Source organism: Primulina tabacum, chromosome 3 (genome assembly GCF_025594145.1).
Source record: "Primulina tabacum isolate GXHZ01 chromosome 3, ASM2559414v2, whole genome shotgun sequence".
In the NCBI taxonomy this organism is placed as follows: Eukaryota; Viridiplantae; Streptophyta; class Magnoliopsida; order Lamiales; family Gesneriaceae; genus Primulina; species Primulina tabacum.
The window spans coordinates 6,518,386-6,637,375 of NC_134552.1; the positions used below are offsets into that span (position 1 = coordinate 6,518,386).

The window sequence follows — 118,990 nt, forward strand, 5'->3', positions numbered from 1 at the left end:
AGATATCAGTTGGAGGAAAGGGAAAAAAAAGTAAATTTCAAAGAACATCTTGCTGCACCATCAGGATACATTAAATTAATTATCGGACCCTGGATGCACTTAAGTCATGTACTGATGTCGTCCCCTCCCTCTTGTCTTTTGGGGATTCAATTATTTGTGCCCAATCGCCATCGAGGGCAACTGAAAGCCACTTTTCACCATATCTAAATATTTTATCTAAATTTTTATTTTTAAATATTTTTTACCTCTATAAACATATAATACGTGCAAACGAACACTATATATAATTAAAGATTTTAAAAAATGATATTTTAAGAAAATTAAAAAAAAACATCAATAAATTTATATAATGATGGTATAATTGTGATTTTAAATAATATTTCACCAAATCAATTTAAAGTTAGTTACTATACGTGACAAAATCCTTTGCTACATTTGGTTTTTTCCAACAAGTCTCCTTTTCACGAATTATAATTATTATATATAAACAAAATACAATAAATCACAAAACAATATTTTATTCATCTCTTTTTTCTTTAAAAAAAAATTTTTCGAGCATGATAAACAATTAAAACAATTAGCTTTTTTTTTTAAAAAAAAAAACAAAATGTTTTTGTCTATGATTTATTATATTTTGTTTATATATAATATCTGGCGTGGTTAATTTTTAATAATGCGGGCAAACACGGTTTGTTTGAAACAGTAACATAGTTTAGAGCATTAAATGTAACAAAAAATTTCGTCCATACGATATTTTTAGTATCTTCAAAATATATTTTTAAAGTCATCTATGTCTCAAAAGTTATTGTGATGTGATACCCAGGGATGAACCCATCAAGATCCGGCCCAAATTCCCGGCCCATCATTAAGGCCCACAGGTGAATGGCCCATGACAAGCCCAGGTATTCTTCTATAAATACCAGGTTGGAGCGTATGATTATTGGATTCACTATATTGTTTTCAGCAGCGCCCTTAGCTGCTCCCCCCATATATCCTCAGTCTCTGACTTGAGCGTCGGAGGGGCTACGCCAGGATACTCTCCTGGCCCCCTCCTAACGGTCTTATTTGTGATTTCAGGCCCAGGGTAATTTTGAAGCCCGTGTCTGGATTAGTGACGCTTGCGTGGATCGGACCCTAAATTTCCCGTGAGTATCACTTGGCGCCGTCTGTGGGAACACTTGAGTTGAGACGTAGAGATGGTAGGCAAGAAAGAAAGTAGAAGAGTTACCTCGGCATCATCGCGTCCTCAGAGGGGACCCGAACAATCTCATGTTGAGACAAGACAAGAACAACCGCATCTTGAGACGAGACATAAACAACCTCGTCAAGAGGCCAGAACTGAGCAGCCCATCCACGAGACGAGGGTCGAGCAAACCCATCCCAATGAGAATGTGGGAAACTTGACCCTGGAACAGCTGGGCCAATTTATCACCCGAACAGTGGATGAGGCCATGAAGAGGAATCAAGAGTCTATGTTTGCAGAAGAGCAGACCGCTCACCAGGAGCGAGAGGAGAATGTGAAGGGCAGTCAGAGTAGGGTGGAGGAGACACGACCCCTCCCAAGTGAGGAGAATCCGGAGATGGAGGAGAAATGGAGGGAGATACAGATGTTGAGGCAGTAGTTGGGAAGCAGAGCACCGGCACCCAAGAGAGGAAGTCCCTTTTCACTAGCCATTTTAGAAGAAGAACTTCCTCCAAATTTTCGACAGTCGAATGTGGGAGAGTACGATGGACATACTGACCCCGAGGAACACTTGGGGAGATTTGAGAATGCGGCCATGTTACATCAATATTCAGATGGAGTCAGGTGCAGGGTGTTCCTGGGCACGTTGGTGAGCTTTCTTGCACAGATTTGCCAGCAGCAAGAGGCACCAGAAAAATTATTTGACCCTGTTCGTGATGAAACAGCAAGAGAATGAAACTTTGCGAGAATTTGTCCAGCGTTTCAACAGTGCAGCGCTGGAAATACCAGCGGCTACCCCTGACATCATGATAAGTGCCTTCACACAAGGACTGAGGGGAGGGGAGTTTTTCAAGTCGTTGGTCAAGAAGCCTCCGTTGAGCTATGATGATCTGTTGGCTCGAGCTGAGAAATATGTAAACTTGGAAGATGCCCAACGGTACAGAAGGATGGAGAGCCGGCCCGGAGTAAGTAGAGTTGAGGGAGCGGAGAAAGGAGGAAGGAAGAGGGGTGCGGGGGAAAGAGAGGAAGACAGAACTAGTAGTAGAAGACAATTCTCATCCCATGTTCCCCTAGATAGGAGTCGGGACGAGGTGATGGAGGTGAGGGAGCCCGCGGGGAGGTGGGAGAAGTCGCGAAGGGTTGGGTACAGTGCTAGATTATCTTCACGGGATAGACGAGAAGGATCCTCATTAAGGAGTCGACAAAGGTCTCGCTCGCCCCCTAGGCGTGGTCAAGGCCCTCCATGGATAAATCAGAGGATGGGTGAGCAGAGAGGAGAAGGTGGATGTCAAGATGTCCCTCAGGAGCTCGTGGAACCGAGGAGGGGAATGAATGAGGATAACCACCCTACGAGAGGAATGATTCATATGATCTCGGGGGGTGCTACTGATGGAGACTCTGGGCGAGCTCGGAAAGCACATGGGAGAAAATTGGAGAACTTTGAGATATATAGTGGTGCAGACTTACCACAAGACCCCGTCATCAGCTTTGGGCCGGAAGACCTCCGAGGCGTTGTGACTCCACATAACGATGCCTTGGTGGTGACGGCCACCATTGCCAATTATGATGTGGCAAGGATATTTATTGATAATAGAAGCTCCGTGAACGTCTTGTTCAAGAGCACGTTGGATCAAATGAAGATGAGAGGATTTGAGTTTGAGCCGGTATCCACCCCGCTGTATGGGTTTGCAGAACACGTCATCTTGCCTTTGGGTCAGATTGTTCTTCCCCTATCCTTGGGGACTGATCCTCGGCGGGTAACAAAGGTGATAGCCTTCACTGTAGTAGATACCCAGTCATCCTATAGTGGAATTCTAGGACGACCAGCCCTGAAGGATTTTAGAGCAGTAGCTTCCAGTTATCATCCGAAGCTTAAGTTTCCTGTGGGAAGAGGAGTTGGAGTCCTGTGCGGGGACCAAAAAGTCGCACGTCGTTGTTATGAAAGAATCGTGAAGGAAGAAGAAAAGAGAAGTCACGAGCATTCGCATGGAAGCTTGAGCTCAGTCTTGCAGTTGTAGAGTCATTCGGAGAAGATTCAAAATGGGTAACTTTGTCCTGTGGAGGTACAAGAGAAGCTGAGAGGAAAGTTGGAGAATGCGCTGGGTAAGGCTCTAAAGAGGCATGAGAACGCTTACCACCTTAGAGAACATCTTCACTTCATTTTTGATGTATTTCGTTCCTGAATTTGTCTTACGTTATCAGTTGATATTTAATAAAGCCAAGTTCTTATATTAAGTTCGTGGTTGTTCTTGTATTATGAGGATTATATGAATTTTATTTTACCTGCTTAGGCTGCGCCTAGTAGAGGAGAAGAGTGGGGGGGGAGAAAAGTTAAATTTTTCCTGCTAAGGCATCGCCTAGCAGAGGAGTAGAGGCTGGGGTGGAGAATATTTATTTTCCTGCTAAGGCATCGCCTAGCAGAGGAGCAGAGTCGGCGATGAGAGGAGCAGAGTGGAAGAGAAGAATTTTTATTTTCCTGCTAAGGCCCGGCTTAGCAGAGGAGTTAGATGGTGGAGATTTTGATTTTATTTTCCTGCTAAGGCCCGGCTTAGCAGAGGAGTTAAAGGGTGGAGGTGTTGATTTTATTTTCCTGCTAAGGCCCGGCTTAGCAGGGGAGTTATGAGATGATGAGGTGAGAGTTTGATTTTTCCTGCTAAGGCCCGGCTTAGCAGAGGAGTTAGAGGGTGGAGGTGTTGATTTTATTTTCCTGCTAAGGCCCGGCTTAGCAGAGGAGTTAGATGGTGGAGATTTTGATTTTATTTTCCTGCTAAGGCCCGGCTTAGCAGAGGAGTTAAAGGGTGGAGGTGTTGATTTTATTTTCCTGCTAAGGCCCGGCTTAGCAGAGGAGTTATGAGATGATGAGGTGAGAGTTTGATTTTTCCTGCTAAGGCCCGGCTTAGCAGAGGAGTTAGAGGGTGGAGGTGTTGATTTTATTTTCCTGCTAAGGCCCGGCTTAGCAGAGGAGTTAGATGGTGGAGATTTTGATTTTATTTTCCTGCTAAGGCCCGGCTTAGCAGAGGAGTTAAAGGGTGGAGGTGTTGATTTTATTTTCCTGCTAAGGCCCGGCTTAGCAGAGGAGTTATGAGATGATGAGGTGAGAGTTTGATTTTTCCTGCTAAGGCCCGGCTTAGCAGAGGAGTTAGAGGGTGGAGGTGTTGATTTTATTTTCCTGCTAAGGCCCGGCTTAGCAGAGGAGTTAGATGGTGGAGATTTTGATTTTATTTTCCTGCTAAGGCCCGGCTTAGCAGAGGAGTTAAAGGGTGGAGGTGTTGATTTTATTTTCCTGCTAAGGCCCGGCTTAGCAGAGGAGTTATGAGATGATGAGGTGAGAGTTTGATTTTTCCTGCTAAGGCCCGGCTTAGCAGAGGAGTTAGAGGGTGGAGGTGTTGATTTTATTTTCCTGCTAAGGTATCACCTAGCAGAGGAGTTAGATGGAGGAGTTGAATTTTATTTTCCTGCTAGGGCCCGGCCTAGCAGAGGAGTTAGAGGGTGGAGGTGTTGAATTTAAATTTTCCTGCTAAGGTATCACCTAGCAGAGGAGTTAGATGGAGGAGTTGAATTTTATTTTCCTGCTAAGACCCGGCTTAGCAGAGGAGCTAGAGGGTGGGGGTAGTGAATTTTTATTTTCCTGCTAAGGCATCACCTAGCAGAGGAGCAGAGTTTGGGAGGAGAAAAATGTTATTTTCCTGCTAAGGCATCGCCTAGCAGAGGAGAAGAGTGGATGAGGAGAATTAAATTTATTTTTCCTGCTAAGGTGTCACCTAGCAGAGGAGTTGGAGGGTGGAGATGTTGAGTTTTTATTTTCCTGCTAAGACATCGCCTAGCAGAGGAGCAAAGTTTGGGAAGAGAAAAATTTATTTGGTTAGTCGATAACAAAAGATGTTTAAGGGGAGCAGAGTTTACGGGGATCGACCTGCCCGGTCAGGTCGCGGGGATCGACCTGCCCGGTCAGGTCGTGGGGGTGTGGGGGCAACGCCCCCATAATTTTTTCAGAAATCACACAATCATTCGCAAGGGAATATATCAAATTTCTCAACGTATTGGGCGAGCTGCCGGGCGCGGGAGAGCTGGTGTGCGGCGCTCGGGCGCGCAGTGAGCAGACGCTCGGCGGGCGAGGGCGAGAGCGGCAGGCAAGGGGCTAGGGGCGAGCTGGTGCTCGGGCGAGCTGGAGTGGCGGGCGAGCTGCCGGGCGCGGGCGAGCTGGCGTGTGGTGCTCGGGCGCGCGGCGAGCAGACGCTCGGCGGGCGAGGCGAGAGCGGCAGGCGAGGGGCTAGGGGCGAGCTGGTGCTCGGGCGAGTTGGAGTGGCGGGCGAGCTACGGGGTGCGGGCGAGCTGGCGTGGCGTGGCGCTGGCGAGCAGGCGCTAGGGCAAAGGCATGGCCGAGGGCTTGAGGGCGAGCCTGTGGCACGCGGGCGAGCCGGCGCTCAGGCGAGCAGGCGAGCGTGGTGCGCGAGGGGGCGAGTGCTTCGGCAGGGCGCCGGACGAGCTCGGTGAGGGCGCGGCGCGCGGGAGCTGTGCGGCCGCGCGGGGCGAGGGCGCCGGGCGAGCTCGCGCAAGGGCGGACGCACGCTGTTGGGGCTAGCGTGCAGGCGGCGAGGTGATGATGAAGCGGTGCTAGGATTGATATTTGATTTGTTTTCAACTTTTTGGAGACTGACGGAGGCCTGGAAGAAAATGCACAACTCACGTGTTGTAAACCGAGAACAACGCAATCAATCGAACTTTGAACCTACGATTCAGTTCGACTCGGGAGGGGGAGACTGGTGATACCCAGGGATGAACCCATCAAGATCCGGCCCAAATTCCCGGCCCATCATTAAGGCCCACAGGTGAATGGCCCATGACAAGCCCAGGTATTCTTCTATAAATACCAGGTTGGAGCGTATGATTATTGGATTCACTATATTGTTTTCAGCAGCGCCCTTAGCTGCTCCCCCCATATATCCTCAGTCTCTGACTTGAGCGTCGGAGGGGCTACGCCAGGATACTCTCCTGGCCCCCTCCTAACGGTCTTATTTGTGATTTCAGGCCCAGGGTAATTTTGAAGCCCGTGTCTGGATTAGTGACGCTTGCGTGGATCGGACCCTAAATTTCCCGTGAGTATCATGATGTATGACTAAATACTGTGGTTGACTTATCATATGAATCTATGGATGAACTAATTTAATGAATGGTAGGAAAAATTATAAAATAAACGCATCTCATGCAATAAATATTAGTTGCATTATCTGATTTTATTTCTAAATCGTATTAGGATCCCGTATACAGCGTAACTCTTCAAAAATAAAACAAGGGAAATTGTGTTTTTTCTTATATATTTATCTTTTTGTGATGGTCATCTATGTTGTCAAACATAAGTTTTAGTCTATCTTCGATAAAACGGCTTAAAATAAATTTTGAACATAGAAAAATTTCGACATGACATTCTCATAAGTTAGATATATCGGAAAAGTCAAACAACAATTTAAAAATGAAAATTCAGAAAGTTAAAATCCAACAATCACAAAAAAATAAAATAACATGCAGAGTGCACCGGCTCAAACACACCAACAAAATTTCCAAACAATGACAAATAAAATCCAACGCACAATTAAACTGTACAAGACATCTCCCCATTAAATGTATAAATTGAAATAATATAAGTAATATCTAGGAGACTGCAACTCTGACAATACGACAAACTGATTGGAAGTGTTAATCTGACACTGCATTTTTCAGTGTCATGTTAGTACCACATCAACGTCGATTGGTGTTATACACATCAAAAAATTGTTGAAACCGAAAAAACCAGAATTAAACAAAAACTGACAACATAACATACTAAAATCGCAAAAAATAAAAATAGGAGAACAAACATGTAATTTACCCGTAGCATAAAAATCTTATTGCATAATATTTCTGAAATTTTTGTATACGTAGATTTTCGTACGAAACAAAACGGTATTTTTTTCCCCTCAAAATTTTGTATCTTGATTTTCGCACGAAACAATAAGATAAATAATAAAAAAAACGATAATGAATTAAAGAAGTTTATTGCGTAATATTTCTGAAATCTAATGAAAACACACCAATTAACATGATTATTATATAATCAAGCTTGTGATGCTTTTGTTCCCAACGTTAAATAAACGGAAGGGGAGTAAAAAGTGAAATGGTCCGAAAAACATAATGATTTCACCATACGATATTAATTTATAAAAAATTAGATCTAAATATAATAATAATAAATATTTTCAAAATCAGATCGACGATCAAATCTATTTATCTAAAAAAAATGGTTTAATTGGTCCGATTGATTGAACCGACAGTTGGACTGAAACACCATTATATTATAAAAAATAATAATATAATATAGAAATAATATTTTTTAAATTTTAAATATCTTAACTGTGTATATATAAATAATATATATATATTCGCCCAAGTTTTTTAAACATAAAAAGTTATACAAATAATCAAATTTAATTATATTTATATTTTTTTTAAAAATAAATAAATCAAAGTAAGATCTAATATTAATAAAATAATATTTTTAATAAAGTTTAAAATCAAAATAATCATCTATATATAATAAAAAAAATAAATTTTAAATTTTAAGTACAAAAAATAAATTTTTTAAAGAAAAATAAAAAATCGATTTTTTTTAAAAAATTAAAATATGAGAACCGGTCAGACCGTTCCTTGATCGGTCCAATAAGTTCTAAACCGGAATTGACTGGTTAAAAGGTTTTTTAGCATTATTCGGACCGGAACAGTCTTCGATTTCCGGTCGAATTGATCAGTCCGATCCAGTTTTGAAAACACCGATAATAGTACATATATTTTTTTTTCAATGGCATGAGAAACATATGATATTAATTTATAAAAAAATTGTTATATATATATATATATATATACAATATTTCAAAATATTGAACAACAGAAAAATAAATACATATTAATCGGTAATATATATTTTATATATAATTAACTAAAAAGTAATTAATAAAAAATTTAAAACACATATAACGATATATTAATGTTTGAATTTATAAGAATAACTTAAAATAAACATTATATAATAATAATAATGTTATTAATAAATTTTGAATTGATATATAAATATCGTTAAATTAAATATAATATAATAAAAATGAAGTTTTATTAATAAGTATAACAAACATTAACTTTTACCAAAATATATGCTAAAATAATTTTTTTGTTTTAAAAAATGTGTGTTTATATTTTTAAGTTAAACAAAATTAAATAATATAATTATATAATATAAATATACTAAATATTAAATTATATTACTTAAAATTAATGTAAGTACATAATAAAAATATATTAATAACAAAAATGATACACATAATTATATATAGCTTGCTACGAAGTAATAATAATATAATTAACAAATTAAAAACCATAAAAAAAAAGTACATGACATTCGTTATATTAGTTAAATCTAACACACAACACTTTAAATAAAATAAATAATCTAACATACAATATTTCATAAATCTACTAATTAACAGTAAAATTACTAGCTAGTTACATGCATTTAATAATATATCAGAAGCATAAAAACTATTATATTTACTTAGATTTATATATATAAACATGCATGTTTTCCCATGCATATATGCAATAAATTTATAATTACATAATATATAGCATGCACATAATTCTATACACAATATACAACAATAAATTAAATGTATAACACACACACACACACACACACATATATATATATATATTTATAAATATGTGTGTGTGTATGTGTGTAAACTTGAAATCAGCCCCAAGATCTACAATAATAGGCCGAAACATGTGTTAGAATATAATTAAAATGCATGAAATTTTGAAAAAAGAATGGCAAAAAATAGTCCATGCTAGAGAGAATGGACGAAAATCGTTGAAGAAAATTAGGGGAGAGAGGTATTTAATTTATAAGTGACTTGCGACGGTTTTTGCAACTGATTTTAAAAAACCGTCGTTATATAAAAAGCGACAATTTTTCCAATTGATTTATACAAAAAAACTGTCGCTAAATAGTGGCGATGTCAAGCAATCCATCGCAATATTCCATCAAGGAATCCAAATTTTGAATTGACGACGGAAACAAACAATTAAATTTCGTCGTCGATCAGCATGCAAATTATACTTAAATAATCACGAAGTTTAGTATTCTCTCAAGCTCTTGTATTTGTGACGATTGATGAAAAATTGTCGCCAAGTATTGTTACGATTTATGAAGTATCATCGCAACTACTGGTGGGTTTTTGATACCGTCGTTACTATCAGCTAGGACTCAAATAAACAGTCACTAATTTGCCCACGGTATCAGAAAACTGCGGTAATTTGCCCACGGTATTATTAAATATTTGATAAAATTCGAAATTGTGACAGATTTTGGAAAAACCGCCGCTAAAATTAACAAGTCTCTGTAGTTCCATCGCTAAGTCGGGCGGGTTTTTGGTAGGCTTGTCAAATTGGGTCAGGCAAGTCGGGCCGGACCGTCCCGCCATAAAAATTGAGCGGGTTGGGTTGATAAAATAGCAGCCCGTTTGGAGGCGGGCCAAACGGGTTGAGCACGTTTGGGTTGCGGGCCAAGACGCCCGCGGGCCTAAACGGGGCTGGCTGGCCCGCCAAATTAGAGTAGAATTTTATATTTTTAAGTTTTATATAAAAATTCCTATTTCTTCCTTATTTTTTCTCATGTGCCTAACTTAAATCAATCTGATAAAATCTCTATGCTTCTATTTTTTTGAAGATATTATACTCTCCAGTCTCCTCCCTTTTCTTTAATGTTTAACTCAAACTAATCCAGAATTATCGAAATAATATAGTAAATAAAGTAATTATGTGTATTGTTGAACACATAATATTTTCTGAAATTTACAACCGTCTGTTTTCTCGACTTTCTGTTATCCTCCAATGTTTCTCACTTTTTAAGAAAATGTGGATGGTAAGAGCTAGGTGCCTTGTGCGGACAAACCCTTAAGATCGTTAATTTTTGTTTTCTTGTGAGGACAAACCCTTAAGAAATTGCAGAAAGTGTATACTAAAAAAGATTTGGAATTCACATTTAAAGGTTTCATTATATTTATGGTTAGTGATATTACATGAGTTAATTTTAGTACATGTGTACGATGAAATCTTGTGTGAATTAGAATAAACATTTTATTTTTTATGGATTATGTTGATTGTTGTATGCTTTCAATGTCTTATTTCAATGTTTTTAAGTTTTTTATGAAACTATTTGACAGAAACATATTTTTCTTCTATGTTTATTTTAATACTGTTTAGTATTTTTTTTTAAAAAATAATAAGCGGGTTGACTCGCCTAACCCGCGGCCCAAGGTGGGTTGGGCTGGGTTGGCCATTTAGAGGCCCGCCAAAATGGCGGGCTGACCCGCTCCGCCTCGTCTAATGGCGTGTTGCGGCGGGTGGCGGGCTGGCCCGTCCCGCCAGCTTGTCTTGACATTTTTGGTAGTGTGATGTCAATAATTTGGATCCTCTATAATGCACATCATGGTGTTGTGCACTGTAGTTTGTAGAGCCGTTGTTGTGAACATCATCAGATCCAAAGGTCAGTAATTATCAACTTCGTCCTAGCAGTGAAAAAACCTGATTTTAAAAAAAGATCACCAAAATTAAATTTAGACCAATTTAATTGAAGGACCAGTGCTCTCAAATTATCAGTGCACGTCTGACATATGGTTTTGGACGGTGCTACATGCATATAAATAGGTGCAAGTTGATTGGAATTATGTATCGATGATTTAATCATTTGCCTGTTTAAAGAATTCTAAGTGTCTGTTTCTTTGTCTCAACACATAAGGAAACATTAAAAAGATCATCGATCAAAGAACTATTATTGAAATGGACAGGGTCGATGCTTTGGGAGTTAGGAAAGGCCATCTTCTTCAATTAATGCATCACTGTCAATGTCTTCAAAAGAAGCCGCTGAATGTACTCGTTGGTGGAGCAATTTGATTGATACAGCGGGGGATCATCTGGAGAAAGATTTTCTGTTTGTTGATGATAGAGGGGAGGAAGAGGGATTATGTACTGGATCAAAAATCAATCCCGTGGGATTAATGGATGATGGGAGTGATCTTTCTATGCCACCAAAGAAATTAACCGATGATCTCCGCTTCGATGACGTTTGTGAACTATTAACGTTTGGAAATCATGAGGATAAGCTTTAGGATTGAATAAATCCATTTGTGTTAGATATTAATTATCGTATTCCTTTTTACGCACGCAATTAGTTTAAATGCCTTCCTTTTAATGTATAATATTCACAAATATTTTCTGATGTGGAATAAATAATATTTATGTATATACTTCTTATTTTTATTTAATTTGTTTAATTAGTTTTTTTTTTTTTTTTTTTGATCGTGCATGAAGTGATTTGCAAATTTTCATCTCCAAATTGTAATCACCAATAAAATGATATATTTGTGCCAAATTGTAATTACTTTTAATGAGAAGTACCTGTAAACTCATTCTATGACTTTTTCCATGTATCCAAAACATTCTTGGAATCATTACACACACACACACATATATATATATAAAATTGTGTTATTACAATAAAAACACGAAAAAATCAGAAAATGAAAGCACGACCAGTCTCTCTCTATCTCTCTCGCTTTACAAAATAGGGAAAATATTATATAATAATTTTTTTTGGAGGGATCCACTTTCAGCATGTGACTGTTGATGCTTTTGTTTTTATTATTTATATTACCCAAAAAAATAATGATTTATTCTGTTGGATGATTTGACCAATCATCTTTTCCTTTATGGTCCATCGTGACAGTAATATTGTGGTCCATGGCCAATTTCTCCCACGTTTTTCCAACAAATATATAATAATAATGATCTTTAAAATAACATCGCGACAAATAATTTTAAATAAAATCTGATTCTTTGAATTATTTAGATATGGTCATCTTACATGTGCGCAAATACTTTGATGTACATAAAATATTTATTTGTATAAATTTAAATTTTAACAAAATCATGGTTATTTTGATGTAGATAAATTAAATTATTTAAATTTAACCATAATTTCCATTGGTGTGATAAAATAAAATTTTGGATTGTAATTTTAAATATAGACATGTATACAAATTTATTTTCGAATTATGATATTATTGTTAAAATAATAAATTCAAAAATATTAAATAATACATGATATTTAAAAAAATTTGCAAGCCAATAAATACTTGAAAATCGAAATTCAATGCAAGATACACAATAAATTCAAAATTATGGTTAGATATCAGCCGAATTTGGAAGAAACTATTACATACAAGGTAGTTTTTCTCAACAAAAAAACATATCGATAATTATGAAATTATGGAAGAAATATCAACTCGGTTATGATAGGATTTTTATCCAAACACCTATAAATAAGAGGGCATGTGCATTCAAAATTTACACATTCCAAGCTCAAATTTTCGAGCTCCTCTCTCTCAAATTTTCGAGAATTTTTTCCCCCGGGGTGATGCCAAGAATCGAGTTAAGAAGCTGCCAAGAGACTAAAAATCTGTCCAAGTTCTGGAATTTCGTCCCAACATTCCAGGTTTCAGAATCTGATCTCCACCGTTTGCTTTCATATGTTTTGAATAACATATCCAAATTTGAACAAAATCCAACGACTATTTTTTCATTTACAGCCTTAGTAAAAAAACTGCTCAGATTCTAGCGGGAACAACATATTTACAGTTTTTGTCCATAAGTAGGTTAAAACCACTTCTAAACTCGATCTGTACCGTTGATAATTTATTTGATATACTTGTGAACGTACTGTAAAAGTTTAAACTCGATCCAACGGTTCAATAAGGCGCAAGAAATTTTATAAGGCGTCTAATTTTTCAGTAGATGTGCTGTTGCGTTTTCGAAGTGTTGGTTGCATGATTATTCCATAGTTTCCGAGTTCTTCACCTCTTCTTCCAGTCTAAGATAAATGAGTTTTTGCTATATTATAATTTACACACTTGTTCTTCGCAAGTGGACTTGTTTTAAAATATGTTGTGTATGAATTAGTTCGTTTTTGAATAATATATGAAATGTATTATACTTAGCATCGTATGTTTTATGTTTCGGCACTGTGAGGATTCAATTGGATATGAGTAAGAATTCCAATATGCATGATATGTTTATAGCCCTTACACGGTGGGATCCTAACCTTTATATGGTCTCGCCCACTTAGAGGAGTAAAAATTAGGGATTGATATCAGTAAACCATGAGAAGTATATGAATCTCATTACTTTGGCCAAAATTATGATTATGGTTATGATCATGACATGTTATGAGAATCATGTTATGCATGATATGATATATGGTTTTCAAAATTCATGTGTATTTGTTATGTATGTGCTCGAACGGCCTTCGCTTACTGAGTGACGATCATATCACTCACCCCCCTTACTCTACTCTCTCCAGATAAATCGGAAGAGAAAATCGAGGAAGATGAACAAGACCAATTTTGGGGCTGATAATAAGAAGAATCAAGATGTTTATTTTTGTTTTCGCTTAGTAAGTTATAAATGCTTCAACATATTTTTTTTGTTTTAAGAATCTACGTTGTAAAGACAATCTTATGATTGATTATGAGTAATAAACTGATTTTTGGTTTATATTATACTACGAGGCTTGTTGTTTTCAATTGTGTGGTTGTAAAACAACGTCGGTGTCGACTAACCCCGGTCTCAGGGCGTGACATTTGGGTCTCTTTGTTAGTCCGTTATCGATCTTTTAAGGATATTATTTTAAATTTTAAACTATTTTCTTTTCTTTTTAGTAACTTAAAATTGAATTTTATCACTTTTTTTGCCATTTATAATCTACGTTAAAAATAAACATGCCTCAACCAACATAAATCAAATGCAACACTCTCAAACCCCAAGGGGTAATTAGCAGCGTAATTAGACGATATTATATTGAATCAAACATGAGGTAACCTAGTTAGAGATGAACAACATGTTGGTTATGAGTCATTAAAAAATCATTAAATTTCTTCTCTTCGAGCTTTTAACATACTTATGTTCCGAACTTTTTTCAATCACACTTCACTTTTTAAAAATAATTTTTCGAAAAATATTTAATTATGTTCAAAAAGAAATAGTTCAATGTTTTTGTTTGTATATTGTCGTATAGTTTTCAAAAAATTAAACCAATTAGAATCAAATCAAAATGTTTTTTTAAAAACATCAAATCAAAATACCTAAATTTGCAAGTTTTAGTTAGATATGTCCTTTCCAAGTAGGTAAGATATTACATCCGCCGAGTTATTGCGAACATATGAGCCGTCCATTTCCAGGATGGTCCATATATATTTAGATAAATTTTTTATATATATATTTAGAGTAAATTTCAGGGGTTTATGTATGAGCGTAGGAGCCTAGGAGGATCTGTTTGGATAGCCAAAGAGATTAAATGTTCTAAAAATTAAATAATAGACATAGATTCGGAGATTTCCGCATAAAACAACTTTAATTCAAACTGTCAGATTTGAATTGGATTATCAATGTTTTCGGATAAAAATCCAATCAACACGGGGGATCCTTTTCGACTCGATCGGATATGGATCCATGTCAATATATTGTCGTAAATAAATTTTGAGGTTATCTTATGATTCAAGGGTAAGAAAACCTAATAATAAAGAGATATTTCATTACTTGTGAGTTTGTAACTAAAGCCCTGGTAGAGAAGCTACATTTCTTTTTCTTTTTCTTTTTTTTTTTTTTTCGTTTTTCGAGTTTGAAGATTTTCAAATTAATGTCATCTTAGTATACAAAAGTAAACCACCTAACTAGAATATAAAATCTATTGCATCGGTAATAGACAAAGGTTAGTTAACATAATTAATATTGTTCTGAACTCAAATTTTCGCCGCTTCCTGAAAAGTATTGTTTTATTTGTTACCGACATCTATACAATATAACTAAGAAATAATTAACGAATACTATTGTTTCTAATTATAATTCTATTAAAGCAACAACTGATTTGATCACGTACTCTACTCGTATCATACGGTCAATTATCATATAATATGACAACTGATCAGTTTTTCTTGATTCCAAACATGAATCAGGTGGTCGTTGATTGCTGGAAGAATCCCCGGAAGAACGGCAAACGACATAAAGAACTTTTGGAACAGCCGGATGGAGAAGAAATCAGGTGGAGGAAAGGGACAACCCAACCAGGAAAATATCAGTATTAAGGCAAACATCATCCGGCCTCGACCTCTTAACTTTTCTACCCTAATGATCCATGATCATCCGGGGGCTAGATTGGAAACAGATCATGACCACCAATCAAATAACAACAAGGATAAATTACAGCCATCTTCTTCAATTAATGCATCACTGTCAATGTCTTCAAAAGAAGCCGCTGAATGTATTCGTTGGTGGAGCAATTTGATTGATACAGCGGGGGATCAGCTGGAGAAAGATTTTCTGTTTGTTGATGATAGAGGGGAGGAAGAGGGATTATGTACTGGATCAAAAATCAATCCCGTGGGATTAATGGATGATGGGAGTGATCTTTCTATGCCACCAAAGAAATTAACCGATGATCTCCGCTTCGATGACGTTTGTGAACTATTAACGTTTGGAAATCATGAGGATAAGCTTTAGGATTGAATAAATCCATTTGTGTTAGATATTAATTATCGTATTCCTTTTTACGCACGCAATTAGTTTAAATGCCTTCCTTTTAATGTATAATATTTACAAATATTTTCTGATGTAGAATAAATAATATTTATGTATATACTTCTTATTTTTATTTAATTTGTTTAATTAGTTTTTTTTTTTTTTTTTTTGTCGTGCACGGAGTGATTTGCAAATTTTCATCACCAAATTGTAATCACGAATAAAATGATATATTTTTGCCAAATTGTAATTACTTTTAATGAGAAGTACCTGTAAACAGTGGCGGAGCCAAAAATATGGCTCTGCTCAAGCTATAATTTTAACTCTAGAATATTTAAATATTTTAAATTGATCTACCCGAACTAATATCATATTATTATAAAATTAAAGAAAATTTATATATAATTTTTTTTTAAAAAAAATTAGACCATCCGGATTGTTATGTCTGGTTTTTACATTTCCGCGGTAAAACATTAGTTATTTGAGTTTGTATCAGACAATGAAATATTCAGTATTATGAATAAAAAGACTGATTTCTGAATTTTGTACTTTTGAAGTTTGTTGTTTTTGAATGTAAATTTGAGAGCAACGCCGATGTCGACCAAACCCGTCCCTGGGGCGTGACATTGAAGTGAAGAAACTTGCCTCTACTCCGGTATTGATACTGCCAACTGAAGGAAAAGACTTCACCATATACAACAATGCATCAAAAGGAGGTTTAAGATGTGTGCTCATGCAAGATGGAAGAGTAATTGCCTACGTGTCAAGACAACTGAAATCATATGAGCAAAACTATCCGACACTATGACCTCGAACTAGCTGCAGTGGTGTTCGCACTAAAAATATGGAGACATTATCTTTATGGAGCCAAGTGTGAGATCTTCACTGATCATCAAAGCCTCAAATATTTGTTCACTCAAAAAGAACTAATATGCGCCAGAGACAATGGATTGAACTCCTGAAAGATTACGACTTGACGATAAGCCATCATCAGGGCAAGATGAACAAGGTAGCTGACGCTTTGAGTCGGAAGAATATGGGCAAAGTAATCCTAGCGTCACTTTCAGTACAACCATGCCTCCGAGAAACGATCAAGATAAGTCAAGATCGGGACCCCACCTTGGTGAACCTGAAACAACAAGCCGAAGAAAGAAAATCATCAGATCTCCAGACAGATGACAAGGGAGTTGTGTGGATGAAAAGACGATTGTGTGTACTTGACATTGAAAATCTTAGACATGAAGTCATGTCTGAAGCACACAAGTCAAAATTTTCAGTTCACCCTGGCAGTACCAAAATTTACAGATATTTGAAGAAAAGTTTCTGATGGAGTGGAATGAAGAAGGACGTTGCAATATTTTTTTCTAAGTGTCTCGTGTGCCAACAAGTCAAAGTAGAGCACCAGAGACCTTGTGGACTTCTTCAACCATTAGAAATTTCGGAATGGACATGAGAACATATTTCCATGGATTTTGTAGTCGGTTTACTAAAGTCGAGACAAGGTCATGATGAAATATGGGTAATTGTAGACAGACTCACGAAGTCTGCGCACTTCTTACCTGTCCGCATGAATTATAATATGGTTAACTGGCCACATTATACATAAATGATATCGTATGATTACATGGAGTTCCAGCTAGCACACTACCAAACAGAGATCCTAGGTTTACATCTCGTTTTTAGAAGAGCTTTCAACAAGCTATGGGGACAAAAGTTACTCTTAGTACGGGATATCACTCTCAAACTGATGGTCAAACTGAGAGGACAATACAAACTCTTGAGTACATGCTCATAGCATATGCTCTAGACTTTAGTGGTAATTGGAGTGAACATCTGTCCTTAATCGAGTTCGCGTACAATAATAGTTATCACAGCAGTGTTGGAATGACACCATATGAAGCTTTGTATGGACGAAAGTGTCGATTACCACTATATTGGGATGAAGCAAGGGAAAAAGCCATCGTTGGACCTGAAATGATCCAAGAAACAGTGGATAAAGTTACTATGATCAATGACAGTCTAAAAACTGCACAAGATCGACAGAAAAGTTGGGCTGACCTAAAAAGAAGACCCGTGGAATTTGAAGTTGGAGAAAAATCATATGTGAATTGTCACCCATGAAAGGTGTAATCCGATTCAATAAGGCTGGAAAACTAAATCTCAGATATGTTGGACATTTCGAAATTCTAGAGAAAGTGGGAACACTTGCTTACAGATTAGCACTTCCCCCCGATATGTCAAGGATCCATAATGTTTTCCATGTTTCGCAGTTAATAAGATATATTTCCGATCCAAGTCATATTCTTGAAGCTGGACCACTGTTGGTTGAGGACAATCTAAATGAAGAACTGAAGTATAAAGAAATTTTGATTCGAATTGTGGATAACAAAGACCAAGTATTGAGGCGACGAACTATTCCATATGTCAAAGTACAATAGTCCAATCACACCGAAAAAGAAGTTACTTGGGAGTTGGAAAAAAAGATGCGATAACAATACCCTTATCTATTTGAAGATCATCTATAACCAAGTTTCGATGACGAAACTTCTCATAAGGAAGGAGGGATGTGAGAACCCGAATTTCCAGCAGTAGCTAGCATTTTGCAGCAGCTAACAATATTCAGCAGTAATGCAAAAATTTCAGCAGAAGCTAACAATTCCAGCAGCAACTAATATTTCAGAAGATAATATTTTTCCAGCAGATAGGATCCAGCAGCAGAAGAGTTCAGTAGCGCGAGATTCCAGCAGACAGCTGTTGATTCTGCTTATGACTTGTAACTGAAGCATTTACATGAAATAAATGTTGTTAATGTCACATAATGACATATTTTGGCAATTAATTGAGAGGCTAACAGTCAGAATTTTGCCTATAAATAACATCCTCAAATCTCTGAATTGGTGTTACACAAATATTGAGTTATCACTAGAAATTCGAGCTAAGAGAGTGCCTTTTTCGAGCAGTAAAATCCAGTAGCGAGTGCAAGCAGATTTCAGGCTTCAACCGAAATTTTCTAGCAAATTACGGTAAGTGGGCTTATGTATAAATATCTTGAAATCAGTTTGATAATTTCTGTTTTGAAGCAAAGTATATGTATTTTTGATTTCTAATATCTGATTTTTGAAGCACTGAAACCTAGTGAACTAATGATAGGAATATATATTCTGAAACATTCCTAATTACTGAATTCTGATTACTGATTACTGGCCTCACCCCTTAGAGGAGAGAACATATAGGGGACAGATATCAGTTTAGCAAAATTCACAAACGTGCTCAGTGCTTGCTTGCTAAATTTTCAGTTCTGATTTCTGTTCTAACACCTGTTATTCCTGAATACCGATTTCTGTTCTGAAAGTAAGAGTTTCTGTATATTATTTGTATTACCGTTTCTGTTGAAATTAGTTTTGAAAACGTGGAGTTATTCTCGCCCCCGCTTATTGAGTGACGACCATATCACTCATCCACCAAATTCATCTCAAATAAAAACAAGGATAAAAATGTTAGAAGAAGAAGAGCAGAATCAGTTATGGGGCTGGTGAAGAAGACTGTTGTTTCTCAGTTTTAATTTATGTTTATTTTTCCGTTGCATCTGTTAAGGCATTGTTATGTCTGGTTTTTACATTTTCTCGGTAAAACATTAGTTATTTGAGTTTGTATCAGACAATGAAATATTCAGTATTATGAATAAAAAGATTGGTTTCTGAATTTTGTACTTTTGAGACTTGTTGTTTTCGACTGTAAATTTGAGAGTAATGTCGGTGTCGATCAACCCCGTCCCTGGGCGTGACAGTTTGGTTAGAAGGATATATATATAATAATAATAATTGGTAGAAGTTGAGTTAAACATTAAATGAAACAATCATATATATATATATATAATAATTGGTAGAAGTTGAGTTAAACATTAAATGAAACAATCATATATATATATATATATATATATATAATTGGTAGAAGTTGAGTTAAACATTAAATGAAACAATCATGTATAATAGATTGCACCGAAAACTTGCAAAAATATACACACTCCTGTAAAAGAAATTGTGTTAGTTACAATAAAAAAAAATCAGAAAATGAAAACACGAAAAAAATCAGAAAATGAAAGCACGACCAGTCTCTCTCTCTCTCTCTTTATAAAATAGGGAAAATATAATATAAATTTTGTTTTTTTGGAGGGATTCACTTTCACTTTCCGTAAATTCCAAAAAAATACATCTGTCAATCTTTCAATTAAGATTCAGTATCTAGTCATAATTTTTTAGAAATCAGTACCTGACAAATCTATGCTTTTAGTTTTAACTCCTCACAAAGCAAAATTTACATTTTTACCCTTTATTATTTAAATAAATATATTATTTTAGTCACAAAAATTACATGAATCTTCTTCATTTAAAGTATAATTTTATAAAAAATTTGTTTCTCAATTATCATGGAATAAAAATAAATACTTATTTTGATATATAAAGTACCTATTATGGGGTTTCAGATACTTGATTTCGCTCTTTGAATACTCCAAATAAATAAGAAAATACTATATTTTCGAGCGTTTACCATAAATTCTGTAATTGTTAGTCTTTTCATGAAAAATGCATTAGGATGACTTATTCATGTCATTTTTTTTTTAGAAAAAACATATGTCATCACTCATCTTGAAATAAAATTAAGTATTTATTTTGACCTACAAAATACCTATTTTGGAGTTTCAAATGCTTGATTTGACTATTTTAATAATCCAAATGTGTAAGAAAATACTGGATCTTCGAGCTATCACAATAAATTCAATAATTGTTGGTCTTTTAATTGAAAATACATTAAGATTAATTATTCATGTCATCTAATTTTTTAAAAAACATAGTTTCTCACTCATTGTTGAATTAGAAAAAGTACTTATTTTGATCGATAAAATACTTATTTTGGGGTTCCAAATATTTGATTTGGCTATTTGAATACTTCAAATGTGCAAGAAAATACTTAAATTTCAAGTAATATTAAGTAACTTTTGATGATGTCATTTGTTAGGTTAAAATGTGATACTTAAATTGGTACAAAGAGTATCTAATTAGAGTCTATAAATACATGATTTTACCCCGTAAATACTCATATACAATAATTTGAGGATGCCAAAATATAATTTGAAGTTAATATTAATTGACACCGATGATGATATTCGTGAAGTAAAAATGTGATACTTAAATTAATACAAATAATAAATAATTCGAGTCCACAAATACTTGATTTTACCGTTTAAATAGTCAAATTCGATTGAGTATGTAAAAATATATAGTTTGAAGATAATATTGAATGTTCTTTGATGATAATATTTGTGAATAAAAAACGTGTTACCTAAATTGATACAAATAGTACCTAATTTGATTTCACATATACTTGATTTTGTCTTTTTAATACTCAAATTTGATTATTTTGGTATATAAAAGAATATAGTTTTCAAGTAATATTGAGTGACTTTTGATGTGTCATTTTTGAAATTAAAATGTGATACCTAAATTAGTACAAAAAGTATCTGTTCGAGTCTACCAATACGTGAAGTACTTAATTTGGGCAAATACTTGATTTCGTAAATGAGATACTCACAATATGTACTAAAATACTGGATATTCGAATAAACAACGTAGGTTCACCAAGTGTTGGTATTTTTATGGAATATACATTTGGATGACATATTCATCTCATTTAATATTTTTTTTTATAAAAAAACAAATTTTCAACTAAGCATGAAAATTTTAAAGTACTTATTTTTACTTAAGAAGTACCTAATTTAAGTTTGCAAATACTTGATTTCGTAAATAAGATACTCACACTATGTATTAAAATACTGAATATTCGAATAGGAAAACGTAAGTTCAACAAGTATTGATATTTCCATATAATAAGTATTTGGATGACATATTCATCTCATTTAAAAAAAAATTGTAAAAGAAAAAACAAATTCCCAACTAAGCATGAAAATTCTAAAGTACATATTTTTATTTGAGAAGTGCCTAATTTGAGATTAAAAATATTTGATTTAGTATATGAGATACTCATAATATTTAATAAAATACTGGATATTCGAATATGGAACGTAAGCTCACCAAGTGTTTATCGTTCCTTGGAAGATGTGTTTGGATGACATATCCATCTCATTTAATTTTTTTTTTTTGTAAAAACAAAAAACAAAAACAAAAACAAATTCTCAACTAAGTATTGAAATTTTAAAATACTTAGTTTTATTTGAGAAGTATCTAATTTGAGTTTGCAAATACTTTATATCTTGAATAAGATACTCACAATATGTATTAAAATACTGGATATTCGAATATGCAACGCAAGATCACCAAGTGTTGATCTTTCCATAGAAGATGCATTGATACGAAGAGTATCTAAATTGGTGAAGTTAAAATATGGTAGCTAAATTGATACAAAGAGTATCTAATGCGAGTTCGCAAATACTTGATTTTACTCCCTAAATTCTTATATCCAACTATTTGAGGATGTCAAATTATATAGTTTGAAGTTAATATTGAGTGATCTTTGATGATGACATTCGTGAAGTAAAAATGTGATACCTAAATTAATACAAATAATACCAAATACGAATTCCACAAATACTTGATTTTACTATTTAAATACTCAAATTCGATTATTTGATGATGTCAAAATATATAATTTGAAGTCAATATTGAGTGGCCTTTGATGATGAGATCCGTGAAATAAAAATGTGATACCTAAATTGTTACAAGTATTACATAATTAGATTCCACTGATAATTGATTTTACCATTTTAAAACTCAAATTTGATAATAAGTATAATGAAAGAATATTGATACATATAATGAATGATTACCAATAAATATTATGAATGAATACTAATGAAGATGATATACAACGAAGTATTGTCTTGTCATTTAATGAATACCAACATGTATTGTGAATGAATATTAATTTTATTATAAATTAATACTCATAAGTATAAAGAAAAAAATACTAATAAGTATAATGAATAATTACCAATAAGTATTATGTCAAATAAGTATAATTGTCAAATAAGTCATTAAATGAATATCAAAAAGTATTGTAAATTAAAATTGATGAGTATTTTATAAATAATTAATCTTAGAATCGATAGATATACTTAAAGTACAAACTTCAAGCTCATTTACGAACTATGTTCATAATATATATCTCCCAATTAGTTCATGATGAACAATGAACCATGTTTATTTATTTAAATGACATGAATAAGTATCCTAATGAATTTTTCATGGAAATATTGCATATTTGAATATCCAGTATTTTAATACATATTGTGATTATCTCATTTACGAAATCAAGTATTTGCAAACTCAAATTAGATACTTTTCAAGTAAAACTAAGTACTTTAAAATTTTCATGCTTATTTGAGAATATTTTTTACCAAAAAAATATTAAATAAAATGAATATGTAATCCAAATGCATCTTCCATGGAAAGACCGATACTTGGTGAACTTACATTGTATATTCGAATATCCAGTAGTCTATTACATATTATGAGTATCTCGTGTACCAAATCAAGTATTTGCAATATGAAATTAGGTACTTCTCAAGTAAAATTAAGTATTTTTAAATATTCATACTTATTTGAGAATTTGATTTTTTTTTTTACAAAAAAATATTAAATGAGATAAATATGTCATCCAAATGCATTTTTTACAGAAATACCAACACTTGGTGAACTTACGTTGCATATTCGAATATCCAATATTCTATTACATATTATGAGTATCTCATGTACTAAATCAAGTATTTGAAATATGAAATTATGTACTTCTCAAGTAAATTAAGTATTTTAAAATTTTCATGCTTATTTAAGATTTTTTTTTTACAGAAAATATATTAAATGAGATAAATATGTCATCCAAACGAATCTTCCATGGAAAGCCAACACTTGGTAAACTTACGTTGCATATTTGAATATCCAATACTCTATTAAATATTATGAGTATCTCTTGTACCAAATCGAGTATTTGCAAACTCAAATTAGGTACTTCTCATCCAAATGCATGCATATTTCATGAAAATACCAATACTTGGAGAACTTACGTTGCTTATTCGAATATCCAATATTTTAATACATATCGTGAGTATCTCATTTACGAAATCAAGTATTAACTCAAATTAGGTACTTCTCAAGTAAAACTAAGTACTTTAAAATTTGCATACTTATTTGAGAATTTGGTTTTTTAACAAAAAATATTAAATGAGATTAATATGTCATCCAAATGCATTTTTCATTGAAATACCAATATTTGATGAATTTACGTTGTCTATTCGAATATCCAGTATTTTAATACATATTGTGAGTATCTCATTTACGAAATCAAGTATTTGCAAACTGAAAATAGGCATTTCTCAAGTAAAACTAAGTATTTTAAAATTTACATGCTCAGTTGGGAATTTGATTTTTTTTTACAAAAAAATATTAAATGAAATGAATATGTCATTCAAATACACATTTCATGAAAAGACAAACAGTGACTGAATTTATGGTGATCGTTCAAGATCCAGTATTTTCTTACATATTTAGAGTATTTAAAGAGCCAAATCAAGTATCTGAAACTTAAAAATAGATATTTTTATGTCAAAATAAGTACTTAATCTTATTTTAATGATGATTGATGAACTATATATTTTTTAAAATAAAATGACATGAATAAGTCATCATAATGTATTTTTAATGAAAAATCAACAACGACTGAATTTATGGTGATTGTTAGAAAATATAGTATTTTTTTACACATTTGAAGTATTCAAATAACAAAATAAAGTATCTGAAACCACAGAATAGGTACTAATATTTTGGTAGATAGAAAACACACAATTAATTTGATGAATAAAATTATATATTTATTTAAATAGTAAAAGGGCAAAAATGTAAAATTATCTTTGTAGGTAGTTAAAACTAAGTTTGTAGTGTTGTCAGGTATTAATTTGTAAAAAAAATCTTCTAAGTACTGAATCTTAAATAAAAGATGAGCAGATGTATTTTTTTCAAATTTGCCCATTCACTTTCCGCATGTGACTGTTGATGCTTTTGTTTTTATTATTTATTTATTATATATAATGGAGAGAGTTTGAAGTCGTAAGACGGTCCAATTAAAAACATGGAAAATTACCCAAAAAAATAATGATTTATTCTGTTTGATGATTTGACCAATAATCTTTTCCTTTATGGTCCATCGTGACAGGTAATATTGTGGTCCATGGCCAATTTCTCCCATGTTTTTCCGACAAACATATAATAATAATGAGCTCTAAAATAACATTGGGACAAATAATTTTAAATAAGATCTGATTCTTGACTTATTTAGATATGTCATCTTAAATGTCGGCAAATATTTTGATGTAGATAAAATATTTATTTGTATAAATTTAAATTTTAACAAAATCATGGTTATTTTGATGTAGATAAATTAAATTATTTAAATTTAACCATAATTTCCAGGTTGGCTTGAAATTTTAACAGATCTTCCAAGGATATTATTATCAATTTTAAACTATTTTCTTTTTTTAAATAACTTAAACTTGAATTTTATCCCTCTTTTTTTTGCCATTTATAATCTGGGTTAAAAATCAAATGCAACACCCTCAAACCACAAGGGGTAATTAGCGGCGTAATTAGACGAAATTATATTGAATCAAACATGAGGTAACCTAGTTAGATATGAACAACATGTTGGCTACGAGTCATTAAAAAGTCATTTAATTCCTATCTTGGAGCTTTTCACATACTTATGTTCCCAACTTTTTTCAATCACACTTCACTTTTTAAGTGAAACATATTTAATTACCGGTTTATGTTCAAAAAGAAATAGTTCCATGTTTTTGTTTGTATATTGTGGTATAGTTTTAAAAAAATTAAACCAATTAGAATCAAATCAAAATACCTAAATTTGCAAGTTTTAGTTAGATCTGTCCTTTCCAAGTAGGTAAGATATTGCATCCGCCGAGTTATTGCGAACATATGAGCCGTCCATTTCCAGGAAGGCCCATATTTAGATTAAAAAAAAATTATACATTTGGAGTAAATTTAAGGGGTTTATGTATGAACGTAGGAGCCTAGGAGGATCTGTTTCGACAGCCAAAGAGACTAAATGTTCTAAAAATTTAAAAATAGACATACATTCGGAGATTTCCGCATAAAACAACTTTAATTCAAATGTTGTCAGATTTGAATTGGATTCTCAATGTTTCCGGATATAAATCTGATCAATCCGACGATCGGATCGAAAAATTATTATATTACATAAAATAATAATATAATATAGTAAATAATATATTTTTAACTATAAAATTCTTAAATATGTATATAAATAATTAAAATATTTATCATTTAAATTCAAAACAACATACATATAATCAAACATAATTATATCAATATTTTTAACAACAAAATAAATCAAAAAAATCTCTAATTTTCAAATAAATATAATTAAATAATTAAATTCTAAAAAAGTAAAAATATTAAAAAAAATTGGTGAACATATTGGACCGGTTTTTAACCGGTTTACAACTGGTTCTTGATCAATTTTGAATTATTTGATCGTTAAAATGGCTTATAGAGTAAGTCTGGACCAAACTAGTGGCCAGTCGAACTGGACAATACGGTCCGATTTAAAAACATCACAACCCTTTCGAAATCTGAAAACAGGTGTGAGCTTTATCCTTGTGTGGAAAATAAGTTTATTTTTATGACTAACTTATTTATCTTATATTTTACTTCTCTAACTCGTCAAACTTTGATCTTGGTGTATTATTTTTTAATTTTCAGTTATTTTGATCTAATTATTAATGTGATATCGGACTAGGAAGAAAATTTACCAACATTACGTAAACTTTTAAAATTAAAGTTACTAAATTCATTTATTTTGGTGCCAAACTAAAATTTTGAATGAGAAAAGTAATTTTAAAATTTTATATCCATAAAATTTTTATAGTAATGAATTTATCCCCAAAACACCTAATTAGACTATATCGCCAGAAAAACCCCACAGCATTAAAATTTATATTTTTAGCCTTCATAAAATAATGATTTTACAAAGTCGCAAACTTTTCAATCAATCATATATTGTTTCATATTTTCGTGGAATCAGCAATGTATAAATCACCGGATTGCATTAAATCCTCTTCTATAAAATTTTTTTTATATATTTTAGGAGTTTGAAATATCGAAATATATATTTCACTCAAATGAAAATAAATAGGTGTCTAAGTTGTAGAAATAGAGAGTGAGCGAAAAGCTCAAGTCGTAGTATTGTAAAACTGAATAAGGAATACAAAGAAATATGTTTATATAGTTAGGGTAAACACAAAAAGATTAAAATGACTAATCTACTCTTGAGAGCTAACAATAATATATTCTAACATCCCCCCTCAAACTCACGATGCTACAGCTAAAAGCATTGAGAGATTGTCAGACAAAAAAGGAAACGCGAAGCGGAATGTGCCTTAGTAAACATATCAGCTATCTGCAGAGAAGAAGGAACGAAAGGTAACTAATGGTGCCAAGCTGGAGATGATGACGAGTGACGTGACAATCGATCTCAATGTGTTTTGTCCTCTCATGAAAAACTGAATTGCGCGCAATCTGAATTGCACTCTGATTATCACAATATAACGGAGTAGGATGACGAAGAAGGATACCGAAATCCGCAAGCAACCAACGTAACCAAACAATCTCGCAAGTGGTTGAAGCCGTAGCACGATACTCGGCTTCGGTAGAAGATCTAGAGATAAACCCAAGCGAAGTAATCACTATAGAAAATTTCTCAAACCAAGCACGAGGAGCTTGTTTCAGACCATAAAGAGCCTTACGAAGTCTACAAACTTCACCAGGTTGGTGAGCAACACCGTGGGGAGGAGCCATAAAAACTTCTTCATGAAGATCACCATTCAAGAAGGCATTCTTGACATCCATCTGAGAGATTTTTCATCGATGAGCAGAAGCAACATCAATTAGAGTATGAACTGTCGTCATTTTTGCTGTGTTATATACGAACGAAAAGTTGTACAAAAAGTTGTACGAACACAATTCGATCCGCGAAAGCTGTGGATGAGATTAACAGTTCTTCTCTACGATTGACAGATCCATGAAGTGGAGGCTCTGATACCATGAAGAAATAGAGAGTGAGCGAAAAGTTCAAGTCGTAGTATTGTAAAACTGAAAAAGGAATACAAAGAAATATCTTTATATAGCTAGGGTAAACACAAAAAGATTAAAATGATTAATCTACCATTGAGAGCTAACAATAATATATTCTAACATAAGTCTTTAACCTTTTATAAAATTTGCATGATTTATCATTGCTAATGTGATTTTTTGAGAACACACTCATGTTGCGATTAAGAATTCAATTTTTAAACAATAGTACGAAGAAGGTACAAAAATGATATTGCAATATTATGTAATACTAGGTGGGCGAACCTCAATATTTGAGGTGTTTGCCCAGATATGTTGTGCAATATATGATTTTTTTTTGTTGCATATTGACTAACACAATGTGGTTGAAAAGAAAATGTTGGTCGGCTAAAGTATATGTACAGAGTAGGAGTAAAGTGTAGATATTATAACAATATAATAATTTATACATATATTATGTTTTTTTCGTGAGTAGCACGTATTTAGAAAACATTAAAAGTTTAATTATTTTCGCTGTATCACGCGCTTGTTTCATTCTTGGTCTTCAGCTGTTGCACTGGACCTGCAAAAAAAAACCCGTTAATAAAGTTAGTTAATTTGTAGCATTTTGGTTGAGATCCAATTATAAAAAGTTAAATAAATGCGAACGATATTGTTTAGAAACTTTAAGTATATCATGTTAAAGATTGAGAATGAAATAATTTGGGAGAACAAATCATTTAACTTGTTTAAATTTTTACTATCGTTGCAAACATAACTATTTGAATGTATTTGCATCTAAATATTAATATATTTTGAAAACTAATATTATTTATTGTTTTTTTAAATATATCTATATAGCAAATCTTGTAAATAGTAGGATGTGATCAAAACTAAGAACGAGCTAGACATATCATGCATTAGGTAATTGTGAGTATTATTGTAACTTATTTACATACTTAAATAGTTGGGAATGGATATATCAGGGAGGAAATACAACATGTTAGTGACATGAATAAAATCTAGTTATGCACTGAAAAAAATAACTTAAACCGATGTAAAGAGTGAGGTAAAAATAAGTATTATGAATAAATGTTTTATTGAATTTTATTCAGAGTTTGTAGCAATCCCATATTAATTTTTTTTTGCAAATGAACTATTATCAGTACATAAGATAAATGTTAACTATTTACTCAATGTACATACTGAGATTGACGGATAATGTTGAGATTCAGTTTTGTCTCGATATCGGCTGCATAGTCTATTAGAAGAGAAAGCTTTGACTCCATATTAAGTGCTCTTCGGAAGATGATGGCCCATACTGGGTTCGAGAAAAGCCTTTTCATTAGTTCCTCGACTTCCTTTTCAAATAGAAAATTATAGTAGCATTGGCTGCAGTCGATACATTCACAGTAGCGGTTGTTTTCCATTAGAGTTGGATTTAAAAAAGTAATTCTAAACTTTGAGGAGAAAGTGTAGGGATTTTTGGATAGTTAGCCGTAATGTAAAAGAAGGCAAATGATGTTATATAAAGTGTATGTGTTAGGATGAGTCATAGATAAACTATGACACATGTGGTGCTTATTTTGAGCCACCTCAATAAAAATAGATTAACTATGTTTAACAATTGACAAGTGTAAGGGGCTGAGGTAGGTGTGTATAATGTGGTGTCGAAGATATGTTTTTTATTGTAATCGTAAATTGGTTTTTGTTTTTTTGATTTGTTTGAGTTGACTAAACATTGAAGCGGTTGGTATTTTGTTTGCTTTACAAAAATAATACAATACTATTTAATTGCAGCTGAGAGTAAAATAGCTACGCTATATATATAAGGCTGGAAAGTTTTGGCTATGATGCAGCATAACATGGCATCATTAAATTTAATTTAAATGATTTGTAGGTTTTAAATTATTTTGTAGGTGGCTGTATTATTTTGAAAATGTCGATGTGTATACATTTTTTAACGATTTGGGTGGGGGAATTTGGCTTTTGCCAGAGATTTAAAAGAAATACCATACTATAAATGTTATGTAAAAAAACAGCAATTTTTTGGAGATAACCCAAAAAAGCATAGATACTAATATACATGCTAGACATTAACATCTACACCTGTGTCTCAGTCTTGTTTACCATGTTTTAAGCTTTCACTCAATACTTTCTCTTTGGATTCTAATCTTCGCTTACTTGTTATGCTGGCATGCTGGGTTTTAAGGTCTATCTCGAAGTGCTCTTCTTGCATTGCCGAGCTGCTTTCTTGGGATTCAGTTAAAGCTACGTGCTGCTGTAACAATCCCTCACCTTTGAAAGTTGAACCTTTATCTTCATAGCTTTGTGATGCTGATGCCGATGATGAATCTGAAGCTGGTAGGCACGCGATAACTGTGTTTCGAACGAAACTTTTCCCTCTCGATTTGTTCCACGACGTTCTTAGTTGGAAAAGGAATTGCGACTCTCGTAACTTTTGATTAAAAAAGTTAGGACAAAAAGGCATTTCCTATGGTTGATAAGATAAATGTTGTTAAGTATGAGAAATTTTATAGTGGCAAGAATTAAATACGTAAAAAATATACCTTTTCTTCTGCCTCGATTACGTCTTCTCCTGACATACATAGCAACATGCTCGCTTCCTTGTTCTCAACATAAACATGTAAATTCCCAGTACCATCAAACAATTCTGCCTGGAATCGTAACCTGTACGTATATTATAAGAAAGATGCCATGTTTTTAATGAGTAGATGATTTCAGAGTGTATTAGTTACTTACAGGGGTTTTGGACTTGGGAAAGTATGATTGCAATAAAAACATGTAAACTCATATCTGTATGCACCCCCACAAGCTTTAAAGCAAGCTGGGCAAGCCAGGAAGTAAACACAATTCTCTGAGTTTTTTATTGTTATCCTAGCTTTGATCCAAAAGGATTTTACCTACAAAACAAAGTGTGGATATGATCGAACTACTTATTGGCCTCAAAGCTAGATAAATAAATAAATAAATAAATACAGACTTACAACTTCATTTAGGCTAAGGATTTGACTGATTTTGCGGATTTGGGAGTCAAATGGTTGGTCTATTTCTTGGTTGGCTTTATCATACAATTTCTGGGACACAACACTTTCAATATATTCTTTATTGCTGTGCAGCCTATAAAAATTGAATTTATGTTAGTTATAAGAGCTATGGAAGAACGTAAATGTGAGGAAGAAATATGAGGGAAAAGACGAAAACAGAAATTTGAGGAAAACACAAGTGAAGACAACAAGACAACTGTAGATTCAGCAGGCCTTTTTGCTCAGGAATTCCTTGTTATAAATTGCTGTATCAGAGGAAAACATAAGCAAAAACAACAAGTCAACTATTCATTCAGCCGGGCTTTTTGTTCAGGGTTTTCTAGTTATAAATTGATGTACTATATTGCAATTTTTTGTTGATATTGTGCTTTATCATAGTGCAAATATAACATCATCATTTTGTGAGTGTATCTACAGTACATCGCAAGGAAAGTAAAGCTTAAAATTCATGTCATATAGCATTGCTTAGGATTTGTTTGCTATAAATTGTTGTATCAGAGGAAAACATAAGCAAAAACAACAAGTCAACTGTTCATTCAGCATGGATTTTTGTTCAGGATTTTCTTGTTATAAATTGATGTACCATATTGCAATTTTTTGTTGATATTGTGCTTTATTTTAGTGCAAAGATAACATAATCATTTTGTGAGTGTATCTACAGTACATCGCAAGGAAACTAAAGCTTAAAATTCATGTCATATAGCAAATATATCACAATTTAATGAAAATAAATCTGAATGGACAAAAAAACATGGTTATTAATGAGGCTAGTAATTACCATTGTCTTAGTAGGTCAGCTTGGTGTATTGGAGGATCAAATAAGATTGTGCTGTTTGGTACTGTTCCAATGGATAATCCTGCAGCAATAATATATTTAAACGAGCTAAAGCAAATGTTATTTAGTACAAAAGTGAAAAATATACGGCACAATATGTATAGCTCTGGAAAAAGCATTCTTCCTTTTTATATGGTGAAAGTAAATTGATTAAATTGTACCGTAAAATGTGTTGACAGAAAGGCGCATTCCTAAAATTACAGGAAGAGTATGAACATTCTGCGTGAGAAAAAGTGCTTCAGTCTGGAGGAATTCTTCCCATAAGGTGAGAATTAAGGGTCTACGCCTATCAAGTAGAGAAAACAATTAGTTTTTGTTTTAGATAATCAATAACAAAATGAAAGAGAGCAGTAGATGTTCTTTTTCCTAAAAACAATTTCCAATGGAACAAGTAATATTCAGTTTTTCTAACCGAAGGAACTTACTCTTCATTTACGACTACAAATTCTTGTAAATTTCTTTTTGTCTTCTCAACGAATCGTGGAGGAAAAACATGGATTACGCTGCATAATAAGTCTGGAATGGTGATTGGTGAACCACATGAATAAATTTATATATAATGTATTTGTATGATGTAGAAGAAAATCGGCAGAATAACGTAGCTGATTTGTTTGTTGGACACATCTGCTAGTTCAGGACATTGTGCAAATGTCGTTAATTGGTAAGCATTATCAGTAGGCAGCTGTTCTTCCTCATCTGCAAGCCTTATGTATGTACTCATACCAAGAAACATTTGATATTTTGCAGATGCAAAAACTGGTGCGTAGCTAGTTATTTCTTTAACTTTAGCATTTCCGATGTAGTATGTTTTGTATAATTGAAGTAATTTGTCCAGCTGCTCAACATCTTGGTCATATATAATTCCTTGCATGGTTCCATTCTGTAGGCGTAAATAGATAACGTCAAGAACATGTTCAATGTAATTTTTAGTCTGACGAATAAAATGTAGCTTACCTCTTTGTCAATGAAAACAAGTTTTTGTTGACTTCCCTATTTTAAGAAACGAATTGGAGTTTTTTCAGAAACAAATACTCTAACAAACCAGTTGCGGATATCTGGCTTCAAATTTGCCAAAGTGGTACATTTCTCTTCTAATGGCCTGCATATAAAAAAATTAGAGAAATTAATTTTCATGGATAAATATAATGCAAGTATGCAACATTTATTTGGGAAAACCTCCATTTTCGAATTATGCAGACTATGACATGGCTTCTTTTTTTTTTTGCAGAGCTAACAATGTCATTTAAAAAGACTGAAAGGATACACATAGATGTTCAATAATTTTTTGTACGCAATGCTTTTGTTAATGAAAAGATAAGAAAGGTAAAAACTAACCTGCATCAATAAGCATGTGCAACATCCAAAACTTCATTGTATACTACATTTTTAGTGCATTTAACGCTTTGAACTAATGCCGTTGGTGGTCTAATAAGTACCTTTACTTGATCCATATTTTTAGCTCTTGATAATGCAACATATAGTTGCCCATGTGAGAAAACTGGTTCTTTTAGATAAATGCCAATAAAATCTAGTGTTTGCCCTTGTGCTTTGTTGATAGTCATTGCGTAGCATAAACGTACTGAAAATTGTTTTCTTTTAAACGGAATAGATGAAAAATCATCATGTGGAGATTCTAATGTTATCCGAGGAATGAAGGCTGGTTTTCCTGCATGTGTGCCTACTGAAATTTCCGCATAGATTACATTTTTACTAAAACCCTTGCAAAGTAAACGTGTACCATTGCAAAGCCCTTCAGTTGGGTTAATATTTCGTAACAACATGATTGGTGAATTTATTTTAACAGTTAATTTGTGTGGAGGAAGTCCTTGAGGAGTTAAACAGTGGAATAAATCTTCCTGATCTGGTATTACACAACTGCTTGTGTTCTCATCGCAGCTGTAGTAGGTAGTTTCTTCGCCAGGAAATTGATTTATAAGAACATCATTGATTTCGTGAACAAAGTCATTTCTTGTTGTAAGTATTGCGCGTTTTACAAATAAAGAGATATCTACATTAGAATCAGTAATGTTTGGAAACACCATGTTTATTAATGTATTCAAAGACTTAATGTCATCTGTGAATGGGATGTTTATGTGAGATGGGATTTGGATTTCATTGTCTTTGTTAGTAGCTTCAATTCCATTACCAATTTTCAACAACCAAGATGAGAAGTGAGGATCAAATAAGGCACGCATATTTATTTGGAGTTTTATTTTAGTTAACTGATTCCATAATGGTGACATAACAATGGAAGCATCTATAATATCACTCTTTGTACTTTTAAGAATAACGGGCAGTGTTTGACGAAAATCTCCACCAAATACAACAAGTTTACCGCCGAATAATAATTTCGAATCCATAATGTCTTGTAACATTTCATTGAATTTTTCAATAATACTCCGCTTAGCCATTGTAGCTTCATCCCAAATAATGAGTTTTGCTAGTTTTATTAAATGTGCTAATGCACTTTGTTTACTAATACTACAGGATTTGATATTGTTGTCTTCTAAAGGAATTTTAAATCTTGAATGAGAAGTTCGGCCTCCTGGAAGCAAAGATGCTGCAACACCTGAAGTTGCTGTAGCAATTGCTATGTCACCAGCAGAGCGAATTGTAGCAAGCAAAGCTCTATATAGGAAAGTTTTTCCAGTACCACCAGGGCCATCAATGAAGAAAGAATTTGGTAGATCATTATGCACATGATGTAAGATTTGATCGTAAGCATTTTTTTGTTCTAAATTTAATTGATCAATAGCTAATAGATCTTCCGCAGGAACAGTAATGGCGCGTTCAGATTTCAATTCTTTTGCTAAGCTATCATCAAAATTTTGGCTTACATCTTTGTCTACATGGAAAAAATCGTCCAATTTTTTCCCCATGGAGTAAAGGTAATTGTCAATTATGTCCAGAACTCTGTGACTAATTACAGTGGACGTTAAAGAATTGTTTTGAGCAAAATCTTCTGAAAGAAAATGCTGGTATTTTAACCATAATTGAATAGGATTTTTTGGGTAGCAGAAAACGAGAACAGTAGCAAACAATTGGCGCAAAGCAAGAGGCATTAGATAAGCAGCAGCCTCTGCGATACACATATCAGCAGTGTTGTCATTTTCTATCAGGCCTAACATTTGTGCAGCTTCTCTGAAGGTTGTGAATATTACCTCATTGATTGTCCTTAAATCTTTAAAAGAAATTGGCTTTCTGACATGCATTAACATCAATTTTAAATAAAACTTTTCATTGTCAGAAGGACGACAACTAAAAATTTGACCTATGACCTCCTGCTTTTTACGAGGTTCCCACTCTTTAGAATCACTGTGCCAGGTAAAATATTCAGGGAATTCGACATATAAGCAATTTAGCTTTTGAGCGTAAATATTATATTTGTTCATGTGGAAAAATTGTGTTAACATAGTCTTTTTATTTGTTGGATTATTAGCAATGCTAAACAATGATTGATTAGCAGCAAATGTCACAACTTGTTCGTTTTCTAAATGAATCGGTAAACATATAACAGATGGATGTACATGGTTAAGATCAAAACTGAAAATTCGCCATGCAGATTCAGGAGGTGAAATCCATCTAGCAGATTGGAAATTCTTTGCCTCATCAACAATGGGTTCTTGTTCATTTTCATGTAAGCTATATAAAATTTTGTCATGTCCTTTGTATATATACTTGTAGATATATTTTATAGCTTGGATTGTCGAGCATATTTCGACATTAATGTGGCAATTAAATTTAGCAAGCAAATATGGGCTGTAAGGAACGACCCAACGGCTATCAAGTGATGCACCCCTTATAGTCACAACATTTTTGTTATCTCGACGACGATATATCGGGTATGAATTCGTTCCGTATCTAGTATTTTCTGAGAATTCTTTAGGGTAACTATATTTGCAACAGCCTTTTTTCATACAAGGACATGCTGGATTAAGCAAACCACATGGCCCGTGAATCATATGTTTCACTACTAATGAGAACAAATATGGGTTAGAGTGTGGATCAGGCAACTCTGCACAAACAATTCTATCAAAAGCTTCAGGATGAAACATTTTTGCCGCCTGATTTAAAATGAGCAGAAAATGGGCATGAGGTAAGCCTCTTTTTTGAAATTCTATTACGCTTGTGTACGCAGTAACATGGCCAAAGATATCTTTTTTAAATAGCTCATCTGTTAAAACTCGAAGTTTTGCATGAAAAATCCTAGATATTAAATCAGGTCTATTCTGAATTTCATCAGATGGAAGGCAAAGAGCTTTTATTTCAGGCCAATTTGGATTTGAAGTTATTGTTAAAAAAATATCAGGTTTACCAAAACGCTGAACTAAAGCGATAGCATCCATATATCTTTTACGCATATCTCTAGGGCCTCCAATGGAGGAAGTGGGCAATATTACACGTTTTCCAATGTCAGAACCTATTTCACAGCCTTGCGCAATACCATCCAATACCCCATTGTAGGCCTCATTGCGTAAGCGATTTTGCATGTCTGAAGTTCTAAAAAATTCTAACCTTGATGTTTCTATTTTAATATACATGTCAACTATGTACTGCTGTAAAAGCCTACCAATATGCAGTATGAAGGACATATCATTATTTCTTATTTGCAACTTGTAACAATAATATTCACGGCATGACACCTTCGAACGTTGGGTCTTGGGTTTTTTTGAAGCTACAAAAAAAAAATTGCTAAGGCCAAAATGCCATAAAAAATGTGTAATGGATCTTAAATTTTATACCAAAGGTACCTTGTACTTCAGTGTTTATAAAAAATTCTGTGCTGGTTGCGTTTTCTATGCAATTGGTGGTTTGACCACTACAAGTTGGCCTAGGATGCATTTTCATCTGTGTTTGGTCTAATCTTTTAATGTCTCGATGCCAACCAGATTCTCCGTTTGGGAATATAAGAGGGTATTGCAAACGATCATAACAACCAAAGTAATGTTTAATTATTTGGGGGCAATTGTTTTTTGGATACACTTGTATATGTTGACTTATCTGTTGATTGTCCTCGTTAGATTCTAGCCATATTCCAGCAACTTGTGGCACAGTGGGCCTATTAAAAACCCTTTGATCAGTTGCAGGGTTAGCAAGCAAAGCAATCTTATAATCGTCCAAATTTTCAATACAATTTAAACTACGGAAAAATTTTCCGTACGGATTTTTTGTTAAGATTTGAATTAATTTTCCTGTAAGGCTTGCCTTAAATTTCGAATTAACAGACACCCGATTTGATGTTTCGTGTTCAGTATCAAAGAAATACAGCTGTAGGTTTTTTGGGTTTTTGTTGTCTGACGGTATTAATTGGTCTATAAAATGATAAAGCTGGCCTTGTACACGAAATGTATAAATTCCAGCATTTCTTCTAGCTAAATTCTCGTCACAATGTACTCCCATTGACGTGAAAGCAAACATGTTATTGTAACTATGAACGCACGTATTAAACTCTTTTGCATCGTCGTCATTACCAATATACAATTGAATCAAATCAGAAGGCATTTCTGAACTTAAAAGATTTATTTCTCCCGATGAACAACAAAATGTTGGTGATTCGCCATATATGCGCCGAGCACCACAATATTTACAATCCGGCACATTAGGTAGCACATCTGGAGTACTTGCTATACATAATAGTAGGTCAACCTTAGAATTTTCTACGTCCAGCTCATGCACACCTTGTGATTTGTTTTGTTTGCGCCGCTGCATATTTTTTTCTAGCTTACGATCATTGAGACAAGCATATTTTCGTTTATGAGAGTTCTTAGTCATGTTTATATCTACTGATTTTTCTTTTTCTTGTCGCGGAATTATAGCTAATTTATAGTATCAAGAGAATCAAAATCTTCTAAACTTCAGCCTATCAATACACCGATATAAGAAAATGTGAGATATAGCTGTCTATGACAAAAGGAAATAAAAAACAAAAGAGAAATATAGCATATGATTTGGCAGCACAAAAGCTAACTATCAAAATCTATGCATGCTAATAAACATAAACAGGAAAACCGACATATATAGCAAAAGGCCACAAGCGCTGAAATATGAACTAAAAACTTTGTAATAAAATAACAAACCTGTACGTAGTGTGAGTGGAAGAAATAGCCATAGGTTTTATTTGTTGAAGCCTCTCAATGATGACACATAGTGTGAGTGGAAGAAATAGCCATAGGTTTTATTTGTTGAAGCCTCTCAATGATGACACAGCTAGGTCAATGTAGCAATTCCAAAGTAAATCTGTATATTCGCATAAGGAAAAAGTGTTTGATTGCAGTAAAATAACAAAAAAATAGTTCACAAGCATACAAAAAGAGTTATAGTCATAAGCTATATAGTAAAGAGAGCCTGAGTATATAGGTTGCCGATTTATTATAACAGCAGCTCGTTTTTGGCAATAAATGATGGGAGCGCTACACTATGCCACTGTTACTTAGACATTCGTTCAAACAACAGGCATACAAGTCATGTTAATTACAAATTAAACATAAATTCTTAAGTTGGCTGACAGTGTCTGTAGCAGTGAGATTGCCTAGAGAGAGGCTGTTTCTGAGCAAGTTTTTGGGGAACAAAGTTATAACCACCGAGATTAGCAAGAACACGAATGTAATAACTATCACCAAAACAGAAATTAACAAAGATTTGAAGGGGCTAAATATTCGAAGAAACTACACTTCTAAAGTCCCACTGAATTTCGACATTTAGCCTTTTTTTGGCCGGTAAGACATTTTCTCCTGGCTTCACAGTTTTTTTAAATCCCCAAAAAAGGGGAAATAGTATACATTTTCTTGCCAAAAAATAAAAAACCCATAAAATAACCTAAATGGTATATTTCCTCAAAGGCAACGGAAGCAAATTTTGCAGATAAAAAGCAATTAGCGCAAAAACCTTTCGCAGGCAAAACTAAAACTCTGAACACTTTCTATAAAATCCAAATTAGTCTCTGGCTGAGCAAAGTAGTAAAAAATAAACAGGAAACCCAAAAAAATCGCTAACCATAAGAAAACAGAAACATGCACATGAAAGCAAAATTTGGAAAAGAACGAAATATCACAAACCACTGCCACAGCGACATCAGGACAAATTAAACACAGAACACTGAGGACAAACAGAAACAAACAAGAACGAACAATTCCCTTGTATTTCTGTAACCCAAAAATTCATATGAAAACAAAATAATGTACGAAGTAGGTTCCTTTCAAGAGCAAGAAAGCAAGAAGAAAACCTCACTCATTTCTATGCCCGACTTCCCAGCAGAAAGAAAACCGGCACCTCACAAGGTTAAAAAATAAACACTCGAAGGCAAAATATAGGCTTTTAAACTGGTAGGACAGCGATCGGAAAAAGATTTAAGCAGTCATAAGGAGAATACAAGGACATTGGTGATGCTTCTGAGAAGTTAGAGGAAGCTATCGAGATTGAACAAAGAACAGAAACAACAAAATCAAAAGAACAAGTTGTCGCACAAAGGTAAAACCGTAGAGGTAAATATCAGGACATGATTCTTTTCTAATAACTTGATAGGAATGAATATGTCCAAAAGTTTGAATATGTTCAAAAGTTTAAACTTTCATGGGATATCTTTTTATTATTTTTTATTTTTTCAGCATGCTAAGTAAATGGTTCTAAATAACAAATACTCAAATATCATGAACGTTTTGCACTATAAATCTGTTTTGCAACATCTGTTATTTTGCTTTAGTGTCTATTGTTATGACAGTTGGAGAAGCAAGTGTTAGCATGTTTGTTACCAAAGCTTTATCCGAGAATGAATGCTTTGATGAACCGCAAAAAATAGAATTTGACGATATTTTTGTTTTCATTGGCTGAATTTATAAATTTCGTGTTTTGAACCCATATCACTTGGGGTTTAATGGTGGTGAATGAGGGCTTATTCGTTTTATATAAATGTAAGTAGTTTTATTTTGATGATTCAGTTAATTTATTCCAATTCTAATATATTGTGAGATTTATATGTTTTTTCTTTAATTTCCCACCCTCAATGTGCATATGAAAATTTTAGAAATGATTTTATGGTATAGTTTATCGTTTTTTTTACTGAAATGTAAGTTCATTTGAGCATCTTTATAAGCATTATACAACATAAAAAATAAAAAATTTCAAAGAAAATCAATAAACATGAAGACACTGAGACACATGTGTGATGCCGAGTTGAGTGTTCTTGAAGTCAAGAGGATTACCTAATTTCTTTATGTATGTTGAAACCATTTTTCCTCCGAAGATATTTAATCTTAATAGTAGATTTCATGATGTGTTGGAAAGTACAAAAAAATGGAAACTTGCATAACTCCCTTCCCAGAGGTCAAAAGAGACAATCAAGTTACTAGAGGGGAGTTGAAGCGGTTTCCGGCCAGGCTTTTTGATGTGCCACCTCGAATAAAAAATGGGGATGTTCCTGGAGTCACATCCGAATTGTATAAAGAAGATAATAAGCTTTGGGAAAAACATGTAAACGAGTGCAAAAGGATTGATAGGTTACTTGGCACCGCAAGATATTGGAAAATCATGGATATGAATGCAGGTCTCGGAGGTTTTGTAGCATCATTGGAATCTCTGAAACTATGGGTGATGAATGTTGTGCCTAATGTTGCTCAGAATACTCTAGGTGTCATATACGAGCGAGGTTTGATGGACATATCTCAAGATTGGTACACTGCCTACTTTTCCACATTCAACAAACGGACCTTAACATGCATATCCAACCAGTAAATGTTTGGAAACTCCTAGATTTGGAGCTAAGTTGTATTGTTGTTGATTATTTAAGGTGTGAAGGGTTCTCCACTTACCCAAGGACCTACGATATCATTCATGCTAATGGCATATTCAAGTTATATCTGGACAAGTAAGCAACAATTACTTGGCCCAACTACTTGACAATGCACATTTGTTTTATTGTTTAGAAGTTTGTAGTCTCTGAAATTTTTTCTACTGGAATGTTCAGAATTATTATTGTTATTGCTATTAATTTCTTGAATATCTGGTTTTAAAAATGGAAGATAACAGATGAATTTGCTATTGCCTCTCAATACATATTTTTTAACCAAAAAAAAGGGAAATACAGAGAAGAATTTATCCAGCTATTAGATTGACATGCAACTCATATTGTTCGTGAAACATCAGGAAAGCCGAAAACCAAAAATAGTAGATCAAGCTAAAAGACAAAATAGGCGACCTAAAACTAATATATGAACGACAAAGAAGGGGAAAAACGCAAGCCACTGACAGCAAGCAAAAAACAAAGGGAAAAAAACCCGGTTCCCTCGTATTGTGCCCTTGTCATTGGGAAGCTAATCTCGAAGCAAACTCATTGACACAATCGGTTCATTGCAGGAGAAAGCCAACAACATAATTAGCTCAGTTATTTTTTTAGCCACTCATGAACAGAAAGGAGAGCAATAAGGCGAAAACATATAAAAGTTAAAACCCTTAAACAAAACAGAGGAGAGCATATAGGCATAAAATCTCAAATAAATACAACAATGAAGGCAAAATTTTTTAAGGAAAACGTATGGTACGTAAGGGAAGTAACACAAGCAGGCTGCCAAACCAAACCATATACGAAAGAAGCTCATTTTAGGAACAAGACAACAGCAGGAATAGCTCACCTATTTCTCGCGTGTTCTTCCTGGCAAAGTGACAGTCGGTGCTTCGGGAGCCTAAAAGTAAAAAAAATTATTAGCGCAGAAGAAAACATATAAACACAGTAGCTCCACCTTGCACAAAACTAAGGTAAAAAAAACAAGGGGAAGAACGCGTCGAATAGGGAATGAACCGCAAGGAAAGAAACATATTCAAGCAAATCCAAAGAAAGCACATACCCAAATATCGTTTTACGCAGCGAAGAAGAGCAAACGGGAGTGAATAAGCAGAATGGAGACCGCTGTTTTAAAACCCTAGCCATAAAAAACCGTGATTAGAGCAGAAGAAGGCATGTAAGTATGAACACTCGAATTTACACAACGCGAAGACATAAAAAATCGAAAAAGAAAACGCATCCGGTAGGGGGAAACCACGAGCGAAAAACCCGAATCAAACAAAGCCAAGGGAAATACGAACCGAAATATGGCTTTCCGAGGCGAGGGAAAGTAGAAGAAGAGTTGAAGACGCGCGCAAGGCAGCAAAAAAAGGTGTGGGTAAGATGGATGCTAGCTGGGAAGAAGCTTAACAGCGTACAAGCCGGGCAACGAAAGGAGTGTGAGAAGAATGGTTGGAAAGAGGTGGGGAAAAGAACGAAGGGGAGAGAGCACCGGACACCACACCTCTGAGGCAAGAACTATTCCCTTGACAGCACACCCTCTTTGCTTAGTGGAGAGCCCAACGTAAAACACGTGTATTTGAGAGAAACAAGAATGGAACGCGTGGACTTTTAGTGACTGGCAACCGGGCAAAAACAGGCCCATTACAACTTATTCAGGCTTTCATATATGTAGATTTTTCAAATCCACGCCATATATTCATTGTAATAAAAACTTTTGCAGATCTACACGAGCAAGAAGCAATGAAATCTTGCTTGAAAATTTCATGGTTTCTTGTAGGGGAATCTCAACTCAAAATGGAGCTTTGTTGATTTTATAACCACAACACAAGCACGTATTCAAAAAAATGGGGTTAGTAAAGGTAAATCTTGTAATTTTTATTTAAAAATAAGAATTGAATCGCTTATTTAATTTGGTAAATTTATGAAAAATACATCTATCGGTGTTTTAATTAAGATTCAGTATCACACAACAATTTTTTAAAAATAAGTACCTGACAATTTTATAATTTTAATTTTAACTCTCTATAAACCCAAATTTATATTTTTTGCCTTTTTATTATTTAGATAAATATATTATTTTATCAACAAAAATTAAACGAGTCTTCTCCATCTAAAATATAATTTTTTAAAAATATTGTTTGTCAATTATCAAGGAATGAGAGTGAATACTTACTTTAACATACAAAGTACCTATTATGAGGCTTCAGATATATGATTTCGCTCTTTGACTACTCCAAATATATAAGAAAATACTATATTTTTGAGTAATCACCACAAATTCAATCATTGTTGGCCTTTTTCATGAAAAATGCATTAGGATGACTTATTCATGTCATTTATTTTTAAAAAAAATTCATCATTCATCATGAAATAAAATTAAATATTTATTTTGACATACAAAATACATATTTTGGAGTTCCAGGTGCTTTATTTGAATCTTTGAATACTTCAAATTTGTAAGAAAATACTGGATCTTCGAGCGATCACTATAAAATTCAGTAATTGTTGGTCTTTTCAATGAAAATGCGTTGAGATGACTTATTCATGTCGTCTAATTTTTGAAAAAACACAGTTTTCACTCATCACGGAATTAGAAAAAGTATTTATTTTGACCGATAAAGTACCTATTTTAGGTTTCCAAATCTTTGATTTGGCTTTTTGAATATTTCAAATGTGTAAGAAAATACTTGAGTTTCAAGTAAATACTAAGTGAATTTTGATGATGTCTTTTGTGAATTTTGATGGTGTCATTTGTGAATTTAAAAGGTGATACCTAAATAGGTACAAAGAGTATCTAATTAGAGTCTACAAATACATGATTTTTATTCCCCAAATAATCATATCCAATTATTTGAGAATGTCAAGATATAGTTTGAATTTAATATTGAGTGGCACTGATGATGACATTCATGAAGTAAAAACGTGATACATAAATTAATAAAATAAAACATAATTCGAGTCCACAAATACTTGATTTTGTCCTTTAAATATTCAAATTCGATTATATTATGATGTCAAAATATATAGTTTGAAGTTAAAATTGAGTGGCATTTGATGATGAAATTTGTGAATTAAAAAATGTGGTAGGAATTGGTAAAATAATACCTAATTCGATCTCACATATACTTGATTTTACCTTTTTAAGAATCAATTTTGATTATTTTGTGATATAAAAAATATAGTTTTAGGTAATATTGAGTGACTTTTGATGTGTCATTTGTGAAGTTTAAATATAATACTTAAATTGGTACAAATAATATCTAATTTGAGTATACTAATACTTGATTTTACTCCTAAATAATAAAATTCAATTAATTTTGTATGTCAAAATATATAGTTTAAATGTAATATTGAGCGGCCTTTGATGATGATATTCGTGAAGTAAAATGAAATACCTAAATTAATACAAATAATATCTAATTCGAATTCAGAAATACTTGATTTTATCCTTTAAAAACTCAAATTTAATTATTTGATGATGTCAAAAAATATAGTTTGAAATTAATATTTTCTATAGTGTCAATTCGTGAAGTAAAAATGTGACACATAAATTGGTACAAGAAAAACCTAATTCGAGTTACAAATAGTTGATTTTACCCCATAAATTCTCATATCCGATTATTTGGGGATATCGAATTAAACTTTTTAATGTCACATTTTTAGGTATCACATTTATAATTCACAGATGTCATTGTAAAATAATTAATATGTCGCATCTTTGGGTATCACACTTTTACTTCACGAATGTAAAAAAAATGTAGTTTGAAGTTAATAGATTTTGTTGGGTTCATTGCCAAAGATCACTCGATAATACCCATGGAGTCGAATTAGGTACTTTTATTATTAAATTGGGTATTACATTTTTACTTCACGAATGTCATTATCAAATGCCACGAAATTTGGGTTTCATATTTTCGTGGAATCATTTATTATACGACTGGTCAATCTATAAATTACTGGACTGCATTAAATCCTCTTCTATAATTTTTGTTTTTTATATATATTTTGAAATATCGAAAATATATATTTCACTCAAATGAAAATAAATAAGTGTCTAGGCCTTTAACCTTTTATAAAATTTGCATGATTTATCATTGTTAACGTGATTTTTCGAGGACACACTCATGTTGCGATTAAGAAATCAGTTTTTAAACAATATTATGTGGAAGTTACAAAAATGATATTTTATTATTATATAATATTTTTCAATCCACACTAAATATTCATTGTAATATAAACTTTTGCAGATCTACACGAGCAAGAAGCCATGAAATGTTGCTTGAAAATTTCATGTTTTTTTGTAGAGATGTAAATTATCCAAATTGTTCGCTAGCTATTTGGAGCTCGACTCGATAAAAAGCACGTTTGAGTTCGTTTGTTAACCATATTAGGCAAGCTCGATTTCGAGCTCAACAATTTAATCAAACCAAGCTCAAGCGTGAGGATATTCGGCTCGTGAGCTCGCAAACATATTCGTTAATAGGTTCGTGAGCTCGAGCTCGGCTTGTTTAGGTGGCTCGTAAGCTCTAGTTCGGCTCGTTTATGTATTTTTTATTGTTATGTTTTGTTGGTCGTAGAAACACTAGCAATCTAGATCTTGATGATAACAAAACTTGCTATTGTGTTTCTAACATATTTACTCAAGTGTGAAGTTGATACATCAAATTGGAAGCTGGAACTTCAATTTCGCAAGCGGTTGAATTCTGGCGAGGTGCAGTATTTTGAGTATATCATCTTACAAAACAGGATCGAAATGAACTAAGGCCAAAACGGTTGGAAATCCAACTCAATTATCTACAAGTCATATTGCAGGCCGGTCGGACCAGTTCGAATGTTATCTAGGTCAAACCGTTAATTGAAGTTCAGACAAGACATTTCGGATTCTGCAAACGGTTCAAAACGAGCAGCGTTAGTATTTTGCTCATATCTCTTGGCTGGATGATTCAAATGACAATCCGCCTACTATCCTAATCAGAAAACTCAATTTGAAACAAGTCATATTTCACGTGAGTTGGAAAAAATCGAATGGTATCTAGGCCAAACCAGTTAATGAATGACCAAACATTGCACGAAAACAGCAATCTGTTGGGTATGAGCAGTTGTGGTATTTTGATCATATCTCTCAGCTCGCCTATTGAAATGAACCGATTCAGTATGCTTTGAAAAGATAAGACGATGGTCTACACAGCATCTTCAAAAATCAAAGTCTGAATCAAAATTTAACATGCTGATAAATGGCGATGAAGCTACTGGTTCTGCACAGCACACCAATTGAGCTAAGGTTGAGATGCTGACTAGATTGAACTGCTGACCAGTTTGAACCGCTGATCAGTTTCAACGGCTGAACTGTTTTCAATCGCTGACCAGTTCAACAGCTGACCAGTTTTAACCGCTGACCAGATTTCAACCATTGACCAGTTTGAAATGTTGACCAACCGCTGAATGACCAGTTTAAGCACGAGAAAATGTCCAGAAAGGCGAATTTGACCGTTATAATTTCAGAAACAGTACAAAAACTTTCCAAACGGTCATATTCTTGTGTCTAACATATATATCATTGTTGGAGCCTATAAATAAAACATCTTGAAAATCAAACAAAAGCTTTTGAAAGGGATTCAAAGCATGAGCTGTTAGCATGAAGAAATCTGTTAGTTGAGAGCACAATCCCTTGTGTGAGGATACATTTGAGATGTACACTTTAAAGGATAAATTGCTCATACACAATCACTAACACATATACAAGAGAGTTGAACTTCAAAGTTTAGTTGAGCGAGTCTTTGCACAAAGATATTAAAGATTGTGTTTGTAGTCGTGGCATAAGATACGTTAATCATTATACGGATTGTGAGGATGTGACCTACAATCGAGAGTGTGCTAGAAGTTTCAATTAGGCAAGAGATAAATCCTAAGTTGAAATGAGTTTGTACAAGGTGTTGTATAAATCAAAGTCTTATAGTGGATTTTTCCCAAGGGAAAGAAGGAGTGACGTAGTAGTTGTTAATCTCTGAACATTCATAAAAAATTTGTGTCTATTTATTTAATGCATTTACTTATCATTTTCATTTTCTTAAAGATGCATTGTTGAAACATTTTATGTGTTCTTCAAATACCAAAATTGCATATCAAGTGTTTGATAAAATGCTTCAACTAAGATATTTTTACTCATTCAACTTGAATATATTTTAAATGCTTTAAAAAATCTTAAATCAGTTTCTACGAATAATTATTTTGAGTGTCTTTTGCTTGGTTTGAAAATCAAACTCGATTTAATTCATCGGTGTTCAAATTTTCAAGAACAAGCTATTGTAGCTTTTAAAACAATTTTTTTGAAAGGTTCTATCCACCCCCTCTAAATTCTTTCTCGATCCTAACATGTTTGACATTTTAATTATTTATAAATGGATTTCCCCAGTTCATAAATATTTAATTTTTAACATGCTCGAATTTAGCTCAAACTCGAGCTCAATTGTGTGCTTTACGGGCTCGAAAACAAGACAAGCTCAAGCTATGCTTGTTAAACAGATAAACGAGCTATTAATGAACCAAGCTCGAGTCCGACTTGATTAACAAGATAAACGAGCCGAACTCGAGCTTTTGGCGAGCTTAATTCAAGACAAATCGAGCTCAATAATAAAAGATCGATCTCCTCTATCAATCTTAAACAAGCCAAGCTCAAGCTCTGTGAGGACCCAAGAATTAGCTACACAAGCCAAGCCTTTAAACCAAATTCAAGCCATGAATTCAAGGAGGAATTTGAAGAGCCATAACAACATGTCATTCCAGCCATAAATTCAAGGATGAATTTGAAGAGCCATAACAATATGTTAATGGTGTTTAAGGCCATCAAAAAGGCCATAAACATGGATATAATGGCCTTGAATGAGAGCCTTTTCACATCTCTTCCATGAGCCTATAAATAGTGGCCAAAGAGTGGGAGAAATCACACTAAAACAACATCAAAAGTTCTCTCTAAAAGTTGCAATTTTCGAGTACCAAATCTTCTGCACAATTTCAGAAGGTTTTGCTCATAGTTTTACACGTCCAAATCCGATCTCCACCATTCAAAATATACCTACACGTGTTTGGAGCAACATATCCAAAATTCAGACCGATCCAACGGTTCAATTAGGCGCAAAAATTTTTGCAAAGTGACTTATCGGTGTCAAACTACAACTTGTTATTCCAAGATTTTGGCACAATCTTTCAAGTAAGTGGGTTTTTGCTATACTTTTACGTACACTTGCATTTCATAAGTGTACTACTTGATATATATATCGACATACTTGTTCTTCGTAAGTATGTCCACATTTGCTCCAAAATAAATTAAGTATGTTTCTTGTAATTCGATCGGCATGATATATTCGTTCCTATTTGTTATGAAAATCCTTGACAATTTGTTGGTTGGTATTAGTTATAATATTTGAAAGCGTGTTTGAAATATTTGAAATGCACTGTAATGATTCGAATTAGAAATGACAAGAAAATTCCGATATTTGATATGTTTTGTTTAAGGCCCTAATGCGGTGTGATATAATAACCGTTCTTTTGGCCTCGCTCCTTAGAGGAGTAACATATAGGGGACTGATCAGTAAACCATGGAAATGAGATGATTTTCAGTGCTATGTTTGTATTTTGTTCGTATTCGATTCAACATGATTATTATTGAAATTATGATAATGTATTCGTATAACCTTGATATTCGTTATGCCCGATCGACCCCCATTTACTGAGTATTTCCCAAGTACTCACCCCTTACATTCCCACCCCAGATAAGAACGAGGAACAAATCGAAGATAAAGAACAAGAATACTTTTGGGGATGATGATCCGATTCAAGACCAGTCTTGTTATTATATCTTTTAGTTAGATTATCGTATTTTACGCTTTCGTATTTCGTTTTAATCGCATTGTAAAGACGATTATTGATTTATGTAATAGACTGGCTTTTGGCTATTTGATGTACTACGTGGCTTGTTGTTACACGATTTTAAATTGTTAAACAACGCCGATGGCACGTCTCAGTTCGGGGCGTGACATTTAAGTGGTATCAGAGCCGCCAGGTTCATAATCCAGCTGGGGATTTCGAAAGACAGAGTTTGACGAAGTTAGATTTTGGCAAAAACTTGGTCATTCATGTCCACCCCAATCTTAGATTTGAAAATGGTGACTTCCCATAGGAAACTCAAGAATTCGATTCCATTAATTATTCTGAATTGATCTCGACGTATAATCTTCAAACCATACGTCAATTCTCGAATTTTCCATCTTTGCACCCTTTCTGAATCAAATCTCGAATGAGATGACTATGAAATTTATCGTTTGATGTTTATTCACGACCTTATCATTTTGTAAGCCTTTACAGTTGTTTTTATTTCAGGAAATGGCTTCAAATTCTTCAATGCCTCGCACTCGAACCACGGCTCGCATGAGTGTTATACCCGTCCCTGACAAGGATACCATCACTAAGGACCTCCGAGCATCTCTCGCACTAGAACAGAAAGACAACGGGAAATTGCTGGCAACTTTACATACTCTGCAAGAAGAAAAACATGAGCTAAAGGAACAAAAAACTCATCTCAATGCTCTCTTGGAGCAGAGCTCGTTTATAGCAGTCCAACGACATCAGCAAGATGCAGTAATCATTCAAGAACTTCAAGATTCGGTGAAGCATCTGAATATGCATAATGAACACTTGCAAAATCAGGTTCAACAACTTCAGGATGCCCTTATCGACTTGGAACCTGAAATAGAACCAATAGAGGAGCCGATGGAAGACGAAGCAGTAGGAGATGGCGAGATTTTAGATGATTGAGGATTTAGTGTCACGACTAGTTGTAATAAGGATTTATAATCCATTTGCTTTCTCATTAATTTTCTCTCCTTTTGTGCTTCCTAAAACTTGGATTTGTATTCTTCCCTTTTCGTTTGAATCAATAAAAGTTTATTTGATTTTATCAATGGTCGATTTCAGTTCAAGGATTAACTCATATATATGTTGGCAAACAAATATCTTAGAAACTTGTACACTTGTAGGATATGGACGGAAGACCGGTACGAAACAACCGCAACCCGCGCTATGGAAATCGCAACAACAACCATAATAACAACGACAATGAAGGGAACCTACCTCCGCCACCGCCACCACCAGGATTGGGCCTAAGTCAAGTTGACTTAATGGCCATAGCAACTATTGTGGCCACTACCATCCAAGGGTTGGGTAACACAAACGCCAATTGCAATCCGCCACCACCTGGACCTCCAGCACATGGGGTCAAGTACCACTATGAGTCTCTGCCAAAGAATCGCACTCAAACATTCAAAGGAGACCCGGACCGCGAAGTTGCCCAAAGTTGGCTCAAAAATATCGAGACACGACTCCGCTTACTCGAGATTCCCAACGAGTTCAAGGTGGATGTGGTAACACCATTTTTAGAGGAAAGTGCAGCCAAATGGTGGGAGATAGTCTCACCAGCTTTGACAGCAGATGGACCAATCACATGGCAATAGTTTCGAGAGGTATTCCTGAAACAATATTACCCTGCTGAAGTGAGATTACAGAAGTTGAGTGAATTCGAAAATTTCGCTCAAACTTTAGATATGTCTGTGGTGGAGTATACTTCAAAATTCAACTCCCTTGGAACCTATGCCCCCACGATTATGGCTGATGATACCTTAAAGATGCACCGGTTCAAGCGTGGTCTGAGCAGTCGTATTCAGTCAGCATTAGCAGTTTACCAACCCACGAGTTTTGCTGACCTAATGGGCGCAGCAATACGAGCCGAGACAGACATCAAGCGCCGAACAAGAATAAGCGACCTCCTTCTGGACAATCTTTTCAAGGGAAACAACCATTCAAAATACCAAACCAGTCCAGTGGGACATTCAAGGGCGCTTCGTCCAGTCCAACCTATCAAGAGGCCAAGATGTGTCCTATCTGCAATAACCGTCATCCTGGGGAATGCCGAAGGAAGACTGGTGCATGTTTCAATTGTGGGAAGTTGGGATATCGAATTGCTGATTGTCCCGAGCCTAAGAAAGGGGCATGGTCAAATACTGATACTACCCCCAGCAAGCCAAAGGAAAATAAGCCTAACGCTCGTGTGTTTGCAATGACTCAGAAAGAGGCAGATGACTCAAACGATGTCGTGGAAGGTACCATTCTAATCAATGAAATGCCAGCTTATGTATTATTTGATTGTGGTGCCACTCATTCGTTTATATCTAAGAGGTTCACTAAGAAATTAAGGCTTATACCTGAAATACTTGTCGAACCCTTTACAGTAGCAACTCCTACTAGTAAGACAATTGAAACACATAAGGTACACAGAGATTGTGAGATCTGTATCAATGATCACCTATTTCAAGCTGAATTGATTCAACTAAACATGGTGGAATTCGATGTCATTATGGAAATGAATTGGCTATCAAAGAATCACGCAATTGTAGACTGCCGCTTGAAGAACGTCAAACTAAGGGCTCCGAACCAAGAAGAAATCGTTTACTATGGCAAAGTCAAGAAACATGAATCCTTACTATCTGTTTCCCAGACTTGGAAAGCCATGAAAAGTGGAGAAGAGGTTTACCTGGCTATGTTAAGCGAGGTAAAGGAAGGAATCACACTTGCACTAGAAGAGATTCCGGTAGTACAAGAGTTTTCGGATGTCTTCCCTGAAGAACTTCCTGGCACAATCCCCGACCGCGAAGTGGAATTTGAGATTAATTTAGTACCCAATGCTACACCAATCTCAAAAACACCGTATCGAATGGCTCCAGCAGAATTGAAAGAACTCAAGGAACGACTTCAAGAATTATTAGATAAGAAGCAAATACGACCAAGCACATCCCCATGGGGAGCTCCTGTCCTATTTGTGAAGAAAAAAGACGGAAGCATGAGATTGTATATTGATTACAGGGAACTGAATAAGATCACAATCAATAATAAGTACCCGCTTCCAAGGATAGATGACTTGTTTGACCAACTCAAAGGAGCTACAGTCTTTTTCAAGCTCGACTTAAGGTCAGGTTACCACCAACTAAAGGTCAAAACAAACGATATTCCGAAGACAGCCTTCAGAACAAGGTATGGACACTATGAGTTCATGGTAATGTCATTCGGATTAACAAACACTCCGCCAGCTTTCATGGATCTCATGAACAGAGTGTTCAAACCATTTCTTGACAAGTTTGTTGTGGTATTCATCGATAATATTCTTGTATATTCTTCAAGTGATGAGGACCACAAAGAACATCTTCGTCTCACCCTCCAGAAGCTTAGAGAAAAGGAACTGTACGCTAAGTTCAAGAAATGCGAATTCTGGCTAAAGAGCGTCACATTTTTAGGACACATAATATCAGCAGCAGGAGTGTCTGTGGACCCTAAGAAGGTAGAAGCAATCATGGATTGGTCGAGACCAAAGAATGTGACAGAAATTCGAAGTTTCTTGGGATTAGCGGGCTATTATCGAAAATATGTTGAAGGATTCTCTTCAATAGCCATACCCCTCACTAAACTCACGCAAAAGAACTCTAAGTTTCAATGGAGTGAAGAATGTGAGCAAAGTTTCGAGACCTTGAAGAAGAAACTTGCCTCTACTCTGGTATTGGTATTGCCAACTGAAGAAAAAGACTTCACCATCTACAGTGATGCTTCAAAAGGAGGTTTAGGATGTGTGCTCATGCAAGATGGAAGGGTGATCGCCTACGCTTCAAGGCAACTGAAACCATATGAGCAAAACTACCCGACGCATGACCTCGAACTAGCTGCAGTGGTGTTCGCACTAAAAATATGGAGACATTATCTCTATAGAGCCAATTGTGAGATTTTCACCGATCACCAAAGTCTCAAATATTTGTTCACGCAAAAAGAACTAAATATGCGGCAGAGACGAAGGATTGAACTCCTGAAGGATTACGACTTGACGATAAGCTATCATCCAGGTAAGGCAAACAAGGTATGTAACGTCCCAAAAAAAAAAAATCTGAAGGACCACGAGAACCACATGCATGCAATTTATTAAATTCTTTGGTATTTTGTTAAAATTATTTTAAAGCATTTAAATACATATTTATTCCATGAATTTGTGTTTAATTCACGATTTATTTAAAGTTCATGCTATCTAGGATTTTATTCTAAATTATGTGTTTAATTATTTTATGCATTTAATGCATAATTCATGCATGTTAGGATCTATTTCACGAAATTTTAAAAGTACATGCATTAGGGTTTTTAGATGCATTTCGCACTCGAACGAAGAACGGAGACCGGAGAATTTTCAAGAAAATTATCTTTATTTTATGATTTATTTTTATAAATTATTTTTAGACACTTTTAAGTGGATTTTTCAAAAATGGGATTTTATTGGATATCTTTACCGCAATTTTTTTTATTTTTAACGATATGCAAATTTGATCGAACCGGGAGACTTTTTAAGGTTTCGGCTAATATTTTCAAAATCTTTTCAACATGAAATATTTTTCGGGAGAGTGTTTGGATTTAATGGGCCTACTTTTAAGGTTGTTGGGCCTAAAATATTTTATTTAGTTTTAATTGTTAATTAAGGCCCATTAGTTATTTGATAACTATTTAAATAATACTAATTAACCCTAAAACCCATTTTTAACCTAAACCTAATCTTCCCAGCAGCCGACACCCTCCCCCAGCTGCTGTCACTCTCGTTTTCAGCAACCATCACCAGCTGAAGGCCACGGTTTTTTCTTGTTCTTGCATCCAAAGATCTCCGGCGCTTCTCTCTTCTTCCTCCTCACGTTGTTACATTTACCAGGCACGCTTTGTACCATTTTTCTGCATCATACACGTCCTAAGTACTGATGATTGTGTTCATGCATAAAAAGTTTCGATCTAAGCATTCCCATGAAAGATCTTTTCGGTTTCCTGTGTGTCTTGTTTCTTTTGAGTGTGTTCACGTCTTTTCTGGTGTGTGTGTGTAAAGGGCTGCCATGTTCAAGCTGTTAAGGGGCTGTGCGAAAGGGGCTAGGTGCTGTCATGGAGGCTGGGGCCGCGATCTGTCCTTGTTGGTGAGTAGGGTCGATGGTTTTTGAAGTTTAGGTGGGAACCTTGACAGCCGAGAGTGAGGAGTGTTGGGTTCAGGAGATGTGAGCGTCCCAACGGTGCAAGCACCCTTCCTAACTCTGGACCAGACCCTGGAGGGGGCTGAGCTGTGGTCTGGAACTGTGCGAACTCATATGGGCAAGATGGTTTGATCAATCGAGCGAAAGGATGGCATGGGGTGTGAGTTTCTCGTGTCCCGAACGCGTGCGTGCTAGGGTGTGCTTGGGATTGGGCCGTGAGTTTTATGGGTCCAGAAAGATGTCAATGTGGATTAGGAGAGGTTGATGGGTGGTCGGTCATGCAAGCTAGGATTGAATTATGGAGCATGGGTCCCTTTAAGGTCAAGCTTGTTAAATGCTGGAAATTCCAGCAGCTGTTAAGGGTCTTGTTCGAAGGTCTAAGGGGGCTAGCTTAGTGTTTTTAGAGCCTTTTAGAGGTATATTAGGTGTGGTAAAAAGTTGGGAAAAATTTGATTAAGTTTTGAGTCGATTCGGGTTAAAACCGGGACCCCAGTCCAAGTTTTGAAACGAATCGGTTAAGTTCTGATTTTGGCTCGGGTTTATGTCTAGGAATACTTTTAATTATGTTTTGGGATATTTTAAGGAGTTTGGTAAGCTTCGGGTCAATTTTAGAGGTCCAGGGGTGAAATGGTAATTTTTGTGTTTCAGGGGCAAAATGGTCATTTTGCACCCGGGTGAGATTTTGGTCATGGCAGCGCCCTGAGCACAAATTCATGATATTTTAAATGTTTATGCAACATGTTTATGATTTTTACGCTATTATGATAATTATGGTGCATGCTTGGTTTAAAAGAAAAAAATTATGTATACGCATTCTTTTAATTAAGTGATGAACATGATGACACGTTTTGAAGGAAGTGATTTAGTTGTGACTAACACGATGACACGATGACATGTAAGGCCCGGGCTCAGTGGGCGGGTAATGCCGTCGCTGATGTCCCTCGCCGCCGGGTACCGCGGTTACACGTAGATGGATCCATCGACTGACATGATGACATGATGATACGAAAGTCACAGCTAATGAACGGAATTCAAATTAAGATTTTAACACGTATATGCTGATACGATGATACATGCTATTACCATGTTTTGACAGGTCACAGTTACGCATACGATATGATAACATGATGAGACATGTTTTGACACGGTTACGATTTTACACGACACGCTTATGTTCATGTTTTTAAGCTCATGAAATGTATTTTGATTATGCTATTTTTCACTGCTGTGTGATATGTATATGTACTTGTTATTACTGGTACAGGTGTGTTGAGTCTTTAGACTCACTAGGCGTGTGTGATGCAGGTGAGCTTGTTGCTGAGGAGACTGGAGGTCCTGAACTTTGAGTAGGCAGCTCTGGTGCGGTGACACGACCCGAGGACCGCATGTTTTCCGCATTATGATTTATGAAATTTGAGAGGAGATGAACCTTTTGATACGTTGACGATTTTAAGCTTTTTATTCGTTTACGTTTGATTTTGGAGTAGTTTGGAAATTTTAAAACTGCGTTATTTTTATTGTCAAATATTTAATATCATTTTTAAATGTTATTGCGAGATTGCGAAGCTTTTATTTTTTTAAAAAAAATGTCTAGTAGAATTTTAAAAAAGAGCGAGACGTTTCAAGGTAGCTGATGCTTTGAGTCGGAAGAATATGAGCAAAGAAATCCTAGCGTCACTTTCAGTACAACCATGCCTCCGAGAAATGATCAAGATAAGTCAAGATCGAGACCCCACTTTGGTGAAACTGAAACAAAAAGCTGAAAAAGGAAAATCATTGGATCTCCAAACAGATGACAGGATTTGTGTGGATGAAAGGGAGATTGTGTGTACCTGACATTGAAAATCTTCGACAGGAAGTAATGTCTGAAGCACACAAGTCAAAATTTTCAGTCCACCCCGGTAGTACCAAAATGTATAAAGATTTGAAGAAAAACTTCTAGTGGAGTGGAATGAAAAAGGACGTTGCGATGTTTGTCTCCAAGTGTCACGTGTGCCAACAAGTCAAGGCAGAACACCAGAGACCTGGTGGACTTCTTCAACCTTTGGAAATCCCGGAATGAAAATGAGAACATATTTCAATGGACTTTGTAGTCGGTTTACCAAAGCCTAGACAAAGCCATGATGGTATATGGGTAATCGCAGATAAACTCACAAAATCTGCGTATTTCTTACCTGTCTGCATGAACTATAATATGGATAAACTGGCCACCTTATACATGAATAATACCGTACGGTTACACGGAGTTCCAGTTAGCATATTATCAGACAGAGATCCTAGGTTTGCATCCCGTTTTTGGAAGAGCTTTCATAAAGCTATAGGGACAAAAGTTACTCTTAGTACGGCATATCACCCTCAAACGGACGGCCAAACTGAGAGGACAATACAAACTCTTGAGGACATGCTAAGAGCATGTGCTCTAGACTTCAGAGGTAATTGGTGCGAACATCTGTCCTTAATCGAGTTTGCATACAATAATAGTTATCACAGCAGTATTGGAATGGCACCGTACGAAGCTCTGTATGGACGAAAGTGTCGATCGCCACTATATTGGGATGAAGTAGGGGAAAAAGCCATGGTTGGACCCGAACTGATCCAAGAAACAGTGGATAAAGTTGCTATGATCAAAGAGAGACTAGAAACTGCACAGGATCGACAGAAAAGTTGGGCTGACCTAAAAAGAAGACCCATGGAATTTGAAGTGGGGGAAAAAGCCTATGTGAAAGTGTCACCCATGAAGGGTGTGATGCGGTTCAATAAAACTGAGAAATTGAATCCTAGATACGTCGGACCTTTTGAAATCCTAGAGAAAGTGGGAACACTTGCTTATAGAATAGCACTCCCACCGGATATGTCAAGAATCCACAATGTTTTCCACGTTTCGCAGCTAAGGAAATATATTTCCGATCCAAGTCATATTCTTGAGGTTGGACCACTTCTGGTTGAGGGCAACCTAAACGAGGAACTAAAATACGAGGAAGTTCCAATCCGAATTGTGGATAACAAAGATCAAGCACTGAAGCGACGAACTATTCCATATGTCAAATTACAATGGTCCAATCACAGTGAAAAAGAAAAAACTTGGGAGTTGGAAGAAAAGACGCGAGAACAATATCCTTATCTCTTTGAAAATCGGGTATAACTAAGTTTTGAGGACGAAACTCCTCATAAGGTGGGAAGGATGTGAGGACCCAAGAATTAGCTACACAAGCCAAGCCTTTAAACCAAATTCAATTCATGAATTCAAGGAGGAATATGAAGAGCCATAACAACATGACATTCAAGCCATAAATTCAAGGAGGAATTTGAAGAGCCATAACAACATGTTAATGGTGTTTAAGGCCATCAAAAAGGCCATAAACATGGATATAATGGCCTTGAATGAGAGCCTTTTCACATCTCTTCCATGAGCCTATAAATAGTGGCCAAAAGGTGGGAGAAATCACACCAAAACAACATCAAAAATTCTCTCCAAAAGTTACAATTTTCGAGTACCAAATATTCTGCACAATTTTAGAAGGTTTTGCTCATAGTTTTACACATCTAAATCCGATCTCCACCGTTCAAAATATACATACACGTGTTTGGAGCAACATATCCAAAATTCAGACCGATCCAACGGTTCAATTAGGCGTAAACATTTTTGCAAAGTGAATGATCGGTGTCAAACTACAACTTGTTATTCCAAGATTTTGGCACAATCTTTCAAGTAAGTGGGTTTTTGCTATACTTTTACGTACACTTGCATTTCATAAGTGTACTACTTGATATATATATCGACATAATTGTTCTTCGTAAGTATGTCCACATTTGCTCCAAAATAAATTAAGTATGTTTCTTGAAATTCGATCGGCATGATATATTCGTTCCTATTTGTTATGAAAATCCTTGACAATTTGTTGGTTGGTATTAGTTATAATATTTGAAAGCGTGTTTGAAATATTTGAAATGCACTGTAATGATTCGAATTAGAAATGGCAAGAAAATTCTGATATTTGATATGTTTTGTTTAAGGCCCTGATGCGGTGGGATATAATAACCGTTCTTTTGGCCTCGCTCCTTAGAGGAGTAACATATAGGGGACTGATCAGTAAACCATGGAAATGAGATGATTTTCAGTGCTATGTTTGTATTTTGTTCGTATTCGATTCAACATGCTTATTATTGAAATTATGATAATGTATTCGTATAACCTTGATATTCGTTATGCCCGATCGACCCCCATTTACTGAGTATTTCCCAAGTACTCACCCCTTACATTCTCACCCCAGATAAGAACGAGGAACAAATCGAAGATAAAGAACAAGAATACTTTTGGGGATGGTGATCCGATTCAAGACCAGTCTTGTTATTGTATCTTTTAGTTAGATTATCGTATTTTACGCTTCCGCATTTCGTTTTAATCGCATTGTAAAGACGATTATTGATTTATGTAATAGACTGGCTGAGGGCAACCTAAACGAGGAACTAAAATACGAGGAAGTTCCAATCCGAATTGTGGATAACAAAGATCAAGCACTGAGGCGACGAACTATTCCATATGTCAAAGTACAATGGTCCAATCACAGTGAAAAAGAAAAAACTTGGGAGTTGGAAGAAAAGACGCGAGAACAATATCCTTATCTCTTTGAAAATCGGGTATAACTAAGTTTCGAGGACGAAACTTCTCATAAGGTGGGAAGGATGTGAGGACCCAAGAATTAGCTACACAAGCCAAGCTTTTAAACCAAATTCAATTCATGAATTCAAGGAGGAATTTGAAGAGCCATAACAACATGACATTCAAGCCATAAATTCAAGGAGGAATTTGAAGAGCCATAACAACATGTTAATGGTGTTTAAGGCCATCAAAAAGGCCATAAACATGGATATAATGGCCTTGAATGAGAGCCTTTTTCACATCTCTTCCATGAGCCTATAAATAGTGGCCAAAGGGTGGGAGAAATCACACCAAAACAACATCAAAAATTCTCTCCAAAAGTTGCAATTTTCGAGTACCAAATATTCTGCACAATTTTAGAAGGTTTTGCTCATAGTTTTACACATCCAAATCTGATCTCCACCGTTCAAAATATACCTACACGTGTTTGGAGCAACATATCCAAAATTCAGACCGAATCCAACGGTTCAATTAGGCGCAAACATTTTTGCAAAGTGACTGATCGGTGTCAAACTACAACTTGTTATTCCAAGATTTTGGCACAATCTTTCAAGTAAGTGGGTTTTTGCTATACTTTTACGTGCACTTGCATTTCATAAGTGTACTACTTGATATATATATCGACATACTTGTTCTTCGTAAGTATGTCCACATTTGCTCCAAAATAAATTAAGTATGTTTCTTGAAATTCGATCGACATGATATATTCGTTCCTATTTGTTATGAAAATCCTTGACAATTTGTTGGTTGGTATTAGTTATAATATTTGAAAGCGTGTTTGAAATATTTGAAATGCACTGTAATGATTCGAATTAGAAATGGCAAGGAAATTCCGATATTTGATATGTTTTGTTTAAGGCCCTGATGCGGTGGGATATAATAACCGTTCTTTTGGTCTCGCTCCTTAGAGGAGTAACATATAGGGGACTGATCAGTAAACCATGGAAATGAGATGATTTTCAGTGCTATGTTTGTATTTTGTTCGTATTCGATTCAACATGCTTATTATTGAAATTATGATAATGTATTCGTATAACCTTGATATTCGTTATGCCCGATCGACCCCCATTTACTGAGTATTTCCCAAGTACTCACCCCTTACATTCCCACCCCAGATAAGACGAGGAACAAATCGAAGATAAAGAACAAGAATACTTTTGGGGATGGTGATCCAATTCAAGACCAGTCTTGTTATTATATCTTTTAGTTAGATTATCGTATTTTACGCTTCCACATTTCGTTTTAATCGCATTGTAAAGACGATTATTGATTTATGTAATAGACTGGCTTTTGGCTATTTGATGTACTACGTGGCTTGTTGTTACACGATTTTAAATTGTTAAACAATGTCGATGACACGTCTCAGTTCGGGGCGTGACAAGCTCGATATTGTTTGACTTGGTTTGGATCATTTACATCGAATCTCAACTCAAAATTGAGCTTTGATAATAAAAGCTCGATTTCCTCTATCAATCTTAAACAAAGTCAAGCTCAAACTTGATTTGAATCATTTTCATCGAATCTCAACTTAAAATTGAGATTTGATTTTTTAACCGCAACACTAGCACGTATTCAAAAAAATCGGGTTAGTAAAGGTAAATCGTGTAATTTTTATAATAAAAAAAATAAAGATTTGAGTCGCTTATTTAATTTGTATAATAAGATGAAATACTCATTTTTTTATATTCCACAGAATTTCGGTGCTTGGGAATGAGACGTACACAGATCTTCTACGCGACACGTGGTCATACCATGACAGAGAGGCCCGTACGTCGCTCCATAACTTCGCGTAGGCCAGCTTGATTTCTTGATTATGTTCCCAAATTCCAATTAAAAGTCACCTAAACTAATAAATTATTGATGCGACGTAGAAGCAATAATTATTCCGTTCCTAAACTCTAGGGTGGAATTAGTTTCTTTTTTTTAAAAAAAAAATAAATAATAAATAATAGATGTTCTCAAATGTCAAAATCATCCTATCTCATCAACTGATAATTTAGAGTCGCAAATTTATTATATGGACCAAAAATGTTATTGATATTAGCAACATCAGTTTAATTTCTCCAATGGTGACAGATATTAAATGGTAAATGCTCATTTTCTTATTGATTTTAGACACGGAAGTTGTTACCACCGTTGAAAATTTAAGAGGATATTATTTTATTTTATTTTATTTTTCTCGCAATGACCATTCAATAGTATAAATAACAAAAATAACCAAAATTCTAATGAGACCCACTGTTGAATCTGGTAGAACAAACAAAATCAGATACTAAATAAGATTTTAGATTTATCCCAAACGACAAAAAAAGAAAAATTCAGAAGTTCGGCAAGACAAACATCCAGATACACAAAAGAAAAAAAAAGAAAAAAAAAGGCAAAAACAAATATCAAATATCATAACTACGATGAGCTAGAAATAGTCTTCCAGTTCTCTTGTCATAGCCTGGACAACACTTGAAAATTAGAACCCGCAATTCAGATCGCCAACGTCTGGCCAAGGAAAAGAAATACTTCCACTGAACTAAATGATCCCCTAGAAGGATTTCCAAGAAAGTAAATGGATTCTCATCTTGTACCCGGCCATGATCCTAATATATATACAACTATATAATAATCACCTTAAAATAATATCAGAAGACAAAAGATGTTAGAATAGTTACATATACAGATAATTATATCCACATTAAAAAGATGGTCAGAATATTCATTTCATTCGACGAAACAATCTATCTTTCAGGTGTCCATTTTCGCTCAAAAATCCATAACTTATGGTCTTCCATACCCATCAGTCACCACAAAGTGTAAACAGAGACATGTACTCGGTCTGTGTAGTTGTTGGCATTCTAAACACCGCAAAGTGTCTGACACCATGAACCCAAAATTGTCTGAAGTGTTGAGGAATATGTCATAATTCAATGGAGCTAGCTTTCATACCAACTTGACTCTATTGCAATAAAAAACAAATTTTCGAACGTCTCACTTTCCGCACCACAACATTGACAAATAGGATCCACATTTATATATTTCTTGGACAAGTTACTGTTGGTGGGGAGAATATAATGGACGCACCTTTACCAGAAAAAGTTACGTTTTTATTTGTTTTTCAGCTTCTCGTATCTATGGCTACTGTTTTCAGCTTTCTGTAATGAAGAACATTTATAATTCATAAGCATGTTGGACAGTGAAAAAAGGCCTTTTCTGTGATGTCAGATAAATCTCTCTCTGTTTGTATTATGATAAATCTGAATTTTTGAAATTCTTGAGCATCGTGATGGCAAACAATTGATTCGATCGAAGCAATGTTCCAGTATTATTTATTTTCCTGCATGATTTCACTGACCTATTAAAAATTTAAACTTTCAAGAGTTTTTGGTGCATGTTTAAAACCAGAAGAATTTGATTCTCACAGACCTGCCATCTCCAAGTTACAAATTCTATTATTAATAGTATCAAGAACATATCGGAAGACTTTTTTTTTTTTTTTTTATCTACTACCTATCACCATGCAGGGAAGACCAACTAGGTATTTGGCTCTTTTATGAAATTTAACACCGTTAAAGACTTGACAAATTTCAGTTTTTCATTCATCTAGGCAATTTTTATATACTTAAAAGAAAGATATATTTTTTAAAAATCGGAAATAGATTTTAAATTATTTTACTCGTGTGATTATTTCGAGAGTCCACGTCCCCTTTAAACTGGTTAATTTAACACTACTATTTTTTAGAAAGAGGAAAAATAATATTTTTAGTTTTCTACATTGTTTTTTGTGATTTTGGTCGTGTACGTCATAAAATTTCAATTCAAGGTGAGGCAGTAAACAAATCGAAACGGTTCACGAATTTTTTGAAATTTCATTCTCAGACCTTACTATCCAAATAAAAATTAGAATAGCTCGTGAATTGGTTCAAAGGCTTCGAGCCGACTCGAAATAGATCTTCCTTTCGAACCGAACTCGAGCCAAAAAAATAAAAATTTGATTTTCGAATCGAACTCAAATATACTTAACTCAATCCGAATTTGAGCTTTAACTTTCACTATATTCGGTTCGATTCGATTCTTTTACATATCTAATCATTGTCTTGTTTATATCAATATTTTGTTATTTCAATAATTTTACATAAAAAAATTCTAACACGATACTACACACGTTAATGTCACGACTAAAAAAAAACTAAAATTGTGTAGAGATATAGAGTTGCAATAGCATGTTCTTGAAATGTGCGTGATTGAAGCAAACATGGAGATATGATATTAAATTTGGTTCCTAAACCGAGCGAAAGATATACAAAATAAACATTCTAAATATATATTTCGTAAATCTTTTGAAAATAGTCAGATTGGAACATTTTATATGCAACAATGAGTTTCTTAATATAACACACATAAAATGTTCCAATAATGTCATTCAAAACAGAAATGTTATAATGGGCAAGAATCATAAAATCAAACATACGTATGGACGAAATTTATTATATGGACCAAAAAATTAATTGATATTAGCAACATCAGTTTTCGCCAATGCTGACCGATATTAAATGGTAAATGCATCATTTTCTTACGTCGAAAATTTAAGTGGAGATTATTTTTTATATATTTTTTTTTCTCGCAATGACCATTCAATAGTATAAATAACAATGACCCAATGTTGAATCTGGTACAACAAACAAGATCAGATACTAAATAAGATTTTAGATTTATCCCAAACGACAAAAAAAAACAAAGAAGAAAAATCCAAAAGTTCGGCAAGACAAATATCACAAAAGAACAAAAAAAAGCAAAAACAAAACATCAAATATCCTAAGTACGATGAGCTAGAAATAGTCTTCGAGTTCTCTTGTCATAGTCTGGACCACACTTGAAAATCAGAACCTGCAATTCAGATCCCCGCCGTCTGGCCGAGGAAAAGAAATACTTCCACTGAACTATATGATCCCCTAGAAGGATTTCCAAGAAAGCAAATAGATTCTCATCTTGTACCGACGATCCTATTATATATACATGCAACTATATAATAATCACCTCAAAATCATATCACAAGACAAAAGATGTTAAGAATAGTTACATATACAGTTAATTATATCCATATTGAAAAGATAGTCAGAATATTCATTTCATTCGGCGAACAATCTATCTTTCAGTTGTCCATTTTCGCTCAAAAATCCATAAATTACGGTCTTCCATAACCACCACAAAGTGTAAACAGAGACATGTACTCGGTCTGTGTAGTTGTGGCTTTCTAAACCGCGCAAAGTGTCTGCCACCACGAACCAAAATGGTCTGAAGTGTTGAGGATTATTTCATAATTCAATGGAGCTAGCTTTCATACCAACTTGGCTCCATTGCAATAAAAAAATCAAATGTTCGAACGTCTCACTTTCCACACGACAACATTGACAAATAGGATCCACATTGATATATTTCTTGGACAAGTTACTGCTGGTGGGGAGAATATAATGGACGCACCTTTACCATAAAGAAGTTACGTTTTTATTTGTTTTTCAGCTTCCAAGTCTTGTTCAATATCTTTGTATCTATGGTTACTGTTTTCAGCTTTCGGTAATGAAGAAGATTTATAATTCATATGCATGTTGGACAGTGAAAAGGCCTTTTCTGTGATACCAAATGAATCTCTCTCTCTCTCTGTTTGCATTATGATAAATCTGAATTTTGGAAATTTCTTGAGCATCGTGATTGCAAAAAAATGTTTCGATCAAAGCAGTGTTCCAATATTTTTTATTTTCCTGAATGATCTCACTGACTTATTAAAAATTTAAACTTTCAAGAGTTTTTGGTGCATGTTTAAAACCAGAAGAATTAGAATTCTCACAGACTTGCCATCTCAAAGTTACAAATTCTATTTTTAGAATCCTGATCCACTATTAAAATTTTATTGGTTATGTCTATTAAAATTTTATTTTTATTTTTTTTAAAAATTGATATTTTTATATTTTAATTATTTCAAAATCAAAATTATATTTTTTATATTAAAATATGTGATTAATAATCCAATTTTAAGTTACAATTTTATTTTTGATACAAATATATATTGTGAGAGTAAAATGACGTCTCTCTTATTACCTTTTTTTTTATAATTATTTTAACTCTCTTTTTAAAAAAATGTTAGTTGATTTATGTTCGACTTTATCGAATTCAAGGCAAAATCAAACATGTTCAAATTTTTTTAAAGCCTAACTCAAGTCAAAAGTATTTTTTTTTCAATATTTCGCGAGTCTTAATATTTTATCAATATAATATAAATATATTATATATACAAAATTTGAGCATTTCTGATGATTCGAGCTTTCGAAATTTTATTATCGGACCTTACTATCCAAATAATAATTAGAATAGCTCGTGAATTGGTTCAAAGGCTTCAAGCCGACTCGAAATAGATCTTCCTTTCGAATCGAACTCGAGCGAAAAATATAAAAAAAAATTGATTTTCGAATCGAACTCAAATATACTTCACTCAATCTGAATTTAATCTTTAACTTTTACTATATTCGGCTCGATTCGATTCTTTTACATATCTAATCGTTGTCTTGTTTATATCAATATTTTGTTATTTCAATAATTTTACATAAAAAAAAATTATAACACGATACTACACACGTTAAATGTCACGACTAAAAAAAAACTAAAATTGTGTAGAGATAAATTCTCACACGATACAATAATTTATTATACATATCCCGCGTGAGAGACTTTTTTGCCAAATCCTAGTACAATACTGCATCAATTCTATGTTTCCCTTTCAAACGAAATGGTCCCAAAACAAAAATGATCAAGTATTGTTTTTTCTTATGTATTTAATATGTAGGCCACGAAAAAGGTTGACAGCTCCTTTTTAATCTTCTACTCACCCGAAGGAATGAAATCTGCTTGAAGACCAATATTGGTTCACTCCTTGAATGCAACCTACTTAGGTTAGCACAACCAGCTAAATCGAAACTCTTAGCAAAGGCTATAGGCATTTTGTCTACAATCTACACCAAACCCATACATGGTTTGCATTTCATTCATTGAAAAATGGAAAATCATGTGCGTTTTCAAATAGTTCACTCGGAGGGTCTGTTTATAAATTTGGATGGTTTCATTTTGAAAATGGCAATGGAAATTTGTGCATTTTAAATTTCCCTCTTATTTTTTTTTAATCAGAACGAGGTGTTTTTAATTTGATTGATTCACGTGTCAATTTTTTTATGATATGTTCTAATTTTTAAAATCCCTCTTTCATACATTTTAATTTTTAAATATTTAATTTATTTTTATTTTTATTTTTTTTTATCTGATCAATTAGCCTAGGATGAAAAATTATTTTAAGCGCGCTCTTGTTTTAAGCAAAGTTGAATCTTACTCGACTATTCTATAAACCTGATTGTAGCTCTTTATTCGTGTATTTTTTGAGGGAAAAGAGTATTAAACATATGACTTGTAGTTATTTCTCTTAGCTTTGTATGAAATTGAAAATTATTTAATTTTAAGATCGTATGAGAGAGACATGTTCGAAATAATAAACTATGTACATATATGTTGGAAGTTTCCTCTGTACAACTATCGAACTAGCGCTTTCATGCATATTTTGCCCGTGAAATCGTGTGGAAGTATGCATATGCGATCACTAAAAATTTCACGTGCAATTCAATTGTTGTACTAAATTAAATAATTTTAGCGATAATTTGTGATATGGTGGGTAATTTTTCTATAAAGTTCCAGCTTGGCTTAAATTTTGAGTACCTAATTCCGTGTCTCGTTCCTTTCGTAATCGATAGATGTTTGGTATCTATTAAATTTTAAAATCTCAACTTACTTTTTATATTTAATAATTTTTTATGAACTTGGATTTCAACATCAGACCTGCACGAGACAAAAAAATATAACATGTTCATTTCTATTTCAATCATATATGATAGAAACAAGGTAACTCAAACTTTTAAATCTTATAGCAATTCAAATGTCATATTTCGACCGTTTTCTTAATAAGAGAAGTTATTATTTTCCAACAATCTCATCCCAATTAGACTTGTTAAATTGGTTTGAGTTCATTAGATTGGCCTGCACCACCATAAAATTGTGGCGGGCTGAGTTGAGGAAATCTCAACCCATTTGAGAGCGCGCCAAAAGTGTTGAGCTCGCTTAGGTTGCGGGCGGGCCGAGGCGGGGCAAGCATAATAGGATTTTTTACTTTTTAAAAAATTATATTTTTAAGTTTTTTTGAGATAGATATCTATAAGTTTCTTGGCTTATTTTGAATTAATTTTGTAATATTATTTTAATTTTTTCATATTTTGTTTGACTAATTAATTTTATATATTCTTAATTTCTTATTGTAATGTTTTTAAATATTGATTGAACTATTTGATTAAGGTTTAATTTTAATTTTCTTAGCATTCAAATGTTATTAGTATTTTTTATTTTAAAAAATTTTCTTAGCATTTTTCTCAATTTTTTAAATTTTGAAAATTTGACGGGCTAGTCCGCTTAACCTGCAGCCCTTGGCGGATTGGGCTAGGTTTGCAATTTAGTGACCCGCCAAAATGTTCTCCTTTCTATTTTAAAGTGGTCCGGCCGCATCTGGCTGCTTGACAATAGAACTTATGCAGATAACAACTGTTGAGTCTGATTTGAATATCCCGTTGCGTTCAAAAATTTGGAAAAGAAATTTAAGTGTTTACTTACCACTCTAAATAAATTTTCGATCCGAACATACTATTTTGTTATGATTGGTTAACAACACTGAAATTTTATTCTAGTCAATTGAGTTCTCAATAAGTCATTCTGTATAAGCTATACAAAAGTAGGCTTACTGAAACTGGTTGAACAAATGACTTAACAAAAAAATCAGTTGGGGTTTGCTGAATCGTAGCAAGGTAGGTGGCTATTCTGACATGTTCTGGATCGTCCTTTCTGACATGTTCTGATAGTTCGCGGAAACCTGACATTCTGTTAAGATTTAGTGAATGTTGGTATGGAAAGATTTATCTTCTATTTCAGCTAAATTTGATCATTAATCACTGATTATATTGATTTTTCAAAGAATGTATAGATTTGGACTGACAGATCAATTTAGATAGACGGTCAGTTGAGCTTCATCAATCAACCTTGAATCGGTTTGGCTATCAGTATTCTTCATATACTTTATCAGTTTGGTTTTGTAATCAGTTATGCTACTTACAAGACTTCTTATGAAAACTCAGTGTTTTTTCTTGAATTCAGTTTGGGTAGACTCAGTAGTTATCTGTTGGATCAGCAGCCTTGTTCAATCACCAAATCTTTAGGTTGAAGGAGAAACAATTTTTGACATTATATAGTTGAATTTTAAGTTGTAATTATTATACTTAGTTGAATTTCATGAAGTCATTAAAAATTAATTGATATTTTGAATATTTCTAGACTTTTGTAAAGTTTTTAAAAGTAAAGTTCGAATGTCACATGACATTTTAAAATTCTACAAAATCGTACTTTGAATACCATTAAATTTTAGAAAGAATATAAAAATATAAATCGAATATATCTAGACTTTTAAACTCCACAAATTCATTAAAATTCTATAGCAAATACACTCATATCAAAATAACTTATGATATCATTTGTTTAGAACTCACGGATGAGAAAACATGCATGATTAACCATTCATTAATTTACGGTTGCTAATGATTTATGGTTTCATTAATGATTATATATCAATTTGAGGTTGAGAATTTTAAATTCATAATAATAAATTTATTTGTTTGTTTATGTTAATCCATTTGACATGGATTTTAAATCTTCAGTGATATATTTCTAATAATTATAGTACAGATATGAGTCATCTCAAATCATCATCATTTATTCAAATGTCTCTTCAAAATCAATCTTCCAATCCAAATTCAACATGTAGTGTTTGAATCGAATGATTTGGACTTGTGAAAATGCATTGATTTCAATTTATTATATTGGAAAGTAAATTTGAAATTGAAGCAAAAATATATCTTTGAACAATGCAAGTGATTTCAATTTTTTTAATCTAATTTTGAGTCAAATAAATACAATGGATTTGAGAGGTTAACATGAAATCAAATCCTTCGATATCTTAATGCAACCTAAGTATTTAAAAAGTTTTGCAATTATTCAATAAATTTGAGAGGTGGATTTGAAAGATCAAGATGCCATATAGACACACACAATTTGTAAGAAAAAATTTATATGGCATCTTGATCTTTCAAATCCAAAGAAATTCTATAAATAGATCTCTTAATGTGTGAAGAAAAACACAATTGAGTAAATAGAAAATTTTATAAAGTGTGTAGTTTAATATATTTTGAGAGTTTGAGATTTTTACTTTTTACCGTAAATTTGTACTTTTAGCACGTTATCAGCACGATACTCTAAGGTTTGGTTCTCCATATTTTTCCAAGCTCCAAAACACAAGAAAAATGTAACAATATTCAAAAGCAAGATTATTTACTTTACTGTTTTTTTATTTTTATTGTATATATATTTAATGTATAATATCATGTTATTATATAAAATGAGTCTATGACACCTCATTATAATAACATGATGTGATTACACTGATTATATAATTTTATTGTGTTACCATTTAATTATTGTATATATATTTGAATAATATCATGTTATTGTATAAAAAGAGTCTATAACACCTCATAATAGGCATGCTTAACGGACCGGTTCGGACCGGAACCGACCCGGAACCGGTCCGTTAAGCCCGGACCCGGATCCGGATCCGGAATGAAAGAACCGGACCCGAAACCATATACAATTCATTGGTTTGTGGGTTGAACCGGTTCAGCATCCCGGGTCCGGTTTCAAACCGGTTCAGGACCGTATCCGGAACCGACCCGGAACCGGTCCCAAACCCGAATTCAAAAATTTTTAAAAATAAAAATAAAAGAAAATAGCCTTTTGGGCCAACGGCTGCAAATGCAGCCGTTGGGCTGAAAAATGCAGGCCAACGGCTACTGAAATCTGCAGTGTTTTTTTTTATCAATTTGGCCCCCAAAGTGCAAATATACAATCTTTTTTATAACCCCAAAATTCATCTATAAATACAAGTCATTTTTTACATTTCACATATCAATTTTCTCTCAACTTTTCATTTCTCTACAATCAATATCTTTCTTTGCTATCATATCTCCAAATATATTCAATAATTGTGTTATAATTTTATTTATAATCCGTATTATTTTTATTGTTATATATTTACTATTTCGCAATTTATTCATTTAAACAATTCGAATTTCAATGGCATCATCTTCAAATCGTCGTGGTGGTAGTGGCGAATACGCTCCCGACTTTGGTGAACATTTTGGCTACATCCCTGATTTTGATGAAGTTGAACCTGGCCACGAGGATGAAGAAGCCATGGAACTCCCCAACAAAGATGTAGGGACGCCATCGTCTAATCGAGCAAGCAACACAATCTCAACGAGCACGACGACAGCCCGTGCAAAGCGAAGCAAAGTTTGGGATCACTTTGATATTGAACAACAAGGTACGAATAACTCTTTTGCCGTTTGTAAAATTTGCAAAACGAGGTATTCTTACAAAACGGGTGGTGGTTCCGGTGGTACCGGAACTTTGAAAAAACATTTAGTTAAGGTACATAAACTTGACCCTGATATGCTACAACCATTCGGTAGGGAACCAATACAACAACAAATTAATCCTTTTAGTGCTAAAGCTTTTACAATTACAAAAGAAATTTCTGGGAAAGCCATCGTAAAGTTTGTTACCAAATGTTGTCAACCTTTTATAATAGCTGAACAAGAAGGTTTTGTTGAATTTACTAGTACTATTCAACCTGGTTTTCACAATATTTCTAGGCACACACTTAAGAAATATTGTTTTGATATTTACAAAGAATATAAAGAAACACTAAAATCGCATCTTTCAAATATTTCTTGTAGAGTTAGTTTGACAACTGATATTTGGACTAATTTAAAATATGAATCATATCTTGTTGTTACATGTCATTGGATTGACGAAACTTGGACTATGCAAAAAAGAATTTTAGCGCTAGATCATTTAGAATCGTCTCACAACGCATACACTATCGCTAGATATGTTTTAAATGTTGTTAAGATTTATGGCATACAAAATAAAATAATGTCGATAACTTTAGATAATGCGAGTGCCAATACTCTTGCAATTAAATATCTTAAAGATTCACTAAAACCAATTTTAGAAGGTAATTTGCTTCATGTTAGATGTGCGTGTCATATTATCAACTTATGTGTTAAATGTGCATGTGATGAACAAATGTCCACTGTAATAGAAAAATTCAAATTATGTGGGAAATTATTACGTGAAAGAAGATATGGATGTGACTGGAAAACACTAGTCGAATCAATCGGAATTAAATTTAAAAAATTTCCTCTTCCTATTGAAACTAGATGGAATTCTTTATATCACTTGCTTCATACTTTATTACGTTTTCAAGATTTAGTTACTCCATATTATAATAATATTACAACACAAGCTTTAATACTAGCAGACGATGATTGGAATATTTTGAGTAAATGTGTTTCTTTGTTAGAAATTTTTAAAGAAGCAACCGAAAAATTTTCTGGCATTAACTACCCTACTTCAACCATGTTTCTATCTTTGCTTTTCAATATGTTTTATAAATTTATTGAATATCGCGATGATTCTGTTATGCGTTATTTTGTTTCAAATATGGAAAACAAATTTTTAAAATATTGGGAAACTATCCCAATTGTGCATGGTTTAGCAACATTACTTGATCCTACTCAAAATCAAGGAGGATTAGACGTGTTTTTTTGAATATTATGCTAAATTTCTTAAGAAGAATGTTGACGATCAAAAGAATTCAATCATGCATTCTCTCCAAGAATTGTTTGATTTGTATGCTAGTGAACAATGTGATGAACCGAGTGCGCAGCCGGAGGAGATGCCGACATATAAGAGCAAAAGTGGAGCACTAAACTTCTTTCAAAGTTTGAAACGACAAAAGTTCAAAGGAAAATCGGTGACAACAACCAATTACAATGAGATCCAAATTTATCTAAGTCAATATATTGAGACTACAGATAATTTCGATGTTCTTGATTGGTGGAAAGTAAATTCTAAACTTTATCCAGTGTTATCTGCAATTGCAAGAGATGTCCTACCCATTCAAAGTTCAAGTGTTGCTTCCGAATCAGCATTTTCAGTATGTGGAAGGATCATTGGTGACCAAAGAACTAATTTAAAGCCAGAAACACTTTCCATGCTCACGTGCCTACAAGATTGGTTTGCGGCAGAAAAAAAGAATAGGACCTCTGGCGCGATCGACGAATTCCAAAGCTCAAGTTCCGACGAAGATCCAGAATATTCCAAATATATTTTAATAAATCGTGATGAATTTTAGATGTTCAATTATAAAAATAAATGTTTAAGTTATTCTGTTATATTTTTTTTATGTAATCACAATTATTTGAAATCAAAATACTAAATAAAAAATTGTCCATTAATATTACTAATTTTAATTATATAGTAAAATATAATAAATTAAAGTTCGGAATCGGTTTAAACCGAACCGGAACCGGTTTATTCGAAGCCGAACCGGTCTTGGTTTGGATTGGTTCCAAGTTTTTCAACTTGGAACCGGAACCGGTTCGGAACCGGTTCCTAACCGGTTCGGACCGGTTTCGAACTCACCGAACCCAGAACCGGTGGGAACCGGTCCAAAACCGGTCTGGTGGAACCGATAAGCATGCCTGCCTCATAATAACGTGATGTGACTATTTCACTATTTATATATTTTTATTGTGTTATATAATAATTATATATATATCTATATATATAAAAGTCGAGTTTTTGCCAAAAATAATAATTTTCCGTCAAAATGTCATTTCTAAAAAAGGAAAGATATATCGTAAATATTGAAATATATGTACTTCAATAAATGATAGCTTCATTTATTGTTTGCATTGATTATATCAATTCATTTAGTTAAAATATGAATTTAATTTATTTTTATATTATTTCAAATATAATTTATGTATTATGTGTTTTTTATTTTTTTATTTAAATTGAAACTAATCTCTATTGAAAACATAAACTCCATCAAAATTTTTGCATTGATTATATCAATCAATTTAATTTTTGATATGATTTTGTGTTACTATGATATATTTAATTTTTATTACAAATTGTACGTATAAATAAATTTTAAATACAAATGATTGCAATGTTCAGCATCACTCATCTATATATATATATACAGAGTTTTTGCAAAAATAATAATTTTCAGTCAAAATTTTATTTCTAAAAAAAGATAGATATATCACGAATATTGACATATGTGTACTGCAATAAATGATTACTTCAATTATTTTTGGTATTGATTATATCAATTCATTTAATTCAATTTTGAATTTAATTAATTTTTATATTAAATCAAATGTAATTTATGTATTATATGTTTTTTATTTTTTATTCAAACTGAAACTAAACTCTATTGAAAACATAAACTATATTAAAATTTTTGCATTGATTATATCAATCAATTTAATTAAAAACTGTATAAATAAATTTAAAATACAAATGATTGCAATGTTCAGTATCACTCATGAGGTAAATCATTCAAAAATATATTTTGTTATTTTTAGTAATTCATGCCCAAATTACTTGCTAAAAAAGAAATACAATATTTAATTAGTTTATTTAATTTTTCTAAAAATAAAATTGGTTGAGTATTAAAAGTTATCACTACAACAAGGTTTTTCAATCGACATTAAATTACCATTTAATAATCATAAATTTTTGATCCCAAATGCATATTATTTCGAGATCACCTTAATTTGAAAGAATTAATGTATTGTAATTTTCTTCCAAAACCATATGTATATTGTATATTTTAAATTGTCTTCTTAAAAATTCAAATAAGAGACCCCAAGAAAATAAAAAGAGATAGATTCAAAAGGGTTTCAAATGGACATTAAATTACTCTCAATAAACATGTATATTACCCCCAATAATCAGAAATGTTGACACACAATGCACGCAATTCAAGATTTCCATAATTTCAAAGAGTAGATGTATGATATAATTCTGCCAAAAGTATCCAATGTATAATTTTTGTCCCTTGGGATGTCTTATTTGAATTTTATTTGAATTTTAAAGTATAAATAATGCAATATTTCATATTATATTAGAAACCAATTTTATTCTATTTATCTTACTAAATTTATCTACTCCAAAATTGAATTCTGAAATGACTAATCTTTTCAGCACCATATCTGAGTTGAATCCTTCCAAGATGTAATGTTCGTTTAAATTTATATTTGTTTGTTGTTATGAACTACCTACATATGGAAACAACGAGACATTAAGTTTGAAATCCGACTTTCATGATCGAGAAGTAAAAAATATTATTCTTCTATTTGTGCAAAATTTTAATTATTGCGTATTTACTAATGTGATAATTTTCTTCTATATTACAAAGTTCACGGATACATGATAATATAAAATGTCCCGTAATGGAAATGATTAAACCAATTCTAAAGAAAGTATGCATTTATTAGGAGACACCTTATAAAATTTATTGGAATTGTTTTGGAATACACATAGTAAATGTTAATAAAATAACTTTTGTGGTTTCTACATAATTTATTTATAATCGCATATTTCATTTTTCTTTAGGAATAATAGGATGTTGTGTATCTCATGAAAAGATTTTGTAGATAAAATCACAAACCATTTGGATAAAGATATTGATGAAACAATTATTGTTATCATTCAAATGTGTCAAACACGTGTCATGTCACAAATTTATTTGTGAATGTGGATTTAGATGAAATTATTAAATTTTAAAAAAAGTATTTCTCATTAATTTTATTGAATTTGATTTAAAAATATTTTTTATCACATGTTAAAAAATAATAATATATAGCTTCTCAAAAACTAAATAATTAAATATGTATTAAGGTTGTGGTCGACATCAATACACTAAATACGATAAGTATCATGTCATTGCCTTAGACTAACAAAATCTAAAATTTTGATATATGATAGTGATTATTAGCCAAAAAAATTAATCGACATGCATTGTATTTAAGAAAGTTTTTTAAAATTAGCGAAAAAATAGTTTTTATAATTAAATTATTTCAATTTAAATGTCTATTCATTTTTCACTAATTTTTAATAATATCATCACGTGCATCGCACGTGTTAAATACTAGTTTGTATAATATCACAGTATTATATAAAAGGAGTCACTGACACCTCATTATAATATTGTGATATGATATACATAATTATTTAAAATTTTGATATATGATAGTGATTATTAGCCAAAAAAATTAATCGACATGCATTGTATTTAAGAAAGTTTTTTAAAATTAGCGAAAAAATAGTTTTTATAATTAAATTATTTCAATTTAAATGTCTATTCATTTTTCACTAATTTTTAATAATATCATCACGTGCATCGCACGTGTTAAATACTAGTTTGTATAATATCACAGTATTATATAAAAGGAGTCACTGACACCTCATTATAATATTGTGATATGATATACATAATTATTTAAACATGATTAACATTATATACATCATATTATTACCATAAAATTTACATATACATACATTTATTTTTTAAGATTTTGTAATGGTCATAAAAGGCTAGTTTTTACCCTATAAATATGACTTCACAAATACATTCAATCACTCCAAATTTATTCTTCCTTCCTAAAAAATTTTTTTCATCAAAATTTTCGAAGAAGAAGAAGATGGCTCTTTCAAAGTTATTTTGTATAATTGTTTTGGTTATTATACTCACTAGTCTTGTATTTATCGGAGAATATCCGCATCGCGTTTTTTCTTTATTTCTAAGAATGCTTGTACTTATAATTTATCCATTACTTTTTATTATCATATTAATAAATTTAGATCTTAACTAATAAAATGCATTGTTATTTTTCAAGTACCACCATGTCAAATTTGGCAAAGCTCGAATTTGTTGCGCTCGATATTACAGGAAAAAATTATATGCCATGGACTCTTGATGTAGAAATGCATATTGAGTCATTGGGTTTAAGCGAGATCATTAAAGAAAATGATATTTCTTCATCACAAGAAAAAACAAAAGCTATAATATTTTTGCGTCGACATCTTGATGAAGGTTTAAAATATGAATGTCTTATCGAAAAAGATCACATGGTTCTGTGGAAAGAATTAAAAGAAAGATTTGAAAATATAAGGGAAGTTATACTTCCGACTGCCCGTGATAAATGAAATATGTTGAGATTTCAAGATTTTAAGAAATTCAGTGATTACAATTCGGCGATGTATCGAATAATCTCGCAATTAAAATTTTGTGGACATGAGGTTACGAAATCAGAAATGCTTGAAAAAATATTTTCCATGTTTCACGCATCAAATATAACTCTACAGTAATAATATAGAGTGCGTGGATTTGCGAGATATTCTGAACTTATCACTTGTCTTCTTGTGGCGGAAAAGAACAACGAACTGCTAATGAGAAATCCTCAGTCCTGACCCACTGGATCAACATCATTTCCAGAAGTAAATGATGTAAGTAAAAATGAATTTAATCCTGGAAACCAAAATCAAATTCAGAGACAAGGTTTTGGTCGAGGTCGTGGTCGTGGTCGTGGACATGGACGTGGACGTGGACGTGGTCGTGGAAGTGGTTGTGGTCGCAACCGTAGTTTTGAAAACAATCAAGATAGTTATTTATATAACTCATCTCAAAAGGACATCACGTATCACCCATTGAAAAGGCATAACGAGAATATGAGTGTTAATGAAAATCACTCAAAACGATTTGAAAGTTCTTGTTTTATATGCGGCACTCCAGGAGATTGGTCTCGTATTTGTCGAGCCCCCGAGCACCTTTGTAAACTCTATAAAGAATCGATAAAGAGGAAAGAAAAAGAGACCAACTTCACTGAACATAGTGGTCGTTTGAGTGATTCAACTCATTTTGATGCTGCAGATTTTTTGAATGATTTCTCTGGAAATGATCAATATGTTGGTGGAATAGAAATAAAAAATATTGATGCTGCAGATTTTCTCAACTATTTCTCTGAAAATGAACAATATATTGGTGGAATATAAATGTAAAATAATTTATTTTTCATGTACTCATATGATAATGTTTTATTGTAAAATTATGATATGTGTTATATTTTTCAATAAATTACATATGTATTGTTAGTAATTTTTTTCATTGCATATTTTTTTTGAAGTTCAAAAATGAAAATTGCTATGAACAAAGCTAAACAAGGAACTAATTTCATGAAAGTTTGCTTACCTAATAGTGGTACAACACATACTATTCTCCGAGATAAAAGATATTTCTTGGAACTAAAACCAATAAAAATAATGGTGAATACAATATCAGATCTTGTAGACTTGATAAAAGGTTGTGGTAAAGCACATTTTTTGTTACCTAATGGTACAAAAATTTTGATAAATGATGCTTTGTATTCACCACAATCGAAAAGAAATTTGTTGAGTTTTAATGACATATAGTCTCATGGGTATGATACTCAGACAATAAATGAAGGAAATGAGAAATATATGTGTCTTACCTCATATAAATCAGGAAATAAATATGTAGTTGAAAAACTATCAATGCTCCCTACTTGATTGCATTATACATATATAAGTCCAATTAAATCAAACATGGTAGTTGATAATTCTTCAATATATTTAGGACATCCTGGTTTAACAATTATGCGAAGAATTATAGAAATACACATGGTCATCCGCTGAAAAACAAGAAGATCTTTCAAAATAATAAGTTTCAATGTAAAGCATGTTCTTTTGGAAAACTTATTATAAGACCATCACTAGCTAAAATCCAAACCGAATCACCCATGTTTCTTGAACGTATTCAGGGTGATATTTGTGGGCCAATTCATCCACCATGTGGACCATTTAGATATTTTATGGTATTAATCGATGCCTCCAGCAAATGGTCACATGTATGTTTATTATCAACTCGGATTGTGGCATTTGCAAGATTACTTGCTCAAATAATAAAATTTTGAAATCAATTTCCCGATCATACAATCAAGAAAATTAGACTTGATAATGCTGGTGAATTTACTTCCTAGAATTTCAATGATTATTGTATATCAATGGGAATCACTGTTGAGCATCATGTTGCTCATGTATATACACAAAATGGATTAGCTGAATCATTGATTAAACGTCTACAACTGATTGCTAGACCAATTATTATGAAAACAAAACTCCATGTTTCTATATGTGGACATGCAATTTTACATGCTGCTGTGTTAATTCGCATCAGACCAAGTGCATATCATAAATACTCTCCATTGCAGCTTGCATTTGGTAAAGAACCAGACATTTCTCATTTGAGAATTTTTGGATGTATGATATATGTGTCTATTGCACCGCCTCAACGAACAAAAATGAGACATCAAAGAAAGATCGAAATTTATGTTGGTTATGATAGTCCATCAATAATTCGATATCTTGAACCTCAGACAGGCGACGTGTTTACATCACGTTTTGCTGATTGTCATTTTAATGAGGAAATCTTCCCAATGTTAGGAGGAGAAAAGAAATATCGAAAATAAAATTATATGGTATACATCATCATTGTTACATCTGGATCCAAGAACTAAACAATCTGAAAAAGATGTACAGCAAATTGTGCACTTGTAAAGAATAGCAAATCAAATACCAGATGCATTTGCAGACACAAAATGGGTAACTAAATCATATATACATGCTGTAAATGCCCCTGCTCGAATTGAAATTCCAAAGAAACAAATTGAAGACAGTTATGATGTCATTAAACGCCTAAAACATGGAAGGCCAATCAGTTCCAAAGATAAAAATCCCCGAAAAAGAAAAAGTATAGAGAAAGACGATGATCACAAAATAGAAAATGATATTCCGGCAGAAATACATGCTGATGAAAATGTTCCTTCAGAACCACAAACTGATGAAAATCGTGAAATCTCTATCAATTATATTAATACTGGAAAAATATGGAACCGAAAAGATATAAAAGAAATTGATGAGATATTTTCTTACAATGTGGCATTTGACATCATAAATGATAATGAAAATAATAAACCAAAATAATTTGGTGAATGTAAAAATCGTCAAGAATAGATAAAATGGAAAGACGTCATCCAGATTGAATTGGATTCGTTAAATAAACGTAACGTTTTGGGCCTATAATCCTAACACCTGAAGGTGTAAAACCTGTTGGATACAAATGGGTTTTTATTCGAAAACGAAATGAGAAAAATGAAATAGTAAGATATAAAGCTCGACTTGTTGCATAAGGTTTTCTCAAAGGCCTGGAATTGATTATGAAGAAACGTATTCTCCTGTTATAGATTCAATTACGTTTCGGTATTTGATTAGTTTGGCGGTATTTGAAAAATTAGAAATGCGTCTTATGGATGTTGTCACAGCTTACTTATACGGATCACATGATAGCAATATATATATACATACATATATATATATATATATATATATATATATATATATATATATATATATATATATATGAAAATCCCTGAAGAATTTAAGATGCCTGAAGCACAAAGTTCAAAACCGAGATAATGTTATTATGTGAAATTGCAAAGATCATTATATGGGTTAAAGCAATCCGACCGAATGTGGTATAATCGACTAAGTGAACACTTAATGAAAAAGGGATATGTAAACAATTCAATATGCCTTTGTGTGTTCATTAAGAAAACAACATCCGGATGTGTAATTATTGTTGTATATGTTGATGATTTAAACATCATCGGAACGAATAAGGAAATTCAAGAAATTGTATCGTACTTGAAGAAAGAATTTGAAATGAATGACCTCGGAAAAACAAAGTATTGTCTGGGTTTGCAAATTGAACATAGAGAATGTGGAATATTTGTTCACCAGTCAAATTATACAGAAAAGGTCCTTAAAGGTTTTAATATGGATAAATCAAACCCTTTAAGTACTCTAATGGTTGTTAGATCATTAAACATAGAAATTGATCCATTCCGTCCATGTGAAGATGATGAAGTTATTCTTTGTCCAGAAATGCCATATCTAAGTGCTATCGGTGCCCTTGTGTATCTTGCAAATTGTACAAGACCTGATATATCTTTTGTTGTAAATTTATTGGCAAGATTTAGTTCATATCCAACAAAAAAACACTGAAACGTAATTAAACATATATTCCGTTATCTACGAGGAACGACAGACTTGGGACTTTTGTATTCAAAAGATACCAATCAAAGTATAATTGGTTATGCTGATGCTGAGTATTTATCTGACCCACACTAGGCACGTTCCCAAACCGGATATGTATTTACTCGTGGAGGCACTGCAATTTCTTGACGATCACAGAAACAAACACTTGTAACAACTTCATCAAATCACGACGAGATTATTGCACTACATGAAGCAAGCCGTGAATGTGTGTGGCTAAAATCAATGACTGAACATATTCAAATCTCATGCGGATTTTCATTCGACAAGAAGCCTGTGATACTATATGGAGATAATGTTGCATGTGTTGCTCAAATGAAAGAATGATACATAAAAAGCGACAGAACTAAACATATTTCCCTTAAGTTCTTCGCATTCACCCAAGAGCTTGAGGATAATAAAGATATTGATATTCGTTACATCCAATCAAGTAAAAACTCATCAGATCTCTTCACAAAGACACTTCTTGCGACAATTTTTAGAAAGCATATATATAACATTGGGATGCGCAATCTACGAAATTTATGAAGAATCTTTCGTGTTAACATGAGGGGGAGTTTACGTGACTGCACTCTTTTTTCCTTACTATGCTTTTTATCCCAATGGATTTTTTCTAGTAAGGTTTTTAACGAGGTAGTATAAAACACGTAATGAAGACAATCATTTTATCATGATCACCATCACAAGGGGGAGTGTTAAAAAATAAGAAAGTTGAATGTTGAAAATAAGAGTTGTAAATATTGAAAATTAGTGTGTGGTGATGTATTTATTTTTGGATTATTTCCAAAGAAATTCTATAAATAAATCTCTCAATGTGTGAAGAAAAACACAATTGAATAGAGAGAAAATTTTATAAAGTGTGTAGTTTAATATATTTTGAGAGTTTGAGATTTTTACTTTTTACCGTAAATTTTTACTTTTAACATATATATATATATATATATATCAACAACTTTGTTTATTTTATACTTCATTGAATGAGTAGATTTTTGTGTGACAGGTCGATTTAGTCCATATATGTGGTGAAAAATAAATATAAAAAATTATATTTTTTTAATGGGTAGACCGAGATGATTAAAATCAATCTTATAAAATCGATTTGTGAGATCGTCTCGAAAAAATTTTATGTGTTTTTAATAAATAAAACACATGCCACCACTTTACTTCTATGAAAAATATCGGAAAAGAATATGGGTTGTGGGGAAGATCTAATAATTTAGACTGGTCAATAACCCAAGTGTGGTGGCAAATGATGCACGTCTGATTTATGGCTCTGACAATCAAGTACCGCATGCATATAAATAGGCGTCGATGGGAATTTATCATCAATAATTTCCCCATTCATTCGTTTAATTATATTGTTAGATTAAGGGGAATCTTCTTTTTTTCCACAACACGCTAGGAAATATCAAAATAATAATAGTAATAATAATCGAACTTTATATTATTGAAATGGAAAGGGCCAATTCTTTAGGAGTTAGAAAAGGCGCATGGTCTAAAGAAGAAGATGTTCTATTGAAGAATTGTGTGGAAAAATATGGAGAAGGGAAGTGGCATCTCGTCCCACTTAGAACAGGTAATTCACACACAAATATACTAAATTCTAAACATTCTTCATTACCTTTTTTTCCCTGGGGAATTAAACTGCTGAAGTTTTATGATTTCTGGCTCTAAATTATTGATAGTTAAGATTTTTTTGCCACTTTCCACAATGACATCAAGATTGAGAGAAAGACAAAATCAAGTTCTCTTGATCATTTAGAATCATTTTCACTCGACCCACAATAGAAAAAAGGGTCTTTTTGTTTTCTTGATCACTTTGTCTAGCTAGTCTCAGACCCGTACGAGTATTAAAACAAAATAGCCACGAAAATGATTAAGATCTTTTGATTATACACGATTGATCGTATCGATCTCGGATTAGTTTTTAATTGAGTACAATTTTCAGGGTTAAACCGATGTCGGAAGAGTTGCAGGCTGAGATGGCTGAACTATCTTAGACCAAATATCACAAGAGGCAAGTTTACAAAAGACGAGGTTGATCTCTTGATCAGAATGCATAAATTATTAGGCAACAGGCAAGTTCTCTATACTCGGCTATAATGTTGGTTATATATATATATATATATATATATATATATATATATATATTTCCCTCATAGTTGTGAACATCTTGAATCACTAGCATATACAATATCACTTAAAATTTATATTTTGATAAATTATTCCATAAAATATTTAGATTTAGAAATATACGTAGGTCGCCGTGAAAATTCTAAACGGAATAAAACCCGCTAAAAAATATTAATAGGCAAATATATACTTGATCCCGTAATGCACACCAAATAACACTACAAGAAATTTCCTAATCAACAACACACATACGACAACGGTTTTGCATTAATCCGTCGCTAATTTTATTTACGACGGTTTTCAAAAACAGTCGTAAATTGTAGCTACAACAACGGTGCAAAACCGTTGTCTTTGAGCGAATCATTTAACCACAGGGGTTTTAACAACGGTTTTTCAGGACATATGCAACGGTTTTTCACCGTTGTCGTATGTCTTTTTTCTTGTAGAAACACGATTTATAAGTTTGTATATTGCATGTGTTAATTAGAGCTAGATAAAAATGGTGAGTTTTTGTCTTAATGATTCTTTAATTCAACTGTTACTCTTTATTATTCAAATAAGAGATAATTATACATAACTTTTGCATTCTAAAATTTAAGTGTGTTCTATAAATAAGTTTGATCCGACCAACTTTTATTTTATAATTTAGAACGATTATATAAAAAACATGAATCTCAAAAACTAATTAATATCTAGTCTTTAACTAGCAAACTTTCAATAATAAATTCTTGTATCAGCAATTATGTGACTCTTAAAAGTTAAACTAGGCACGCGATGCATGTATGTATATATATATATTTGTTAAATAACTTCTATGTAAAAAATCTATAGATTATATTAAAATTAAATTTTAGAAATTAATCTTATAAGATTTTTTAATAATTTATCGGAATATTTATTTAGATATGATGCTTTTTGTTGTTTTGGAATTTATAAATTTTTTAAAACAAATTTTGTTCTAAAATGATACGATTTTTAAAATTAAAAAGTATATATAAAGATACAAAATATTTTAGTAATTTTTTTAAAAAAATAAATTGATTGAGATGTAATAGTTTGTATAAATTTACTAAAAATTATAGTGGATAGTAAAATCAAATCCAAATCTTTTAAATCGTATAACACTCTAAACACCAATTTTGAATCATTTTCCCTGTGGGATAATTATTGTGCCATAATAATCTCCCTCCAAATTACTACACTTTTTACAATCTATGATAATCGAAGATGTGATCATGATTCAGATACCAATTGTAGAACCGATTATTTAATGTCATATTAAAAAGCATAACGTGTGTTAACCATGCAGTTTAAATATTTTAAATTATACAACAACTCAAACACTGTGTTCGATCACTTTCCTGTGGGCAATCAGAACAATACAATCTTCTGAATAATAAATTCCCTTGAAAAAATATGAACACAATCTTTAGTCTGCATTATATTTTTATTACCAACTTTGAGTCATAGTATTTTTTACATACATAAACTAAAAAATGTTGATGCATATAGATATGCTTGTAGATCCCTCATTCTGTGGGGACTTACATATATCGTACGTACAGGACTAGCAACCCTCGTTATTAATTTTTGAAAAAAATTGATTTTTTATTTATATACTATTTTTCCAAATCAAATACGTAATTCGGTTCCCATTTCGCTAAAACAAATCTTCGAACCAGATGGTCGCTCATAGCTGGAAGACTCCCCGGAAGAACAGCAAACGATGTAAAGAACTTCTGGAACTCCCGGATGGAGAAGAAATCAGGAGGAGGAAAGGAACAACCAATCCCGAAAAATGTCACAAAGACAAACATCCTACGTCCCCGACCTCGCACCTTTTCTAATCCAATTACTGTCCGGGATGAGCCTGCAGGGACTGCATTGGTGACATATCACGACCATGAACCAAATCATCCCAACAACGACGACGATAATACGTCAGAGCCATCGTCTTCACAATTAGAAGCCGATGAATGTATCCGTTGGTGGAGCAACTTGCTTGATGCAGCAGAGGAGGATAAATTTGAGAAAGATACCACACTTCTTGATTATGAAGTGAGATTCATGGATGATGGGGACTTCTCTGCCGCCAGCAAGTGACGATTTCGAATTTGGCGACGATGTTTGGGAGCTATCAGGGTTTGGAAATTATCAGAATAATCTATAGGATTGCATGAATGATCCGATCGTGTATACATGATTAATTGTTATGTATTATGTTGTGGTTCAGACAGTGAGTTTAATTTTTATCGATTTAGTACATGATGTGATAACCCAAATATTTTGGAAATTTGGAAAAAAAATTTATCACACACATGTATATGTTATTATTTTCGAATTTTGTAAATAATAGTAATTTCGAAAATAATGAATAATACATGGTATTCAAATTTTTACAGCCAATAAATACCTTAAATTCAAAATCCAGTACAAGATATGCACCTTAATTTCGGATTTAGGAGGAATATAACCATAGGAGGAAAGAAATATTACATATAAGACATCTTTCTCAACAAAGAAGCTACCAAATTTGCAATACAGTCCAAGTACATTATGAATCTGTACGAGAAAGCACTCTACTTTCAGCCAACCAGTCCAGAAGCCAAAATTTCGAAATTTCAATATATATACACATTTTTTTATTATTTATGGCACAATTTAAGTATGGAATATATATTTAGGTAATTAAGGAATAATTATCTCGTAATTTTGGAAGAAAAATCAATCGATTTATTGTAAGATTCTCATCCATCACCTCCTATAAATACCCCCAAGCCATTTCGAAATTCACCTCTCATTCAAGCAAACAATTTCGAAATTTTCTCTCAAAGTGCTCCCAAATTTTCGAAACTATCATCCCCAAGTTTTGTCGAGTAGTGAAGCTTGTAGCAATCCAGACCCGGAAGGAAGTTCGATCACCCAACACAGCAACCCTCCACGTTTTTTTAACATTCAAGAATACTGTAAGTGTGCTTGTTTTAAAGTTAAGTTTTCGGATTATGCATATGTTTGTTTTCAAAAATTCGGTCGAGTACAAATTCTTCTTCTACTTCTTTTTTGTGTTGGTTGTCATATGGTTTGGACACTGTGAGGATTCGACTATATATGGGTGAGATCCTGATATGATATGTTTATGGCACTTACACGATGAGATTATAACTGTTATATGGTCTTTCCCCTTAAATGAGTAAAAATTAGGGACTGCTATCAGTAAACCATAGAAAGTATAAGAATCTCAGTGCCTGGTCAATGTTATGCATGTGATACGAGTCTTGTTGTATATGAATTGTGTTTCGAAATTTTATGCATGTTGTTATATTGTGTTCGATGCGATCCCCACTTGCTGAGTGACAACCATATCACCTATCCATTACTCTCCCCTCCTTAGATAAATCCGAAGAACAGGTTGAGGAAGAAGAGTCAGAACAATTTTGGGACTAGTGATTTGCAAGATCAGTAGTAGATAGATATTTCGAATTTTATGTTTAGTTATTTGTAAAACGCTTCGGCATTACTATTTCGTTTGGTTGTAAAAAAAATGGGATTTGTTTGGGATTTATGAAATAAATCGGTTTTCGGTCAATAACGTACTACGAGACTAGTTGTTTTTCGATTGTGTGATTGTTGAATAACGTTGATATAGACCATGAGTTTCGACACATGACACATGAAAAATTACATTTTTGTCATATATTTTTGCTTTTTTACGATTTTTGTTATCTATTTTATCAAATATCACATATAAGCCAAACATCTCCAAATATCTCCGTATTTTTAGCAATTTAATTATTTTTTAATTAAGAACAATGGTGTGACGATAAGCACTGTATTTATTTCATGTCAGGGCCACGTCTAGAGAAGAACTATGCCCAAAAAAACAAGTTAAATGTAATGCGTCCAATTATATTTATTTATAATTAAAATCTATAAAGTATTCATCATCTGACAACGAACCTGTCCGACAGAAATCCATGAGTAGAAGCTCTAACACAATTTGAGTTTGGTGCAGCTATAAATTTTCTGAGTTTGGTGGGAACAGGGAAATATGTGCGGGTCATGACTAAAAGAAGTGTGTTCAAAATTACTCATTGGTAAACATCGACTTGTCCCATCAAACATCAAAATCGTGAAAAAAATTGTTATGAAAAAATAATTTATACGTTCTAGTCTTCTAGATACTTTTATCTTTGAAATTATAACAAATTTCTATTTGTAAGAAATGTGTAAGATCTATAATTATGGGTTTTTTTTATACAACGCTTTTTTGGGTTTGTTTTTAAAAAAAATTCAGAACAAATTGCTAAACTGTCAATTTGTCTTTTTAAAAAAAATTACGGTTGTCCATGTACAATTATTTTTACGACTTTGAATTGTTGAGGTCGGTTTATGGTTATTTTTTAACGATGAAACATAATGAAAAATATTAGAACATATATTTAAATTAATTCAAAAACAATAACAATGGATTGTCTTTCATACATAAAACATAACTCATATCATACAAAAATAAACTAAATAAAACAATAATCAATATCAAAATATTTGTAGTAAAAATTAAAAAGTCTGACAAATACAAGACTAATTTGAAGAATATTTAAGAAGATGATGAGTTTTTTTTTTTTTTTTTTTAGGATTAAGAATGTTTGTAGAGAGTTGAGATAATGATAAAATGTTTGTCGAACAAATGCTAGAATCATAATTTTTTTTAAAAAAAAATTATGAAAAGTGAGCAAAGATGTTAATGTTGGGCTCGAATTTGGTAAAGACAACTTACTGTTTCAAATCTATAAACTCAATGAAATTGCATGATATTTTAAAAAAGGAAGATGTAGGGCTGCAGAAAAGGTGCGGTTTGCCGACCTCAAAACGTCGACAAAAAGGCGATTAGGTGATGTGTAATCTGGCCGAGTCATTCACAGCATAATTAGGTGATTTCATGCTAAGTTTTATGTGCCAAAATTGTTGAATAGAAGTCACTGAAACGAAATTGGGATCGGTAGCACAACTACTTGGGCATCTGTAACAACTTAATAATGCATAACGCAGCATATAGCTTGGTTACCATCTAAGCAACAACTTGATGACCATCTATGCAGCAGCTTAATCACAACATATGCGGCAGCTTGCTTCGAATTCTCAGTGAATGCTTGCAGTTAACATGCTAGAATGATAATAAGTAGTAGTTACGCGAGCACGACAGAATAATAACCACAAGAAGATGGTCTTAAGAATCTGTTCCTGTTCCTGGTCCTGGCCATAATCTGCGGCCATAGCGTTTTCCAGATCTCAAAGACAAAAGGAAGTAATTAAGGAAGGGATTTTTGGTTTATGGGGCTGTATGTATTGTGTGATTGCAAAGGGCAGTAGTCTCAAGTCTAGATCTATTCTAGTGGAGACACTACAAACTAATGTGATGTAGCAAAATAATGTAGTTATTCGGATTACTCTGGAGGTCTGTAGACGGATTCAAGTCGTCGTATCATTCTAGCTAGCTCGTAAAAGGGCCCAAATAGTTGGTAGAGATCAAATTTTGTGGGCTATCGTCTCAGAAGCGTTGGGGGTTGTCCGGTCTAGACACTCAAGTGAGAAAATGATTTAAAGTTGTTCAATGAAAGGTAGAAATTTTGAGGGCGTGTATTGGTTGGTTATAGAGTTTTAATGACTTTTATAGAACTTAAAAGTGTAGACGTATTCAATATAGACTTTTATATATTCTATAAAATTTTAGTGGTATTCAATGTAAACTTTTGTAGAATTTTAAAAAGTCGCGTGGTACTCAAACTTAACTTTTAAAAACTCTACAAAAGTTTATAGATATTCAAAATGTCAGAATTCTATTAAGTACAAGAATTAAAGCCTAAGGTACCACAATAAAATGTGTCTTTAATTCAATCTAAAGATTTGGATGTACATTTAGTTGGAAAATCTCTCAAACTCACATACTCAATATAATCATTAATTTTCATTCTTTTCTCATCCATATATTTTTCCTTTTATTTGTATTTTTTAAAAACATATTTTTTTTATTGCTGACAATAATTTAAATTCAAAATTATTAGCATCGTTCATTTTATTTTTAGAGTTTTAGTCACAAAACCTCATAAAATTTAAAATTAGATTTATTAAAAAAATTTAAAAATTTATAACACTGCATAATAAAAATATTTAAAATATTTAGTTGACCTATAAATTGAAAATAATATTTATTTTAAATTAGTAAAATTAAATTATTTTTGTTAATTATTATATAATATTTTATATTTATTTATTTTCTATGATTTTAGTTAATCTATATCTTGATTTTGATTGTAACTCAAAATTTTTGCACATGATATTTATATATATATATATATATATATATATATATATATATCAACACACATATATAAAAATAACTATAATAAAAAAAATATTAAAATTTTATAAATTTACACTAATTACAAATATTTTAGTATACTTACTATTTATTTTTGGTTACTAACAATTGTTTTGTTTATTTTTTTATTTGAAATATTGTCAAAAACGAATTTGATATATTTTTATATAAAAAAATATTTTTAGAAGTTTATCAACACATATACAAGAACAACTATAATAAATTAAATATATTAACATTTTATAAATTTATACTAATTACAAATATTTCAGCATACTTATTATTTATTATAAGTTACAAATAATTGTTTTGTTTATTTCTTTGACATATTGTAAAAAACAAAATTGATATATTTTTATATAAAAATTTATTTAAAATGAATGGAATTATTTTCAGTTTGATTATTTATTAATATTGAAATTTAATATTATATATTTTTTAAAATATTAATTATTTAAATAAACATGTTGAATTGATTAAAATAATTGAAGTTTAATTGCAATAAATTTAGTACTGACTTATTTGTTGTTTTTCGTAAAATTAATATGTAAAAATATTATATTGAGATAGATAAATATTTGAAATAAATAAAAGTTATTTATGTTAATTCGAATAAATTTTTAAAAATTAAAATAATAATTACAAAATCCACGGGGTTCTACGAAAAAGTTTAAAAATGTTCATAAAAATTATGCAAAATAAATCTACAAGATTCATGAAAATCTTTAAAAATATGTGAGATTCTGTAAAAATCCGTCGAAATCTATACTCCACAAAAATCTGTTATTTAAAAAAAATCAGCAAATCTCTCCAACGATTACGTCCCTTTTAAGCATAAAAAAATGAGTCTCCTGAATAATGAGATCCTCTTATTTATATATATTTTTAAATGTTCAGCGGACTTGTGTTTTTATAAATAATTTGAGCTTCAGGGATAGGTTGGATATTTAAATGGGGTCATTTACCCATCATAACGATTTATCACTCTGTTTGGTTCATTCTCCCGAAGACCTCTTTAATTCATGTAAAAAAAACTGGTTAATAAAAAAAGGAAAAGCGACAGGGCCTAACAAACTAATGCTTCTACTTAAAAAACTGAAATAAAGAGTCAGAAGAATATTTACGCGCATTCATCTCGAAGATCTGGTCATCATCTTTTTGAATTCCTCGAAATCGACGCATCCATCGCCGTCAACATCGACGGAGCCGATCATCCTCCGGCAGTCCTTGAGCGAACACTTTTCCCCCAGGCAACGCAGCACCGTGTGCAACTCCTTCGCGGAGATCTTCCCGTTCTTATCCTGGTCGTACAGATCAAACGCCTCCCTCAACTCCTTGTTGCTATCGCCGCCGACCAAGTGGAAGGCTTTGAACTCGTTCAAGTCTATGAAGCCATCGCCGTCGATATCTAACTCAGACATTATACGCTCCACTTCGTCCTCGGTGGTCTTGGAACCGAGGCCATTGAGCACCGCACCGACCTCGGATAGCGAGATCTTCCCGTCGCCGTTGGTGTCGAATTTCTTGAAAACTTCGCGTAATTCTTCCTCTCTGGTTAGCGGCGCTGATTTCTCCATGGTTGATTAGTCGACAATATTTTGGAGGAAAAAGTGAAGAGAAATTCAATTTCTGTTGGGAGTGGGCGCCGCGGGGTATTTATAACGAGAAGTTAACGCGGTTTGAATAATACGCGTGGGGTGTGGGCTTGGAATTTCTTCGCTTGTTTCCTTATCAACCTATATTTTTCCTTATTTAATTAATTTCATTTTAATCATATAAAAATCTATTTATTTAGACCATTTTAATTTTGAGAAATATTATATATAATGCTTTTATATTACAAATTAAATTATTTATTTAGACTATTTTAATTATGAGGAATATTATAGATATAATGCTTTTATATTACAAAATTAAAGTTTGAAATTAAAGTACATTTTGAATAATTTTATAATGTCAAAAACAACGTCTTTGATTTTTATGTCGTAAAATATCTTGTCTTTTCTTTTTTTTAAATATTCCTCAACTTTTATAACATCTTAGATTCGACGACTGTTCTCACTGTACCAAGACTAGTCTTTCCAACGTGCTTATGTCCTCATTCACACGCACCTTAGGAAACTTCCCAGGAGGTCACTCATCCCAAAATTGTCCCAAGTGAAGCACACTTCACTTTGGAGTTCTTATGTGATGAGCTACTGAAAAGAAGATGCACCTTCTTGATATGAGTAGTACCTATCAAATCTTTTAAGTAATTCTCAACCGCACAGTCTCATACCTGAACGGCTTGGAATCCCTCTGCTTCCGGTGTAAGATCAGTTCATTCATGTTCCCTTCCCCTAGAAGCTTGTCAGAAATTGCTCATTGTCCGTGCAACCTCATGGCACTGGCGATCACCCCCCGTACTCTTCAGCCTCGAGCCTAACATGCCCACCAGCTTCCGCTTGGTTCGTCTCCGAACCACACCGTACTAGAAGAGGTTGCCTCTGATAACAACTGTAATACCCCAGATTCAGCGATTGTCCCCACTGTACCAAGACGAGTATTTCCAGCGTGCTTATATCTTCACTCACACGCACCCAAGAAAACTTCTCAGGGGTCACTCATCCCAAAATTGCCCCAAGTCAAGCATGTTTTAACTTTAGAGTTCTTATGTGATGAGCTACCTAAAAGAAGATGCACCTTCTTGATATGAGTAGTACTTATCAAATCTTTAAAATCATTCTCAACTGCACATTCTCATACCTGAACAGCTTGGAATCTCTCTCCTTCCGGTGTAAGATCGGTTCATTTATGTTCCTTTCGCTCAGAAGCCTGTTAGGAGCTGCTCATTGTCCATTCAACCTCATGGCACCGACGATCATCCCCCGTCCTCTTCGGCTTCGGGCCTCACAACTTTTGAATTTTGAGATTCGTTAAGATATTATGTCCCACTCGTCAAGTGTGATTCAATCGCAATGCACGTGTATTTCAAAAATAATTAAACGTCGTATATTACGGCATCCAATGGTAAAAGAAATTAAGTCTCCCATATAACGGAAGAGGAATTTGACTTGAAAAATCTATAAAGAAATGTGTTCTCAAAGTTAGAATACATATGACATGAACCATTAGAGGTTATAGTACTAAATGTTAGTTGTCTCACGTTGGTTGGATAAAATCTCTAAAAGTTGTATGTATAGATTTGGTCAGTCATCCCCTTTTGAACTAGCTTTTGAGATTGATTTAGATTTAAGTCTCAATCTTAATCGTAAGTGTCTGAATTTAGCGGTCTACAACTTATTATGATTAAAGTTCTTCAAATTTATGATTATGGGTTTCAGTGAATTAACTTAAATCAATGAATATTACAAGTTTGATCACGGGTTTGTACGCTTCCCGTTACAAAAAACAACGAGATCCAGACACGTCGTAAAAATAAATAATATTTATTTTTTAATTATATTTTAAGATTCATGAGCTATTTTGTTCTTATAATCAATTAATATTACTTATTTTCATAATGAAATTCTAAATAACAGAGGCTTTTTTTTTTGGCAATGAGGAGCTCATTGTCACTACTTTTCGGATGTGCATTACGTAGACTTTCAGGCTTAGCACAACAGTCTTCAAAATCACGCCGATCAGGTAAACGGAATTACGTAATGTAAGCCTTATGTGACAGATTCGACCGAAAAAAGTGTTCGTAAAGAAAATCGAACTTTTGAGCTTATGGAACGCGCTCACATACTCAACAAACTTATGATTATTTCATAAAACTATTATAGATTATGTTTATAGTTACATCTAATATTTACTCTTAGTATCTTACAATTTTGAAATTTACAAAGTAAATGACAATACCACTAGTCTTATTATGCTGCAGTTTATGATTTATTTAGTAAATAATACCTATGGTTTTCGAACATCATGTTTAAAAAGGTAAGGTTTGGACACTACCCAATCAAGGTAATGCAAATAAAGAAATGAGCTTTGTTTGTTTTTCTACCCGTTTATTTGTACAGAATATATAATCAAATATATTGGGTCCTTTTTTTCTATTCTCTATATCTATATATTTGATAATGGTCGACTTGTTCTATACTTAGAGCAAAACATGATATTTTGACTTAAAAAATAAAACTTTTTCATAAATTGGTTCGTATAGGAGATTCGTATCATAAAATTGACTCGCTATATAGTCTGATATAATTTTTTATATGTATGAAAATATTCTCGTTGTATTTGGATTGGATCTCAAGCTAATACTTGAAATTCATAATAACAAATTAATTGATTTGTTTAGATAAATTCATTTTATAATATATTTCAAATCTTAATTAGTAATTTTATTTAGTCATTGTGATGAGTTTTAATTCATTTTGATATGAAATCATTCCAAAATCTTCCTTCAAATCCAATCATCACATCCAAAAGTAACCTAAATTTATTTGAATAAAACACATTGGCTTTGCCTCCGATCGATCCAATATCCAGAGTAAAAATAATTTAAAGAGGAATCCTATATTAAATCAGCATCCTTTCAACTGATTTAATAAATTTTTTTGTAAAATTTTTAAATAAATACAATCGTAATGCATCGGTGTCATTTAGTTCACCACAAAAACTCTTATTAAACCGTCTCACGAGTAAATTTTATGAGACGACTTTCTTACATGACTCAACATATGAAAAATATTATTTTAATGACAAAATATTAATTTTCACTCTAAGTATGGAACGATTCAATTCACCTCATATAAAAAATTCTACGAGATCATCCCATAAGAAACATACTCTTACTACACCTCATTTTCTTTAAAGTGGAGTAGAATAAAATACTAGGAAATGCATGGTTCTTCCCAATCTAAATCCAGACAAATTTATTTATACTTTAATTATTCATGTTTGGATTTATTAATATATTTTTTAAAAAAACCTTATTAATACTTGAACTCTACAATTAAAAATCTTAATTATTTTAATCCATTCAAACTATTTTACTAATTCTAAAATATTCCCTACAATAATTAAAAAGTAGGTTAATTAGATCTATCCTTTATTTCTTATTAGAGCACCTAACACCCACCACCTCATCAAAAATTGTAGGGTCCACATGCCACATACACATTACATTAACACATCTTTTCTCTCACATTAATTTTAACATTCATACTCATTATTTGTAGGTCTCGCTATCCACTCATTCATCTTATTCTTACTTTAAGTTAAATAAATTCAATTTCAAATTTTTTAAGAAATTTAAATTATTATTATTTTATATTAATAATAATATGTTTTTATATATTTAGTACGTAAAATAATTTAATTTTATGAGTGTCACTTATTTAAAATTAAAAATTTATTATAAACCTAAAATAAAACGGTACAACATATAATAATAAATAACACTTGCATAAAAATAAAAGAAAATAAATTAAACTTAAGAGAAGATGTAAAATACTAATTCAATGATTGTTGTTGTATTGTGACCAAATATGTTCAACTAAATCGGCACGAAGTTGGTGCGGCTATATTCCAACGGCTACTTTAAACCAATATATTAAATAACATTAAATAAGGAAACAACGTTTAGCGACAATTTGTGGAAATCCATCACTAAATGTCCAATTTTATTAAAAAAATAATCGGAAAGAGGGGCGTTCATAAAATATAAAATATAATTAAAATAATTCAAAACACATGGGGTCCGTGTGTCAGCAAATCAGCGACGGTTTCTAAAAAGCCTTCAAAAACCGTCGTTAATTGTTCAAATTTTTTTAAAAAATAAACTGACACAGGGGCGTTCAAAGAACAGCCAATGATAACGAGTTGAGTACTTTAAAAAATGGAGAAGCTGCGCTTATTGGGTACCTTTTCTGTTTGGCCCTTATTGACCTCAGTTATTCTAGAAAGGAATTTGAACTAACAAATAAAATTGGACACAAACTCTCAACTGGGGGAAGAAAAGTGCAAAGTTCGAGACCAAATTTGTAAGAGATTAATAATTCTTGGACCAAGGGTTCGTTACAAATTATTATAAATCAAATAATAAAATATATAATATGATCATGCCTGTGTTGTACAACTCACAATAGACACAACGTGGCACGAATATCACCACATGAATTTTTAAAATTTTAAAAAAACGATACAACATGGACATGGCTAATTTTTTTAATATGTAAATATATATGACCTAATTTTGGATATAATAAACTTTTAATTTTAAATTGAATATAGGTCACAACAATTTTTGTATGATTATAAACCCGCAGCCACTATCCTCTTATGCATACTTGGTAACTACGTTAATTAGGTAAACCGTACTAGGTAAGTTTTGTGTGTCAGGCTCGTCCGAGAAAATGTTGTTAGAGGTAATCGAAATTCTGAGTATTGATCAAGTGCTCACTTACTCCATCAACTCTCATACGTGTTCTGAATATTTTGATGGATACACATGAGTCTTGATGCCTAATAATAAAAATTTTGTATTGGTTGATCTTTTACATCTATAAAATAGAGGGTTTCATAAGCTTAAAAGAGTGCTTTACTACATGGCGTAGAATCTCTCCTTCGAGGCGTGAATTCGAACCCATATAAAAGCGAATTAATCTCCGTCTCCATTCCTATCCAAAAGTTGTGATTAAAAGAATGCAATAAATTTTGACTTAAAAATTTGAGGGATGCTTCGATGGCTCTTCTAACATTTTTCTTCAAATAGATTTATGGCATAATTCAATTTCATGGCGAAAACTTATGTGAGACGATCTCACGGATCGTATTTTGTGTAATGAATCTCTTATTTGGATCATCCATGAAAAAGTATTACTTTTTATGCTAAGATTATTACTTTTTATTGTGAATATCGGTAGGATTGACCCGTCTCACAGATAAAGATTTGTAAGACCATATCACAAGAGACCTAATCCAATTTCATTGGTGAAGAGTGAAGATTTTCCCCCTCAACATCGATATAAATTACCAACTTTTGAAAAATCAATTATACGTACCAAGCCATATGTAAAAATTTAAGGTACACAATCGATGTCTTAAGCTGAAAAAGATACATAAATACGCCTAATTAATGTATAAATATTATTTTATGCCATGCCTACAAAACATAAAATTAGGAAAAATTAGAGTTTAGTGAATTTTATATACGTACATCTACATAATCAAACTCCAATTTAATCTAGCTGAAATTTCTTCCTATTCGAGGCCCTCGTAAGAAAGAATCGAAGAAGATATCGAAAATAAAAAAATAATCAAATTCTTCATATATCACTGGTAACGAGGGTGATCGCCGTCATCGAATTCGGCTCCTAGCATAGCTAAAGCAACATGATTCTTCATATCACTCTTTGTGTCCTCTGCAGTTGATGGTAACTATCAATCAAGCCATTGTTACCTGTCAAATAACCCTTCATTCTCTTTAAGGCCGTGAGATCTCTTCCTCTCAGAATAGCAACAATTTTGCTAATCTCCGGTCTCCGGTACTCTTCATTGCTTAAGCAAGAATTCGCAGAACGGACCATTCGAGAAATCTGATTCATGTTCTTTTTTGTGTACTTTAGCCTTGGATCAAGAAATTTTTTGAATGCTCTTTGCTGAAGTAGCGGCTTTGCCTGAAAAGGTTAAGGATGAAGTATTTTTTTCGTTGAGATGGGCTTAAATATGAGGAAACATCGGTGTAAATCAACTAACAAACTTTGATACTAGCAGTAACAGTGGATTTAAAGCCTCTTTTCAGCTACAGATGGAAATTTTCTAAAAAAAAACAATACCCAGGAGCAAGTACAGATGATAAGATTAAGCATTGTTGAATCAAAATTTATTTAAATTGATTGCTTCATTATTTAACTACGAGCCAAACCGGAATCTTACTGTACAAATGTGTCTATATGCAGCAATAAGGGAGGCCTAGCAGTACAGAACTTAAAAATGTGGACCATTTTATATTTGCTCTCACATTAGTATTAACAATGGAGGTAAATTGTGGAGAAATAACAACAAATGGCTAACCCATAAAACCATATTTTCTTCCCCTTGCTCTCTTTTCAGCTCGATTGGCTTCCTACCCGTTATTAGTTCCAAGAGCACGATCCCAAAAGAATAAAGGTCGGTTTTATCAGACACTTTACCATGCTGGAAATATTCGGGAGCCCCGTACCCAGGGGCGGAGGGACATCATTTCTCACCCGGGCTTTAGCCCGTACAAAAAATTTTAAAAAAATTTATATGTAATTTTTTTTATAATTTTAGATAAATTTGTTATTAGCCCAGGATCAATTTAAAATATTAAAAGATTTTAGAGTTTAAAATTCTAGCCCGGGTAAAAACGGATTCCTGGCTCCGCCACTGCCCGTACCTATTCCCAAGATTCAATTTTTGAATCAAAATGAACAATGAAGAATAGCAATCTGCTATGCTAAACTGATAGAGATCGTACCCGAATGTTCCTTTAACAGTTTTGCAAAGGAATGGAACTGATGGTGCAGGAGTCCACAAAGCCAACCCGAAGTCACACAACTGCACAAATCATCGCAAAACAAATATAGTAATAAATAACTACGGTTCCTGAAATTTGGTCATGTGATTCAAGAAAATCACGAGATTTTTCACACCTTAGGTGTCTTTTTGGAGGAAACAAGAATGTTTGAAGGCTTAATGTCCCTATGAACAACACATCTTTCGGTTCCATTATGTAAGTACTGAATGGCCTCAGCTATTCCGGTGGAGATCCTATAACGGACCATGCTTCAATCCCCTTTTCTTCCCTACACAGACATTGCATCTCAAATTACTTGAATCTTTTCAAAAAATCGTGAACATAATCCTTGGATTTAGAAAACCTATACCATGCAAAAGTCCCTCTAAACTTCCACCGGAGACGTATTTGTAGACAAAAAACAAGCCCTCCTCGGCATCAATGCAAAATCCGACAAGCGGCACGATTCGATGGTTACGCAGGGAACTAGCAATCATCAGCTCCCTACAAAATGCTTTAGATGACTACTTATCTTCTTTACTCAGCCGTTTAATTGCCACTGCAGTTCTAAGAAATCCCAATCTTCCTCTAAACACACAGTTCAATGCCCCTCTACCTAAAATTCTACCTACTCATTTCAACAAATGCAAATCAAAAAGAGGAGAAAATTGACAAAGTACAATAAAACTCATCCAAAAGCCTTCATTCTTTTTCCACTCATAAACAACATTTTGCAAGTACCTTTGGAAAAATATCTAGTAGCCAAGAGAATTTCTGTGTAGCTGAACCTTATCAACGAGCGTGCAACAGGAGAAATATACCTCAACAGCGATTGAATTCTCCTCCATTTCAACTCCCTAGACTTGGAATCATTCAAGAATCCATCGTCCAAATTCACCATTAAAACAGCAGTAGAAGTACATGTATTGCTCAGAGTCATTGATTCAAGCTCAACCTGAGAACAGATACTGAACCTAAAAAGAAGAGTGAACCAAATGCGGCTCCTCTGCTCCACAACCGCCAGATTCTGCCAGCAACCAGACCTTGTTGTGCTCCAAAACGTTGCCACGGCGACTTCCTTTGCCAAGATTCTCTCCGAGGAGCCGCCGGCGGTGTGGTATCACACAACCCAAACAAAAATCCCAGATCATTCTGTGAATAAAAGACTTAAATTTTACATCTACATCGTCACATTCAAAGTTTTCACAGTAATCTTGATCAGCATGCATGGATAAAGTCTCTGTCATTGAGGAGAACGGTGCTCGCGGGGGCTCCACGAAGTTAGTGCATCCATCTCCTGGAACTCCCATTTCGGATAAAAGCCAAAAAAGCACAAGAACCCAGAAACCAAAAGGCAAAAAGCGCAAAGATAAGGGTTTAAAACAGAGAGTATTGGGAATCTACGATTAAAAAATAATCTGGGGCCGTGTGCTGTTGGTAAAATTGTGGTTACGGGAAGGGATGACAATGGAGCTGTGAGGTCCGTTGTTTTTAATCGGAGATTTCATTTCGTCATCGTGAGATTAGCTCTTCATCGAGTTATTATACTTATTCTATCTAATTAATCAAAAAATTCGCATTTCTTGTTCCATGGAAATTAAATTTTCGTCCTAGTCTTATCTTAGAAATGGTAACGAAGTAGATCGGATTTTTCTTCATAATTTAAAAATAATTCTTGACCTAACCTTAATTAAATCAAAATTAACATCTCCGCTTCAAATATCAATTAAATTGACCACAAAAGTTTTCAAATTCACTAAAAAAAATATTGATACAATAATCTAATTATATATATAAATATTAATATTACTTAAACGATACATTCTTTTTGAATGTTAATAATTTGAGTTTTTTTGTTAATTATTAGGAAAAAATTCATTATTATCGGTCGTAGTAATGATATTATTATCGGAGTAAATTCGGAGAAGAATAACATTTTTATATCCGTCTCCGATTTAATTTGAGGATTTGAAGAATCACCAAACCTGTCTCATTTCGAATTTTCTTTATGAGGTTCCAAACTCGCAGGGAAAATTATCCTCCCCCAGTCCAAGGAGGGGACGAGATATGGTTTGAAGAAGCAAAATAAAACTTAGACAGGTAAACGAATGTGGTGGCATATAAAGCTTAAAATAATGTAATTATGCAAAGAAGAAGACATTGAAGAAGGTGATGGTGTTGAGATTCTTGGTGTCGATAGTGAACAAGACAAAGCAGAACCCAGGAGAATATATTTCATTTATTTAGCGACTCATTTGTCTAAAATTTATATTTAGGTTAAGTTTGGTTGCCTTGATTAGGTAACCCACTTAATATCATGTTTGTTACGTTTTTTATTTAACCAAGTCAATCCTTCCTATTAATGATTAGGTTATATGAGATGTGTTAAAATAATCACTACTCACCCCCTATGATTATTTATCTCACTCTTAATCCATCATATTTTTCCAATTTTACCATTCTCCTAAATCCAAACTCACCATCAATTCCCTCCACCGACCGCCGGACGGCAACCCTCGCCGCCGGCCGACCGCCTACCACCGCCTGTCACCGCCGACTGCCGACCACCCCCTCCACCTATCGACCGCCGCAAAAGTGGAAGGACAATTTTGTCAATTCATCAAAAGATTATTAATTATCTCATTCTTAATCATCATTCCAAATATAATATTATTTTATCATTATATGATATATTTCTACTTTAAATCATTTTTTTATCATTTTTTCTTAATCATTTCATTCTTTTATCAATCAACCAAACGTAGCCTTAAAAAATTATTCTTAGAATAGCCTTTTTTTATTATTTTAGTCCATCGAATGAAAGTAGTACAATTTCGTTACATAATTTATATAATTAACTTAATTTATTTAAAGAGCTTATTTGATTTGAACAAATGTTTTTTTACGGGTATAATATCATATGATAACGAATAAATTAAATATATAAATATAAAACCTCTAAACGAATATTTAACACACAAAAAAAACATTTAAAATCAGACTTTAATGTGAGTAGAGTAATGCACCAACTCGTGATTGCTTTTAAATGATAGGTTCAAAGTTTTATATGATATTTAAAGTATGTATAATTAATTTTGTCATTGAAAAAATTGATCTATCGGTATCTTCACAATACAAATGGTTGCTGTTCGTAGACTATTTTGAAGGTGTTTACATTGTTAGTATTTATTAATTTGTGTATTTAAAAACCATAAAAACGAGTTAATATATTTTGATACGGTCTCACGAATCTTTATTCGTGAAATCGGTCGATCATACACATATTTACAATAAAAAAGTAATGATTTGATATAAAAAGTGATAATTTTTTCCTCAGTGATCCAAATATAATATTTGTCTCGTAAAATTGACATGTGAGACCATCTCACAGAAATTTTTGTGCTCTCTTTAAAAGTGATCAGCCTGGGTGTTACAAGCCAGTGGAGCACAAATTCTATTTAGAAACATATGTTTCTTGATTAATGATGATATCCCAATAAGGATCCGGGTCATGGACGACCCGGAGTATTCAGTGGATAGTCCAGAGATAATATGCGGGGTATTATCTTTTTCAGCCGGGCACATATTCTCTTCCCGGGCAATCAAGAGCCCGGGCTCTCATACAAGTTCCCGGGAACTTTCTATCCGGTCTATATCGAAAAGCGCGCTGTACTGAAGTATACTGATACGGACAATCTTATCTGTCAGAACAACATGTCTTTGGCGTGTCACATAAGTCATCAGAAAGTATGGGCGGGTGACTTGACATATTTAGTAGGTATGCACTGAAAACAATGTATCTACCACATTTTATCCTATAAATAGCAGGTATATCTCTCATTTAATGAGTCTGAAATCTTTGAATTCCCAAGCACACATATATTCTCACATATATAGCTTGTGTTTTTTATCTTCAACATGCTGACTTTAGTATCGGAGTGGCCACGCCGGACACCCCTCGGGCACCCATTCACAAGTTCCTTTCATTGTTTGCAGGTCACGATCTAAGTCATCTACTTTGCTCATTTTCCTGAACAACATTATTGATTTGATCCAGTGGAACACCTGACCGGCTCATCCATTTCACTAGGATCACATCAAATGATAAGCACAAATTGCCCACACAATTATATTTATAAACATATGTTTCTTGATTAATGATAGACACAAATTGCCTAAAAGAGAAGGTGGAAGGAAACATGGACAATAAAAGGCTAAGGCAAGCAAGTCATTGCATCATTAACACATGAGACACAAAAAGCATGCATATGTTGAGATATCACTATTCGATTTAATCCACTTGTTAGGAAACCCTTTTTTTCGCCTCCCAAAGTCAATGGGTCGAATTTATTTGGGTTAATTGCATATGAACTAGAAATAAAATGGTTTTGCTTTTTAGAAAAATATTGCCAAACGGTGAGATTTTTCATTATCATCGAAAAATTGAAAGATATGTTTATGTCAATGCGTCACAATTAAGGTGACATAAATTTAGTTTTTAATTCCTTAAGAAATTGGATGCGAAGAGTTTGAAGTGGAGATGATAAATCGAGTCTTTGATTCTTTATTCATCTATATTTGTCATGTTGATGGTAGTCGCATTGAAAAAATCATAAATTTTTATTGAGTATGGTCGATTATTTCACAAAACTATGATAAATATGTATTTGTTACTTATAGATCTCATTTAAGGTGAAAGAATAATTCAAATTTTAATTTTTTTTCATCTTGATATCTAGATTTATGAATTTTCCGGATTAAGTTTTAGTTCTCTGGATTAAAGCAAAAACTTGTGTGAGATGGTCTCACGAATTGTATTTTGTGAGGCATATATCTTATTTGGGTCATTCATGAAAAAATATTACTTTTTATGCTAAGAGTATTATTTTTTATTATGAATATCGATAGGGTTGACCCGTCTCACAGATAAAGATTTGTGAGACCGTCTCACAAGAGACCTACTCCTGAATTAATGTATAGTTGCTCTGATTCAGATCAAATATAAATCAAAGACATGATGTATATATATTAAGTATCACAAAAACTCTTATGAAACCATCTCACTTGTCAATTTTTTGAGACGGCTTTCTTACTCGACATATGAAAAAATATAAATTTTTTATATCAAAAATATTATTTTTCTGTCTATATATGTATTGGACCAATTCATTTCATAAATTAGATATATGAAACTGTTTCACGTGAAACTTACTATATATATGTATTTAACCAATTTTTTCAAGACAAAGATAAATTGTATGTGAAAAATCATATAAATAAATAATTATGATAATAAAAAAGCTCGTGAATCAGTTCACAAGCCTTTGTTTTTAAATCAATTAAAATACTTGACGAAGTGTTGGATTTACATGTTGGGAAATTTTATTCAAGAGTCCACCAACCCACCAAAAAAAACTATAAGAAACATAATGGATGATGTTATCGTCTCAAGTGTCTCAGATTTAATATTTTTTATATAAAAATTAATATATTTAATGAAATGGAACAAAAAACTTGTATCACAAATTTAACATATGAGACAATATCATAAAAAAATGTGTTAGTACCCATCGTTCTCCTCACTAAAAAAATAAAATAAAACAATAAAAAGAGTTTGCGTGTAATATTAAGATATAATTAGCAAATAATTAACCAGCTTCTAATCGTGTTTGTTGGGTTGGATAATGTCTTTTTTTATCATTAATAAGTCAATCATCCCATTTAGTCAATATTTGTTTCGCAAATAAATTTTATATATAAACGTCACTACGTTACTAATTTGTTGATTACAGGGAGCAAAGTTTTCGCTTTTTTTTTTAGACAAACAAGAGGTTTTTTTTTTTTTTTTTTTTTTTTTTTGCTTTTTTCAAAATGTAATTTTTTTTATAAATTATATGAAGTTGCCTTTAATCGAGTTTTTTTTATCGGTTCGATAGTTGGGTGATTTTACGGTTGACCGAGCTCAATTTCTTATTAATAATCATTTAGAAGGTGTTTGACACAAACTTATATAAAATAACTTATAATTGTGATGTCTTAAATAAGATGTTAAACTATTTCGATGAACCTATTTTAAACAACTTAAAAAATGTTAATGTGTTTTGTATTGTAATATCCTTTTATAGTCAAAATAATCAAAAGAAATATAATATTATGAGTAAATGCATGTAGTTATATATATTTATGAAAATAATTTTAGAATTTTAATATAAAAATAAATATTTTTTAAATTTATGTTTAAAAAAATTGATGTTCTTTTGAAAAATATTTAATATTATCTTTTTATTGTCAAAATAATCAAAAAAATTATAATATTATGAGTGAGTGCATGTAGTTTTATATATTTATGAAAATAGTTTTAGAATTTTAATTTAAAAATAAATATTTTTTTTATATTTATGTTTAAAAAAATTGATGATCTTTTGAAAAATATTTAATATTATCTTTAGTGTGTTCAAGTAAAATGTTGATTAAAAAAATTGTAATTAACATAATAAAACCTTAACAATTTTACTTTTTATATCTTAAGAAGAAAAAGATAGAATAAAACCTTAATTTAAATTCGATAAAAAGAAAAGTGATAAAGCAACCAATAATTAAATATGTTTGAATTTACAAAAACAACAAAGTGGTGTTATAAGAACAATTGTGTGATAATTGTTGAGTTACAATAGTTATGTTTTTGAAATATTGAACACCGATTAATTAAATAGAGTTTGGTTTTCAAACCAAGCGAAATACACTCAAAATAATCTTTCGTAGAAATCGATTAAATATTTTGTAAAGCATTTAAAAGATATGCAAATTGAATGAGTAAAATATTTTGGCTGGAGCATTTTATCAAACACTTGATATGCAAAATTTTAGTATTTGAATAACACATAAAATGCTTTAACAATGCATCTTTAAAACATTAAAAATAATAAGTAAATTTAATAAATAAATAGACATGAATATTTTTTTGGATATTCGGAGATTAATAACTCATGCGTCACATCTTTTTACCCTTGAGAATGATCAACTATAAGACTTTAATTTATACAACTCCTTGTACAAGCTCATTTCAACTTATGACTTATCTTTTGCCTAATTGAAACTCATAGCACACTCTCGATTGTAAATCGCAATCTTACAATTTACATAATATTTAACGTCTATTATACCATGACTACAAACACAATATTTAATATCTTTGTGTGAAGACTCACTAAACTCAAATTTGAAGCATAACTTTCATGTATATGTATGAGTGATTGTGTGTGAGTACTTAATCAATTACAATGTGTGTATCAAATTCATCTTCACACTTGATCTTGCTCTCATTCTAGCTCATTTCTTCATATAGTTTGCACATGCTTTGAATCCCCTTCCAAAGCTTGTATTTGATATTCAATATGTATTTATAGGCCCCAACAATTATATGTACGTTAGATACAAGAATTTGACCGTTGGAAAGTTTATGTACTGTTTATGATATTGAAACTGTGATATCTGCTTTGCTGGACACGTTTCCCGAGCCCAACTGATTTTGACCTTTTTGTTCAGTTTTACCAGTCTGCTTAACTAAACATTGCGCAACTGAACCAAACTGATGAGACCTCACAATATTTAAAAATTTATCTTCTATACTTGAAACAAAATCAATCAAAACAACATCGGTACGATATTCAACAAATTTTAAAAAGATATTGAAAATATAAGGTATAAACATGTTGCAGTAGGGGTAGTTAACCACAAAAATTGTTTGGTTGTCTCTTTAAAAATTTCCAACGAAGAAACATAGTTACTCAAAGTATCCCAATCACAATCGGTCAATATTAAAGCTTCTACTTCAACGTTGTTGTACTATAGCGTAAGTAAATATTTAAAATGTCACAAAGTACTAAGCAAGTCACACAAAAAATTCAATCGAGTTTCAACAAGAAAAAAAATTTATTATATCTAATTATGTTAGCAGTGACTAGTGCTTTTCAACCACGATCATATCTTTTTTTACATAATAATTTCTTTATGCATTGAATTTTTCTACATAGTAGCCATGAGTTCATCGAATGCACATTTAACACAAAATTTGATAATATTAGACACATATCTAACATGATAATTTCTCACATACATTGAGTTTTTATATCGTAGTAGCCATGTGTTTATCAAATGCACACATTTAACACATTAGTTGATAATACGACACACACATATAACATGAAGCAAATTATCTTCCAAAATTTGTTTTAATGAATCTTTATGGTGTTTAATCGTAACATTATTGACACTCACATTATCTAATGCGTTAAGAATTATTATTTTTTATGTCATAAACCTTAGCTGCATTTAAAACATATCTAACTATAATATATCACGTGTGTGACGATTCTAATTTATCTAAAGATAATTTTTTCCTTGTATAATCTAAGTTTCATCGATCCAATGACATTTATGAATAAGATAAGATTTCAATTTTATATTAATCCAAATATCAGTTGTCAAACTTACTCTACAACTAATACTCAAAAATGCGAAATTAATGACTCTTTTTATTCATTGTACATGTCAAAATAATATTTCTTAAGTACATGCCTAAAAATATTGTGAAAATCAGTTTGAATTGTACCATTAAATTCAACAAAATCTTCTTGTTCATTTATTAAAAAAACTGACAACATTTCGTAACAAATTTAACAATATTTTTCGAGAAATTTCTTTTGTAGTTGTAAAAATTCTATTAGCTAAATGATTAATTTGTTGTTGAGTTGATTCTGTACCCAGTAACGGTAAGGTATCATGGTCAAATTTATGTACTTTGACCAGATGATTTTTCAAAGTTTGAGGGCTTCTGAATATTGAATATGAATTGACGTTGTAAGAGCTCGAGGGGAGAGGCCGGACGCCAATAAGTACGAAAATCAAATATTTGTACAGAACGTGTGGCGTCCGGGCGGTAGAAAATGACCGCCCGAGCGCCAGGATATGTAATATGAGTATGCGGGCAGAACACTTCGCGCCCGAGCGGTAGTTTGTGACCGCCCGAGCGCGATGTAAATAATGTTCTCGGACAGAACATGCCGCGCCCGAGCGGTAGTTTGTGACCGCCCGAGCGCGGTACTAGTGATAGCCGGGGGCAGAATGTCTCGCGCTCGGGCGCGAGAATTCTACCGCCCGAGCGCCGAAGCGGTGAAGATAAGAGCAACTTTTCTTCTCTTTCTTTCTTCATTTCTTATACGATAGCTTCGAGGGAATTCAAGAGATTTCGATTTTCTTTCTTCCAAATCGACTTCGAGACGCTGTCTAAACGCGAAACAAATTATATATTTGTGATCGTCGCGTTGAGGGCTTCTGACTAAGGTAATTTTCTTCTAGTTCCAGCAGCTCTAAATATCAAAGTACTGGAATAGCATGTATTTGAAGTTGAATTTCCTATATGTAGCAGAATTACCGAAAAGAAACTCATATTCGAAGTCGGAATTGAATTATGATATGATTTGGATTTGATATGAATTTTTGAAGTTTCAAATGATATTTGAAACTCATATTAATAATTTTGGAATATGTTATTGATTGGAATGAGTATGTTATTGATGTAGATAAAGTGTAATATCAATATCTTCAGACTACATCAACTGGAAACGAAAAATTGAGGTATGTTGCGACCGGGTAACATACGAAAGGTATCTGTATTATATGATATATGTTGGATTGATTTGATTGATTGGATTGAGAATATGTGTCTATATGCCTACTTGATGATTAATGTGGCATACATGACATGGAGAATTGAATATCGATGTATAAAATAAATGTTTTGTTAACACACATCATCTTATGCATACATCGATACATGACATGCACGTTGAGCTATGATCCTTGGATACCTTGATATGATTGGATTGGATTCCGGGGTTTGTGAACACAATCGCTATGCCGGTATTATATGACCCGTAAAGCATAGACAATTGTGGCCCCATATGATTGGATATGAGATTTGGGACTTGATGGCGCTTTGCCGACGCTATCATACGAGTATCCCATATTGGCCGGTGTGCCAGCTCGAGCATTGATTTGATAGCGATTCGATTGATTCTGACATGTGCTCAGTGGATGGGTATTTGACCCGATACCTCCACGACATACATGCATTGCATACCATATATCATTGCTTAGATATCTGTAGTATATATGATTGGTTGTTCCATACGGAGCTTTGCTCACCCCCAAGGGGGGCTGTTGTTGTCTTTGTGTGTGGACAATGGCAGGTACTCCAGGATATCAGGAGACCGGAGAGGGTACTTCTGGAAGGAGCCACAGCTTGGGCTGAGGTTTTATGTTTATGTCTTGTTCCAAGTATATATGTATATGTATTTATATACCGGGGCATGTCCGAGGATATGAGTTGTTTGTATATGATTGGTGTTGATTACGTGTGGGCATGTTTTATGAATTGAGATGAAATACTATTTTTAGTATTCAAATAAAATGATTTGGGCTCATTGTAAAGAAAATTTAAACTCGTTTTCCGCTGTAATTAATTAACCCTAATCAGATTGCATTGTAATAACGATTAGGAGCTAAGGGCCCCACACAACGATGTTTGAAAATCCCCATCAAATTCGTTGGGGAGTTCTATAACCACTTTTGGTCGGGTTCGACTTTATCAAAGTCGAGAATGTATCCAAGTTTTTCACCGAATTCCAAATTCATTGGAGGCACACCCTATCCTGCACCTCCATCACGACCACATATATTACGATTTGAAGACGACGTCATTGAATGTCATTCACTTTTGTCGATTTGTTTTATTTGAAAATCTACTTGCCTTATTACTCAAAGTTGCATTTGAATATACTAGTCTATGTATCACGGTTAAAAAACTAATGAAGCTACCGTGGAAGATGAAAGTTATTAATTGAATATCAAGTAAAATAAAGAACATGTGCACATTTTAAATAATAAAGTGTAAAACATCCATAACACATGAAGCGCCCATAAGAACAACATGGGATTGAGTATACTAGATATAACTGGTGCACTCAAGCAATACATGTGAAGAACTCTAAAACATAATAGTCTAGGCATGTTCAGAGTGAACAACTGATGAAAGACAGTAAGGTTGCATTTAAATTGATATATTTCAAATTTATGAATTTCAAATAAATTTTTGTTGTTTTAGATAATAAAGATCATAAACTTCAAATTCATCTCATGCATGTTTATATAACATTTCATATTAATTAGAATGAATTCATAGTTCAATCAATAATGGAAGAATTTAAAATTAATTTTACTTTATATAAATAAGTAAGATATATATTTAATATTTGATATTTTATTTCTCTATTAACAATAAAGTATAATAGAAATCCATGTATTTTAGATTTATATCTCAAATACAACCTAAGAGATTTCAGAGTAAAATTCTATTTTTCACGTGGAAACATTAATAGGGCAGTCTATCATAAAAAAAAGAAAATATTGCAAGAAGACAGATAACAAGCACGAATAGTAATTTGAATATCTCAATTCCTTCTTCTTTATATGTTGTGCGTGAAACTTACTATTATGTTATGTCCGATTGCTTCACTCGATACTTTATCAATAATCAAGTGATCACAAAATTGTCCCAATTATAGTACTTTGGGAGGATTAACAAGATAATAATAATAATGTTAAATATATATATAATATATCATATTTTATATTTACGTCAATTACATTGTAACATTCAATATATAATTTTTTTGGTTAATTAAATTTATTATTGATCTAAAATATGATATACTTTTCAAATCATTGATATGACACACAACCATTCTATATATTAGTTATTTTGCACACATAGTTCGTGTGTGTACAGTTTTTTTTATAATTATCGAGGGACTAAAATAAAATTTGACAAATTATCGAGAGACTAGAGTGTTATTTCAATTGTTGTAATTTTTAAAAATAAATAAAAATAAAAGTGTAACAATATTGATATCACAAAAAGATAAAATTAAAAGAGACCAAAAACAGATTTAAACACCATTTTTAACTCTATTATAAAAATTATTAATAATATTAATAGATTTCAATTTCAATAAACATATCAAACAACATAATGAGAAAAAATGATTGTAAGAGTCAGAATTCGAAAAGGCAGAACAATGACGCTTTGTCAGCCGCTAGCACAAATATCGAGCACATGCATTCGACAAATAAGACTAAATTCGATTTTAAGATATATATTTATATTGTAAAAGTTTCAACAAAAGGTGGGCGTGCCGGAGTGGTTATCGGGCATGACTAGAAATCATGTGGGCTTTGCCCGCGCAGGTTCGAATCCTGCCGCTCACGATTATATTTTCGAATACCAAAATTTGTATAATATTATTTATATTTAGTAGAATAATTTGTTAGTAATTTTTTTTCAACTATTTTCTCGAATATTATATAATGATTTTAAAATTTAATATTTGGTTACTTAACAAATAATTTAATTTTTGGGGTATTTTTATTTCTATTATTTTACTATTTTTAATGAAGATCGTCACATAACGATTATCTTTTTTTACTGTGTTTTTAAATATTTTTCCAAAAGAAAATTTTCTTATACAAGAATTCATATAATATTCTATGTAATATCAACGACTGACTGTCACATATCAAATTTAATTTACTTAATAAATTATCACACTAATAAAAACTCTAACACGTAACAATTAATTATTAGTGTAACACAAAATTTTACATTAATTAACACAATGCTTTTTCCCCATATAAAATACTAATCTCATCTAATATATAATATGCCATATTAGAGTTTAATATTTAAAATTTATAATATTATATATATAGTATTATCACGAGAAACAAACAACTGCACAAAATAACATATTGTATATATAAAAAATTATTTTAAATAAAATAATATTTTATTTAATTTTAATATACTCATATCTAAAAAAAAAAATCGTTAATATAATTATTAAATTTACCTGTTAAAGGTGAAGTCCAACCGAAAAAAAGAGGAGAAAAAATAATAAATAAAGTAAATTTATGGAGTCAAAATTGTTCATGAATAAATGAAACTTTCGAGTGTCATGAAACCCTAAAAGAAGCCTGCGCAATCCCACCAGATTCTAAAGTACTGCACGTATTGCATCAGCAAAAATGGCTTCGCCAGAGCATCTTCAGGGTAAAAATCCGTTTTCGTATCTCCCTCTTCTCCTCCGTTGTTTGCTATTTTTGAATAATTGGGTTATAAATTCTATTTTTGTGGGTTTTTTCTTTTAATGTTGCTTACGTTTGAGCGATGGCAAATCGGCCTAAATTTGTTTGAGCTTTGGTTTTCTTTATCTTTGCTTGTTTTGGATAACTGTATCACTGTTTTCGGCTCAAGATTCGATTTGGGTTGTTTCGTTTTTTTTGTTTCGAGTTTAGTAAGTAGCAGTTCTTTGTTTGTTTGGAGTTTTAATTTTTTTTCGACCGAAGCCCAGTCTTGAGCATCTATGGTCGATTTTTCACCTGTCAGTTCATTATTCAAGGCCTTTATTTGGTAGAATTTACCTTGAATAGTCATATGGGTTTATTAATTATTCTTTTTGTGTTTTCAATATTGGGTTTCTCTGTACTTACCACATTATCAGAGAAGAAGTTAAGCGTTTATTATTTCCGTTTTCCGCTCTCTTCGTTGTTGAACTGAGTCCTCAAGGTTGAATCGTAGTAAGATTTTTGGAATGTATGCTTTTTGTAAAAACACACAAAAACTGTTTCTCTTAAAATAAGATGCATCGTGTCTTCGCTCTGTATTCATAAAAAAATATCCAATTTTCCAATGGTTTCTGTTTTGTTGTCGCCAATTTAGTGTTTTTTTATACGCTCTTCTAGTTCTTTGAGGTCAGAAGGCGTTGATTTTTATTAGATTTTAGGAAGTTTGCATAGATTTGTTGTATGTTAGGACATGAAAGTTTGGCTAGTCCCGTTGTTTGTACAGAATCACATGTACTTGCCTATTGTCGGCGGATCTTTGAACTTCTGGTAATGTTTTACACATGGTTGACACGGAAAGAGCAATTCGTTTTTAAAGTTAGAATCGTGTGAAGTATCTTGTTGGACCTGATATTATGTGCTAAATTTTTGGTTTGGTTCCTATTATATTTCATTGAAATTCATGCTCAATTTTAATCTTCTGAAAACTGTCGGTGATTGAATTGGTTTACTGCCTCACATCTATTAGATAGCACTTTAAATGAAATCTAGGTTGTATTTAACATGGGTTAATCAACTTGTGTTTTGATTATTGAATCTTGAATTACTTTGCTTACGTGAGCTACCATAGTCTAACTCCTCGGGCTTAAAAAGTTTTCTGCAGATTTTCTTGCCTTCTTTTTTCAAGGTTTAGGTCAAGACTCAAGTCATGTAACTATATATTATCTATTACTCCTCGAGCTTAAAAAGTTTTCTGCAGATTTTCTTACCTCTTTTTTCAAGGTTTAGGTCAACACTCAAGTCATGTAACTATATATTATCTATTTCTTGTATTATTATACCTCTTTCTGTTTTTTGTATCTTTCTTATATCGTTAACTAGTGGCTATACAGAGTGTCCATGCATCATTACATGCGCAATGTGACTATGATTTTTAGCGCAGTACATTACATACCCTAGTAGAGTTTTGCCATACTGATCCTGCCTAATATGTAGGCATCCCTACTGAAAAGTCTCGGCTACAAGAATATGCACAAAGAGCTTGTGCACAACTCCCCGTTTATCAAACTCTTAATGAAGGACCTCCACATGCGCTCCAGTTTAGATCCCAAGTGTTGGTCGATGGCATATGGTATACATCACCAAATACATTTTCAAGTAGAAAAGTGGCAGAGCACGATGCTGCCAAGCATGCATTCATTGGCCTTCTGGAGAAATTGAAGGCTGAAGGACGTTCTCTTATACTTGAGGTTTGGCACATCGTTTCAGGATTCTTTTGTTTAACAGTTTCAATAACCTTGATTTGCTATGATGTGTATTTGACGTCATTGAGGTAGAACTTATTTATTTTATTCCTGGTTTGATGCGTCGTTAACTCGTATGGCTTGATTCTTGCTGATGTTTGGAGATTCACTCTTTGTTGAGATTTGTTTGTTCAGGATTTACACTTTTGCAAGGCTATTCTTAACGAGTATGCTGTGAAGATGAATATGAAGATACCAACTTATGTCACAAATGAGTCAAAGGCACATGTACCAATATTTGTGTCCTCATTACAATTAAATGGAGTTACGTTCTCTGGAGATGCTGCTAGAACTAAGAAGGAGGCTGAGCAATTGGCAGCACGATCAGCTATTCTATCAATTTTAGGTTTTTTCCTGATTATTTTTAGTGAACTAAGATATTGCTGCCACATCGAAGCTTGTGTAATAGTTTATTTCTAGATCATGGCACTGACAAGATAATCTTTTTTACAGTGTCTGAGGCTGGAACTACCATGTCTGTGATAGTCAAGTCAAAATTCAAGTTTCATAATGCATTAAAACTAGCAAAGGATTCATCCATCATCCGGGCATCCCCTGTTATGGATTCATCCATCATCTGGGCATCTCCTGTTATGGATTCATCCAGCATCCAGGCATCCCCTGTTATGGAATCATCCAACATCCCAAACTGCGTTGTTAACAAGTTTTCATCCAACGTCCCAGAATGCTTCACTAAGGATCCATCCATCACGCCGACTTGCATCACTAAGGATACATCTGTCATGCCAGCATGTATTGTTAAGGCTTCACCAAGTATCCCAGCATGCGTTATTAAGAATCCAGCGAGTACGCAGGCATGCATGGTTGAGAATCCAGCGAGTACGCAGGCATGCATGGTTGAGAATCCAGCGAATACGCAGGCGTGCATGGTTGAGAATCCAGTGAATATGCAGGCATGCATTATAAAGGATTCACCCAATATACATTTGGGCCCAGTGGCTACTGAAGTTGCACCATTGGACAGTGCACTTGTCTCCTTTACTTCGACTAAAGAAGTTGATGTTGGTGTATGTGCTATTAAAGATATTTTGGCTGCAATTCAACAGCCTAGCTTTGCTCCATTCCCTTCTATTCAATTGGCACATTCAGAATCAGCCTCAGAACAACCTTCTCGTTCTCAATCAACACATCAGTCCCTCCATTTGTTCAAAAAGCCAAAACTAATTTCTTCAGTGGAGGCTGCTACTCCTCCAATTATATTTGTGCCTTCAACTATAGAGCAAGCTTCAGGAAGTCCTCCTGTGTGCTCCACGTCTGGGAAAAAGCGTCGTAGAAACAAGAAGACTAGAAAAAATTTGCTTCATCAGTCTCCGTAAGTAGTGACACCAAATAAATTAATTTTGGAAAATGAAGCTAAACTTTCTATGTTATTGGGCTTGCTTGTTTTGTAGGTGCTATAATACAGAGCTTTGCCTATTATACTTGACATCGGTGTTTTATGTTTTTAGGCGATTGCAAGCATCATATTAACACATTATTATTCTTGAAGTAAACTGTAAACCTTTTTTATGCTCATAATTAAGATGACCTACCTTTTGACCTCTCCATGATCCAACCTTCAATTACTTCCGTTTTGTTGCTATTATACTTGGCAATACAATGTTGTTGCAGTGCCTTTCATTTTGTTGCTTTTCGCCATGGTAAGGTCCGTCTAGCAAAAAATGATGTGTCGCTGCGTTTAAGCTTATGTAATTTACCCATGAGATTTCAAGAGACAGATATTCTCCCCTGATAATTCATGCCTCCTTTTGATATTTCTTATTGTGTTTTGGGATTTTGGTGGAACAGATACAATTTTCATGGAGTGTTGAGCGAGTTCACCTTTGTTTGAGTTGAAATGGTACATTCCCCTTGTGGAGGCATTTGTACAGTTATAGTTGGAGCATCTTATTGTTGTTTTTATGACGATGAAATTGTGGTTTCTCTGCTGTCTGTTCTGAATTCTTTTACCTCCATGACTCTATCCTTGTATTACTTCTTTTACTCGTGAGATGCACCGATTAATTCTTTTTCTCCTATCCTTGTTCGTTATAAGTTATATCAATCAAATGCAGGTCAACGGTTGTCATGGTTACTCAGAATCAAGTCCCTGCTTTTCCAGTGACCACCCAACAAAACGGTCACTCTATATCTCTGCAAGGTGCGTCTTTGTATGCTGTTATTTAAATTCCTAGCATAAGCTATGAGACCAATTAGTGAACGTTGGTTCTTGACTTCTTGTCTATGATCAAGTAGAAGTGTTCATTTCAAGATTCCATTTCTGTAAAGGAAAATTTATATTTCGAAATCAAGTTCTTGCGACAAGTTTTACCTCAAAGATGACATTTGAAATTTTGTGCTTCATTTGGATACTCGCCTTTTTCGCTCAAATGCAGGTTTTGTTGCCTGAATCCAAGCTTTCCGTGTAGCACCTTGGTAGGAATCTGTCCGTATTTCTGGTTGCTGTTCGAGCAATTCGGTTGGCTTCTATCGGTATAGTAGGTAGTACTAGTGCACTCTTTCATCGTCGTGTGCATGCGAATGATTCTGACCGATGTAGGAATTTTATGTCCACTCCCCTCTCTTTAATGACTACTTTTCCGCCTGTTATGATCTTCGAATTGCATTTTGAGAAAGTAACGATGAAGTGTGGAGCCGTTGTTCTTTAAATAAGTCATCTTATTTTGAACATAATATATTTCGAACAGTTTAGCATATGTATTTAGTGTTGTTTTTATGTGTTTTTGAAAATTAAATCGGGAAATATGATGTTTGATTATATTTTGAGAATGAGAAATTCTCTACTCTGAATCGGAGACAATGTTAAGAGTTCCGAACGTATTGAATTATTTAATCTTTAGTTATTATATGATCAGCTTAAAATCTGAAAATATAAAATTGATTTTTTTTTTTTTAGATTGATGGTAATTTGATTATGAAATTATGATGGCATTTATAATATATGAAAGTAAGATGAAAATGTTTTGAAAAAAAATCATCAATGTAATATTTATATTTATGTTTTCGGGAAATAAAAATAATTCATAGAAGGATAGAAGAACATTGGGTTATGTAATGTTTCTGGTATTTTTTAAGAAAATAAATATTTGATGAAATGTGAAATATTATATATATATATATATATATATATATATATATATATATATATATATATATGTATGTTAGAATCGACTGAGAGATAATCGTAACTCGGTCTTTGAAATATTGAGAATCAATTAATTAAATCGAGTATGATTTTTAATTTAAGGGGAAGACATTCAAAATAATGTTTCTTAGAAAATGATTAAAATATTTTGAAAGATATTTAAAATATATGCAAGTTGAAGAAGAATAATATTGACGCGACGCAGTCTTTTTCGATGACATAAAATCTGTCGGGATGAGTATAGTGGTGCGAGATGATGATGAAGGAAGATTTCTTATGGCGAGAACTAACTTGATCAAAGGACTTAGTTGTGTCAAAGAAGGAGAAGCAATAGGCCTGTTGGAAGCTCTGTCTTGGATCCACAATTCAGATTATTCAAATGTCATCTTTGAGGTGGATGCGCTGACAGTCCACCATGCTACGACAGAAACAACTGCTGATAGAACATAGTTTAGAGACATAATGGATAGATGTAGAGACATTGTAGCTACAAACCCAGGTTTCTCAGTTCATTTTACTCGTAGACAAGCAAAAAAATTGCACATATAGTTAGTATTCTCATTTTTATGTTAGTCATTTTGTTTGGTTATAGACACCAACATGTATCGGTGATCTTATTGTATTTTGCTCAATCTATTATTGAACGAATGTCTATTTATCATTAAAAAAATAATATTTTATTTTTCTTTAAATTAAATGATTTAAAATTAAAATGTACGTAAAGATCACTGGTACATATTATGGAAATAAACATATTCCATATACATTTTAACAAATATAACAGTGATTGTTCTGGTTTTCAATTTTTTCAATATTAAATATATATTATCTATTTATATATTATATTAAGCGAGAGGTATTCAACTTATTTTATAAATCGTCTCTTCTAAATTGCACTATGATCATTTATTAATTTTTATAATTATGATATTATATAATTTAAATATAAATTAAATTAATTACAGAAGAGCATAAACAACATCATACACATATTATTATAATAATATTAACATCATACACTATTATTATAATTATATTATTTACCGATGAGCAATATTTCACGTAGTCCATGGCTGCAAGATTTTAACTAATTGAAAAAGAACTTCGAATTTGATATTGTAACTCGTTTTTCTTAGTGTCATTTTTTTTTTTTCAAATTATAAGCGTATGAACTAAAGTGATTTGAAATATAATTTTCTAATGTTTGATAAGGAATCGTAAAGAAAAAAATATAAAATATTAGTTAAAAAAGTTACAAAAAATAAGCAAAATAATATTCAAGATTTGAATTTAGTCGACAATAATTTAATAAAATTAATACTCAAATTAATTCTATAATTTAAATTAAAGTAATCTTAATCCTAAATTCAAGAAAGTTCTTTTTTAGATAATACTAGTTTTGTATAATTTTATTTTTCATTTGAAGACATATATAGAGATGAAATAAATATTACATTAATTTTTTTTTGAAACAAATAAAATAAATAAATATAAAATGATAATCATGTTAAAATATCTAAATATAAGAAAAGTATATTTAAAAATAAAGTAGATATTTAAGAATAAAAAAACCCCAAACATTACATCAAATAATCTTACTTGATTTGTGTCAGGCTGTCAGCATGAATCTCGAGTGTTTTATTCATAATAAACTTTACCACCATAAAATTTAAATGTACCTACATGTGTCATTAATTATTATTTTACTCTTAAAATTAATTCATTATTTTTCAATTTATTTATAAAAATATCATCAAAACTATAAAATTCTCAAATGAACACTTTGCTTGTACTTAAATTTAAAGTACACAACTTTTATACTTCCCATCACATATTAGTTTTTTGGGAAAAGAAATAAAAATAAGAAGTCCAAATCTTTGCCAAAAAAATCTTAAAATATAATCGGCAAAAATATAAAAATCAAATGGCCAAAATTTTGCCTGCCATTAGCATCGCCTAAAACTGGCCGGTTCTTCCATAATAGTCTCCAGCAAAGGCTTCTTCGACCGGCAGCAAACCGACAATCGGTGCTTCATTTCCAGCGCCGAAAATTGTTGGAAATCATCCAAATCCATCTTCGGTGGAGAAACTTTTTCGACACTCTCCACAACATGCTGCGAGGCGGCCTCGCCGCATTCCGGCAAGATCCTCACGCCGACCCTTTTCGTGGCGGGATTCGCCGCCGCGGAAAGCTTGTCCATGTCCGCCGCCGTCGCCGCCGAGTTCAGCCGTTTCATCGGGAAGAAAACGTAGGTGTTTCCCATTTCGAGGTCTTCATCGGCGTTCAGGGCCGAAAAGCGTCTCCCGACCCGCAGGGATTCGGCGTTAACCAGGAAGTAATTCGGCGTCTCCACCATTAGCTCGGCGGCCTTCGTGAGCTCGTGTATTCGCCGGAGTTCGCCGCAAGGAAGAATGACTTTAGTGCCCCTGGTTGAGTACTTGGCCACCGGGTCTGGTAGGGTGCAAGAAGTGTAATTTCCCATTTGAGATTTGGTGTTTGGATTAAAAAAAATATTCCATATTTTTACGAAAGAGAATTGAGGAAATGTTAAGTTTGTGGGAGTATATAAAGTGTTTGGAGGGGTAAAACGGTCAATCCGAAGTTTCAGTATGGATAATATCAAAAAATATGGGATGAAATTAGATGGTTGGTTTTGTATTTACGGTAGTATTTCAAATATAAAAAATGTGACTCACAAGGTTAGAGCAAGTCTCAATACGAAAATAATAATCTTAGAATAAAAAGTAATATTTTTCATGAATGACCCAAATAAGAGATTCGTCTCACAAAACGATCCGTGAGACCGTCTCACACAAGTTTTTGCAACGATCTATATATTTTTTAGACGAGTCAATCTGATTAATATTTTTGTTATATACAATAATATTTTTTCATTATTTGACTGTTGATATAAGATATATTTCACAAAATTGATTCATGAAATTATCTCAATTACTTTTAATCAATAAAATCTGTGAATCAATATTAATTATCCTCAACTATAGAGTATATCGTTAAAACTTTGGCAGGGATTTGACATTCTTGCAAAAAAAATTAAAATAAAAATAAAAATAAAAATTAAAAATAAGAAGATCCAAAAAAATAAATTCAAATTAAATTTTATGTTATCTTTAAAAGTCAAATGACTTAAATTCCATTTTTTGAGTAAGACTTCCTCGGTTTATTAATAAGGAATCATATTTAAATGAATCGATATTGCCATCATTCTGTTTTAAATTAATTAAATATGGAATATTTTAATTTCATGAAAATGATGTTACACTTAACGATAGGTATATTTTTGGAATTGGATTAGGTAGAAGAATTATTTATTTATGGTTGATTTTACTCACAAATCTTAACCATAAATAACTTTAAAAAGACATTCCACTCAATAAGAGCATATTTGGTTGTAATTCTCACTCTTAATTCTTACTAATTTTACAAAAATATTTATTTTATTTGGTTAACTAATTTAAATTTATATCTGCATCGTAATGATAATAATTGTAATAATAAATAAAACAATGTATATATACATTTTACGGGTATTTCGAACTGTGCATAAAAGATAGATCAGAGAAAATTTTGATTTACTTATAAATTTTGATATTGTTGGAGCCAAAACATTTGTTATCCACAAGTTTGGCAAAAATTTACGGGAGACGGTCTCATGGGTCGTATTTTGTGAGACAAATATCTTATTTGGGTCATCCATGAAAAAATATTACTTTTTATTGTGAATATCGGTAGGGTTGACTCGTTTCACATATAAAAATTCGTTAGACCATCTCAGAATAGACATACTCCACAAGTTTTCGTTGGCCACACACTTTGGTACAATTTGTTGCAAACATATGATTGCAAATAATGTCCAACTGAAATCTCAACTTTACGTGAAATGGAATGGTCTTTTTTGCGGTAGATAAATTAATTAAATAGCTTGTTGGTAGCATTTCTCATTCTGAGATAAAAGAGCACTCCATCGTGTGATTAAAATGGCAATCTTCCTTTTTTGTTTTTCATAAATAATATGATAAGATATGATATGATGTACTCTTTCTCTCGGAATATTTTATACAAATTTTAATATATATTTTTTATATACCTAATAATTTATCTCATAGATACATTTTAGATCTTTGAATTCCAAACTCTAAAAAGAAATATAAGTATAAGAGACCGGATACACATTGTTTATATTTA

At 32.8% G+C, this 118,990-nt stretch overlaps 5 protein-coding genes, 1 long non-coding RNA gene, 1 other non-coding gene and 1 pseudogene across 9 annotated transcripts; 3 read left to right on the forward strand and 5 right to left on the reverse strand.

The window, feature by feature from the left end:
• The first annotated feature begins 10,926 nt into the window (after positions 1-10,926).
• On the forward strand, positions 10,927-83,981 carry LOC142538889 (transcription factor MYB114-like). Of its 2 annotated transcripts, XM_075644181.1 has the most exons (4): positions 10,927-11,084; positions 81,138-81,227; positions 81,600-81,729; positions 83,467-83,981. In XM_075644181.1, exons 1-4 carry the CDS (start codon positions 11,051-11,053, stop codon positions 83,885-83,887), a joined length of 675 nt encoding a protein of 224 aa, XP_075500296.1. In that variant the 5' UTR covers positions 10,927-11,050; the 3' UTR covers positions 83,888-83,981. The 2 variants fall into 2 exon arrangements, with proteins under 2 accessions (XP_075500296.1, XP_075500297.1); XM_075644182.1 differs by lacking the exon at positions 10,927-11,084 and having other exon boundaries at positions 81,104-81,227.
• LOC142539681 (replication factor A protein 1-like) lies at positions 30,014-38,041 on the reverse strand. Its single transcript, XM_075645295.1, has 9 exons — positions 37,974-38,041; positions 32,851-32,995; positions 32,322-32,776; positions 32,058-32,182; positions 31,840-31,918; positions 31,002-31,134; positions 30,757-30,917; positions 30,564-30,684; positions 30,014-30,487 (listed from the first exon to the last, which is right to left on the reverse strand). The coding sequence occupies exons 4-9, from the start codon at positions 32,083-32,085 to the stop codon at positions 30,110-30,112; spliced, it is 900 nt and encodes a 299-aa protein (XP_075501410.1). The 5' UTR covers positions 32,086-32,182; positions 32,322-32,776; positions 32,851-32,995; positions 37,974-38,041; the 3' UTR covers positions 30,014-30,109.
• LOC142539682 (uncharacterized) lies at positions 38,039-42,303 on the reverse strand. The gene is made up of 4 exons (XR_012818960.1): positions 41,971-42,303; positions 41,733-41,807; positions 41,520-41,570; positions 38,039-38,133 (listed from the first exon to the last, which is right to left on the reverse strand). It is a non-coding gene; the product is annotated as an uncharacterized LOC142539682 (long non-coding RNA).
• Positions 83,982-89,102: 5,121 nt separating the features above from the next.
• Positions 89,103-89,801, reverse strand: LOC142538890 (putative calcium-binding protein CML18). Its single transcript, XM_075644183.1, has one exon. It carries the CDS (start codon positions 89,738-89,740, stop codon positions 89,294-89,296), a length of 447 nt encoding a protein of 148 aa, XP_075500298.1. The 5' UTR covers positions 89,741-89,801; the 3' UTR covers positions 89,103-89,293.
• A 5,458-nt stretch (positions 89,802-95,259) lies between these two features.
• LOC142538891 (putative serine/threonine-protein kinase PBL7) lies at positions 95,260-98,266 on the reverse strand (annotated as a pseudogene).
• Positions 98,267-108,878: 10,612 nt separating this feature from the next.
• TRNAS-AGA (transfer RNA serine (anticodon AGA)) lies at positions 108,879-108,960 on the forward strand. Its single transcript has one exon. It is a non-coding gene; the product is annotated as a tRNA-Ser (tRNA).
• Positions 108,961-109,671: 711 nt separating this feature from the next.
• Positions 109,672-114,396, forward strand: LOC142539683 (uncharacterized). Of its 2 annotated transcripts, XM_075645297.1 has the most exons (7): positions 109,672-109,801; positions 111,310-111,563; positions 111,753-111,963; positions 112,071-112,465; positions 112,532-112,950; positions 113,693-113,778; positions 114,014-114,396. In XM_075645297.1, the coding sequence occupies exons 1-7, from the start codon at positions 109,777-109,779 to the stop codon at positions 114,025-114,027; spliced, it is 1,404 nt and encodes a 467-aa protein (XP_075501412.1). In that variant the 5' UTR covers positions 109,672-109,776; the 3' UTR covers positions 114,028-114,396. The 2 variants fall into 2 exon arrangements, with proteins under 2 accessions (XP_075501412.1, XP_075501411.1); XM_075645296.1 differs by having other exon boundaries at positions 112,071-112,950.
• A 2,333-nt stretch (positions 114,397-116,729) lies between these two features.
• Positions 116,730-117,266, reverse strand: LOC142538334 (uncharacterized). Its single transcript, XM_075643677.1, has one exon. The coding sequence runs from the start codon at positions 117,264-117,266 to the stop codon at positions 116,730-116,732; it is 537 nt and encodes a 178-aa protein (XP_075499792.1).
• Positions 117,267-118,990: the final 1,724 nt, after the last annotated feature.

Excerpts from the sequence above, each read along its gene's own strand:
- LOC142538889 (XM_075644181.1), top strand. The coding sequence starts at position 11,051 with ATGGACAGGGTCGATGCTTTGGGAGTTAGGAAAG. Across the intron at positions 11,085-81,137 it reads TGCTTTGGGAGTTAGGAAAG|GCGCATGGTCTAAAGAAGAA; the intron begins GCCATCTTCTTC and ends GAGTTAGAAAAG. Across the intron at positions 81,730-83,466 it reads CATAAATTATTAGGCAACAG|ATGGTCGCTCATAGCTGGAA; the intron begins GCAAGTTCTCTA and ends TCTTCGAACCAG.
- LOC142539681 (XM_075645295.1), bottom strand. The coding sequence starts at position 32,085 with ATGCGCCTTTCTGTCAACACATTTTACG. Across the intron at positions 31,919-32,057 it reads TTCTGTCAACACATTTTACG|GATTATCCATTGGAACAGTA; the intron begins GTACAATTTAAT and ends TTATTGCTGCAG. Across the intron at positions 30,488-30,563 it reads TAATCGAGGCAGAAGAAAAG|GAAATGCCTTTTTGTCCTAA; the intron begins GTATATTTTTTA and ends TATCAACCATAG.
- LOC142538890 (XM_075644183.1), bottom strand. The coding sequence starts at position 89,740 with ATGGAGAAATCAGCGCCGCTAACCAGAGAGGAAGAATTACGCGAAGTT.
- LOC142539683 (XM_075645296.1), top strand. The coding sequence starts at position 109,777 with ATGGCTTCGCCAGAGCATCTTCAGG. Across the intron at positions 109,802-111,309 it reads TTCGCCAGAGCATCTTCAGG|GCATCCCTACTGAAAAGTCT; the intron begins GTAAAAATCCGT and ends CCTAATATGTAG. Across the intron at positions 111,964-112,070 it reads AGCTATTCTATCAATTTTAG|TGTCTGAGGCTGGAACTACC; the intron begins GTTTTTTCCTGA and ends TCTTTTTTACAG.
- LOC142538334 (XM_075643677.1), bottom strand. The coding sequence starts at position 117,266 with ATGGGAAATTACACTTCTTGCACCCTACCAGACCCGGTGGCCAAGTAC.